Consider the following 120,233-nt stretch of genomic DNA (forward strand, 5'->3'; position numbering starts at 1 on the left):
TGGACATGTGAGTATGTGTGAGAGAGAGAGGATAACCTCCTAATCCTCGACAATATCAGGGTGACTGGAAATAAAGAGCTCCCATGTATGGACAGCAGGGGCTTTTTAAAATCCTTATTAGTTTTAATTATTGTGTGTTATTTGATATATGTACTGTTTTGAAATATTTTATTGGTGTTTGGGAAATTGTAAAAAATGTATATGATTTTAATTAATAGAAATTCTATTTATCAGTAGTTTTAAAATATTTTATTAGTATGGTTTTACTATTATAACTGATGCTTTGTTTCTTGATTTTATTTGTTTTATGAGGAATGGTTGTTCTGTTTTTCCATTGCTAATACACAGAGTCTGGCTTCTTGGGGTTTCCATTTCAGTTTTTTCTAATTTGTGCTCCTTTATTTTGTATTCTGTATTTGGTGAGGGTCTGTCTCTGCTCTGTGTGTGTGACCATGATGAGAGATTCTGCTATCATATAGTGTCTGTATAGAGATCTATAGCAATTGGTTTGTTTTGTTTCCTCAGTAGGTGGTGTATTGGTATTCTAGGACCCAGTGTAATATTTACCCTTGCTTATTCACAGGTAGGGTTATTGTTGTTTGAGTCCTTGGTGTTATTACTGTTATGTTATGATGGGATTGCAGTATAGATTTTGGGTGTCTTTTTTGCGGTGCTTTGTGTTAGTTCACAATGTGTCTGGCAGTGGAAGGTGTTTGTGCTGCTGTTGCTGTGAGGTGACACCAGAATTTGAAAATATCTTTTAGTATGATGAACTGTAAGGGAAACATCCAAGCTCCATTGTTTGGGGGAATTTCAGTGGATGCACAGAGATACAGAACTGGAGGTGCAGGATTTGTATTGACATTCTGTCCCTTCCTATATATTCCAGACTTCACTCTCATAATCCATATAGAATTAGTTGAATGAGGCTATCAAATAATTTTATAGTAGTTTTACTAGAAGTGTGAAACTGGCCAGCTTTTTAAAATAATGCAGAGGACCCTTTGGACTTTTTTTAACAACACTTTTTTTTATAACCAATTTTAAAGCAGGATCCATGCTATAGAGGTGGGTGTGATGAAGAAATGTCATTTTGGCTCCCCCCCCACCCAAAACAAATTCTTCTGTCTAGAGATGCCACTGATTTTCTGTGGCACACAAATGCATTGGCCCCTGGGCGCCGGAGACCCTTGGTGCGCCACTGGGTGCGAGCCATATGGGGCCGCAAGTGGTGGCAAAGAGGAGTGGAGATTTGGCGGGCCGCAAGCAGTACCCAATCTGCTCGCGACCCAGAAAACCCCAGTCAGCGGGCGTGATTGAGAATGAGGTAGGAGTCGGGGCCGAGACCGGGGGGGGGGGGGCGCAAGGAAGAAGGCTCGCCTAGGGTGCCAAATCCCCTTGCACCGGCCCTGGTTGGAGGGTGCTGTTTTCGAAAATGGACCGAAAACAAAAATGTAATGTAGCCCGTTGTGACGGGCTTAATGGCTTGTAAACTATAAATGGAAAAGTGCAGACAAAAACTGACCCTGAAACTGCAATATCAGACTCTGTATGCAGTGCAACATGAGAAAACAGAAACATCACTATTTCTTATAAAACAAACAAAAAACTATAAAGCATCAATCATAATAGTAACATTATACTAATAAAAAGAATAACTATTTCAAAACATCTCATGAACAGAATAACCTACAATAATTAAAAAAACATACTTTTTTTTATTTCCCAAACACCAATAAAATATTTGAAAATAGCATACACATCATATAACACCAGATTACTTAAAACTAATAAGGATAAAAAAAATTGCAGGCACATATGCTTACACAGATATGCACACCTGCTCCCTCTCAGGCACATGCCTACACACACACATGTGCTTTTTCAGGCACACATGCTTACACACACATATGTGCACTCCCTCTCTAGCAGGTAGGGACATGATACACTGGCGACCATGGGGCATCATCTGGTTGGGTCGCCAAGCAAGTTGGATCCTCCAGCGGCCACAGGATCTCTTCTTGGCCGGGCAGGATAAGATTCCCATTCGCTCAGTAGACGTAGGGCCTCCTCTTTAGTTGGGCCACCAGGTGGGATGGGATGCCCCAGCGGCTGCAGGTTCTCTCTTTGAGTTGGCCTCCAGTGTGATGGGCTAGGCCATGGTCCCCAGGATGCAGCCCCCTCAGAGCATGGCTTGCACAGTAGATTGCGCTGGGCCTTAGCTTTACAAAGGGGAAGGTTTACATCCATCCAAGGGCTGTACTAGTCCATAGCTGTTTCAAGTTCAACTTACAGAGCAAGGGGAAGATATAAACTACTCTCCCTCCCAAGCCAAAACAGGAGATGTAAACAAGGAAAGCCCTCAATAGATAAAAGGCCAAAGTAATTCAGTCAACATAGAGGAAACTGCAAGCAAAAGTCCTGGTCATATTCTCTTCAGAAAAGACATATTAGGAACATAATATTAACCACTGAAATAAAAGGCTGTCACTGGGATTTTTACTCTCCCCTGTTAATATGTCTATTAGTGAGGGCTTTCCCTTATTTTTCTCCTTTACCACTATGGCTGGTTTTCTAGTCTCAAGGTTTTTATCTGTTAGTATGGTATCACAGTTTCTGCATTCTTTGCATTTCTGTCAGAATCATGACTCCGGTATTTCTCTGGTATTATGATACTTCCAGTGGATGAGTAGTGCCACCTTATTTAGCCTTGCTGTATTCAGGCCTTCCAACAGCACACTGCAGCCAGCCACCAGATGAGAGACTGTCTCTTGTTCTCTGCCACAGAATCTGCACTTATCTGTTCATCAAGATTCATTGGATGCTTGCTGTAGTAAACTATCTTGTGCACAAGCCATTTGGTATGGTTTGTGGGTATGTGAGCCCTTGGCCCAAGGTGCAAGTTGTTACCACCTATGGGAAGGACCCCCACAGGTCTGCACCATCGGGAGGCGAGGTCAGAGACGGCTGAGAGTTCTGGGTGAGACAATGAAGAGGTCCCGCGGTAGCAGCAGAGGACCCCCGTGGAGGTAGGCCAGAGGCACTACCTGGGCAGAGACCACCGAGGAGAGGAGTGCCAGACAGACCGCAGACCGGGGCGTGAGGCTTGGCCAATCAGGAGGTACTCCGGAGGACAACCCCAAGGGGAGGAGCTGCACAGTGTAGGATGGTGATGTGATGCCATAGACCAACCCACAGGACAGGGAAGCCTGAGGAGCGGGGAGATATTGGCAGTCTCGATATAGTACGTAGGCGCGACCCCAAGGAGCGGGGAAGCGAGCAAAGTCCCAGGGAAGTCAGAAGGTGCTCCCCCGAGGAGCGGGGAAATCCTGGCAGTCACTGTAACGTAAGCGCGGTCCTGAGGTGCAGGAGACGCGGACAGACTTGTACAGGTTGTGGGTGCAACCCCGAGGAGCAAGGAAGCTCCCCTGTAGCACTCACCGATAGCTGAGGTGTCCCAGAAGTAGTCCCGAGGTACGGGAGGTCTTTCAGATAGAACCCAAGAGACGCAGAGTCAGCCTGAGGAGCAGGGTAGGCAAGGAGAGAGAGTCCCCAATGCGTGCACTGGCCCCCGAGGAGCAGGTACCAGACTGGGTCCGAGTCCAAGGCACAAAGTGAGTCTCAGGAACACGTAGGCAATAGTCGAAGACATACGGAACTTATTGCCAAGTCGGCTAGCTGAGGGCTAAATACGCCCGTCTGATGATGTCATCAACCAAAGATGCCCCCGAGGTTCCCGCCGATGAGGCTTCAAAGGAGGGCCCGGTAGCGAGCCCGCACGCCTAGGAAGGCCCGAAGTCGAGGAGGATGGCGGCAGCGTCCAGGCCACCATGAGGAGTCCTGGGGAACGTGGCAGTGAAAGCTGGCCCGAGCCGCAAGCAGCCCCGGGGAGGGCAGGAGAGCAGTGCAGGAAGTAAGTACACACAGTTGCATCCGTCTGCGACCGACGGGCATAACACCATTGTCCTGTGTGACATTGTCACTCTCTCATCTTTGGGCTTTCAGCTCAGTTGGAACCTGGGCTGGGATCTGGTGCCCTGAGCCTTCATTCTCAACTACCCCAGGGATTTTTTGCCCCTATTTTAAAACCCCTCCCAACTCACTTAGCCCAGTCATTGCAACAACATCCTCAGCCTGGGGCTATCATGGGCTCTAAATCTGGCTACTAGGTTTTGTTGTTGCACAATGACTGGGATAAACTCCCCTCCCCTTCCAGGAGCTGTAAGTGCTTTCTCTGTACCATTGCCAGCTGTCCCAAGGAAGGGAAGATCTAACCCAGGAATTAAAACCAAGTCCCTCTGCCCCGGAAGTGCATAGCACTGTCAATGAGTCACCATGCCGGCCCTCATCTTTAGGTTTTAAGTTCAACTCTTTTTAGCCATTTGTATGTCAGAGTGTGATCTACATATGCTTGCCAAAGTTTAACAGTTTTGTTTTTTTTCCACTTGTGCTCTTGCCACTTGTTTTTCCTTGCTTGGTGGTCCAACTCTTTTTTAAAGAATTTTTTTTTTCTGTCTTGAAAATTTGATTGCTTCTTTCTCTGGAACTATTGATGATATTACATATGCTTGGAGGCTTCCTATAAAAGTTATATGTGGGGAGTCTATTTCTAGAAGAGCCATGCCTCTTTCAGCTCTTGGGATGTACAGTCTTGGCATACACTGATTCTTAATAGATTAGCTGGGGAGCATGACGGCATTCTTACATGCAGCTGGTTGAGTTTTTTCCAGATTTCATTTAGGATTCCAAAACTGAGAGTTTGGGGATTGCAAGTTGATCGATGGTTTGCATCTTCTTCTGTGCTGTTGACGACTCATGGGTATTAACTTCAGTATTGTGTAGTATTCTGTGCTGATCTTGCCCTTCAATATTTTATGTTGGATTGTTGCACCTTCATCTACTCCCAAATTTATTTGTGTATCCCTTCAAGTTCTTTGATAAAAAGCTAGTTTTAGTTCATTTTCTGCTAGTAAAAGTTACTTTGGCACATTTGACAGGCCAAATGTCATACTGTCATCATTAAGGCGGTTTATAATCCAAGAGCATGGGATACTATCTTTATTTAAAATATTTATATTCCACCTATAGCAGACCAGCTGTGCTAGGCATATTATATAAAAAACATATCATTGACAAACTAAATAGTAGCAAATCACCTGGACTGGATGGTATGCACCCCAGGGTTCTGAAGGAACTCAAAACTGAAATTTCAGATCAATTAGTTAAAATTTGTAATCTATCATTAAAATCATCTATTGTACCTGAAGACTGGAGGATGGCCAGTGTAACCCCAATATTTAAACAGGGCTCCAGGGGAGATCCAGGAAACTATAGACGAGTGAGCCTGACTTGTTGCACTGGAGGTGGACCCTTGGGCCGAGGTGGGGTTGATGTAAACCATAGGAGGGATCCTACGGGTCCCCACCGTCGGCAGCGGAGTGGGCTGAAGGACGGAGGCCAGCTGGCGCTTCACCAATACCAGTCCTCGTTCCCCGCAGGTTGAGCCTTTGGGTACCGGGGCCGGCTGGACTTAGGTGGGCCTCCGTATGTCATCGTCGGTGGAAGAACAGAGAGGTCAGCCCAGAGGCAGCAACAGTGGAGTGGAGAAGTCTGTACTGGACAAGGTGGAGTCCCGGAGACCAGAGTGTCAATAGAACCAAAGTCAGACAGGGGGTGCCCGAGTAAGAACAGGCCGAAGTCTGAATAGGCCAAGTCCAGGGCGTAGACTGAAGAGGTGTCATACAGCAACCTGGAGTCAGGGCTGGCGGTAATCAAGAAGTGATGGCAAGACAAGGCTGAGGTCCGGGCTTGGAGAGAGTCAATAGCGTAGTCAGGCAATGCAGAGGTCCGGGCTTGATGAGAGTCAACAGCATAGTCAGGCAATGCAGAGGTCCGAGCTTGGAGAGAGTCAATAGCGTAGTCAGGCAATGCAAAGGTCCGGGTTTGGACAGAGTCAATGGCGTAGTCAGGCAATGCAGAGGTCCGGGCTTGGAGAGATTCAATGGTGTGGTCAGGCAATGCAGAGGTCTGGGATTGGAGAGAGTCGATGGCATGGTCAGGAAATGCAGAGGTCGTGTCCGAGAAAGCAATCCGAGGAGAGGTCAGGAATCAGGAATGCAGGAACGAAGAGGAACAGGAACTTGCAAGGATCAGGAACCAGGAATGCAGAAGGATCACCAGGAGGCAACGAGTACACGACCAGTGTGGAGAACTGTTGCAAAGGCAATCATTGGAGGCTGAGCCCGGCCTTGAGTACCAGAGCCCCGGTGACGTCATCATCCGGGGCCGAGGCCAAGTTCCCGCCGTGGGCCCTTCATAAGAGTCAGAGATGCGCGCGTGCGCCTAGGGAGGGGCGCGGTGCTGGAGGGCGGCATCTCTCTGTGGGCCACGCGGAGAGGTCCGACGCGGAGCGCAGGAATCTGGAGCTGAAGCTAAGGCGCTGGGGGCGGCCCGAGGACGGAGCCGGAGGCCCACCGCTGCCAGGGATGAGGAACCAGGCACTGGATTAAGCAGAGAGAGGTGAGGGGGCCGGGCCGCGGGTCTGCCACGGCTGGCACTCGTAACAGTATCCCCCCCCTTACGCCCCCCCCCCCTTGTAGGTCTGGATTTGCCCGGATGGGCACAATGAAATTGAAGGAGGAGGTTTTTATCTAGGATGTTATGAGCTGGTTCCCACAAATTCTCTTCGGGGCCATAACCCTCCCAGGAAAGGAGGTATTCCCACCGGCGACTCCTACGGTGAACATCAAGGACTTCATGAACCTTGTAGGTAGTGTCAGTTTCCACAACCAGCGGAGATAGTTCAGGAGTTTTCTATGAAGGACATGATAGGACCACTGGTTTCAGAAGTGATATGTGGAACGTATTATGGATTCCTGATGTTAGTGGTAATCAAAGATGGTATGTAACTGGTCAAAGTCCAATGTACCTCGGTGCAAACCTTTGGGAAGGTATCTTAAGCCTAATATACTGAGTGCTTGACCAGACTTTCTGGCCAGGAAGAAACTCAGGAGCCGAGCGTTGATGGATTTCTGCAGACTTCTTGGCCTAGGATGCGACTTGGCGTAAGCGAAGGTTCGTCTGATTCCAAAGTGCCTTGAGGGCATCAGCAGTGGCTTGCACAGCAGGAGAGGGTACCAATAACTGTATGGGTAATGGTGGTCGTGGTTGCTTCCCATAAATGATTGAAAAGAGCGCGTACCTGTGGCAGCAGTAATATGGAAGTTGTGGGAGAACTCTGCCCTGTTGTGGTTTTGAGGTGTTTGGTGGATTCTTAGATGCTGCAGTGATGGCCATTCCCACGGGGAGGAGCCCCATGGGGAACAGCAGTACCGGGCTAGACTCAGATGCACAAACACAGAGATAGTTTTTATTGTACAGCTTGTAGAGTTCACCAGAGGTGGCAGTAGTGAGTAGATTCCTGCAGCAACAGTCTTGGGTCCTCGGCTGAGGAGACCCGTCCCACAATGGTGGTATAGGGAGCTCCGATGCAGATTTCCAATGAGGAGCTGTAGGTGAGACGGACTGGTAGATGTTAGATTAGTCACACTCTTGTAGCTGTAATGGTGGAGCTCCCAGCAGGTAGAAGTAGTCGTAGCAAGCATCACAATAGACAACTCAGGCCCTTGAAGAGCGAGTACCTGGATACTGGATAGGCACCTGGAAAGAAGCATAGGGCCCCCGAGGAGCGGGTACCCAAGTTAGTAGAACCCCGGAGGGTAGAGAAAGCTTCCATCAGCAGTAAGAAGCGGCAGAGCAGCTTAGACCGGACGAATCCAATCCTTGCTAACTTAAAGACAGTTAGCAAATGGGCAGGCTAAATACCCAGATGTTGAGACGTCACTCGAGGGGGACGCCCCCGAGGTTCACACCAATGTCAGAATAAAGACGTGGGTAGCGGGCACGCACGCATCCTAGGAGGCCCTCAGGTGATTCATGGCGGAATGCCTTGCCATAGCCATTCCGGGGACGCTGGGGAGTGTGGGAAGCAGACGCGGCTGTCGTCATTTTCCCGAGGCTGGTGGAGAAAGCGAATATTGAGGTGAGGCATGTGGAATGAAGCCGTCTGAGTCCGACGGACGCAACAGTATCCCCCTTCAAAGGACCTTCTCCAGACCCCCTACCTGGTCTTGGTTTCTGAGGATGCGATCGATGGTACTGATTCAGCATCTCTTTATCCATGATATTAACCATAGGTTCCCACGAGTTATTTTCTGGTCCATAGCCCTCCCATGACAGGAGGTATTCCCAAACTCTGCCTCTCTTCCTTACATTAAGTATTGCATCAACTTTGTACTCGATGTCCTCTTCTGCATCAACAGGAGGGGGATCTGGTGTCTTGGTGCTGAATTTGTTGAGAATGAGCGGTTTCAATAAAAAAACGTGAAACGCGTTATGGATCTTCATTGCTGGGGGAAGTCTGAGACATAGGAGAGGTTGCCCAGACGTCGGAGGATGGGAAATGGTCCGACACATAGCGTGGAGCGAAGCAAGCTGATGGTAGCTTAAGTCTAAGGTGTTTTGTAGACAGCCACACTTTATCATTTAATCCTCGACAATTTCAAAGTGACTGGAAATCAAGATTTCCCAAGTATGGACATCAGGGGCTTTTTAAAATCCTTATTAGTTTTAATTACTGGGTGTTATTTGTTATGTATGCTCTTTTGAAATATATTATTGGTGCTTGGGAAATTTTTAAAAAATGTATTTGATTTTAATTAATAGAAATTATTCTATTTATCAGTAGTTTTAAAATATTCTTTTATTAGAATGGTTTTACTATTATAATTGATACTTTATATTTCTTGATTTTATTTGTTTTATGAGGAATGGTGGTTCTGTTTTTCCATTGTTACACTGACAATCTGGCTTCTTGGGGTTTCCATTTCAGTTTGTCTAATTTGTGATCCTTTATTCTGTATTTGGTGAGGGTCTGTCTCTGCTCTGTGCGTGTAACCATGATGAGAGATTCTGCTAGAGTTTCTGTGTAGGGATCTATAGCAATCGGGGTTGTTTGTTTCCTCGGTATGTGGTGTATTGGTATTCTGGGACCCAGTGTATATTTACAGTGCTGCTTTTTCACAGGTAGGGTTATTGTTGTTTGAGTCCTTGGTGATATTACTGTTATGTTACGGCTTGCTGTATAGATTTTGAGTGTCTTTTTTGTGGGATTTTCTGTTAGTTCACAATGTGCCTGGCAGTGGAAGATGCTTGTGTTGCTATTACTATGAGGTGATACCAGAATTTGAAAATATCTTTTTGTCTGATGAGCTGTAAGGGAAACACCCAAGCTCCATTGTTGGGTGAATTTCCATGGATGCACAGTATGTTACAGAAATGGAGGTGCAGGGTTTATATTGACATTCTTTTCCTTCCTGTATACTTTTCAGACTTCACTCTCATAGCCATATAGAATTAGTTGAATAAAGCTATCAAATAATTTTATAGTAGTTTTACTAGAGGTGTGAAACTAGCCAGCTTTTTAAAATTATGCAGAAGACCCTTTGGTCTTTCTTATTAAGATTATTTTTTTTTATAACCAATTTTAAAGCAGGGGGCCATGCTATGGAGGTGGGTGTGAAGAGGAAGTCATTTTGGCTCCCCCCCCCCAAATTCTTCTGTCTAGAGTCGCCACTGATTTTCTGAGGCCTTAAGCAATAGTACAATAAGGATTGGGGGGGTGCTGGACAGGTGTACAAATGCATTAGCCCCCGGACACCAGAGACCCTTGGTACGCCACTGGGCGCGAGCCATATGGGGCCGCAAGCGGTGGCAAAGAGGAGTGACGATTTGGCAGGTTACGAGCATGCTCATGGCCCAGAAAACCAAACACTCAGCGGGCGTGATCGAGAATGAGGTAGGAATCGGGGCCAAGACCATGGGATGGCGTGACTGGGAGGGGGGGGTGTGGAGGCGCAAGGCAGAAGGTTCTTCGCCTAGGGTGCCTAATCCCCTTGCACCGGCCCTGATCAGCGGGCACTCCTGGCTCAGATGCCCGTATATAAAAAGCAGTGCACAGAGAAAGACACTTAGGATTTTTAGGCACAGGCGCCATGATCGCCGATAACGCACTGAGTGGCAGCTGCAGGCATGCGTCTGGTTTTTTGTTTTTTTTTGTGATAGGCATTCAACTAGGTGCCTAGAAATTATGTGTCCAATACTTAGGCACACACACCTAGGCGCTTGCCTAGGAGGCCAAATATGAAGCACATAAAAAACTTAAATGCACAGTACCATTTGTGCACCTAGGTAAAAGCACGGCCACTATGCGTCGCTTAATGTGGGCGCACAGACTACAAGGCCTCACTGTGTGCCCAAAAACCTAGACGCACAGCGAGACGCACACGCCGGACTGACAATCCTGTAGAGGGCAGCCTTAGAAAGCACGCAAAAAGCCATTGCAGCCTACCAAACAGCGTGCAGTGAAAAGTCTCTGAGCGGGGCCTGCTCAACCCGCCAGGCTGCCCACGTCCCTCGACCTCCCACGTAGTGGAATGAACATTGGACCGGCGCACTGAGCACAGAGACCGGGGAGGAGGAAACCCTGTACAACAAAATACCTCCTGCTGAGTCTCTGTATCTATTTCTTTCTTTCTTTTTTTTTTTTAATGAAGCAGTCCACAGTGTGGAAATGCACGTCCGCCATCTGCTGGAGATGGAGATTTCTGGCAGGCTGATATAGGGGGTATATATACTGTGATGTCAGTTTATTCCATCTCCATCTGCTGTTAGGAATGCATAACCCACTTGTTCTGGATTCATCTGACTGGATGCTAAGAAAGCTGTAGTTTTACCAAGGGCCTGGCATTTCTTCTCTACCAGGTGTCTTGAAAACCTAGTCATCTGACCTCAGCTCCTGCAGCGTGCTGCTTCTCACACATATCAAAACCCATCTCTCTGGAACTGAACATGCTCATAACATCCAGCCATGGGACAATGCCACCAAGCTCCTAAAACACAGGGGTTCCCCCTTTCTCTGGGACATGCCATGTTGCCCAAAGGCCACATCTTTCTTAAGGATCTTTCGATTTGTAATGTTTGTAGAATTTTGGATTCACCTCTGGCTAGAATGAATGTGCAGTATTTAGAGTTATGACAATTATCTTGAGTTCTCTGATTTTCTTCAATAAAACATGTTGTTGCTTCTCTTGTATGTGAACCAAATAAACTTTAATATCACCCCCAAGAACAATTTTGAATGTTTCCCATCTTTGTATTTGGGGCCCAATCGTTTTCTCCTGTTTCTTTGAGGTTCCAGCTCAGTTAGAACTGGCTCTATAAGCCTTCATTTGCGGTTACCCTGGGATTTTTCCTCTATTTCATATCCCCACCCAACTGACTTAAGCCAGTTCTTGGTGACAGCCATGCACTGGGGCTCTTTCTAAAGCCCTGCAATCATTGCACGATGACTGGGACTCCCTCCCCTCCCTGAGCTGTAACATCCTCAACCCTGCCCAACTTGGGGAACAGAAGATTTGACCTGGGAATCAAACCCGGATTCCTCTGCATGGCTGTGTGAAGCAGTACCACTAAGCTACTGGCCTGTCCCTGTCTCCCATCTTAATGCAGGATATTGATCCCTAAGAGGAAGTATGTTACAGTCTCTGATGGCAGGGCCAGCCTGGCTGCTCAATGGCAGTGCTGTATCTGCCATGTGGAGGCTTCCCAGTTCAGTTCCCAGCCTGGACCTTCTGCATCCTGGTCAGCCAGAATAAGCACGTTGCAGAGGCAGTGCTCACAACCCCTGGAAGGAAAGCGAGAAGGAATTCATGGTCATTCTTAAGGCAATACCAGGTGGCAGCATTTGGTGCCTATGACACATGGTTTCAGAAGGAGCCCAGGTGTATGGCCCACCTTTTTGAAACCGCTTATAAATCTTATGCCTGATTGTTTGCTTTTAGTTTTGATAACTTTCTTTTCTTTTTAATCAGTCTTGCCTTATGAAATACCCCAAGTCTCTTGTCCTATATGTTTGTCTTATTAGATTGTAAGCTCTATTGAGCAGGGACTGTCTTTTTGTATGTTTGTACAGTGCTGTGAATGTTGTGTAGCGCTATAGAAATGTAACCGTCTCTAAAAGTCAGTAAGGAGGCCCAGACAACTGATCCGTAAAGATAGACTTTTATTGCCAGCAAGATGCAGCTAAGACAAGGGCTTAGTACAACTGCATGCCACGCCCCCTTAGGAGCAAACTTTTATGCACTTTACAATTCTTATCTATTGCACATGCGTTTTACTTTCTGCTGAACAAACATTTTACAAACTGCTGAACAAGCATTTGCTAGCGTGGTCCTCTAGTAGGTGTAGCTTATGATCAGACTATTGTTTCATCATTTAATTGACGTGTTAGACATTTTACAGCGGCGTTCGTATTAATACAATACAAATTATTATTCCAAAATGGAGTCACGTTCCACTAAATGTTAGTGCGTAACTACGTCACTACGTATTACGTGCCGTTTGCGTTGCAAATGTTAATACATTAAAGATGGCTGTGCGTTTCACTGCTGGCATGATTAGTCGGAAGGCTTTCAGTTGTCTCCTGTTTCAGACGTTCATAAAATCGAACTCCTTCATTCCCCCCTTTGATACTTCAACTTCGGTAGAAGGCAGAAGTATCACTTTCATCTGTGAGGTAGCTGAAAAGACAGGACAATAATTAATAATAATCACACTTAATGTGAGCCCTAATATGTTGCCAGGTCGTTGGTTTCTTCACGGGTTTGAGACGGGTGGGCCCTATTGGCGACACCCCCCTTTGTAGCCGACTTTCCCCAGCAACAAATTGGCTCAAGTAAATTAATAGTATTAATGACTTCATAAGTTAGTATCAAGGTATTCATCTTCTGAGTCAGATGAGTCTGATGAGGGAGATGTGGAAACAGAAACATATTTGTTCATCATCATGATTTGAGCGGCTGCTCTCCGATCAGCAATCTTTTCAATCATGGAACGTAAATTTCTGAAAATAAGAGGGAGACATAGAGGAAATAAAATACAGGTAAGTATGAGAAACAACAAAGGAATGAAGAGCTCTTTTAGCCCTGGAATCGAGGTAAGCCAATTGGGTAATGAGGCTGTCCAGTCAAGAACTCCAGTCCACGTCTGTACAGGAACATGGGCTAGTCGCACCATTCGATCAGTGATCTCTTCGATGACCTTACTCTTGTCATCAATCTGTAAACAACAATTAGAGAGATTAAATTTTCCACACACACCTCCTTCCTGAGCTAGGAGGTAGTCCAAGGCTAATCGATTCTGGTAAACAGCCGTGATAATTTTGGTATTCTGTTTGGCAAGGATGTTGAGAGCCAGAGCAGAATCATTGGTCAGGAGTTCCAGTACTGCTTGTAGTCGGATAATACGATTTAGCATATAAATAGGGGTTCTATATCCATAAGAACCATCTTCAGCCCAGGTGGCAGGTCCATAATATTGTACAATCCGTTCGGGAGGCCACTCCTGATCCGTCCAATCTCCAATAGAAACTTTATTACTTTTACGACGTCTGTTTGGTTTCATGGGACTGTACACAGGGACTCCTAATGTCTCTCCAGCAGTGACTGGTAACAGAAAGAAACTTGGTCGGATTGTTGCCAAGAAGCAGGTGCCATACCAGTTTGTGGGTAGCTGTTCATAAGCTCTTCGTCCGCAAACAAAATAGTACCCATCAGGAGCGATGAAGGAGGTAGTGGGCATTCCTGCAGCAGTCCATGTTTTGTTTAAAGTTAATTCAGTCCACAAGGGAGTAGGCATGGTAGAATTTTCAGTCTGCCACCACGTATGGTTGGTTAGATTAACAGTGAGGACCCCTGTGCAGGGGGAATTTCCAGTAGGTGTAGTATATATTTTTGAATGTTGTCGAGATATACATTGTCTGCCAATTACATCAGTCTGGAGAGCCCACTCGTATGGATTGGTTTTTCGTTTATAAGTTACAGTTGTATTCAGGGTATCAAGGTCAGATTGGAATGTCTCCTTGGCTTCCCAAGGCCATTGCTCTCCTGTTTTCGTACCTCCACATACAAAACAGTTTTTGACTTCCAGAGAGAGAGCTATGTTTTCAGCCAAATTCACGAACATATTCTTTGCTTGATGTGAAATTGCGTGCTTCTTCAATTCTTCAGTCCCGTGGGATATTTCATCAAAGAATGATTGATAACCAACTACAGTGGTTTGGTGGATAATTGGACGAGGTTTGTCTCTCCGCTGCGTGAATGTAATGTAAGTCATTGGGTCTTTTCCAGTTCCGTCAATGCCGAATCCCCAAGTATCCTGCCATGGGGATCCTTCGCCCCTTATTGGCCATTGTAAAGACACAATGTTTCCAGTTACTTCAGTTAGCCTGCCTACTCCGTGACAACCGTGGTAACCTCCTCCAGTGTAGTCGCAGACCAGGGCCCATCCGGACAGAGTGAGGTCCCCTACAAACGGCGTCCAGCTAGATGGATTGGCTGCTCGATTGTAGGGACAAAGGTATTTATGGTTGTAAGCATAGGAATCTTTCCAGGACTGAGATCCACAATGGAGTGCGTTGGGATGTCTGTCAATTGCTTCACATGCATCGAAGGTGAGTGTAACACTAGATCCTCCTCCCATGAGGATCTTAGTTGAGTTGATGTAGTACAAGATTCCTTTGCCTTCTGGTATAATGCTGGATGTATAGCTCTTTGGCAACCCAGCGGTGAGGGTAATGTTATAGTACTTAGGAGTGGTTGGTGTATGACAAATGACTTTGTTGCCCTCTAGACATCGATGAAACGATTGATATCCCTGAGTAGTATTTAATGCGCAGGCAGGTTGTGTTGCACAAGAAGGAGGAGGTTGAGATTGGTGTATGATTGTAGAGACAATCTGAAATCCATCTTGAGTTGTAGTACGTATTAATTTGATACATTCAGTGCAATTCTTGCTCAGAGGCAGATGAAGAGATGTGGTTGTTGCGCATGAGATCAGTAGTAAAACCTGTAGAAGTCTTGCCAGTTGAATGTAAAAGTTAGAGGTAATGTAGATCTGGAAGTTCAGGCTGGGGCGACAACCCATTCTCAAAATCTTTGAAGTAGGTGTCAGGTACTTTGCTTTGTAATTAGGACAGTTGAATTCATAAGTTATTGAGTCTGAAAGGAAGGAAAGAAATAAACACGTTAATATTCTTTAGCAAGTTACTGAAGTCTTTTACCCAGGACTAACTCTTTGCCTGCATTTGGTGAATCTTAATTTGTGATCCCCAATCCTGGAGACTTGCCAATTGGAGGCAGCTGGTTTAAGTCGAGTCCAATGAATCCATGAGGGACATCCAGAGACTTTCACAGCTGTAGGTGTGGTTAGTAACACAGTATATGGCCCCTTCCATCGTGGTTTGAGGAAGTCTGATTCATCCCAGGCCTTCATCCATACAGAATTTCCGACTTGAAATGGATGAATTGGTGTAAGCAAGACTAGTTGTTCAATGTCGCAAGTATAGTTCTGGATGGCGATGACTGTGTTATATAGTCCTTTAAGTTGGTTACTAAGAGACATTTCTCCTTGGATTTGCAGCGATTCAGGAAAAGATGGAAGGGGCGGAGGTCTTGCATACATCATTTCGTAAGGTGTTAGACCAGACTTTCTTGGACTACATCGGACATGTAGTAAAGCTAATGGTAGGATGTCTGGCCATTTAGTCTTTGTTTCTTGGCACAGTTTAGCCATTTGATTTTTCAAAGTTCGGTTAGCTCGTTCGACAGCTCCGCTGCTTTGGGGTCTCCACGCACAGTGCAGATGCCATCTGACACCCAGAATTTGGCTTAGTTGTTGTGTGACTTCACTGGTGAAAGCTGGTCCATTGTCAGAATTTATTTGTCTTGGCAATCCATACCGTGGTAAGATTTGATGAAGAAGCAAGGACACTACCTCTTTGGCAGTTTCAGTTCGTGTAGGTATGGCTTCGATCCATCCAGTATAAGTGCAGACAGCTACCAGCATTGCTTTGTATCCTTTTGAAGGAGTCATGTGAGTGAAGTCAATTTGACAAACTTGAAATGGTGTAGTTCCTCGTAGGATATGTCCGGGGGCAGGACCAGGTCCATTTCTGGGATTGTTCCTTGCACAGGTGACACATTGATTAATTGCATGTTTAGTTAGCTGAGTGATTTTGTTGATGTAATACGTTTTCCCTAATAGTTTTGCTAATGCATCTCGACCAAGATGGGTTTTATTGTGGGCTTCCTTGACAATAGTCCAAGCAAGGGTTTCAGGTATCCATACTCGATCATCTTGTATAACCCACCAACCATTTTGCTGGTGAAATTGCTCAGTCTGTGCCCAGTCATTTTCCTCTGTAGAATAGATAGGGATCTCATTTGGGAATTGTAAAAGTGGGCAAGTTTTAGCTGGGGTGTGTGATAGATGGTGTGCACGTGCTGCTTCTTTCGCTGTTTTGTCTGCCCATCGGTTTCCTTTTGCGATGGGATCTGATTTTCCTGTGTGGGCCTTGCAATGCATAACAGCTACCTTTTTTGGTGCCCAGACGGCATTTAGCAAATGGTGTATCTCAGATGCATTAGTTAGCTGCTTCCCTTCAGCAGTTAGAAATCCTCGTTCCTTGTATAAGGCTCCATGTACTTGGATGGTAAGGAAAGCATACTTAGAGTCAGTATAGATGTTTACGATTTTTCCTTCTGCTAGCTGTAGAGCTCGGGTGAGGGCGATTAGTTCAGCCTTTTGTGCAGATGTCCCCGGGGGTAGAGGCTCAGCTTCGATGATGTCATCCTCAGAAACCACAGCATAACCAGCGACCCGAATTCCATTTATAACCTGGCTACTCCCATCAGTGAATAAAGTCCATGCTCCCTGCCAGGGTTGGTCGCGTAGATCAGGTCGACTGGAATGTACTGTAGCCATAACTTCCTCACATTTGTGGGTAACTGGATTGGGAGTTGGAAGTAAGGTTGCAGGATTCAAATTTTTACTGTCTTGTATTTGAATTTCGGGAGTTTCACATAACAAAGCTTGATACTTTACAAGACGAGAGTTAGTCATCCATTTTGGTCCATGAGTTTCTAGCAGTCCTTGGATGGTGTGAGGAGTTGTTACGTTCAGAGTTTGACCAAAAGTTAATTTGACTGCTTCTGGAATTAGTAAGCATGCAGCCGCAATGCTTCGAAGGCAACCTGGCCATCCTTTTGCAACATTGTCCATTCCTTTTGACAGATATGCAACAGGTTGTTCCCATGATCCTAAAGTTTGAGTCAATACCCCTATGGCCATTCCTTTCTTTTCGTCGATGAACAGATGAAATGGCTTCATTACATCTGGCAACCCTAGAGCAGGGGGTTCAATCAAGGCTTCCTTTAATTGATGTAAGCTTGCTAGTTCGTGTCCTTCCCATTGAAAAGGTTGAGACTCTGATTCTTTGCCCCGCAACTTGTCGTACAGGGGTTGGGCAATAATGGCATAGTTAGCAATCCACAGTCTACAGTATCCTGCAGCCCCAAGGAACGCTCGGAGCTCTTTCTTGCAAGTGGGGACAGGTTGACCTCTTATAGAACTAATACGAGAAATTCCAAGACAACGAATGCCTTCACAGATTTGGAAGCCCAAATACTCTACTTCCAATTCGCAGATTTGCGCTTTCTTTTTACTTGCACGATATCCTTTAAAGTACAAAGTCTTTAGCAGCTGAAGAGTGGATACTGCACATTCGAGATACGTCTCTCGAAACAACAGAAAGTCATCCACATATTGTATTACTGGCCCATACTTAACTTGATACATCTTCAAGTCTTTTGCCAGTTGCTCACCAAACAGAGTAGGTGAATGCTTGAACCCTTGAGGCAAACGAGTCCATGTGTACTGCTGCTTTATTCCAGTATGTGCATTTTCCCATGTGAAAGCAAAAATCTTCTGACATTCCTCCGCCACCGGGACGGAGAAGAAGGCATCTTTGAGATCAATAACACTGTACCACTTTGATGCAGGGGAGACTTGAGCCAGGATTGAATATGGATTTGGTACGAGGGCTACTAGATCTGCTACTTGACTATTTACTTTTCTTAAGTCTTGTACTGGTCGATAGTCATTAGATCCGGGCTTCTTTACGGGCAACAAAGGTGTGTTCCAAGCAGATCGAATTCGTTTGAGAATGCCTAAATCATACAATCTCTGCAGATGTATCTGAATCCCTTGCCTGGCCATATATGGAATGGGGTATTGAGGCTGATTGATCACCTGTGCATTCTGTTTCATCTCTATCCAGATGGGAGTAGCGTCGATAGATACCCCTCCCGGGTTCTGTTCAGACCAAACTTGGGGAACACTATCCATCAGTTGCCTTCGTTTCTCATTAAGAAGGGTGTTATCTTCATATCGATGTTCAACGGTTCGTTCGATAACGGGAAGGTGTAGTCTCCATTCTTCTTGGAGAGGACAAATGAGAGAAACTGGATTATCAGCGAAAGATGCTTTAATTTCACCATTTGATTCAAATTGCAAATTGGCTCTCAATTTGCAAAGAAGATCTCTCCCTATAAGTGGCACTGGGCATCCTGGAACGTAAAGGAATTGATGAGACACTAATTGCCCTCCCACTCGAACCTGTCGTTTCTGAAGAATGGGAGCTACTAGTGGTTTTCCAGAGGCTCCAACTATGGAGATGTTCTTTGCAGTGGGGGTGGTTATGGCAGTTGTCATAACTGATCACTGCGCTCCAGTGTCCAGCAGTCCTTTAAAGGTCTTAGTCCCTACTTTAATTTCCACTAAAGGATCAAGGGGAAGATTCTCCTTGTCTAGTCATGTTTCGCTTTCTTCGCCGGATGTTTCACCCACGGTCATCTGCCATTCGGCTTCCTTTGATTTGGACGGAGTGCGTCCTTCCTGCTCCGTTTGCAGGAACTCCGGACACTCAGACTTCCAATGTCCTTCTTTTCTACAAAATGCACATTGATTAATTCCCAACGTTATTCTTCCGCCTCCAAATGGTCCTCCTCTACTCGGCTTTCCTCTAGATGGCCCTCTGAAGGGCGATCTACCTCTCCCTCCGCGCCCAGGGTATCCTTGATAGTGCCTGGGCCGATTTCCAAAATTAGTCTCTTCCAGAGCTGTGGCTAGCAAACTAACACTTTCTCTTAACTTTCGACTACTTTCCTTTTTGTCCTTTCTTTCTCCGTCCGGTTCTCGGTTTACAAAGACCTTATCTGCCATTGCCTTTAATTGGCTGATACTCATTCCCTCAAATCCTTCTGCTTTCTGCAATTTCCGGCGAATGTCCGGACAGGACTGTCCGACAAAGCTCATCACTAAGATGGACTGATTTTTGGAATCTTCTGGGTCAAATGGACTGTATCGTCGGTAAGCGTCCATCAACCGCTCTAGAAAATCACCGGGGGACTCATCTCTCCTTTGTACCACATCCTGGATCTTTCCCATATTTACGACCTTCTTTTTTCCCTTCTTTAAAGCTTCAAGAAATGCCTTTTGGTAAGCAGCGATACGTTCACGCCCTACTGAGGTCTGGTAATCCCAAGCTGGGTCTACTCGTGGGGCGAATTCTCTTACTGCCTCCTCGGGATCTCTATCTGCCCCAGCTCCCTGTCGAGCTGCCTCTTCCAGATTTAATTGTATTTGTCGCCGCTCTTCAGTGGTAAAAAGGATGGATGCTAAATGCCAAATATCAGCCCAGTTCGGATTATGGGATATAAAAATTCCAGACAAAAAATCTATCATCTGGTCCGGCTTGTCAGCAGAAGAGGGGCCAAGCTGTTTCCAGTTAAAAAGATCACTGGATGTAAAAGGTATATATGTGAATAATCTTATAGTCTGTGTAGTGCGATATTCATTTCCTTCAGTCGGGACCACGGGCACTATTGTTGAAGTTTCTCTAATCGGCAATTGCAAGCTCGCAGCTTGGGTCTTGCTACGAGTGCTGTCCGCAACGGACGACTCGCCGCCGTCCTCACTTTTCGCCGCTACACTTTTAAATAATTCTTCATGGGGTGATTCTGATTCAGGAGCAGCTTGTGCATAAGCAGGGGATGGTGGTGGATGATACGATTGAGGACAGATGGGAGCATATGGCGGTGGCAAGAGATTTTCAATCTCAGACGGTGCTGCGGGCGGCAGGGGTTTAACTTTTTTTTCTTGATTCTCTGACTTTCCTTGCACTACAAATATGGCCGCCGCAGATGACGTATCATCTTTGATACTCAAGATGGCCGTCTTTCCCTTTCTCTTCCGGTTCGGGGACTTCCGGTTCCCCATTTTGTGCGCTTGAGCCACCATTACAAGGGCGGCTCCCTCCACTAACTTCTTTGCCCATGACGGAGGATCTAAAATGACTGCAATCCACGCAGTTATGTACGGTATATCTTCAGGACAACCCGGATTCCCTTCCTTTATAACTATATTCTGGACCCTTGTGGCCGTTTGGAAATCGAAAGTTCCTACCGGAGGCCAATTTACACACAAACTGGGCCACCTATGGGTACATCGTTGAATCATTCCGGGTTTCGTACATTTATGTCTATCGAACACTTCGCTATAGTGCTCCGTAATGACTTTTAATGGAGTTGAACCGCTCCCTCCCATCAGGATAGAATTCACAGACAAAGGAGGGAAGGGAAGACGGATAGGTAAGGGGTCCGTATCCGTCAGACACAAAAGGATCACAATCGCCCCGACTAGGACGCGGTCAGCCCGGCCTAGAACTGTGAGGCCATTCACTCTCTTTCACACAACAAGAAACCTTTTCCCGCTATTCTACACTTCGCTACTTTTATTTCTTTACTCGTGGTAAACGGAGCAGGATTCCTATTCACCACTGAAAAGGGGCGTGATCAAGACCCCCTCGGTCTGCTTGGTGACAGACCGGGTTACGCTTTTTACTCTTCCCCTATTCTTCGCTTAGTTCTCTTTTTTTTTTTTTTTTCCCCACAATACTCGCCTGCAGGGTTCTTCCGATCTTCACGAAAGCCTTCTTCTCGGATCACCAGCCCAGAGGTCTCAGAAGAATTTCTGTGGAACGGTCCCCTCAGAAACCTGATCGCTGAACTCAGCAGTGGCCACTCACCTGGTAAGTCTGGGGGATCGCTCCGCCACCAAACTACCGGACCAACTGGGGGGCTAAAATAGCGTCCCCGGTACCTCCTGGCTGGCTCGCCAAATGTAACCGTCTCTAAAAGTCAGTAAGGAGGCCCAGACAACTGATCCGTAAAGATAGACTTTTATTGCCAGCAAGATGCAGCTAAGACAAGGGCTTAGTACAACTGCATGCCACGCCCCCTTAGGAGCAAACTTTTATGCACTTTACAATTCTTATCTATTGCACATGCGTTTTACTTTCTGCTGAACAAACATTTTACAAACTGCTGAACAAGCATTTGCTAGCGTGGTCCTCTAGTAGGTGTAGCTTATGATCAGACTATTGTTTCGTCATTTAATTGACGTGTTAGACATTTTACAGCGGCGTTCGTATTAATACAATACAAATTATTATTCCAAAATGGAGTCACGTTCCACTAAATGTTAGTGCGTAACTACGTCACTACGTATTACGTGCCGTTTGCGTTGGAAATGTTAATACATTAAAGATGGCTGTGCGTTTCACTGCTGGCATGATTAGTCGGAAGGCTTTCAGTTGTCTCCTGTTTCAGACGTTCATAAAATCGAACTCCTTCAGAAACGTTAAGTAATAGTAGTAATGTAAGGCTCTTGGTCTCAGAACCATTGCTGACCAGATTAGAAACATTGGGTGGTGGCGGTGAGGGTCTATTAAAATAAGGGGAAAATCCCCAGGTAGTTGAGAATGAAGGTTCATAGTGCCAGAATCTCAATACTGGCTCCAAATGAGCTGGAAAAAAGGAGAAACTACCAGGCCAATAAAAATAAATAAATAAATAAAAATCTCGGTTGGTATTGTCAATAAGTGTACACGATTCTTCATTCCAAATTCCCGCATGATACTAGATTTACTGTGAAGTTGAAATGTATGCTTTCCTACAATAACTGAAAATTCTTCTAATAAACTACCTTTTCATTTGGAGCACAATCTTTGAGTGGACCTTGAATCTTTGGAAGTGCCTGTCCCTAGTTTGGTCTTGCAAAATATTTGCCCCCAGCCCACGACCCAGCTGAAATTATTTTCACTTTGGGCGAGTTACCCCAAGCTCCCCGAAGCAGAGAAGGTGACCCCCCAATGGACAGGGAGTTACACATGATATACAAGAGTCTGTCTTTTTGGGATATTTGAGAATGTTTGGGAGCAAGTGATCTGGCTTTGAGGTGTTATATAAGGAATGAAGAGCACCGGGAAAGTGTACAGAAAAGCAGAAAAAACTGCTTTCTGGACATCCTCCGACTTAATATCACAGCGATTAGGGATGTGAATCATTTTTTGACGATTTAAAATATCGTCCGATATATTTTAAATCGTCAAAAATCGTTAGAGCTGTGATACAATAACAATTCCCCCGATTTATCGTCAAAAAATCGTAAATCGGGGGAAGGGGGAGGGGAAGGGGGAGGGCGGGAAAACCGGCACACTAAAACAACCCTAAAACCTACCCCGACCCTTTAAAATAAATCCCCCACCCTCCCGAACCCCCCCAAAATGCATTAAATTACCTGTCATATGACAGGTCAAAGGTAGCGCCGGCGCCATTTCGTTTTTTTGTCCCCCGACGTCAGGAGCGTTGGAGATCGCTCCCGGACCCTCGCTGGACCCCCAGGGACTTTTGGCCAGCTTGGGGAGGCCTTCTGACCCCCACAAGACTTGCCAAAAGTCCAGCGGGGGTCCGGAAATGACTTCCTGCACGCGAATCATTTTTCCGTACGGAAAATGGCGCCGGCCATACGACCGGCGCCATTTTCCGTACGAAAAAAACGATTCGCGGTAGGAGATCGCTCCCGGACCCCCGCTGGACCCCCAGGAACTTTTGGCCAGCTTGGGAGGGCCTCCTGACCCCCACAAGACTTGCCAAAAGTACAGCGGGGGTCCGGAACGACCTCCTGCAGTCGAATTGTGTTGCCGTACGGCTGGCGCCATTTTGCGCAAAATGGCGCCGGCCGTACGGCAACACGATTCGACTGCAGGAGGTTGTTCCGGACCCCCGCTGGACTTTTGGCAAGTCTTGTGGGGGTCAGAAGGCCCCCCCAAGCTGGCCAAAAGTCCCTGGGGGTCCAGCGGGGGTCCGGGAGCGATCTCCTACGCTCCTGACGTCGGGGGACAAAAACAAAATGGCGCCGGCGCTACCTTTGCCCTATCATATGACAGGGCAAAGGTAGCGCCGGCGCCATTTCTACAACACACGGAGGTCCGAGAGTAAAAGATCACACCGGGACCCTTCCTCTGGACCCCAGGTAATTTAAGGCATTTTGGGGGGGTTCGGGAGGGTGGGGGATTTATTTTAAAGGGTCGGGTGGGTTTTAGGGTTGTTTTAGTGTGCCGGTTTTCCCGCCCTCCTCCCCCCCCACTGGACCCCAGGTAATTTAAGGCATTTTGGGGGGGTTCGGGAGGGTGGGGGATTTATTTTAAAGGGTCGGGGTGGGTTTTAGGGATGTTTTAGTGTGCCGGTTTTCGATTTACACGATTTGCACGATATTTAAAAAACCCAAACTGCGACGATCCGATTCCCTCCCCTTCCCAGCCGAAATCGATTGTTAAGACGATCGATCACACGATTCACATCTCTAACAGCGATATTAAGTCGGAGGCCCCAAAATTAAAAAAAATTAAAAAAAAAAAAATTTAAATCGACCGGCGGCCCCCAGGTTGAAAGACGGATGCTCAATTATGCTGGCATATGTTTTCCGAATCCATGGTTGTCAGCGGGCTCGAGAACCGACGCCGGAAAAATTGAGCGTCGGCTGTCAAACCCGCTGACAGTCGCCGCTCCTTTTACCGTGGGCCCTCATTTGCATACTGGGCGCGTGTTGGGAGAGCGGGCGCTCGCCTTGGAGCGCCAGCTCTCCCGCGAATTTTACTGTATCAGCCTGAATGGCAGGTGACTGAAATACCTATTTGAACCCTAAGGGGCTGATGCAATAAATTAGCGTAGAAAGCGGGCACTGAACACTCAGCGCCCGCTTTCTTAACGCACCCCCAAGTGGGGTGCCATGCAATATTTAAATTAGGTGGTCGCGTTAGCAAGGAGGTGCTAGGGTTGTGTGACCCTAGCGCCTCCTTGCTAATGAGAACTGGATCGGTTTTCGTGACTCGGCCGACTGCCGGTAAGGAAAACCGAAGCCAATGAACTTGACCGAGCGCCCTGTATTGCATCGGCCCCTAAGTTAGGCAGGTCATTTAATAGCAGCCTGGCTGGGCTCATGGCAGGCCCACATGAGATGAGTTTGTTGGACTGGGTCTGGTATAACCATAGCTGTGTTATATTTATTGTTGTTGCAGGGGTGTATGTACTAGGGCTGACGTCAGACTGAAATCTGATCCGTCTTCAACTGCTATCAGGAGTATACTATACCCATTGGTCCTGAGTCCATCTGTCTACACTAAGGAAAACGAAATTATCAGGTAAGTAATTTCTCCATTGGTTTTACAGAACTTTACTACTTCTCTACTTATAATCAGGTCGATACAGTACAGTGCACTCCGGTGGAGCGCACTGTTAGCCCACGTTTGGCCGTGCGTTTTCGACGCGTTAGCTTTACCCCTTATACAGTAAGGGGTAATAGCACGTCGAAAACGCGCGGCCAACCCCCCCCCCCCCCCCCGAAACTAATAGCACCCACAACATGCAAATGTTGTTGATGGCCCTATTAGTTATTCCCGCATGATACCAAATTCTTATGCTCATCTGGCGATGGTAGCGAGATGCTTTGGTTGAGATGGAAGTGAGACACCACTTTGGGGAGGAATGACGGAACTGTTCGTAACTGGATGGTTCCCGGGGTGAGTCTGAGGAATGGCTCTCGGCAGGACAGTGCTTGTAGAGGGTACATGGCTGCCAGAGCCTGGCCCCCTTTGAATGTAGTTTCTGGGGCATCCCATTCCAGTCAATTAGTTGCTGGACGGCTTGTAATAGTGGGAAATGGCGGGAGGTATGACGGAGTCCCTCTAATAGTGGGTTCGTCATAGGTTCCCCAGAGGCACTTGTGCCCGGGATAGCAAGCTCTTTCAAGTTGTGTGTGACCAGGTCTGGAAGCTCGTCCTTGGTGATGAAGCGTGTCATGGTTCGGTGAGACTCTATCCCCGGAGGGAGTTCCCCTTCCTCCAGGGGTTCTGAATCCTCATCTGAGTTGTCCGTGTCCCCGAAGGTGGGGCTTCTGGGTGGTGGGATCACTTCCCTGGGCATAGAGGGTCCCAACATGTTGAGGTCCTCTGGTGGAGCCTGTGGCCGTATTATAGGAGGCCCTGGTTGCATGTGGACAAAGGTATGCAGACCTTTGAAGAATTCCACCCAGGAGATAGATGCTGAGTCTAGACTAAGGGGCGCCGTGTCCGTGGGGAGCCCAGTTTGAGGGGGGGGGGGGATCCCGCTGTGCAATGCTAGGTCCGGCGTACTGCTTGAGAGGCTGGAGCCCGGTACCGGCTGGGGAGGGCCATGAGTTGGATCCCCATGGGCCTCTTTGCACTGTATACACAGGGCCATGGTCTCCTCATTCTGTGCAGCTCTAATGTGGCATGCTGGGCAAAGGCCCTGAGATTTGAGTTGATTTTCCGGTGGTGCCATGGCTTGTGCACGTAATACGCTCCGGTGTGCATAGAAGTTGTGCGCGTAGGTTTGGTGTGCGCTCAGGGAGATGTGCACGCTCTTGTGCGCACAGGTCGAAGTTATGTGCCCTGCACAGTAAGCCCGGCACAGGAGCAGCACTCAAGGATGCTCAAGACAGACGTCTGGAATCTATCCTCAAAACAGTCCTTTGACGTCTCCGCTATGCCTTTACAGATCGCAACCTACTGTGCCGTGGTGACACGCGCCTGCTTAGCACAGACCAGGAACAACTCTCCTGGGGAGGCCCTGGAACCAGCTGTATCATTCCTCGCGGATGCCACTTCTGATCTGGCACGCACAGCAGCTAGAGGAGTGTCATCCGCTGTGGCTATGCACGTCGCTTGTGCGCCCGGTACTTGGGTGCGTGACATTGTGCGCACAAGAGGCCGGATTTTATAAAATTGCGCGAGCGCGTACTTTTGTTCGCGCACCAGGCGCGCTGGATTTTATAAGATACACACGTAGCTGCGCGTATCTTATAAAATCCGGGGTCGGCGCGCGCAAGGGGGTGCACATTTGTGCAACCTGCGTGCGCCGAGCCCAGCGTGCGCTGCCTGTTCCCTCCGAGGAGTACACTATATCCATTGGTCCTGAGTCCATCTGCTACACGCTAGGAAAAAATAAATGATCCAAAAAAATATTGTAATCAGAATTTAGGTCCATAAACAACTACTATAGAGACTGCAAGAAACATTTCGGTATAATAAAAAGTCCTGCAAGGTCTGAAAATAAAGTGATGGAAGATATAATACCCGTAATACCTCAATTAAATAAAATATAAACACCAGAAGAACTACAAAACACACATCTTATTAAGCAGTCAGAGATCGCAAACAGGGTTGAGAAAATCTGCAGTTTTATATTTTTAATTAACTTGTTTTAAAGGTTTATCTTTGGAGTTTTGTTTTTTTTTTTAACTTCTTTAAATGCAAGAGCCTGGAAGGACATGCTTTATTTGTTCAAGATCTCGCAAAGGTCCTATAAGAGCCGTCATGTTTACCATGGTGACAAAACTACAACGACCCGGCCCAGGAGAAGGTGCGCGGAAGGGTGAATTGTTTCCAGGCCCATCTTTCATTCTTTAACCAAATCGCGTCACGTAGGAGCCCTCTACGTCACGCTAACCGGTAGCGGCGTTGTCGGATGAGGAACCAACGGCCTATCCGCTCTCATGGGACGAGGGTCTCGCGATGGGTGGGAAAGAGCGCTCCAAAGCAAACGATTGGCTAGAAGTCCCCAGAAAGGCTCAAAATGAAAGGGCGAGGGTTAAAAACAAAAAAAAAGACATAGCATCAATGATTTTAGCCAATCGGAAACGAGAAAGTACAGAACGGGGCGCAGTTTTTGCCTTTGTATGCTTTTGATGTGCGAGATGAAGACCTGGGATTGGTCGGTGGGTGTTTCCCTGAAGGAACGGCTGCGGATTGGTCAATGGGCGTGTCGGGGCGGAGCCTGGTGTAGCTGTCGGCCGCCAGGGTTCTTTTCATATTATTTTACAGCAGAGGGGCAGGAAGGAGGTGGTATCATAGGACCTAACTATTCTAATGCTATTTTATTAATCTTCCTAGTTACTAAAGGTTTTTTTTTTTATCCGCAAACTGCTCAGTGTCAGGTAAGGGCATTTATGGCTTGAATGTGAAATTATATGCATAGCACATCGTCTGTTCTTGTGTTAGGTGTCCGTACTCTGATGTCAAGGCAGCGGTTTGCTAGAGATCCTTACCACGCTTATATGGTGTACTGGAAAAAGAAAAGCGTAAATGATCCATTTGAAATGGCTTTCCCAGAGGTGTAGGGATCAGTGTTCATTCACTTGGAGTAGGAGCACATATAAGTGCAACAAATAGGAATTGGTGGACCTAAAAAAATGTTCAGGAAGACTGTGTTTGCCACCAGTTAGCACAATTAAAAGTAGATAAAGCAATAGAATAGACTGGATGCATCCGAGGGTATTAAGAGAACTCGGAGATATTCTAGCAGCTCTCCTGGCTGACCTTTTCAAAGCTTCTTTAGTCAGGAGTGATTAACGGAGTTGAGAAAGGTAGCTATTTCCTCTTCACAAAAGTGGAAGTAAGGAAAAGTCTGAAAACTACAAGCCAGTTAGACTGAGCACGGTGGTGAATAGGTTAATGAAATCACTGCTAAAACAAAGGATAGTGCATTTTATGGAATCCAGCAGATTACAGGATCTGAGGCAGCAGTATGGTGGGTCGTGTCAGATGAATCTAATCAATTTTTTGGACTGGGTGATCAGAAAGTTAGATCAAGGGTGATATTTATATGTAGTGTAATTGGATTTCAGTAAGGCCTTCATATTTTCACATAGGCACTGTATAAATAAACTAAGTGCCCTTGGTATGGGTCCTAAAATGACTGACAGGTGGCATGTGCAGGGATGGGTCCTTGGTCCAGTTGTATTCAACATTTTAATTAGCGATATTGCAGCAGGGCTATCAAGTAAGGTTTGCCTTTTTGCAGATCATGCCAAAATTTGTAATGGGGTAAAAACACTGGGCAATGTGGAAAACTGTAGGAGGGATCTAGTGAAGCTTGAGGAATGGGGCAGCTAATATTTAATGTTTAAAATTGCAAGGTCATGCATTTGGGTGCGAGTTAGGGAGTGAAGTTCTGTGCGTAAAACAAGAGTGGTATCTGGGGATGATCATATTTGATGATCCTAAGGTTGACAGGTAGATGAGGTGACAGCAAAAGCCAGAAGCTTGCTTGGGTGCGTAGGGAGAGGAATGGTTAGCAGTGAAAAGGTGATATTGTGTCTAAGACTTCATTTGCAGTTCTGGAGACCACACCTTCAAAAGGACTTAAACAGGTTGGTGTCTGTCCAGAGAGCAGCTATTAAAATGGTCAACAATTTTCATCATAAAGCATATGGTGACAGACTTAATGATCTAAATACTGTGTGTATACCCTTGAGGAAAGGCAGGAAAGGGGAGATGTAATACAGTTAATTACCTCCAAGGATTAAAAACACAGGAAGCATTCCATTTCAGTAGAAAGGAGGCTGTAGACTGAGGGGGGTCACGGGATAAGGAGGTAGACTCGGGTGTAATCTAAAAAATATATTGTTATAGAAAGGGTGGTAGATGCATGGCACAGGAATGTGATACATAAATAAAAGAATAGTAATAAAGCTGGGCAGGAGACATGGATGGCTCATGTGGTCTTTATCTTCCCTTATGTTCTGTGTTTAAGAGACAGGATGAAATGTTTTGTTAATACAGGGGGCAGTTTTCAAGTAGGCCATGAACTTCATACTTTGCACTAGCTGTTTTATATGGGTGGCTGAGAGAGGTAAATAGAGCACATGGACTTGTGAAAATGTGCTATCTCTTTTCCTCCCCTGACCTAATCGTGCCTTGGGGAATGCCTTCTTGCAGACTGGCTGTGGAAGACGTTGTAAGACCGTAAATAATGGCAGATAAAGACCAGAATGGCCCAACCAGTTTTCCCCCTTTGGGTAGATGCGCATACAAATCCCCACATGGAACCAGGCTTCCACTCCCCCCTTCCTCTATATGTCTTTTAGGGTTGTAACTGCCACTCTGTACGGGTTACCCTAGTGCTTCATTACAAATCTCTTGCCACTAGGGATCCTCAGTATTTATCCAATGCTTTTTTTGAAGTAAATTATTGTTTTTGTCTCCACTACATCCTCTGCGAGGATATTGATGTTGTTCCTGAGTCTACCCTCTTGGAGCTTCATGTTATGACCCCTAGTTTTACAGCTTTCTTTCCACTGAAAAAAGTTTACTACCTGTACAGCAATACCTTCCAGATATTTAAATGCCTGTATCATATCTCTCCCTTATCACATAACTTAAAAAAATTAATTTAAAATAACTTTTTATTTGACTTTCCTGGTACTCTCTATCATATATCGGTGCCAAAATTCCAAACAAATTATTCTTAGGCCTTTAAAATGTTGATCAGAATAATATCAGCTGTCCTCCTTTAAAAAAAAAAAAAAAAAAAAAGATTCATTTCTTTCTGAACTCGTATATCCTGTTGAATGCTGATGCACAGGGATGTGTTGCTGTCCCTCGGAGCTGCCTCTCTTGAATGCCTAACACCCCTGGGGACTTCGATGACGTTCTCACAAACTAAATTTTATTTTTTATTTATTTATTTAAAATTTTTATATACCGACATTCATCAATGATATCACATCGGTTCACAGTGTAACGCAAACAGACGCCTGGGATAGCGCTTTACATCGAACAAGTATAACATTTTAACAAGTGAGTAATTGAGGGGGAGGGAGATATAAAGGGGAGTATAGCATTAAATGTTATAAACAATACTGGACTTCATCATCATACAGGAAATGCCGTTCTAGCTGGGAGGTATAAAACAGGTTGCAGATATATCCGTTCCATACAGTGCAGCATTGCAGTGTTCACAGAGCAGTGTGATGGGACTATGTGGGTGTGAAATTACAGATGGGGCCATTTAAGTACAATGATATACATTAACAGTTTGTTGCGACCGTTGCTGCCCGACGTCTCCACTCCGCCCACCTTACCTCTTTAGCGACTCCCTCTTTGGTTGATGGAAGTTTGGCTGCCGCGGCGTCATCTTGCCGTTCTCCGGCGTCCCCGGACCGGCTAGACGCTGCCTTCCGCCATGTTTTCCTGAGCCTAAGGGCTTGTGCACGGCCCCAACTCAAGTACCAGCTGTGGCGCGAACCTCAGGGGCGTCCCCCTGAGATGATGTCATCATCACCAGATATTTAAGGTCTCTTGTTTTGCTAGCTAATCAAGTTAGCAAAGGGTTTCCGACCTAGCTGCCTCCAGGTATCGCTGCGGATGGGATTCGCTCTCCGCTTACCTTGCTACTCTGCCTCCTCTGACTTTACCAGGGGTACCTGCTCCTCGGGGGCCTCGCGCTCTCTCTTGCTTTTCAGGTCGCAGTCTGGAACCAGTACTCTCTCCTCGAGGGCCCATGTTCCCGGTCCTGCTACTGAATATAACTTCTGCCAGGAAGTCACCGCTGCCTACAACAGTGGGTTACCATCTATCTCTCAGAGCTTTCCCTGGAACCAGGTACTCGCTCCTCGAGGGCCTACTTCATTCCAGCTCCTGGGCTGTTCCAAGAGACTATTGTGTGAGTGTTACCATCAAGGTTCTGTTCCTGAACTCTGCATACTCTGCCTACTCACTATCTCAGTTTCTCTACAGCTCAGCCATCCTGGGATCGCTGTTCCAGTGCCTGAGGGACTACAGCCCAGCTGGGCTCTTCCAGCTCACTACTGACACCTCTGGTGGTTCTTTAAAACAGTTTAATAAAAGAACTAGTGTCTGTCTATCTCCCAACTCTGAGCCTGACTGGTGATCCCTCTCGGGATCTTCCCCCGTGGGCGTGGTCATCTGCCACCGGCCCAAGGATCCACCCACAATTATCACAAATAATAACACAGCTCCAGCTAGTTAGAGCAGATTATCTGTACAGGGCTAATTTAAGTTTCCTAGCATGTGGATAGATGGATTCAGGACCAGTGGGTTATGCCCTTCTACCAGCAGATGGAGGCGGAGGAAACTGTCACATGGTATATACCGCTGCAGTGACCTCAGCCTGCCAGTATTCTCCGTCTCCAGTTGATGATGGTCGTGCATCTCCCTACTAGGGATTGCTTCAGATTTTAGAAGGAGAATTTTAAAAAGAAAAAGCCTCGCTCTCCTGTGGTGATACCAAATGGTCCCTCCCCCCCTTGAGAATTCCTGAGGAGAATTCCTGAGGTGATTTTTGTGGTCCCTTAGATGAGTGCATTGGTCTGGCAGCTGGTTTTTCAGCCAGCATGGACTTAGCTGTTTGAACAGCTGAAAAGCAGCGGGTGCAGGAAGCTGAAAGCGGCAGTGACAGCATATGCCCTCTCCCCCGCAGCTGGAGACTATCCCTGTACTCAGCTGGGAAGGGCTGAGCTCAGGTAAGTTAAAAAAAAAAAAAAAAAAAAAGTCAGAGACAGAGAAGAGGGTCTGTGTAGGACTTCCTCCGGTCTCCGTGCTTGGTGCGCCGTTCCGCTGTTCGTTCCCACTCCTGTGGGGGTTAAAGGAACTGGGCAGCCTGGTGGGTTGAGCAGCCCAGGTGGCCTAGGCCCCGTTAGGCTTTTTCCTGTGCGCTGAGTGGGATGCCACAGCGGCGTTTTCACGTGCTTTTCTGCGCATTCGACTGCCCTCTACAGGACCGTATGTGTGCACAAGTTCGACTGGTTGTGTGTCTGAATTGTGCGCCCGGTTTCTTTTGGGCACGCTGCCTGCATGCACATGCTAACACATATCGGTTGTGCGCCCAGGTTTGGTGTGATGACAGTACGCTTAGTTTTGCGGCTCGCACATCTTCAGTCGTCTGTTAAGTGTACTGACGAACTAATGGTGCCAGTGACCAAGAAACCTAAGTGCCTTTCTCTCTGTGTTGTGCTGCCTGTCATATTCAAGCATCTCAGCCTGGAGTGCCCTCTAACATGGATCAGCACTGCTTATAGTCTCAGGTACAATTATCGTCCTCTGATTTTACTAAGCCTGGTTCTTCCCAGCCTGGTGATGGCCTGGTTAAGGACTTGTCCGGAGGAACGTCTGACCTTGGAACTCCCTTGGCTGGTTCCTCAGCAGGTATGGCAGCTCAGTGGGCCCCGCACAAGTGCCTTCTGGTTTTGGCATGGATCCTTCTGCCTATTCTTGAGTAGAATTTTTTCAAGGATTGCAGACCTTTCTTCAGGTGCAGTCCTCAGCCCCGTCCAATCCTGTCAGGTCAGATCCTCAGACAATGGCCTTTCCCTCTCTCAGTACGATGTTTAAGCGCTGAAGCACACCTCGGTTAGCTGTGGGTGTTTCCGACAGGAATCCGGATGGCACTGATGATGAGGCAGATCCTGATTCTCTGGAGGATGGGGAAATTCCTCCAGGACTGGAATTGTATAGGACTATGTTGCAGTTCTTTCATTGAGATGAACTGCTGGCCCTGATTTCCCAGACTTTGAAGATGCTGGGCATGCCTGGTGCAGATTCCATGTCTGAGCCAAAGAAAAATCCCATTTTGGTTTCTTTGCATAAAGCCTCTTGTTTTTTCCCTGTTACGGAAGCCATTCAAGAGTTGATTGATTTTAATGGGTCGCCCCAGAGGCAAATTTCAAAGGGGTTTGGATCTTGGAAGGCCTGTACCCCCTGGATCCAGTGGTGAGAGAGAGTCTGCATTATCCGAAAGTGGATGGGCTTGTCTGAGCCATCGCTAGGCAGACAACTATCCCCACGGAGGGAGGAGCAGCCTTGAAGGATATGCATGATCGAAGGATTGAGACCATCCTTAAGCAAGCATTTGAAGCAGTGGCAATGATATTACAGATTAGCTTCCTGGTGTTCCCTGGTGGCTCGCTCTTGTCTGCTTCTTTTTCAGGAGGCTGATGATTCTGGAGTGATTTCCAGAGCAGTTATGGAACCCACTGCCACCTTTTTAGCAGATGTGGGCTGCAATTTTGTCCATACCTCGGCTAGAGAAGTGGCTTCAGTAATAGGGCCAGGCATCAGTTATGGCTGTGAAATTGGTCAGCCGATGTGACCTCCAAAGCTAATCTTATAAAATTGCTTTTTAAAGGCTCGCTCTTGTTTGGGAGCGAGTTGGAGAAACTGGCCAGTAGGTGGGGCAAATCCCCGATTTCTTGGTTGCTGGAGATTAGGAAGCAGTTGCAGCACCCCTCTGGTAAGAGAGGTCATCTCAGGGGTTCCAAGTGGTTTTGTCCCTGTAGAGGGATGACCTTTCAGAGGACTCGTCCTTTTGGCAGGTCTCGGTCCTTTCATCGCAGACAGACCAAGCGAGGCGTGGCCTCGGGTAGCAGATCCTCTCAAGCATCACAATGAAGGTTTGCCGACCCACCCTCACAAACAAGAGATAGGAGGACGCCTCTCTCTCTTTTAGCAGAGGTGTGTCATGATCACATTGGATCAGTACATCCTGGAGGTGGTACGAGAAGCATATGTGCTGGAGTTTTGCAGTGTTCCTCGGGACATGTTCATGGTGTCTCCTTGCCACCCCCTGTAGAAGAAGCAGGCAGTGGAATCTATGCCGACAAGGCTCCTCAGACTGAGGAGCCTGTGGTTCCAGTACCTACATCTCAAGAAAGTATGGGGCGATATTCCATTTGTTTCGTTGTGCCCAAGAAGGAGTCAGCCATCATTTGCGGGCAACTCATTTTTGCATGGAAACCTTGTGCTCAGTGATAATGGCCGTGCAGTCGGGGGAATTTCTGACTTTCTTGGATCTGTCCAAGGCCTACCTTCATATTCCCATCTGATTGGATCACCAATGTTTTCTGCGTTTCACGGTGTTGGGGTTTCATTATCAGTTTTGGACACTGGCTTTTGGTCTGTCCAACACTCCCAGAACATTTTCCAAGGTTATGATGGTGGTGGTGGCAGCAGCAGAGTTGAGAGAGGATGGAATCCTAGTACACCTGTATTTGGATGACTGGCTGATTCGAGCCAAGTCTCTGGAAGAGAGCCGCCTGGTGGCCCGCAAGGTGATCTCCCTGTTGCGGGAGCTCAGTTGGATAGTGAACCTAACCAAGAGTAGTCTTTAGTCATCTCAGTCGTTGGAGTGTCTGGGTATTCGGTTCGATATGAGGCAGGGCAAAATTTTCCTGTCAGTAATTTGTATTCAGAAGTTGATGTCGCTAGTGTGTCTCATGGTGAACATTATAAGCCCGCCAGTGTGGTCCTATCTACAGGTACTCGGTTTGATGGTGGCAACCCTGGAAGTAGTGCCGTGGGCAAGAATGCATATGTGTCCTCTTCAGCACGCCCTGCTGTCTCGTTGGAACCCGCAGTCTCAGAACTATTCGATTCGGCTCCTCTTGCTGATGGAAATCTGCTTTCACCTCCAGTAGTGGTTGCAAGCGGCTCATCTGAGAAAGGGAGTTTCCATGACATCACCGGACTAGTTGGTATTCATGACAGATGTGAGTATGTCAGGAGCTAACGGCACAAGGATGCTGGAATATAGAAGAATCTCTCTGGAGCATCAACCGCCTGGAAGCCCGGGCGATCCGGTTGGCTTGCTTGTAGTTCAGTGGCAGATTGCAGGGTTGAGCGGTCCGTGTAATGTCAGACAACACAATGACTGTGGCTTACATCAATCAGCAGGGAGGAACCAAGAGCCAGCAAGTGTCACAGGAAATAAACTAACTTATGGAATGGGCGAAAGGGCATCTCCAGGAGATCTTGGTCTCTGATATTGCAGGAAAAGACAAAGTAAGAGCAAACTTTCTCAGCAGGGAGAGTCTGAACCCAGGAGAATGGGTATTGTTGGACGAGGCATTTCAGCTGATAGTGGATTGCTGGGGCCTTCTGTTCCTAGATCTGCTGGTGACTTCTCTCAATGTGAAGGTTCCTCAATTCTTCAGTCACAGGAAAGATCCGAGGTCCTTCGGTATTGATGTCCTTGTGCAGGTCTGGCCAGAGGACAAGTTTCTGTATGCCTTTCCTCTGAGGCTCATGTTTGTTTATTTATTTATTTGGGTATAATAGTTTGGAGGATCGAAGACAATGGAGGATGGTGCTTTTGATCGCACTGGATTGGCCCAGGAGATGGTATGCAGGTTTGTGAAGGCCCCCCTTCATCTTCCACTGCACAAGAATCTGTTGCACCAGGGGCCTATCCTTCATGAAGATCCAATTCTGTTTTGTCTTAGGGTATGGCCCTTGAGAGGGCTCGCTTGTTGAAGCATGGATATTCTTTTGCGGTGATTGCCAACTTGCCTCGAGCTTGAAAGTTCTCCACTTCCTTAGCCTATGTGCGGGTTTGGCGAGTGTTTGAGGCTTGGGTGTGAGGCTTGAGGTGTTCTTCCTCATTCAGTTAAGATCCAGCTCATTTTGTAATTTTTGCAGGATGGGTTAAATAAAGGGTTGGCCCTTTAATTCCTTGAAGGTACATGTTGCGGCTCTTGCCTGTTTCATGGGCCAGGTGAATGGTGAATCATTATTGTCTCATCCTGCTGTATCTCCGTCTCGAATGGAGTATAACATCTTCGTCCCTCCTTGCGATTACCAGTTCCTTTGTGGAATATTAAACTGGTGTTTGAATTCTTGGTGGACCCTACATTTTGAACGCTGCTGGTGGTGATATGTTCTGCGCGTCAAATTTACGAGCTGCAGGCCTTGTCTTGCTGGGAGCTGTTTCTTCGGATGACTCCAGAAACTATACAGCTGCATACTGTTCCTTCATTCTTGCTTAAAGTGGTCTCAGATTTTTACTTGAATCAGACCATTTCCTTTGCCATCCCTGGATAAGGAAAGAGATGCAGAAGAAGATCACCCGTTGCATCCCTTGGATGTCAAGAGACATGTCATGAGGTATCTGGAGGTTTTTAAACCTTTCCGAAAACCGGATCAACTGTTTCTTTTACGGTAGAGGAAGACATGGCAAACCAGCTTTGGGGGCTACAATAGCTCACTGGATTAAGGAGTTGATCATGACTGTCTTTGTGGATGCTGGAAAGCCATTGCCCACTCATTTTAGGGCTCATTCCACTAGGGCTCAGACACTGTCATGGGTGGAGGTTAGATTGTTGTCTCCTATCGACATTTCCCAGCTGCAATGTGGTCTTCCTTACACACCTTTTCCAGGTATTATTGTCTGGATATGCAGGCCTAGGTGGACATTTTTATTTATTTATTTATAGATTTTTATATACCGCAGTACGTAAAGATATACATCACCGCGGTTTACATATAACAATAACTTAGCAACCGGCTTTACAATTGACATTATTAATAATATTAATTAGAAATAATTACAAAAAACAGTATAGACGGAAAGACAGGCTGTACAGACCGTGAACTATCCATTATAGTTTAACCTACAAAATTGAAATTGAGTTAACTAAAAATATTTATGAACCAACGCTAAATTATAGAGCATATAATACAATAATAGAGCTGAGAGGGTATACAATTTCTAAATTGAACAGGGAAAATTCTATTATATACAATCAGTTAAAATGTCATAATAGTGAGTTGAGCGGGCAATTGGGAGGGGAAGAAAATATGGGGGGATAGTGGAAAGGAGGGACCAGGAGAAGGGGGTTGAAGAATGAATGTCTACATTCATTCTTCAACCCTTTGTATGAGCTGTATTGACTGGACCAGCCCTATTCGGGAGTAGCTTGGGTACATCCCACTTGTCCTGACTCCATCTATCCACATGCTAGGAAATGAGAAATTACTACTTACCTGATCATTTCCTTTGCCTTAAGGTGGATAGATGGATTCAGTTTCCCACCCTTGGCTGCCGAATGTGTGATGGTCCTGATGTGTAGTTATGTGTTCCTGGGGATTACTGATTAGTGTTAATGTGCTTAAAGTCTGAGCTCAGTGTTTCATGTTGGCTGCATATTGAAACAGTTATATGTTTTTAAATCAAGTTTTTTGCTAGTCTGTCCACAGTTGACTTTTGAAGAGAATACTGGCAGGCTGTTGTCACTGCAGGGGTATTTATACTGTGACATCAGCTTGCTCCGTCTCCATCTGCTGGTAGAGGTCCATAACCCACTGGTCCTGAATCCATCTATCCACCTTAAGGAAAAGGAAATTATCAGGAAAGTAGTAATTTCTCATTCCATGACTGTCCCCAGTTCTCTTGCTAAGCAGATTTGCTATAGAACAAAGGGAAAATGCTATCTGTACCGCGGACACAAGAATTCTTCCACAGTTACCCACGTAAAAATAGGCCTCAGGCCTGTGCAGGCTTTATTGTGTAATTGCCCATCTATAAATAAATAAAAAAAAGCTCTCTCTTTGGCCTGTACTTTTCACACAGTATAGTTACTTACTCAACATTAAACAGTTTGTTACATCACCTGTAGTTGGGACAGTTCTTAATGCTGTTATTAGTTTTTTGGTTTTTTTTAATTATCAGGCTAACTGTAGTTCCTTGATTGAATCCCGTGGAGGAAGGCTCAGGAATACATTTTTTAAACTGGAAGAGAGTTGCATACTTAGAATGTGAGCATATATTATTATTATTATTTTTTTTTTCCATATATACGCTTTCTAAATTTAACAAACCATTGGTCACTGACCTTTAAGATTTTAGCCTCCACTGATTTATACAAGTCTCCTCCCGATGAAGCCTATGCATGGCGAACAAGGCACCTTTGTCGAGGAGAGTTTTGCGCGCATGTGTGGGCGGCGCGCGTGGGGGGGGGGGGAGGGGTAAATTTTTTGCAAATGACACACGGCGACGCAATTGGCCCTTCTCCAGTTCCTTCCCAGCCCGCTCCAATTAAGGAGCGGACTGGGAAGGGAATTCCCTACCTCCCTACCTCCCCACCCCCTAAACCCGTCCCAGCGACTTACTTTTTTTTTTGTTTTACTACTTAGCTGCTCCCCTGGAGCAGAAGTAGTTTGTGCTTGCTGGCCGACTGCCGGCGCACGCTTCCCCGGGACAGCGGCTAATGGCTACTATCCCGGCCGGCTTCTGTCCCGCCCCGCCCCTTTCTCAGGGCCCAGCACTTGTGCACGTATCGCCACTTACGCTTGTGGCTGGGTGGTTTTGAAAATGTGCACAGGGCCCGGCCACACGCATAAGGGGCGACTTTTACGTGCCTGGCCGATTTTAAAATTCAGTTGTATGCGTGAGGAGTGATTTTATACAAGATCTCTGATATATCATCTAACCGTCTGCATTTAAAGTAGCAAGGAGATTGGGGTGTGTCCAGATGGAAATAATTTTAAAGAGCCAAGAGTGGAGGTGCACGGACCTTTTATTCATGTGCTAGCAGTGGATTGGACTGTTGATTCAAGATACTTATTTGATTTTCACACAGATCAGGTTTGGTGAATATCTCGCGGATAGTTTGCAGATGTCAGCTAGTAATTCATATCTTCCCTCTTAAACTTTGCTTTTCCATTCAGCTCAATCACATGAACTGGCTCAAGTTGCTCAGTCTGCCTGAAGGTGGCGCTGCATGACAGGTGGCTGTCTCTGTCTCTCTCTCACATCTGCTGTACCTGTCAAATAGGTTTTGCCCTTTATTTTTCAGATCACCGAGGAACAACTCCCATCTGATTGGTGGGTGTGCTTTATCAGAAATGCTACAATTTTTTTTTTCTTTTACCTTGAAGTGTAACTTGATGGACAAGTAAATGAGTAGTCATTTTTGTTCTGGCCGGCCCCATCCGTGTATTGCTAAACTTATTTATTTATTTATTTAACACTTTTTTTTATACCGACCTTCATAGTAATAACCATATCGGATCGGTTTACATAAAACAAGGGTATAACTGAAGCAATAAATAAAAGTAATTAACAAGAGAAGTGAATAAGGCAAAGTTACATTTAACAAGGACTAAAAAACTTGGGAAGCTTAAAAGCTGGAAGAAAGGTAAAGGCAGAAGGTAATTAAAAAAACATAATACAAAAAGGAATTTGGGTTAGAGCATAAGATGCTTTAACCAGTGAGTGCCAGAGTCCTTCGTTTGAATGGTTGGAGGACCTCAATCTTCTATGTCCAAGTGAGGGAAAAGAAGACTAAGGATTGTTTGGAGGATCATCGAAGGCTTGGTGGAATAGCCACGTCTTAAGTTTTTTCCTGAACGTAATGAGACAGGGTTCTAATCGGAGGCTTGAAGGGATGTTGTTCCAAATAGACGGACCTGCTATTGAAAAAGCTTGGTCTTTGGTCGAGGAAAGGCGTGAGGCTTTAGTTGGGGGGTAATTCAGAGTACCTTTATGATTATCTCTAATTGGTCTGTTGGAGGAGTGAAGTTTGAAGGGTATTTCAAGGTTGAGTTGGAGTTGATGGATGGATTTATGTATTAGGGTGATTGATTTGTAAAGGATTCTAAAATTTACTGGTAGCCAATGTAGGTTTCTGAGGATGGGTGAGATGTGATTTTCGCGGCTGGTGTTGGTCAGTAATCTCGCTGCAGCATTTTGTATCATCTGAAGCGGTTTAGTGGTCGATTTGGGTAGGCCAAGGAGAAGGGCACTGCAATAGTCAATCTTGGCAAATAGCAACGCTTGGAGGACTGTCCTGAAATCTTGGAAAAATAGAAGTGGCTTGAGTCGTTTCAGAACCTGGAGTTCTTAGAATTTGTTGTCCCTTCATTCAAATTTAGTTGTATGTTTCACACATACAAAACAGTCAGTATTGACATTTATTACATGACCCAGTTTTGCTGGGTCCAAATCTTTCCCTTCCAAAGAATTTTCTTAATTTTGTCAGATATTCTTCAAATCCAATAAATTATTTCAAAACTTAAGCCTTAATACTTTTCATGGAGAGCAGTTTGATTTACGACTAGTTATTTTCAAATTTTCAGAAACCAGCTGAATACCGTGTACAAAAAATAACCAGCCTTACTTGCTAAAGAAAGCCCCACGGGAAATAGTAAAAGGCTGGCAAGTTAGATACATCCTTCACTAAAAGGATATCCTGAAACATAGCCTCCGGTTTCCTGCAGCAGCTCAAGGTTAGATTCTGTGGCAAAAGTTTAGGCAGCATATTAAATAATGCAAATGTATATTTTACTTTATACAGATAATATTTTCCCATTGATAGCAGGGCTGAATTAGCCATGCTGTCTGGGACGATCTCCAGTGGTCCTTGAGGCGGAGCTTCTCCTAGAAATCACAGAGCAGTGCTATGTGCGGCTGCACGTGTCTTACCACACGATTGAGCGACATCTTCTCAGTCTTTTTCTTCCGTGCTGCCTTCCGCATGCGGAGCATTTTTCTCCTCTTCTCCCCTGAGTTTCGTGTGAAAAGAAGAACACCATCAGCACTTTTCAGTGCAACCATGGCTCCCAAACCACCTGGCTTTAAGTACTGCCAGTGCGGAAAAGTTATGTCCATCACCAATGGACATAACTACTGTTATGTCTGCCTGGGGCCCGAGCACGACCAGTCTACTTGCTGAGACTGCAGTCGTATGTTGCCCCAGGCTCAGAGGCAGCTTGCCCAAAAAATTGTGTGCTTTAGAGAAGGAGGCAATGGCTCCTATGCCCCGAAGTCGGAGTGCCACTCTTCTCAAGCCTTCCCGGGCCCGAAGCTGGACCACCCAGAAAAGTGACGGAAGGCTTCTTCCCTGGGGCGCCAGAGTAAGAAAACAGCAAAGAGCCAGATGGTGCACACCCACCCCAGTGCGCCCCCTCCTCCAGGACCTGCAAGGGAACGGGATGTCAGGAGATGCGTTGGTGGTCCGGGCCTAGGAGCAACGCCCGGCCGATGCCAACAGTCAAGAGACACGAAACCGGTGCAGCCGTCAAAGTGCGCCGACCATGATGCTCCTCATCAGAAGGAACATCGACACAGGTGTTGAAGCGCAGCCAGCCGATGCTTGCGTCGTGGAATGATGACAGACATATGATGCATTGAACTGCCTCCCAGAAGCCACACGCACCGATGCAGAGCTGGGTTGTCAACCTTCGATGGATTTGACGCAAGCAGCGCACGCATTGGCTCCAAAGCAGTGGAGTGCAGAAGCAGCAGGATAGGCCTCTTGGAGAAGCACACAACCGCACAGAGCACAACTCTGCCTCAAGGGCCACCAGAGAACGTCCCAGACAGCAAGGCTAATTCATCCTGCTATCTATGGAAAACACTGTTTACAGTAAGCAAACTTGCTTTTTTTCTGACGTTTCTTGTGTGTCCAGTTAATTTATATGGGTTTTCTTTTATTTTGGTGAGAAAAGGAATCGGTGATTGGTGCTGGGGAAGATAGAATAGAGAGATACTGGAGGGGATCTCAAAGGAGGGAGATGGGGGAGGGTAAATGAGATGGAGGGGAACAGAAGAGGAATCGGGGTGCAGAGGCAAGAAGATTACAAGGGTAGGGAAAGAGGATCAGAAAGGAGAAAGATACATTCTTCCTTCCAACGCTGATTCCTTCTCACTCATTCAACCCACACCTAATCATCTGCCCCCTCATCTTGATTCCCCTTGTCTTCTCCTGCCCCCGATCCCGGCTTGGTTGTAGGAAAAGGGCAGTGATGGGGGTGGCACCTCAGCTCACTTCCTCCTCCTCCTCCTCCTCTTCTGCTGCCAGGCACCAGAGTTGCCCACTACAGCAGCCAGGCCTGGATGTAGGGTACAGGCAACTGCCCAGGCCATCAAATTTTGAAGATGCCAAAGAGAAGCCTGTGCTTTAGGGCTCTGCACTGGTGCCAGTTCAAAAAAGGCATCACCGTAGCACTTTAACCCGCCACTGCTTTCCAATCTGCAGGAATGAACCCCCTGTTATCTGAGTTCCCAGGAAAGACCCCCTGTCCTCATCCTCCGCTCTTGCCTATGAATGCCAAAATCTTCAATCCATTCCTGACTACAGAGTCCCATTTGGTTCAAAGTTTGATACCAGCCCTGAACAGCAGAGATGGAGAACGTGGCCCCCAGGCACCTCGCTGCCACGGTCCTCCTCCAGCCGAGCTGAGATCAGTGAGATGAGACAGATGCATGGGCTGCTGCTGCTGCTTATGTTTCCACTTGGACCCCAGTTCAGCAGGAAATGGAGAACTCCAAGGCAAGGGCTAGATTTTGCGGCTCTTACCATGAATACAGAATCACAGGATAGCAAGAGCCCTGATCATCATACTTGGGAACTTTTTGATTTCCAGTTATCTTGAGACTGGCGTGGATTAGTGGTGGAGGGGGGACAGTGTGCACAAACTTTCTTCCCCTTCTCTCTCTCGCTCACATGCACACACTCTTTCTTTTTTTTTTTTTGCATAAACGAGTACTGGGCGGTGCTGCTGCTCACATCAGGAATGCATTTAATAAAATGTGTGCGCATGCGTAACATAATTAGAGCTTTTGCATTTCAGCCTTTACATTTGGTGTTTATTTTTAGACTTTCTGTTTTGTGAACTGTTAAATTGGTGTTTGTAGCAGTTTCATTACCGTATTTATTTTTAGTTAAAACTTAAAATTAAAGCCCAAAATAATGCAGGATTTAATTTAATTTAATTCTCCCCTGCACATTCTGAGGACCTACCGACCTCTGCCATGACATCTCCCTTCTCCTACTGCTGCTGGCCAGTGCCAGCTCCTCTGTCTGTTGCATCTTTTAGGTAGCCCGGTAGTTTAAGCCACTTGGCGGCTGGCTATAGCACCACATTGGAGCCAATGCAGAAAGATGCATTCAGCTGAACGCATCTTCCTACCTGCACTTCAGCATTGATACAGCAAGGGGTTTTGCACACAGAAAATGTGTTCCTAAATGGGAGTGTTGCTTAGCGCCCTCGCATGAAATCCCATGCAAATGAGGGCATTATTTTATTTATTTAAAAATGTTTATATACCGCTTTTACAATTCAAAGAATTAATCAAAACGGTTCACAATAAACATACATAAAATGATATTTAATGAACTAAAAACAATTAATTAAAATTAATTAAGACACACCATAACAACTAAAAGAAGACCTGACAATAAACAAAATACTATCATAAACTAATAAATTAAGCTGTAGTCCCCGATGCAGAGGTGTGCTGGCCAAACATGGTGTTTCTTAGTGCTGGAAACTTAACCCCAGGTCAGAGATGGAGTTAAGTTTCTAGCGCTACTGCACTGGCACTTAAAAAAAAATGAAATCGGACTTCCTGCCACCACTAAGCTGGATAAGTATGGACTTATCTGGATAAGTGATGGCAGCAGCTAATGGGATTATGGGACTGCATCGGCCTGTCAGGGATTCCCCTCTTCCTGAGTTAAAATGTGCGTTTGGCCTGTCCCTGAACGCACATTTTACACTTGAAGTGCTTATTTTAAACTCCTGATGCATTTCCATAACATTAGCTTATTGCATTGGGAAGTCTTAAAAAACATTTTAAACTCAAGCTGAAATGCAGGGCAGTGATTCTTAATGGAGTGGAGGAGTAGCCTAGTGGTTAGAGCAGCAGGCTGCACCCCAGGGAAACCAGGGTTCAGAACCCACTGTCGCTTCTTGTGACTTTGGGCATTGCCTCAGGTACAAAACTAGATTGTAAGCCCTGTGGGGATAGGGAAATATCTATAGTATCTGAATGTAATCTGCTTTGATGTTCACTTTGAAGTGCCAAAAAGGGGAGTAGAGGAGCTACACAGCAGTGTCAGCGAAGCTCCGAAAGGGAGACGAGGAGGGTATTTAACTGTTTGCACTGGGAAAAGTACAAAGCTTGTTTGAATCCCTAAAACAGAAGCCCTAAACATAAGTGTGCTGTGCCCATGCTGGTCTTAGTATTTTATTTATTTTTTTGAGAAACCCAAGTAAAAATGTCATTTTGCTGTCCCTCTGTTGAAAAATCTTCAGCCAAATGTGTAGCAATTGCTCTTTTATTTTTCCCTAGCTTCCATACTGAAATTTTAGTTGTCAAAGTCCAAAAGTGTTCTCTTTGTTAATGTTTAGCTTGTGCTTATAATAATTGCATTCCTCACTCATCTTTATGTTTTTAATCTCTTTCTGGCCTGGGCTAGGTAATGTGTATTTACACAGACATTACCATTGTTGTTTTATGTATACTTTAGCATTTATTATTTTTCTAATTATATTCTAGTTACTTTGTGGCTCCAGTATGTTCTTTTCCCTTTCCCCTCGGTGTCTGTGGAGTGCAAGGGTATGCAGATATTACTCCTGGGGGAATTCTGCGCAAAAAAACTGAAAATTCTGCAACAAAAAATTGGAAATTCTGTGTGCACATTTTCTAAATTCTGCAAAATTCTGCCCATTTAATTGTCAAAATAATACAATATTTTTTGCAAATTATTCCTCATTTCAGTGCAATCCAGTATTTTCATGAGAGGAGGTAAACAGGAACAGAAGCAGAGGTCAAAGGAGGATTCACATCTCCACCTGCTTTGGGCCAAGGGCAGCAACTCACGGCACTGGACAGCTGAGCAGACAATGACAGCCGCCGCTACCTTGGATCAGCAAGCTAGCTCCAAGCCTCACATGCAGCAGCAGGAGTCACATTTAACCAAACATCTCCCGCTGCTGTGGGAGTGGTCTTGCAGGAGCTGATGTTTGTTAAACGCAACCTCTGCGGCGGAAGTCAGAGTCCGCTCAGCTGTCCGCACTGGTCAAAGGCTGCAAACCTCTGGCTCAGAACAAATGGAAATATGAATCCCCTTTGGCCTCTGCTCCTATCCCCATTCTGCTTTCCCCTCATACCTTGAGCCCCTACTAGAAACACTCTCCCCCTCCCCTCTCTTTCTCTCTCTCTCCCCCTCCCCTCCGATGTCATGGATTCTTTGCAGCCTGCAATAAGTTTGATAAGAAGTATCCAAAGGTGCAGTGTACCCACCACACGTATTTTCTTCAAATACATAGTCTATCTAACCATCCATCCAAGAGGGCTGCAGTTAGGAAAGGTAAACTTTTAACAGGACAGGGACCAAAACGCCACTGGGAGCAGGAGTTTGCCAGGCAGAATGAGCATGAAGGTCACTAATGATGTCTGTGGCTTTGCTCTGTATAAGAGATCTGAGCTTCTGTCTGTTTGCAGGAAGAAGAGTCGGAGCTGAGACTGACCTTGAGCGTCTGTGGAAGCCCCCCCTCTCCGGTCCTCCTGTGGCCATGGGCCTGACAGTGGAGTCCCCACCGCATGTGGCCGTGCCCCACCCTTACTGGCCGCAGGATTTGAGGTTGGACAAGTACCTGCCCAACGACAGACCCATGTGGCAGATTCTGGCCTTCCTCTTTTCCATCTCCGGTGCCCTGCTGGTGGGTACCTGGCTGCTGACGGGGCGCAGGGGCCAGTGTGCGCTCAGTACCGGGCGGCGCCTGGCGCTCTGCTGGTTCACCGTGTGTGGCTTTATCCACGGAGTCCTTGAAGGCTACTTCTCGCTGTACTACCCAGACATTCTCACAGACCAGTCCTTCCTCTCACAGCTCTGTAAGGCTGATGCTTTTTTTTGCATTCTGTATTTCCATGTGTGTTGCCGCTCATCCTCAGTTCTGCCACTAACTTTGTGTGTAGCTGACTTTGGACGAGCCAGTTTATCCATGAATTTGCTATAATTTAGCTTTTTTTGGGGGGGGAGGGAAGAGGTCCTTTGAAAATCACAAACAGATTTTTCTCCTCCTGTTTTGTTGCAGGGAAGGAATATGCCAAAGGAGACAGCAGATATGTGATGTAAGTCCTAGCGCCCTGTTGTCCTTGAAAGAAGTTAGAGAGTATAGGAAATGTGGTTAAAAGAGGGAGAGAGCAGTGATCCTAATTCTAGTAGCAATTGGTATTTGCAGTGGCAACAGAACATTGAATTTTGCCCACAGCATCTCTAGGGGTAAATTCCCTTATTAAAGATCAAGATGGAGGGCCGGCCTAAAGGCTCAGGAACAGCGCTGTGCACTGCCATACAGAAGGATCCCGATTCCATTCCCAGGTTGGGTTTTTTGGCACCCTGGCAACACTTACAGCCCCCAGGAGAAAGGGAATCCTGGTCATTGCTCAAGGATGACACCTAGTGGCTGGTTTCAGAGTGCATGGTCCCCAGGGCCCAGGATCGTCCCTCCAGTGACCACACTATGTACGTTGGGAGGGGATAGAAAACAGGGTAAAAAATCCTGGGGTGGTTGTGAATGAAGGCTCAAATCCAGGCCTGTTTCCAGTTGAGCTGGAAGTACAAAGGAGCAGGAGCTGCCAGGTCAAAAACAGAATATCAGGATGGAAAGTGTCTCTCCATACAATTAGTACAGCTTACACCCCAGATAACATGCTGGATCATAAAGGTGGGAGTGTCTCCTTTAACTAGTGTGTTTTTTTTTTCTATAAACTTTTTTTTCCCCTAAAATAAAATTGTTTATGCATTCAGTTTGTCAGTCTGTCTGAGTACACATTATCTTCTGGAACATTATTTGTACAGCAATCAAATTTCCAGGATAAGTAAATCCTATATAAAAGCTAAAAACCAAAATAATGTTTTTCCATAAAACTTATGGATTTAGCCCAAAATTAGAAAAACAAAATTTTGTAGGAAAAAAGCACTTGTACAAATTGCTACTTTTCCTTTTTCTCTCTGATTGTATGCAGTGCTGATAATTTCACTGTTTGCATGGAAACGGTTACAGCCTGGGCCTGGGGTCCCCTCAGCATCTGGACCGTAGTCGCTTTTCTCCGGCAGCAGCCTCACCGTTTTGTCTTGCAGCTAATTGTCTCGCTGGGTAAGTAGCCCATACCCACTCTCTTCCTTTCTGCTTGCTGATTTAACAGAACAAATATTATTTAATATCAAAGAACAAGAGCCCTGGAGCTGGTACAGCATTGGTTTCAGCTCCTGTTTTGCAGTTTCTTCCCTCAGTGACAAAAAATCTCTTTGTAACCCTCTTTGGGATGCAGCTAGTTGCATCTCTATTTTGTAATACCTTAATTTACTGATTACATATCACTTTGTCAGCACTGCAGAGTGGCACTGGATGAGGAAGCTCAGAAGGTGTTTTGTGCTATTATTAGTCTTTGTCCAATGATAAAAGTCCATGTGTTGCAGAGATCCTTTTGAGTGATGCTTGTGTGTGTGTCTCTGCTTTATGACTTCCAACTCGTCAATCCCTCGGTTCACTAATTAAAATACCATTTTTTATACTTTTATTGCAGAGTGGCCATGGAATTCTAAACTCATGGTAAAATGTCTTGCTATCTGATATCCGTAAAAATATGAGATTGCCATTGCTTAATGACATTGGCAATTCTCTGAAGGCATTAACTTGAGAGAGAATGCACTTTGATCTTTATATTCTATTGGTGCTCTACAGTTAACCGAGTATATAAAATCAACAGGTTTTTTTCCAAATCCTTTATTGTTCATGATTAATTACACAAGCATAAAATATGTGCATACAAATGAAATTGGAAGACTAGATGGGTCATTACTATTGTATGTTTCATCACATCATATTTCTTAATGGCATTTTTAGCCAATAGACAGGTGTGAGCCTGGAATCACAGAGCAGGAACACACACACAGACATAACTCAGAGGGATCTTTTGAAACGCAGAGACTTTTATCACAGGATGGTGAAAAGTCTTGGGGGGCTGATAATCTCCCATCCCCTGTCCACAGGCCAGCTGTACGGTGACGTTCTGTACTTCTACACTGAGTACCGTGACGGCTTCAGCCACAGCCAGCCTGGACATCCCATCTACTTCTGGTTCTATTTCATCTTCATGAATATGCTCTGGATCGTCATCCCATCTGCCCTGATCCTGGATGCTTCATACAACCTCGGCCAGGCTCAGACTGTGGCCGACCTGGGAGCCAAGAATCCTCCACGCAAGGCCAAGAGAAGCTGAGCTTTGAGGCACACGGTGGCCAGCAGTAAAACCCACCCTAACTTCTCCACTTCTGGGTTTTAGAGGACAGCAGAATAAGACCAAATCATCCAGTTGGCTGATAGGAGCCAGAGGTGCCAGATGCTTGGGTGCTGGAGCACCCCAAAATATCAGACAGCTGTCTGAGCCGTGCCTCGTATCTCCTCTTCAGTCTCTCCTCTCAGCTGCTGCAGGTCCAGAAGACTGAAGAGTGACATGGGAGAAAGATTAGACAGCCTGTTTGTTGGGGGAGCTCAAGCATGCACAGCACCTATGGAGCTGGTGCCTGTGATGGAAGCAAGCCTGCATGGTTAAGTATTATGATCCAGAAATTGTCCAAATGTCAGCTCTATCATGTTCATTCATCGGTTAATTCTGAAGGGAAGCCAAGAGTTTCAGTTCTTTACAGGACGCAGAGTAAGAAGTTCATAAACAGAAAGTTTCAAGTATATATATACGTTTTCAAAGACTTTGGTATATACATTCCAAGAACTCTCAGCCCTTCTCTACAGTCCCTGCTATTTCAGAGAAAGTTATGTTAACTAAATAAAACTGGATTTCTTTATATATTTTCTAAGCATGCAGTACTGTGTTTCTGGCTTGTGTGAATCCACTCTCAAATCCATTGTGCTGATTACTCTGTGTTGGCACTTACAGGCCCTATCTCTTCTTATGAGAGTAGACCTGCCTTCAGTGTAAGGCATGCTTTGTTAGCTGAGCAATAATAGGGGTACAGAAATCTGTAAGGAAGACACTGTAAATCTCTCAAGAGCAGCCTACATTGACTGCCATAGAATCTTGCATTCTTGGAGGTTGTCAGAGTAAAAGAGGTGTGGACGACCTTGATGTGACGAATTGCTGAGTCAGGAAGCTGGAGTTCTGCCATAGTGTCACTGGGTGCTCCCACAAAGGGGAAACTGGGGGGTAGGCAGGAAGGGCTGGCATGCAGCATCAGGCCTAGACCTGCAACTTCCAGCCAGGAGCAACCAAAGCAGTCCTTGGGGCCTACAAAGGGAACTGCTAGGAGCCATACATTGTTCCTTGCAGTTTGAAGGCTAGAGAGCCAATTGCAAGAACCCAAAGGAGACACATGAAGTCTCCACCCAGAAACCCTGTCTTGCTCTAAACCTTGATACTAAGTGTCTTGTAACCCATGAATCTTTGAACCTAAAAATGAGTGTGGGAATTAAACCTCTTTGAACTACCCCTGTCTTGTCTCTGAAGGAAGGGAACTTGGGTCATGTTGTTTAGATCCTGCAACAATATGGCCAAACAGGTGGATTAAGCAACAGCAAAAGCCAGAAAAAGGCTTGGCTGCATAAAGAGAGGAATGGTCAGCAGAAAAAGGGAGGGGATATTGCCCCGGTGAGACCTTACTTGGAATACTGTGTACAGTGCTGGAGGCTGCACCTTCAAAAGGAAATAAACCAGTTGAAGTCAGTCCACAGTGTGGTTACTAAAATGGTCAGTGGTCTCCATTCTAAAGTATATGGGGACAGACCTGAACATGTAGAGAAGCGATTCTCAACCAGTGTGTTGCAATGCACCAGTATGCCTCCAAGCACCGGCAGGTGTGTCACGGCTTCCCGGTGTCCCACCGCCCTGGTTCTGCTTCCCTCCCTGTCCTCCTTCGCAGCGAGATGCAGATACTCTGCCACTATCACAGCTGCCGTTCCGTCCAGGCAGGAACGGCAGCAGCTTTAGTGGAAGCTGGCAACATCAGCGGCATGGCCCTTTCCTTCTTCCCACCCCTGTGGCCCAGAACAGCAAGTGAAGTAGAGTGGGGCGCACAGGAAGAAGAGAAGACCATGCTGCATAAAGTACCGGCAGCAGCGCGGGCCCAGACCAAAATGACGTGCATCCTGCGATCAGCGATGGGAGAAAGAAAAGAGCCCCCACAGCTGATGGGATTCTTCGTTCTCGGGCCGCAAGGGCTGGAGGAGAAGGCCACTGCAGCTGCCATTTGTGCTGGGGGGGGGGGGGGGGTCGTGAGTGAGAGCAAGCCAGAGGGAGAGAGAGAGCATGTGTGTGTGGTTGAGAGCTTGTATGTAAGAGAGCGTGTTTGTACAAGTGTGACTGACAGTATGTGACTAAGAGAGCATGTGTATGATTGAGAGCATGTGTGTGATTTGAGAGATACACTGGTTAGGGAGATGACTGATTTGTGTCTGAGGGAGCCAGTGACTGGTCAGGGAGCCGACAGGTGAGTGTGTGAGGGAGCCAGTGACTGGTCAGGGAGCCGACAGGTGAGTGTGTGAGGGAGGTAGACTGTCAGGGAGGTGACTGGTGGATGTGAGGAAGAGAGAAAGATTGGTCAGGAAGGTGACTAGTGTGTGTGAGAGAAAGAGACTGGAAAGGGATGTGACTAATAGACTGGTCGGGGAGGTCACTGGTGTGTAAGAGACAGAGACTGGTTGTGGGGTCTCGGTGTGTGTGTGCATGTGTGACTGGTTGTGGGCCCTAAGGAAGAGGACCGTGAGGACAGAGCTTCAGCAGCTGCTGTTGCTTCTGATGTGTGCTGGCTTGCAAGGGAAAGGAGTAGGAGAGTTGTTGGAGAGATTAAGTAAAGGTAACTATTTAAGTTTATTTTTCTTAATTTACTTCCATTTTAATTATTGGGTATTATTTTATTGGTATTTGGACAGCTTTTATTTTTTTAAATTGCATTTTTATTTTCTCAAACAACCAATATAAATTATTATCCAGGGTACAATACTCTATTATAATATGCATGTAACATACAAAAATGAGCGAATTGGACAATTCCACCCCCCCTCCCCAAATAACACATTGATTTCCTATGGCAGGAAACTATGATCCTTAAAAGCCCTTCAACCATTACTAATTCCCTAACTGGGTTCCTAGCTGTTTAAATGACAGTGGCTTACAGAACAAACTTATAAACTAAATGCAGACTTTGCTTTCCATTTAAAAAATGGCTCCCATATCTTATAAAATTTAGGTAAAGTGTGATTCCTAATAGCTGTTAATTTATATAAAAAACATGTTCTCACAGGACAAGCATATGGGTGACATCATCAGGATGGAGCCCAATCACGGAACACTTTTGTCAAAGTTTCTAGAACTTTGACTGGCACCACTGAGCATGCTCAGCAGGGGTCTCCCTTCAGTCTCTTTTTCTTTTTTTTTGTTTCCACGCAGCTTTAGTAACGCGGACTTAGGTGCTCTCTCACACATTCCTGACAGGAATTTTTTCTTCAGGAATTTCATTAAAAATTTGCAAAAGTTTTCACCCCATCCGGGGTCTCCCTTCTTCGCCATCGATAACTGTGTCCGTACAGTAAGTTTTACCCATTTTTCGGTCGGTTCCCGTCTGTTACCGGTATAGGCCTGTCCAGCACCGACCGCGCACAGCTTAAATTTTCGACAGCAACGATGGCGACGGGTTTTCGTCGGTGCCCTGATTGTCCTAGGACAATGTCTATCACAGACCCTCACCAGGTTTGTATACTTTGGGCCCGACCCATGACGTGGATTCATGTACCAACTGCGCCCAAATAACCCCGAAGGGTCGCCAGGCTTGGTTAGAGAAAATGGCTTTGTTATTCCACACAAAGCAGCGCCCACAGTCTCAGGCTTCCACATTATCTGCGCCGTCACCATCCAAGTCGCATCATCGATTGGACACTGATGACTCTCGGTCGACGCAGAAGACTTCTACGTCTACGTCATCGGTGCCGGTCACGGATAAAGCCGAGCACCGAGAGAAGCACCGGCATAGGCATCGAACATCCTTGCCGTCTGAGCCAGGTGCACCGGTCGCTTTGTCTTCCAAATCCATCAAGCCACCGAAGAAGAAGGCCCGTTCTGAGGAGCCCCAACCTCCTCTGAGCCGGGTACACCAAGGTATTCCCCGCCTTCTGTGGGCGCAGCAGCCGAGACTCCACTGGGATCGGTGGACCCTCCGGCGACGCCAGCCCTGCCTCCTACTCCGGACCTGGCATTGTCCATGCCAGCGTTCCATGAGGAATTGAACCGGATGGTTCAAGAGGCAGTGGTGCAGGCCCTCCATGGCCTTCCGAAGCCATCGACGCTGATGGCAGTTACCGCACCATCTCTGGAACCGATGCCACCGATGCTTGCTCCGATCCTCGACAAACTGGACATCCTCATCAGAACCCTGCCATCAGCACTGGGAAAAACACCGATACCACTCGGTCTATCGACGCTCATCCATCTCTCCTCGGACGAGGAAGATCTTTCGATGCCAGACCCGACTCCAGAGCCTTCTGGAGCATTTCCACCGAGGCGTCCACCGATGTCACAGATGCCTTCGGTGCCCCTTCATCCTTTGCCGATGCCAGCCCCGATGCCACCAGTGCTGACACCAATGCCTTCAGTGCCTAGACCTCCTTTGGCCAGAGAAAGTCCCTTACTACCATCAGGGTTGCCGTTGGATGCTGGGGATCAGCCTTACCAACCGTGGTCCGATGATTCTTCTGATTCCCAAGATACTGCTGATATCCCGTCTGAGCCTTCTCCACCTGAAGAAAGACGCAGGTCTCCACCAGAGGACCTGTCCTTCATAAATTTTATTAAGGAAATGTGGGAGACGATACCATTTGCCCTTCAAACTGAAGAGGACTCCAGGCACAAGATGCTGGGGGTCCTTCAGTTCGTCAACGCACCGAAAGAAATAATATCTATCCCGGTTCATGATGTCCTGCTTGATCTCCTGTAGCATGACTGGGAACATCCAGGTACAGTCCCTCCGGTCAACTGTAAGACTGATGCCACCTATTTGGTCCAGTCGGCACCTGTGTTCCAAAAAACTCAGTTGTCCCATCATTCAGTGATGGTAGAATCTGCCCAGAAGAAGGCCAGGAGACCACGGCCTTATTCTTTGGCACCTCCTGGGAAAGAACAAAAATTCCTCGATGCTTTCGGACTTAGAGTTTTTCATGGCTCTATGTTAATCTCTTGTATTGCGGCCTATCAACTTTATAAGATCCAATACAACAGGAATTTATTCAAGCAATTGCAGGAATTTTCTGATTCTCTCCCGGATCAGTTCCAAGACCAACTGAGCTCTGTTCTAAAAAAGGTCTTCGATGCAGGTAAGCATGACGTGAGATCAGCTTACAACATCTTTGACACGGCTTCGAGATTATCAGCAGCCGGAATAAGTGCAAGGAGGTGGGCCTGGCTGAAATCCTCGGATTTGCGCCCAGAGGTACAGGACCGCTTAGCAGACCTCCCCTGCACGGGGGACAATCTGTTTGGTGAGAAGATCCAAAAAACTGTCACACAACTCAAGGATCACAATGAGACGCTGCGGCAGCTTTCGGCGGTGCATACTGACTTCTCTACCTCTTCTAAATGGCCGTTCAGAAGAGATCCACTTACAAAGCACAGAGATATTACCCTCCACCAGCTCGATCTCGGCCCTATCAGAAGCCTCCACCTTGACAACTCAGGCCTCAGAAGTCATAGCCATGTGCACAACCTGGGCCTGCCTCGGCGTTTTGACTCCCAGCTAGAGAGCGATTGTCGTCTTCCCCCTCTGTCATTCCTACCGGTCGGCGGCCAGCTTTGCCACTTCACCACCATGTGGCTCAAGGTCACCACAGACCAGTGGGTCCAGTCGGTTGTAGCTCAAGGTTACCATCTAAACTTCCTCTCTATGCCGTCGGACTCTCCACCTTGGCTGAGTTGGACTTCCACCGAACACTCTCAACTTCTACAAGAGGAGATAACTTCCCTCCTTCGGGCCAACACCATAGAACAAGTTCCTCCTTTACAAAGGGGACGAGGATTTTACTTCCACTACTTTTTAATACCAAAGAAAATGGGAGGCGTTCGCCCCATATTAGACCTTTGTGCCCTAACCTCTTTAGTCTTTCCTCATAAGGGAGGTGTTCCATTCCCCTTATCATTTTGGTCACCCTTCTCTGTACCTTCTCCATCACAATTATAACTTTTTTGAGATGCGGCGACCAGAATTGTACACAGTATTCAAGGTGCGGTCTCACCATGGAGCGATACAGAGGCATTATGACATTTTCTGTTTTATTCATCATTCATTTTCTAATAATTCCCAAAGTGTAATTCTAATTCCAAAGTGTATTTTCTTCCAGAAACTAAGATGGAAAGAGAAAATTAACAAGTTACTGGGCGAGGATCTTTGAATTTAACAGAGTTTTTGGATCCTCCTTAGAGGCACAGATAAAGAAAAGGGGTACATTGTTGGTAAATTTTGTATTGTCCTCTGATCGGGACAATATTTTTGAAAATATGTCTTCATAATAGGAATACCCTCTATCTCGGCCAAAAGGTTTGGATGTACCCAGATTTGTCTAAGGCAACTCAGCAACATCGGAAGAAATTTCTAGTTCTATGTATATGTGCATGACAGATGAGGGCTCAGATAGTTATTCGCTTCCCATGTAAATGCATCATGAAGATAAATGGTGCCAGATATATTTTTATGACCCTTTCCAGTTAGAGTTGTTTCTGGACTTTCATCAACGGAACCAAGAAGCAGCTCATGTCTCTGTTGTCTGTGAATGAATAGAGATCTGCATTCTTTCCTCTTTCCTTTTTACATTTGTATGTTGTATTGCTCTATTGATGGTTACTCCCCCTACCTACTTTATTGTTACACCTATTTTCCCATAACCTGAAGTATCTGATATTATGTAAATGGTAAATGGTTTCCTTCCATGATGTACCTGATATTTTCTGGGGAATGCTTTTTGCTGTCTGTAAATGTGAAAAATTCAATTTAAAAAAAAAAAAGTATTTCCAAAAGACAAAGAGCTGGAGACCAAGAGCATGTAGGGACCTGAATTAGTTCAAAAAAATCTTTAGCAGAATCCCAAAAAATATGGGGTAGATTTTTTTAAAAAAGCGTGTTCGCGTACTTTTGTTTGCGCACCAGGCGCAAACAAAAGTACGCTGAATTTTATAAGATATGTGCGTAGCCGCGCGTATCTTCTAAAATCCTGGATCGGCGCGCGCAAGGCTGCCGATTTTGGGCAGCTGGCGCGCGCGGAGCTGCGCAGCCTGTCACCGTTCCCTCCCTTCCTCTACCTAACCCACCCCCCCGGCCCTATCTAAACCCCCCCCTTACTTTTGTCCGTAGATTTACGCCTGCGAGAAGCAGACTTAAATCTACGCGCGCCAGTGGACTGCTGGCGCGCCGTGCTCAGACCCGGGGGCTGGTCCGAAGGCCTGGACCACGTCCCCGGGCTGGCGCCATGCCCCCGGTCTCGCCCCCGAAACGCCACGCCCCGTCCCCAAAACGCCGCGTCGTTCAGCCCCGCCCCGACACGCCCCTTTCCAAAAACCCCGGGACCTACGTGCGTCCCGGGGTTCTGCGCGCGCCGGCGGCCTATGGAAAATAGGCGCGCCGGCGCGCAAGGCTTTTAAAATCAGCCCGTATGTTTTGAAATACACTCCCAAATAGTGTAACAATGAAGCTTTCTCAGAACCTAATTTCAAACAACTTGTACGAGATATGTGTTACGTAAAAGACTTACTAGGCCAAAAAATCATTCTATGAAGTATTTTGAAGTGGGTTTCCCAGAGGACAACACTTTTCATAGCCTGTCCAATTAATATAATCACTGTCCTCCAGCTCCTCTGCTGATAGGGAAGTTTCAAAATCCACTTACCGAGGGGCACTGTTCTGCCATGCTGGAAAATGGCTGCATGATCTTTGAGCTCCGATCTTCCCCCCATGCTTTAAAATTATTAAGCTGTGCTTGAAAGCTATATTTTTGTACCAAACCTAGAATTCAAAAAATTGGTAACTCCCGATGGCTACCAGGAAGAGAACTGCGGATCTCAAACAATTTGCTTTCAGCAAATTACCGCCAGACATCAAGCAGGAAAATACAGGGCCTGAGGCCTCAATTGAGCACGCTGTAGAAGCATTGATTCTTACTTTGCCTACGACTTCGGATGCTTTGCCGGAGCTAGCTGATCTGCCTTCCCAAATGGAATTGAGGGAATGGTTTAGCGAATTATGCTCGGACATGAGGAGATTTTGTATCATCTGCAAATTTGATTAGCTCACTCGTCATATTTCTTTCCAGATCATTTATAAATATATTGAAAAGTAAGGGTCCCAATACAGATCCCTGAGGCACTCCACTGCCCACACCCTTCCACTGAGAAAATTGTCCATTTAATCCTACTCTCTGTTTCCTGTCTTTTAGCCAGTTTGCAATCCAGAAAAGGACATCACCACCTATTCCATGACATTTTACTTTTCCTAGAAGCCTCTCATGAGGAACTTTGTCAAACGCCTTCTGAAAATCCAAGTACACTACATCTACTGTTCTGTCCCCAGCAAGGGTACATATTGGCATCTGTATATACATTGCAGTTTAACTGTGTCTAGTGCAGTCCTTACTTTGTAACCCATGATAAAAGCCTGTGAGCCTTGCCTTTAAGGGGAACTTTGCCCTTAAGAGAAGTTCCCTCCCCCTTTGCCTTATCTCTCTGGGAAGAGTTTGTATGCCCTCTCAATCTAACTTGAGTCTTCTTAAGTGCCTTATTGGCTCAAGGGACTGCCCTTCATGCCCCCCCCCCCCCCCCCATGTCACATGGATCCTAGGTTTGCTACCATTGGATCTTTCCCTCCAGCCCCAGCTTGTGGGGACGTTTCCTGTAATCACTCTCCAAGACTGTTAGTCAGTCTTAGCCATGCTGCTTCAAAACTAGAAGTGCCTGCAACCTCTGTAATACAATTAGCTTTTTTACATTTCTTCTTACGGCTTTAATTCTAAAGATTAATCAGCTTCAGAACCCTTTGTCTTCTCACCCTGAATCCCAAGAAAGTCCATCTCCCTTCTCCTGCCTATCTCCAGTTACAAAGATCTCTGCCTAGGGCATATACTTTGGAATGCAACAATTGTAAGTAATGGAAAATTATCTTTACAATAAATCATTTCAAACTTAAAAGATCTTTGCCTGAACAGTTCCCCCTATGAGGAAAGGCTGAAGAGGTTAGGGCTGTTCAGCTTGGAGAAGAGACGGCTGAGGGGGGATATGCTAGAGGTCTTTAAGATCATGAGAGGTCTTGAACGAGTAGATGTGACTCGGTTATTTACACTTTCGAATAATAGAAGGACTAGGGAGCATTCCTTGAAGTTAGCAAGTGGCACATTTAAGACAAATCGGATAACATTCTTTTTCACTCAATGCACAATTAAGCTCTGGAATTTGTTGCCAGAGGATGTTGTTAGTGTAGCTGAGTTCAAAAAAGGTTTGGATAAGTTCTTGGAGGAGAAGTCCATTAACTGCTATTAATCAAGTTTACTTAGGGAATAGCCACTGCTATTAACTGCATCAGTAGCATGGGATCTTCTTAGTGTTTGGGTAATTGCCAGGTTCGGCCTCTGTTGAAAACAGAATGCTGGGCTTGATGGACCCTTGGTCTGACCCAGCATGGCAATTTCTTATGACTGATTGGGAAGAAATGTTAGCTGTCTGGAAGAGGGAAATCCTGGTATTTCTTACTGAGCCAGCACAGTAAAAAAGCTAATTAGATGATAGCAAGTAAAAAAGCTAGTTAGGTAATAGCAAATAATAGAGATGCGAATCGGAACCGGAATCGGTTCGGATTCCGGTTCTGATTCACATATGGGTTTTTTTGCATCGGGCCCGATCGCAGTTTTGTTTATCGGCTGCGCCCGAGCCGATAAACAAAAAACCCACCCCCTTAGCTTCCCCCATCCCCCCCCCAAAACTTTTTACAGGTACCTGGTGGTCCAGTGGGAGTCCCGGGAGCGATCTCCCGCTCCGGGCCGTCCTCCCGCTCCCGGGCCGTCGGCTGCCTCTAATCAAAATGGCGCCGATGGCCCTTTGCCCTTACCATGTGACAGGGTATCCGTGCCATTGGCCGGAACCTGTCACATGGTAGGAGCACTGGATGGCCGGCGCCATCTTGTGCTCCTACCATGTGACAGGGGCTGACCAATGGCGTGCCAAAAAAGGGCAGAAGCCCTCTCCTCCCCCTGCCAGGCTTCAGCAGGCAGGAAGCAGATAGCAATCAGTTGTCATAGTAACCAGGTCTGCTGCCTCTCAAAGCGGAAAGCAGAGAGTAATCACCAAAGGACAAACTTCTGAAGTGTTAATTACCAGGAGCTCCGCCTGAGCAGACTTAATCACAGAAAGAATTATGGCTGAAATGTCTGGACAGCAGGGCACCTCAGAACAGCCAGCTAAAATACAAACAGTCTAACTTGTTTATTCACTGCCTACCTACTGCTACCTTATTGACTGACTATTTAAAAATGCAAACAGTCTAACTTGTTTATTCACTGCCTTTCTGACTATTAAAGGCACAAACACACAAACACACTAAATAATATTCCCAAATAGTTAACTTTGCCCCAATACTTTTAAAAAAGACAATGTCCCAAGCAAAAACTTACTGATTCCTTTCAGCCACCAGCAAGGTGATCCTCTCCTCTCAGTGTTCCCACTTTATCACACTTTATCACCCAAGACTGTAACAAGGACCTTGGAAGACTGGGCATCCAAATGCCAGATGAAATTGAATGTGGACAAGTGCAAGGTGTTACATATAGGGAACAATAACCCTTGCTGTAGTTACACGTGTTGCGACCGACGGAGGTCTTTTCTGCCCTTCTCTTCCTCCTTCGGGAAGTTGGCTGCATCCGCTGCTGTTTGCCGAGCTCCTCGGCGTCTCTGAACCCGCATGGGTGTCGCCATCTGCCATGCTTCTTCCTGAGGCCTTCTAGGGCACATGCGCACCACCCACATGTTTGAACACGTCATGGCGGGAACCTCGGGGGCGGCCCCACCGCATGATGTCAGTACCTCCGGGTATTTAAACATTCGCTCCGCTCCACTACAACGAGTTAGCAAGGACTTCGTTTTGCTACTCTGACTGTTTCTAAACTGTCCGCTTGGATCCTCTCTACCCTCCGGGGAACTTGCTCCTACTGAAGCTCTGGGTACCTGCACCGTGGGGGCCCTTCGCTTCTACCTTCACTCCGGAAGCCGCTCAGCTTTAACTCAAGACACCCGCCCCTCGGGGGTCTTGTCTGCTTCCTTTTCAGGTATCCTCTGGCATTCTAGGTACTCGCTTCTTGAGGGCCTTTCCTGCTTTGTGTATCCTGTACCTCGGGGCCCTCTCTACTCTCGACTACCTTGGAATTTATCATCGCTGCCACACTGTGAGTACTACTACAGTTCCAGCTCTTGTGCTTCACCCCTTCAGGTTCACAGACTATCCGCAATGCAGAACATTACCGAACCTTCACTACTACTGGGGGAGCGCGTCAACTATCATTAAAGCGGTAGCTGGCTGGAGTCTTACTGTGATATCATCGGACTACAGCACTGTCTGTTCCTCAGACAGTACCATCCTCATCATAGCAGTATAATAAAACTTCCTTTCTTCTGTGCCCACTTACTATTGAGCCTATCGTTGTGGTTCCCCACGGGGCCCCTCCCCGTGGAAGGAGTCATTGCTACTTCGACTAAGAGTCCACATAATGCCACAAACCCAACAACACAATGTTAGGTTCCATATTAGGAGCTACCACCCAGGAAAAAGATCTATGCATCATAGTGGATAATACATTAAAAGTTTGTCGGCTCAGTGTGCTGCAGCGGTCAAAAAAGCAAACAGAATATAGGCAGTGGTGAATAAAACAGAAAATGTCATAATGCCTCTGTATCACTCCATGGTGAGACCGCACCTTGAATACTGTGTACAATTCTGGTCGCCGCATCTCAAAAAAGATATAGTTGCAATGGAGAAAGTACAGAGAAGGGTGACCAAAATGATATAGGGGATGGAACAACTCCCTTATGAGGAAAGACTGTTCCGCTTGGCGATGAGACGGCTGAGGGGGGATATGATAGAGGTCTTTAAAATCATGAGAGTTCTTGAATGAGTAGATGTGAATCAGTTATTTACACTTTCAGATAATAGGACTAGGGGGCACTCCATGAAGTTAGCAAGCAGCACATTTAAGACTAATCGGAGAAAATTCTTTTTCGCTCAACCACAATTAATTTCTGGTGTTGCGCCCATCGGTCGCAGACAACTGCGCTCACTCCTGCTTACCTTTCTTTCATCTATGTGTCACTGGGGAAGAATGGCGGCCATGGCGTCTTCATTCCGATGCTCTCGGCGTTCCCAGGCCGTGTGGGCGATGGCGTCCACCATCTTGCTGGGTATCTCCTAGGCGCGCGCGCATGACTCTGCCCTTTTAACAACGTCATGGCAGGAACCTTGGGGGTGTCCTCCTCGTATGACGTCAGGAGGTTCCAGGATTTAATCTCATCAATTCAACAGCAATAAGAATTAGCAAGGTTTCCTGCTTCTCTGCCTCACGGCCAGAATTCGCTTTGGTTTCGCTATCTACTTGGCACTCGCTCCTCGAGGGCTATACCTTCTACCGGCCTAGATAAGGACGCTTTGGGATTATTGGGGTACCCACTCCTCGGGTGCCTTGCTCTGTTCCTTCCTTCCTTTGTGGTCAACTCTTCTACAGAAGCTTCCAGGTATTTGCTTTCTCTGCTTGCCTTACCAGAACCAGAATACCGCTTCTGCTGTGATGTCTCCTCGGGGCTCGCCCCGTTCCTGCCTGCTCAACGGGGACTCACATCACCCTTTGGACCTTCAGGGTACCCGCTCCTCGGGCCCCCCCGTTCAGTCCTATTTCACTGACTAGTGAAGGCTCGCTCAACGCTGCATTTCACCTCAGTGAGTACTGCTGTTCCTACTATCTCTGCTTGCCTCTATAGCACTCCTCTCTCAACTCAGAGGACTGCCCCGCTCCTTTGGGTTGTCGGGGGTGATGAGGCCACTCACTGTCATCAGAGAACTCTACAGCGCCAAAGACTCCCTCTGGCAGAAACCTACAACTATAGCCTGAGCTTCCATCTTTTGCAGTACAATAAAGTTAACTACTGTGTCCTTAGCTCTGAGTTGGCCTATCGCTGCAAGTTCCCCACAGGGCTCCTCGCTGTGGGCGCTACCACCTCTTGCACGACCAAGAATCCACACTATCACCCACTGCATTAACCACATCCTCTGTTGCCAGAGGATGTGGTTAATGCAGTTAGTGTAGCTGGGTTCAAAAGTTTGGATAAGTTCTGGGATAAGTCCATTAACTGCTATTAATCAAGTTGACTTAGGGAATAGCCTCTGCTATTAATTGCATCAGTAGCATAGGATCTGCTTAGTGTTTGGATACTGGCCAGGTTCTTGTGGCCTGGTTTGGCCTTTGTTGGAAACAGGATGCTGGGCTTGATGGACCCTTGGTCTGACCCAGCATGGCAATTTCTTATGTTCATATAACTGAAAATGTCTCTTTTAAAATTATTTCCCTTTTGCATCTCTCAGATTCCCAGGAGTAGGGGAAATGGCTTTTATCTGTTCTTATCCAGCCTTGTTGTAAATAAGCTATTTTTTTCTGAACGAAAAAGGGGTGGGAAGTTGTGTGCCATATGCCGAAAATATCTCTCTTAAAATTCGCTCACCCTTGATAGTTCTGAAGGTGTATGATGTTATTTACATAAATAAAGATGGGATGGATGAGCCTCCAATACAAGACCAATTTGCGAATTTCTGCCTTTGCCTATATCAGTAATTTGAGTTTTCCTTTTTCATAGCCTACCCATGATGAATATTTTTGAACCATATTTACATATATTTGTCCCAAGAACACTTTGATGTGCATATTTTGGTTACCGGGCAAATCAGCCCTGGTCTAAGAAGGATGATCTACATATTACCTCCATAACACGGCGGGAATTGTGGGTACAGGGGAACTACACCTCCCAGCATGCAAGGGGTGAGGGTAAACGTCAAAGACGCGCTCAGCTTGTCTCTGACGGCCTGGAGTCGCTTTAACAGAGAGCCACTTAAATTTTACAGCCGATTTTTATTCATCCCCCTAGTTCTCTCTGCCCCTTCCTCCTGATTGGCTGAACTCGAAGGACCCTTTAAGAAGCTGATGTGGGTGGGTGCGGTGGAGAGAGAAAGAAAGAGAAAAAAGGATGAAGTCATGCAATGACGTCATTCCCGGATGTGAGGGATTCAAGCGAGTAGGTAGACCGGCCGCGCGCCGGGAGGATGTGGACGGCGCATCGGAGTGATTGAAAGGGGGGAAATAATAATAATAGAAAATTCTCAACAGTAGCAAGTCAGGAGCAGGCAACCCCTGGGGCGCGAGGTCGGGAACGTTCTGCTAGCCAATTGCAAAGCCCGAACGCGAGAAAGGGAGCGAGCCAGAGTGCGGGGCGGCGCGCGGCCAGCGGTGCTGAGGCAGGAGCCGCTGCTGGAGGATGTCGGCGGCGGGGACCCCGGCTGAGGAGGAGGAGAGGGAGGTGGTGCGTGTGCGCGTGAAGGTGAGTAGTCCCCCCACCCCTGTAGCAAACTGGACCAAGGATTACGGGAGCGCCCGCATAATTTCGTAAAGTGGCAGTCCAGTCCCTCCTGGCCTCTTACTAATTTATAAGGGGACCTCGCAGCTGTACTCCCGGGCAGGGCCGGTGCAAGGCACCCTAGACGAACCTTCAGTCTTGCTGCCTTCGTCTCAAACCTCCTCCCTCCCAGCACACCCCACATAATTAACAATTATGCATTTATAATAGCATACAGTTTTATGAGTAAAAATATCACTATATGTATATGACATTTATATGCACTGCTGTAAGCCACCTAGAAAACACCGCTGAAAGGCAAAACAGATGCTTGGAACCCATATGGTAGGGCTTGCCAAGCTTTTAGCCAATGTGATCCCATTTTAGTACTTGAACATTCAAATTAGCAGGGATGTGGTTTCCTCTCCAACAATCACTCCACCCTCTCTGGGTGATCCTTTCTCTCAGCCTCCCCAGAGGACCTCCTCTCTCAACCCTTTAGCTGATCCCCCCCACTCTTACTTCCCCCAGCTCCTCTCAACTTCTCAGCTCATTCCTTCTCTCATCCCATCCAGCCCTTTTTCATTGCATCTCAACTGATCCTTTCTCCCCTCCAAGCCATTTTTATAACCCTCAACTGATTCTCAATCATCCCTTCCCTTTCACCTCTATGGTACCCAGTTGATCCTCTATCATCCTTCTTGGCCCATTGCCCATCCCCCTCTCTCTTACTTTTCTCTCACATCCCTCCCAATTCATCCCCAGCTCCTTTTTTACATACCCAGGTTGATTTTCTGTTATTTCCCCCTCACCCTCCACAAACAATTCCTCTCCAGTTGATCAAAATCCTCCTACATTTGATCCCTCCCTTCAAACAGCCTCACTTCTACCCCCCCCCCCCCCCCAGTCAGGGTCAGCGGTAACATTTTCCTTTGGACCCTGGGCCAGAAGTAAATGACAACTGGTGGGAAGAGAGATCAAGTTGCTGACAGAAGCAACATTTTTCTGTTGGATGGTTTCAGTGGTGGGTGGAGAGTAAGCAGCACCGTGACTAAGGTAAGGAGGGAGGGAGAAGGGGATTTTATCAGGAGGGTTCACTTCATCCCAATCCAGTCCCCCTGCAAGGAGGAAGGGGGAGGATACCACCCCTTCCCCCCACTGCCTATGGGTGCATGGTGCATTAATCTGGTCTTGCACCAGGGTCTATAATATACATATCACCCCTGTAAACCGGGGTGATATGTATATTATACAGGAACTTCCGGTATATAAATCCTTAAATAAATAAATAAATAATACCAATACACCTCCTGTTGGGAAAACAGAACAAGCCAGGCTGCTGTAGATCCCCACACAGAAACTACAGTCTAGTAAATTACCTTATCTCACTCATACTCGCAGAACACAGACAGATCTTCAGCAAATAGAGAATAAAGATCCCCTAAAGTTAAAAAATAAAAATAAAAAGAATCTGCAGACAAAAACTGAACTGGAAACCATAATAAGCTAGACCTTGTATGTAGTGCAAATATGGAAAAATGCCATTCATCATAAAATATCAAACAAAATCAAGAAATATAAATCAATAATAGTAAAACCAATATTTTGAAAAATATTTCAAAATAATTGACAATAGAATAACATCTAATAATTAAAAACTCATTAAAAAAAATTCTAAACAGACACAACAAATAACACCCAGTGATCAAAACTAACAAGGCTACAACTCCTTGATTTCCAGATGCCCTGAGATTGTCATGAATTAATGGGTGGGATGGGGAGGGAGGGTTGCGCACAAACTTTATTCTCTTTCTCTGTGACTCTTTCTCTGTGACACTCACTATTTCTCCATACACGCAGGCTCTCACACACATACATACTACATGAGAAATAAGTGCAGAGAAGTTTATTGGTCCACACACAAAGTTTCATAAATAAGGATTTAATATTTCAGAAACGGCAACTCCACTGTATAAATATGTTTTTACAAGGGTCCCTCGACATGGACCCTGTGTTTCGCCGCAAGGCATTTCTTTACAGATTGTTGCTAAAATTCGCTGTCCCTCCCAACGCAGCCTTGCGGCGAAACATGGGGTCCGTGTCGGGGGACCCTTCTAAAAACTTATTTATACAGTGGAGTTGCTGTTTCTGAAATATGAAATCCTTATTTATGAAACTTTGTGTGGACCAATAAACTTCTCTGCACTTATTTCTCGTGTATTATTGATGCTGTGTGCAGTAACAGTTCTCCCTTGCTTGTTATGGATCTCTCACACACACGTTCCTTTTCTCACTCACACACCCTCACTCCCTCATACAGGCTCCCACTTTCTCATACTCACAAACACGCTCAGGTTCTTCCTCTCACTGGAACACACACCCTCACTCCCATATACAGCATCCCTCTCTCTCTTACAAAGGTTCCTTTTCACCACTGAATCACATATTCAGGCTTCTTTTCTCTTTGGTGCACACACACACCTTCACTCACCGAAACACAGAGGCTCACTCCCACTCACAACACCTTCACTACCTTGCACAGGGTCCCCCCTTTCTCTCTCTCTCTCTCTCTCTCTCTTACACCGCCCCACACTAATTCTCTCTCTCACTCATATACAAATGCACAGCCTTTCACTCCAGGTTTCTCTTCTCTGCTTCTTTGGCTGCACATAGCCCTCCTGGGCTTCTTTCTTCTGCTGCTTCCGCTGTGGGCAGGATGGGCTTTGTCCACGGCCCTACTACTTGGGCCTTTTTCTCCTGCTTCGTTAGCGGCAGCCCCAGTGGATCTTTATTTTAAAACACTTATATGCCATGCTAGTGTTCTAGGCACTTATATGAGAAACAATCATAAACATTTTTTGTTAAGAAGAATTTATAATCAAACAAGACAATTTTATATATTAAGGTCTTGTCCTGGTTTTAAAGGTCAAGAATTGCCATACGTTCTTGATCTTGTTAATACAGTATCTTCGGCCACCAGGCCAGGAGTATGTGCTGGTGATTTTAGCACCCCCCCTCCCCCCCCCCCCTAAGGATTGGTGCTCTAGGCAATAGCCTAGTTCGCTTAATGGACTCGCCAGTTCCCAGGGACATCCTCCCTTGCTGTCCCAGCCTTGCTGCCTCTCCCAGCCTTACCTATCTAATGATAGAGTCTGTGTTAGTCTGTTGGCAGGGCTGGATTTGCCAATAAGCAGAGAAGGCAAGTGCCTATGGGCAGCCTTCTGCTGTGAGAGTCACAGGTCTTACATCATTGGCCTGGGGGGGAGGTGGAAATTTGCTGCTGCCCATTGGGGGCCCTAAGTATAAGGTTTACCAAGAGTTTTTTGGGCGAATGTGGGACGTTTCTGGTGGTACAGGTAGTGGGTGAACAGAATGTTTGGGGAGAAGTTATCCTGGTAATTGCGCCCCCCACCATAACCTTCTCCCCCAAAGAAAAATAAGACTTTTCTTGAAAACTACCCAACATTTCCTGACTCCTTTTAAGAAAGTCCCAGCGAAAGTCATGGAGCCTACTTGCCAGGACACGTGTGTATATTTCAAAACAATTTTGCTTCTCCCCTCCACCCCACCCAAAAAAATTATTCCTGCCCCATTCCTCTTGGATACCTTGACAATTTGATGTGAACACACACATATATGAAAAGTAGGATTAAAAAGAATATGATTATCATTATTTTTTGTTACCACAAAATATTTAGGGGTACATTTAAAAAAAACAGCGCGCGTGTACTTTTGTTCGCGCACCAGGAGCGAACAAAAGTACATCTGATTTTATAAGATATGTGCATAGCCACGTGTATCTTATAAAAGCCGGGGTCGGCGCGTGCAAGGGGGTGCACATTTATGCAACTTGCGCGCGCCGAGCCCTGCGCGCGCTGCCCATTCCCTCCGAGGCCGCTCCGATTTCGGAGCGGCCTCGGAGGGAACTTTCCTTCCACCATCCCCCCGGCCCTATCTAAACCCGCCCCTACCTTTATCGCACAAGTTACCCCTGTGCCGAAGGCCCGCTGCTGCGCTATCACCCGACCCGGGGGCTGGTCCGGAGGCCTCTGTCACGCCTCCCCAGAACGCCCCCAGGCCGGCACCACGCCCCCCGGAACGCCCCCCCCTAGCAAAGCCCCGGGACTTGCACGCTCCACCGAGCCTATGCAAAATAGGCTCGGCGCGCGCAGGGGATTTTTTTTAAGGGTTACGCGCTTAACTTAAGTGCGTAACCCTTTTAAAATCCGGCCCTTAGCATCTATGACAGAAGTCTTGAGGCTGGCAGGTATCTCCTACATAAAAGAGCGTTTGTTATGCACTAGAGAGAGCCAAATCAGCCAACACACTCCAGCTGCTCCCAGCATATAAAGTCTGTGTGGGAGATATGTCCAGAGCAGAAACTTTGAACTGGTCCCAGGATATTTTACATTGATTAGTTAATTTTCTCCATGGGCAATAAATCGTTTCCAGGCTTGATCTTTTTGGCTCACTTTTTTTTTTTTCCTCCTCTCATTCTCTGCTCTGTTTCTGTGTGTTCTCTCTCCGGGGGTCCTCCTTCCTTTGTTTTTCTTCAGCAACAAGTATTTAAAATATTTTCTTTTCCTTTTGTCTTTGTCCCCTTTTGCTTCTTACACTTTTCTCCTTTTCCTATTTTTTCTATCTGTTCTCCTAGCCACACTTTTTTTTTTTTCTTCTTTATCCTGCACGTCCCGCTCTCCTCTATTCCTCCTACATTATGCCCACTCTGATCCCTTTCTCCCCAGACTTTATCCTCCTACACTCTACTCTTTTATCCCCTAAATCTCCTCCACGCTCTTCTCCTTCAGCAACCAGACCATCTCTTCCTCCTCCCCCAGATCTCTGCATCAGCTCTTCCTTCTTCACTCCCCAGACCACCACCACCACCTAGTCTTCCCCCAGCTCACCAAACCTCTACTTTATCCCACACCCCAAATTACTCAGCTTAATCGCCTTCCTAGTAAAGAGTGCAAGGCGTGCACCATTGTGTGCTCATTGGCCCTGCATTGACCCAGTGACTTTGCACAGGTTTCATTTATCTTAGTGGAGAAATAGCCTAGTGGTTAGAGCAGAAGACTACAAACTAGGGAAGCCAGAGTTCAAATCCCATTGCCGCTCCTTGTGACCTTGGGCAAGTCACTTTACCCTCCGTTGCCTCAGGTACAAACTTACAGGGTCGTATCACGTGCGGTAAATAGCGCAACACGTGTTGGTATGCAAACTTAATATTTGGTATGCAAGTGAGAGGAGTTTGGCGGAGTTAATGGTAATGAGCAGTTCCTAATGTCAAATGCGATAGAGCAAAGTATTTATCGTGGAGAGAGAGAGAGAGAGAGCGCCCCTGTAGGGACCAGTATGTCACTCTACCATTTATACCACTGTAGGAGGGGGCAATATTACCTCGGGGTGAGGTTTGGGGGGTGGGGTAGGTTTTGGAGGGCAGTTTTACATACACAGTCGGAGGTACGAACAGCAAAGGTGCCATCAGAGAAGATATTTTGTCATTTGGAGTGATGAAAAGGTAAAAGAAGAGTTGATTTGTACAATGCACACTCAACCTAGCTATCAAGCATTGTACAAATCACTGTAGCTAGGTAGAGAGTGCCGTGCACAAATCAACTCTTCTTTTACCTTTTCATCGCTCCAAATGAAAGCAAATCTTCACTGACGGCACCATTTCTATTCATACCTCGGACTGTGTATGTAAAACTGACCCGCAAAACCTACTTCACCGCCCAAACTTCACCCTGAGGTAATAGTGCCCCCTCCTTACAGTGGTATAAATAGTGACATATTGGTCCCTACAGAGTGTCTCTCTCTCTCTCATACCTATGTGATGCAGGAGCAGGGAAATTAGCCTAACCATGCCCCCTTTATCACAGGCACTATTTCTGCTATATTTATAGCATTTTTGAATCTAGGGCTTAGATTGTAAGCCCTTCGGGGTTAGGGAAATACAGTACCTGAATGTAATCTGCTGTGAAGCACCTGAAAAGCAAAATATAAATCAAATAAATAAATAGGAAACCCACGCAGGAGGAGGTAACAGAGCTGCTGCAAGGCTTTTGAACATGCACTGGTGCGCATATTCTGTGCTCACGGACTGGGAAGGAGCAGGAACTGCCAAGTGACACAGTTCAAGGCGTGAATCTTATGATGAGTTCTAGTTTTTGTATTTACATCTGTGCATTATGGTATTTGTTGTCCCTGCTTTTGTAGCATTTGAAATCAGTTACCAGAATGCATCTTGATGGGGCTGTCAAAAATCCAGGACTCTTCCTCCTTGAACTGGGCCACTTGGTATCTCTGAAGTATGGGAGAGGTCTTGAGCTGTTCAAAGCCGTAAGCAGTCGCTTGGTCTGCTAATGCCCGCCTGGCACCAGCTCTGAGATTGGACAACTTGTGACATTGCTGCCTCATTCGCTGTTCCTGGCGCCTAACCAGTCCCTCTCCCCTCCTGTCCCTCTCCATATCTTCTGCCTTTCTTCTCAGACCTAGCTGTCTGTCTCCCCCTTTGTTGCTTCTCCGCATGTAGTTTTAGTTTAGAGCAAGAGTTAACTATTTTTGTGGCAAAGTGACAAAAAAGTCAATAACATCTCCTAAGGAGATATTGATGTACAGACTGGTGAAGTCCTGCAGCCTCTGGTTGGGTGGGAGAACAGAGAAGGCTGGGTCTCTCAGGGCGTCTGTGGCACCTGGCACGCCACCTGCTCAGTAATGCCTTCCACAAGCCCAGGTTGAATTAACCCCTCCCTAATCAGCAACTGCTAAAGTTAATTTAAAAGTAACTTTTCTAGTAGTGATTGGGGTTCCATAGGGTTAAGCTGCCATTTATCTTTCAAAGCAGGATCTGGCAACCCCTAGCACACAGGTGCCAAGCTGGCACTGTATCTTTTCAAAACTCACAGGATAACTTTGAATATCTCATGATATTCAATATCAGAGCCAGCCTGTGAGTTTTGAAAAGATACAGTGCCAGCTTGGCACCTGTGTGCTAGGGGTTGCCAGATCCTGCTTTGAAAGATAAATGGCAGCTTAACCCTATGGAACCCCAATCACTACTAGAAAAGTAGTTTTTAAATTAACTTTAGCAGTTGCTGATTAGGATGGGGTTAATTCAACCTGGCCTTGTGGAAGGTCTCAGTGGGGTCCATATTTGTTGTTGGGATCAAAGTTGAGAGCACCACTAGAAAGTTAGATAAGCATCATTTGAAGGTGCTCCTTATCTGTGCATAGGAGCCTTGTTTGTTTACTGTCCTGAGGTTTGAGGCTGAGGAGCTGTTGTACTTTGTCAGTTCTTCTCTGCAAGCACTCCTTGTTTTTAAAATTGATGGCTCTGCAATATGTTTCAAACTAACTTAGAACCAAATGTGCTGCTGTGAGTGCTTTCATGCCACAATACTTGCCACCCAGGGAGGCTAGGATTTTCCATGGACTATAACTGGACACCCCACTAAACTTCATGCTTTTTTGGGGGGGGGAGGCTACAGACTGTTGTCAGTTGTCTATGTACTCATTACTTGGCTTTCAAGCACCCTCTCATTATACTGTAGCCTTTTTCATGCAGTCTTGCTCTCTATCACAAGTAAAGGATTTCTAATACACATCCACCTCCATACTTTCCCCTAAACACACAGCCTCCTCCCTCATACGCACAACCTCCCCTCTCATACACAGATGCACACTCTCAAATACACAGCCTCTTTTTCTCAGATAGACACATACATACTCTATACTCCCAAACACACAGCCTCCTGTCTCAGACACAGGTGGTTCGCTCTCCCTTTCCTTAAAAACTTCCCAGCCTTTCATCTGTCTCCCTTGTGCCACCTGATCTCAATATGCCCTCCCCCCTCTGTGCATTCCTCTTGTGTTGCCCTCCTGTCTCTAGTCCCCTCTCTCCCTCCCCATGCTCTTGTCTTTCTCTCCCTCCTGTCTCCCTCTCCTCTCCAGTGCCTTCCTCTTTCTCTATCGCCTTTCCTCCTGTATCCCCTATCTCCTTTATGCCTCTTCCTGATCTTCTCCCTCTGTCTCCTTCCTTCCCTCATGCTTCCCGTTGTACCTCTCCCCTTCTCTGTGACCTTCCTTCCATACCTGCTGTCGCTTTCCTCCCTTGTTCTCCATGTGTCCATCTTCCTTTCCCTTCCCTTTTCTTTGTGTCCCCCTCTGTCTCTCCGCTTTCCTCTCCCTGTGACTCTCTTCTCCTCCTCCTCTGATCCCGTATCCCTTGGCTGGCTTGCTACAGCCCCCCTCTCTTGGGTCTTGGCCCAGCACTCAATAAGGGAGGGGAAGGGATGCAGAGGGCATTGCTGCAGAGATCTGTGGAGCCACTGGGAAATGAGGGCTGTGCTGTGCCCCGCCTCCTCTCCCCATCCCATCCAATCACAACACAGGAAAGGAGGCAGACTGGCAGGAACACAGCTCAGTTCTCGGCTCTGTCATTCTCTGCCTGTAACCAGGAAGCTGAGGGAAAGAGGAGGGGCCTCTTGCAAAAACTGGATTTTCAGTGTCTGGTCAGGAATAGGATACCGGACTGGATGGACCTTTTCCTTATCCTGTCATATCAGTCCAGGCGAATGGGTTATCCTCGTTTGCCATCAGGTGGAGGCAGATAATTTTACCTTTTGTCTGGCCTAGTCCAGAGCCCACCCAGATGAATGGTAGGAATGCTTAGAGGAAACAAGGAGGATGCAGAAGGGATACTTTTGTTTTTTTCCTATGTTCCCTCCCCCTCCCCCACAGTTGATGGCCCTGTTTCACTAACCAAGCAACTCAAAAAGGGGGGAAAACTTAGGTTATCAAGAAAGGAAGAACAGGGCAGCTTGTCTAAAGTCTAGTAGAGACTTTATTTTTCTATTCTGTTTATCTTTTCCTCTAGGTAAAAAAAAAATGGAGGGGAAAAGAGTGAATAATAGGAGCTAAGGCTACTGAAGGCCTATCCTGTTATTCTATCATATATAGTTGGGGTGATATAAAAAAAAAAATGGGGAAGGAATTCTCTGCCTCCACCTGCTGGCATGCGAGGCAATCCCACTTGTCTGTACTAGTCTGTCAGGACTCAAGGAAAGGAAATGAACTCTAAATTTCACCTTAGATTCCACGCCACGGTGACATTTGGAGAGTGGAGCAATGATCTTTAATAAGATGATCTAATATATGTATAACACATTATAAAACCTACGTGACAGCTAACAGCTTCTGTGGGCTTTCTTACACCAATTCTTAACAAAGCAGAAGACTGTGAAAAGCATCTTATCTGTTTAGCATATGCTGCTTCTTCAAGAACTTTGGTAATAGTTATAGGTGCTAGAAGACTGGTGTGGCTTAGGTCATCAGGAATTTGAGAAGATGTACATGAAAATTTAGCAGATGCTAATCTGTTTGGAGACTGTCAATAAAACAGTAGATACATAGCTGGTACGCTGCTATTCTTGATGCCAACATAGCTGACTGGAAGATCTTTTTTGCTGTGTTATCTAATAGTTTTGGATCTTTACCAAGTAGAGTGCTGGAATGAGTCTTAGATCTTTGTACTCTTTACAGCTGACTCCATTTCCGTACTCACGAGGCAGTTTCATGTATAGTATGGACAGGACTGGTCTTTATATTTTTATATACAACTTTCTTGCCACTGATAAGGTGCTAAGCGCTGTTTGGTGTTCTTGTAGCAGTCTGTCCACTGAAACTGCCAGAGCTTGCTTAGTGATTTGAATATATTTTAGTAGTCCCAAAACATCATTCCCAGGTTCTGCTGCTGCTTGCAATGGAATGGGTTTAGCCATTTTATGGTTTCATGCTGCTTTCTGATGAAGAGGAGGAAATCGGAAGATCCAATTGAAGCCCGCTTCACTACATTTGGAAGATCGCAATACCCAAGATAAGTCCCTTACTCCTTGATGCAGGGAAACCAAAACATCGGCTGATCTCGGGGTTTGCTCTGTATTACAGAGCGTCTTCTGTCACATCTGTATGGGACATGATAGTGAACACTGTCGTTTCTCTTAATTAATTATTTTTAAATGCAAAGTTAAAAAATATTTAAAAAAACCCATTTTCTACTGTATTCTCAAAAACTTCCTTTTGGGTGGATGATAAAGTAGACTGGGTTATCACCCTAGAGGTGGTCTTATACTGGCTTCCTGGCATGATGACACCCTTACTAGCCACATTAATCTTGCATTTTTCATAAATATGTTGGTCTTGTATCCTGTTTGTGTTTTGATATGTTTAGTATGCCATGTCTTCAGATGGGGAGGTGCTTCTAGCTGATTCAGGAGAAAGATCTGAAGGTAGACTAATTGGCTCCTCATCTTACTGGTATGGAAGGGAAATGTACGAAGATTGAAGTCTTTCCTGGGGATCTGAGAGATTTATCAGAGATTGTTCTGATGCTGGTTTATCTTTAGAAGAACTGGACCTTTTGAGATTCGATAGGAAGGTCCATTAGAGGGACATTATCTTTTGTCTGAAATGATGGAATGGAAATTGAGATTCCATGTTGACAGTAAAAGAAATTGCAATATTGGAGATCCCAACTGAGCAGGAGGAAGAGGAATAATTGAGAGAGATTTGTGAACAAAGTCTAGCCATATCTTAACAAAGGGGTGATAGTCTGCTGTTGAAGAGCTCTCTGATTCCAGTACCAAGATTGGCATAGTCGTCTTGGAATCAGCTATACTAATGCTTTCAGATTCTCTGTGCTGAGACATCTGCGCCAACAGTTATAGCAGAAGCTTGCTTGTTAGTTGATGGTGCTGATGAAGCTTCAGCATAGAGAAGAAAAGACACTAGCAACTTCTGTGTTGTGCACCCTTGCTAGTGGAAGGCACTGGGGCGGCTTTAGTGCCGAGGACCCTGTGTGCTGATACATTCTGTGCCTAAAGTGTGTTGGCCCCAGCATGCGTTGGGAAGGCGCTACAATGTTTTGATGTCTAAGTCTCTTCTCCTTTTGAGTGAAGTCTGCACTGAGACAGAATGCTAGGCTTGATGGACCTTTGTCTTTACCCAGCATGGCTTTTGTTCTTATGCGAGGAATCGTGGTGGTAAGCTCGAGCGGACTCTGACCTTTTCACTTTAGGCACTGATCCCTCTTGCTGGATGTTTTTCCTTTCTGTTGGAGTTTGTGGTGAACTTAAAAACTCCTTAAGTTTTTTAAGTTCCCAGTATTTTATGGCTCATGAGGACATACAGCCACAAGCAGTACAATTAGGCATGTCATGCAAGGCCCCAGACACTGTAGGCAGTGGTCTTGTAAATCTAGGATAGATATTTTAGAACTACATTTTGGGCATCTCTTAAAGCCCGGTTTTCCTGTCCGACATGGTAAAAAAGAGTGAAAGCCAAGTCAAACTAGATTTTAAATTTAAAGAAAATTTTAACTATGAAACTTAATTTTTTTGGAGTGGGGGGAGCTTGCAGAAACTGATAACAATAGCAAATGAAGAATGGAGACTAAACAAACTTAACTATAGTACCGTGACCCCCCCCCCCCCCCCCAAAAAAAAAACCCAAATACTGGCAAGTGGTTGAGGAGAGCAATTTTCATGTCTTTTTGCTTTGGCAGAAGAAAAAAGACCGAGATTCACATGGCAGCGGCATGTGCAGAAACCTCTGCGCATGCTGAGATAGACCTTATTGGTCTTTGCGCATGCATTTTCCATCTTGTGTGGCTGATTATATCTTGCTTGTCCACCAAGAGAAAGTGAATTCCTGGCTTTTTCCATGTGTTCCAGTCTTAAGAAACTCCTTGCCTAGAGAGTTAAGATTACAGATCCCTTCAAAAGTTTGGCAGATCTTGAAGACCAATCTTTTAGTTGGCATTTGACTACATTTCTATTTATTTTCTGTTAGCATGTTTTTGGGGAGCTTGGCTTTATATAGATGGCCTTGTTTAGAGGAGTACCATAGCTTTGATTTTAAAAATCCTTTGTGTGCTTTTATTTTCGTATTGTATTTTCTTTTTGTATGTGTTTTGATGCTTTGGAGATTGCCTAGAGCAAGGGACAGATGATTAAAAAAATCTCCTTAAAAAATTATTGCTACCCTGTATCATTTATTCTTTGGATTGCACACTTGTAAATGGGTTTTGTTTTGTTTGTTTGCTTTTTTTTCTCTTAAATCATTTGCTTAGAAATGTGAGGGGTTCCTGCAGCCTGAGTTCCGGACATTTGCGGTGGACCCGCAGATCACCTCACTGGATGTGCTGCAACACATCCTCATCCGTGCCTTCGACCTGAATGGGTATGTGAAAATGCTAAATTAAACTTTCTATAAAAAGAGATTGACAGGATGAATTCTGGTGGCTGCTTTATTTTGTTGGGAGAGTATAGTTTATTTTTTATGTATTTTGTTTGCTTTTTATTTTTTGCTTTTCTGAATTTTAGGCATCCAAATGTTCTAGCACTCAGGAATTGTTCAGCCTCTAATCCATATTTAGTCTTGTAGCTACGTCCTCCAGTGTGAACAGAACAGAGTGAAACCAGATTTACTAATACAGAGATGTATACTGGATTAACTAATCAGGAAGTAGTAGTCTGGATGTGAACCTGTATTTAACAGGCAAAAGTTCTGTTCTATGCTCTTCTTGAAACAATACATTTTTCTGTATGATTATTTATATATATATATATATATATATATATATATAATAATATGTGTGTGTGTGTGTTTATTTTTTGCTACTGTTATGTATTTATTTAATTGATCTATATTCCGCTTTTAAACATTTCACAGTGGATTACATGTAGCACTAAAACTGAAAGAGGTCCATATTTAGTGAACAAGGCCAGTTATGCATTCTGCTGAACATACCAAGATAAAATCCCAAGTTATTTGGATGACTTTATTGCTCTCCAGCCTGATCAAACTTGGCTGAATAACTTAGGCTGGATAAGTTAGCCGTACCCCATAATGCTCCCGGAATTCCTCTGATTTATCCGGGTAAGCTTTTTTTTTTTTTTAATTTGGCTAAAAACGTATCTGGATAAAACCCCATGGTTTGTCTGGTTAACTCTGAGCTTAGCTAGACAAACAGGTTTGAATATGGATCTCAAGCATGTTTTAAAGTTACAGCATCGGCATGGTTTAATAAATGTCTGCCACCCTGGTCCTGCACTTCCCCCCCCCTTCCAGGAAGAAGAATTTTGGGATCAGTTACTTGAGTCGGGACAAGCAGGGTCAGGAGAACTACTTGTCGCTTATGTCGGAGTGGGACCTGGGTACGGCTTTCACCGGCGCCTCCAAGCCGTACCTGCAGCTGAAGGTCGACATTAAGCCCTCGGAAGACAGTGCGTAGATAAAGCGAGCATGTGGTGCAGCTGGGGATGTGTGCTGGGGCTGGGAGGAGGAGAAAAATGTGAGAAGGCTCTTAAATTCTCCCACCTGATTACCAGATGGGTCACGTAAAGGTGGGCTTGGCTGATTTTAGTGTGAAGGAGGGAAGAGAGAATAAACTATCATTCACTACAGCCCTTGCTGGTGTCAGAGCTAGAGGGAATTCTTCTTTGAGAATAACCCTCAAGTTGCACTCTGAGTCTCTCTTGCAGCCAAGGCCACAGGGTCAGTGATTTTCTTTAACTACATTTTTCAAACAATATGAGAGATGAGTCAATGTAAAATTTAAATATCGCAGTCTCTCTCCACAACAGACTGAATTCCTCCCCCCTCCCCCCAAGAAACGTATTCCTATTTGTTCAGAAAATGTGACATTTCATCTCTAATAAACCTGTTCTTCTTAAACAAGCCAGGGCAGAATTAGCTATGACGTGGGTGACTTCATCCGACAGCACTAAACAGATCTTTTTCTCTTAGCTCATAGAACCTTTGCTCTACTGAGCATGTGTGGGAGTTGCACAGATGTGTATTTTGTCTCTGTTTTTATCCTGATTGATATCTTTTGGTATATTCATTCTTTTCAGATTTTTCAATTAATTTGTTGCCTTGCTGTCTTGGTAGTCCCCAAACAGCACTTTTCATTGCTTAGATTAAATTAAAAAAAAAAAAAAAAAAGGTTTTCTAGCACCAAAAAGCTCACCTCTAAATTTGAACTAATAACAGTGCCACGAAAAATAATGGAAACTATTCTAAATATCAAAATCGTAGAGCATATAGAAAGACATGGTTTACTGGAACACAGTAAACATGGATTTACCCAAGGGAAGTCTTGCCTAACAAATCTGCTTCATTTTTTTGAAGGAGTTAATAAACATGTGGATAAAGGTGAACTGGTAGATGCAGTGTATTTGGATTTTCAGAAGGCGTCTGACAAAGTCCCTCATGAGAGGCTTCTAAGAGAACTAAAAAGTCATGGGATAGGAGGCAGATTACAAACTACAGTGGTCCCTTGACTTACGAACTCAATTGGTTCCAGAGGGCTGGTTGTAACTCAAGTTGGTTGTAAGTCAAGACTATTTTTTCCATAGGAAATAATGGAAATACCCATAATGCGTTCCAAACCTCCCATAAGCACCCCTTACCTAATCATTTCTATAATAAAAAATGGTTGTATAATGTCTGTAATTTTATTTATTTATTTAAAATCTTTTCTATACCGTCGTTAAGCGGGTGCCATCACAACAGTTCACAATAAGGCACAAAAACTGTAACATAAAGTGTCTAGAATTCTAACTCTTAAACAGGTGCCATCAAAAATACTGTAACATTATATCATAATAAGTACTATTTGGTGAGTGTTATAAGTTATGTCTAGTTTTTCTAACTCTGCTAAAAGTTTGGTGTAACCAGAAACACCAATAATTTCCTAGTGTACTCACCAAACAGTTATAAAATGTGCCTAGCCTACCAGAAACAACAATTTCACCTCCTCCACCAGTTCCTTTACGATATCTACATATGGATTATCTACCTGGGTAACATCAAGAGAACATTGCACAAATCTCATCTGTGGGTGAGTTTCCTGACTCTGAAGATAATCAAATCTTCACAAGAGTGCACTGCTCTGTTTGTACGCCACACTCTGCATGTCAAAGTGGCATTATGGCTTTCTCTCTCTCTCCCAGGAAATATTTTGGTTGTAACTCAAAATCTGTTCGTAAGTTAAAACCAGAATTTTGTTCGAAACTCGAAATTTGGTCGTAACTCAAGACCAGGAAAGTTGGTTGTAACTCGAGCCGGTCGTAACTCAAGGGCCCACTGTAGTTAAAAGATAGGAAACAGAGAGTAGGATTAAATGGTCAATTTTCTCAGTAGAAAAGGGTAAACAGTGGAGTACCTCAGGGATCTGTACTTGGACCTGTGCTTTTCAATATACTGTATATATAAATGATCTGGAAAGGAATACGACGAGTGTGGTTATCAAATATGCAGATGATAGAAAATTATTCAGAATAGTTAAATCACAAGCGGATTGTGATACATTACAGGAGGACCTTGCAAGACTGGAAGATTGGGCATCCAAATGGCAGATGAAATTTAATGTGGACAAGTGCAAGCTGTTGCATATAGGGAAAAATAATCCTTGCTATAGTTCCATATTAGGAGCTACCACCCAGGAAAAAGATCTAGGCATCATAGTGGATAATACTTTGAAATTGTCGGCTCAGTGTACTACAGCAGTCAAAAAAGCAAACAGAATGTTAGGAATTATTAGGAAGGGAATGGTTAATAAAATGGAAAATGTCATAATGCCTCTCTGTATTGCTCCATGTTGAGACCACATCTTGAATACTGTGTACAATTCTGGTCGCTGTATCTTAAAAAAGATATAGTTGTGATGGAGAAGGTACAGAGAAGGGCAACCAAAATGATAAAGGGAATGGAACAACTCCCCTATGAGGAAAGTCTGAAGAGGTTAGGGCTGTTCAGCTTGGAGAAGAGATGGCTGAGGGGGGATATGATAGAGGTCTTTAAGATCATGAGAGGTCTTGAACGAGTAGATGTGAATCTGTTATTTACACTTTTAAATAATAGAAGGACTAGGGGGTCACTCCATGAAGTTAGCAAGTAGCACATTTAAAACTAATCGGAGAAAATTCCTTTTCACTCAACGCACAATTAAGCTCTGGAATTTGTTGTCAGAGGATGTGGTTAGTGCAGTTAGTGTAGCTGGGTTCAAAAATGTTTTGGATAAGTTCTTGGAGGAGATGTCCATTAACTGCTATTAATCAAGTTTACTTAGGGAATAGCCTCTACTATTACTGGCATCAGAAGCATGGTATCTTCTTGGTGTTTGGGTACTTGCCAGGTTCTTATGGCCTGGATTGGCCACTGTTGGAAACAGGATGCTGGGCTTGATGGACCCTTGGTCTGAGCCAGCATGGCAGTTTTATGTTCTTGTTGTTCCTGAATCTGTTCTGCATCCAGTCCAACTATGATAGATGTAACCCCATCCCCAGGAGTGGGCTGCTACCTAATGGGGGCCATAAAATATTTTAAGTCTTAGGGGCTGGAACTTCACCAGGCTAGTTATTATACAGTCTCTTACCCCTCTGACCTGGATCCTTTGGTTGGTTGGGGGGGGAGTGCGGGGAAGATATGCTCTGTCAGGGCCTGGAGTGCTTGGGAGAGAGATCCTTCACTTTCACTGTGGGTGCGCTATGTGTCAAAGAACAACACTGGAGACCTTTAGATTAGTGTACAAAAGATGTCTCTACTGATGATGATGTAAATGGCTCAACAAATTCGTCCTTCACACCACAGTTGCTTGTATTTACAGTCTCTTTCCTCAGTCTGTGCGTGGGTTTCCTAATATCAGGGCAAGGGAAGCATCCATTCCCTGTACGTACACGGATCAGTCCAGACTGTGGGTTATATTCCCATTCCAGCAGATGGAGACAGACAAATTTGTGAGGTGCTCGGAATTACCCATGAGCACCCTCTGCGTCCCTTCAGTATTCTTCTGTCTCCAGCAGATGAAGGCTGTTGATCCTGCGGTTCCCACCTAAATTCAATATTTGTCAAGCAAAGTTAAGATATTAATTTCTTTCCCTCTTTTTCTCTACATTTATTTTTCTGTTGAATGGATCAAGTTAAAAAAAAAATTAACTTTTTTCTCAGAATACCATTAGGCTAACTTGGCCTGTCAGTTTATTTTGCCTGTTTTAAAGCTTGCATCTGTACCTGGTCTTAAGAATAGTTTTCTTATTCTCAGGTAGGTGTTGTTTTATTTTACTTCGCTCCTTTCTTGGCTCTGAGGGGTGCAATCTGGTGGTCCAGCCGCTCCCCCTACTTTTAGACCAGCTCACCCGAGAGGCGCCATTCCTCGGGGCTGGGGAGGCTGAGAAGCGACATTCCTCAGCTATTTATTACAAAAAAAAAATAAATCGATAAGACTAAGCTGAGCCGTTGTATTCTTTACAGGAAAGCTTTTTCCTTTACCTGAGTTTTCTGTATGTGGTGCTTGTCTAGAACTGCTTTCGGGGGATTTTTTTGTCAGCTGTTTTCTTCCCCCTTGCTGCATGGGACGCAATGCTCCCTCCCACGATGGAATTTGAACTAGATGCCTCCCCGGTGGGGAGGGCTCTTCTAGAGAGGAAAGTTGGTCAAGTATGCCGGTTCCATCCCTTCTCTCCTCAGGTGGTCCAGCTCAGTTCCTGCCGAGCACGGGAACGGCGGCCATCTTGAATTCTAATGCGTCTGTTCCAGCGCATCAGCAGGGCAACTCCAGTGCCGATTTCTCACAGCTCCTGCCTGTTTTAACTCATGTGGGCCCCCCGGAAGATCCCTCAGATGCAGGGGCGGATTCAGGGCACAGCTCCTTTGCCCCCTCATCGGGGGCCCATTCCCCCTCCTGCTTTTTCAGTGGATTTTATTCTTTTAATGGCTTACCTGGCACGTATGCTTCAGCAGGACAGCGTTCCTCCTGGGCCACCCCTCCCTAAGGTAAGCAGAGTTGAGGGGGTCCCACGACCTCTCAGGGATACTGGCAGGTTCTGCTCGAGTCAGAGCAGTTCCTAATCCAATTTTGCCAGACCAAGCTTCAGTCGAGCAGGATCTGGACCAGGATGGTGCTGTGGATCCGGATGGATCGCTGTCCAGCATCCAAGTGGAAGGAGACGATCGCAGGGTCTTGCGTCTTTTTTTTTTTTTTTTTTTTTAAGGGATGAGCTGGAATCGCTTATTCCCCATGTGCTATCTGAATTGGATATAGATGCACCTCGGGACCCCCCAGGTACCAATTCGGGGGCATCAAGAGGAGATCCTGTCCTAGCAGGACTGCGCCCTCCTGCAAAAACTTTCCCTTTTCATCCCATGTTACTTCAACTGCTTTCCAGGGAATGGGATTCCTGAGTCTAGCCTACGAGTGGGGCGAGCTACGGATAAGTTATATCCTCTTCCTGAGGAATTTTTAGAACTTCTCAAAGTTCCGAAAGTTGACCCATCTGTCTCGGTGGTCACTAAGAGAACCACCATCCCTGTGACAGGAGGTACTGCGTTGCGCGACCTGCAGGACCGGAAGCTGGAAGTTTACCTTAAGAGGATCTTTGAGGTCTCTGCCTTGGGGATCAGAGCAGTGGTCTGCAGTTCTCTTATGCAAAGAGCTGGTCTGAGATGGGTGCACAGTTGCTTGGTGCTCAGGAGCTGCCATCAGGAGAAGCGCAAGAAGCAGAACGTCTGGAGGCCATGATTGCTTATTCGGCGGATGTGCTCTATGATCTTTTGAGGGTCCTGGCCAGGTCGATGGTGTCGGCAGTCTCGGCTAGGCTTTGGCTCCGAATCTGGTCTGTAGACTCTTCCTCCAAGTCGCAGTTGGGTTCTCTCCCTTTCAAGGGTAAGTTTTTGTTTGGAGAAGATTTGGAGCAAATTATTAAATCACTGGGGGAAAATAAAGTACACAAGCTGCCAAAAGACCGTCCGAGGAATTTTCGGACTTATAATTCTTCTAGAGCCCAGTTTAGAGGACAGCGGTGTTTTTCGCAATCAAGACCTTTTTCGCAGCGCCCCCCATGGGCCAGGTCTCAATCATGGTTGCATTCCTTTCGTGGCCGCAGACCCCCTCGCAGGGGTTCTTCCCACGGAGCCGCTTCCAAGTCCTCCCAATGAAGGGTTGCCAGCCCACTCCTCAACGCCCAAAGTGGGAGGTCGTCTCTTACTGTTTTACGAGGAGTGGGTCAATCACATCAGATCAGTGGGTCCTAGATATTATAAAACATGGTTACACTTTAGAGTTTGCTCACCTCTTAAGAGACATGTTCCTGTTCTCTCCCTGCGGACCGTTGCGGAAGCAGCTAATTGTGCGACAGACACTCCACAGACTCCTCGACCTTGGAGCAACCCTCCCAGTACCACCGAAGGAGCAAGGCACAGGCCACTATTCCGTTTACTTTGTGGTTCCAAAAAAGGACACTTCTTTTCGGCCCATCTTGGATCTCAAAACAGTCAACCGGGCCCTAAAGGTCCCACATTTTCGGATGGAAACGCTACGCTCAGTGATAGCGGTGGTGCGCAGCGGAGAGTTCCTGGCGTCCTTGGACCTCACAGAAGCTTACCTCCACATTCCCATCCTCAAGGATAATCAGAGGTTCCTCCGTTTCAAGATTCTGGGCCAGCATTATCAATTTCAAGCCCTGCCTTTCGGTCTAACAATAGCTCCCTGCACCTTCACCAAGGCAATGGTAGTGGTGGCAGCGGCTTTACAGAAGGAGGGTGTCTTAGTTCATCCCTACCTAGACGACTGGCTCATTCGGGCGAAGTCCAAGGAGCAGTACAAGTTTTTGAGTTTTCTGAGCTCTCTCGGTTGGGTGGTCAACTTTGCCAAGAGCAGTCTTACGCCGTCACAAGCACTGGATTTCTTGGGAGCTCATTCGATACCAGTGTGGGCAAGGTTTTCTTGCACCAGGACCGGGCGCTCAATATCTTTTCCCAGATACGTTTTCAGTGCCTGACACTTCCCATGGCGTGGGATTATCTTCAAATACTGGGTTCTATGGTCTCCACCATAGACTTGGTTCCCTGGGCTTTTGCACATATGCGATCTTTGCACAGGGTGTTCCTTTCCCGCTGGAAGCCGGTATCTCGGGAATTGCAAGCTCCCTTGCTCCCGGATCTGGCCAAGGACAGTCTGAACTGGTGGCTCTCTCTGGATCATTTGTTCAGTGGAGTGGACCTGGAGATGCCACAGTGGGTGGTTACCACGGATGCCAGTCTCTCAGGCTGGGGTGCAGTGTGTCAGTCTCAGGCGGCGCAAGGTCACTGGTCATCGGTGCAAGCGGCATGGCCGATCAGTTGGCTGGAGACTAGGGCGGTCTGCCTGGCCCTGAAACTATTTCTCTCTCTGGTACGTGGCAAATCGGTGCAGATTCTATCAGACAATGCAACCACAGTAGCATACATCAATCGGCAAGAGGGAACGAAGAGTCGACATGTCTCTCGGGAGATGGTCGAGCTCATGGTGTGGGCGGAGCATCACCTCATGTGACTGGCAGCGGGAGTAGACAATGTGCAAGCAGACTTCTTAAGCCGGCAAAGGTTGGATCCCGGAGAGTGGGAGTTATCCGAGGAGGCAATGTCACTTCTAGTCTGGAGGTGGGGATTCCCCCATCTCAACCTAATGGCCACTCTAAGGAATGCAAAGGCGCCCTGCTTCTTCAGTCGCAGAAGAGAGCACGGGCGGAAGGAGTAGATGCTCTGGTACTACCCTGGCCTCACGACGTTCTTCTTTGTGTTTCCTCCATGGCCTCTAGTGGGAAAGGTCCTACGGAGAATAGAACTTCATCCCGGGGCAGTGATTCTGGGGGCACCAGAGTGGCCACGAAGGCCATGGTTTGCGGACCTAGTCAATCTAGTGGTGGATGGCCCACTTTGCCTGGGTCACCTTCCCCGGCTTCTTCGTCAAGGTCCCATATTTTTTGATCAGGCCGATCGCTTCTGTCTTGCGGCTTGGCTTTTGAGAGGAGACGGCTAAGGAAGAGAGGAAATCCAGAAGAAGTTATCTTGTACCCTCTTGCAAGCCAGAAAAACTTCCACTTCTGTTTCTTATGTTCGAATATGGAACGTTTTTTTGAGTGCTGGTGTGAGTCCGGAGGTATTGCTCCTCGCTGGGTGTCTGTGGCTCAGATTCTTTCTTCTTCAAAACGAGCTAAGCAAAGGTTTGGCTTACAATTCCCTTCATTTTCAGGTAGCAGCTCTTGGTTTGCTTGTCGGGCGTTTGGATGGGACTCCTCTCATAGAAACATAGAAACATAGAAACATATAGAAACATAGAAATGACGGCAGAAGAAGACCGAATGGCCCATCCAGTCTGCCCAGCAAGCCTCACACATTTTTTCTCTCATTCTTATCTGTTACTCTTAGCTCCTTGTTCTATTCCCCTTCCACCCCCACCATTAATGTAGAGAGCAGTGATGGAGCTGCATGCAAGTGAAATATCTAGCTTGATTAGTTAGGGGTAGTAGGGGCAGTAACCGCTGCGATAAGCAAGCTACACCCATGCTTATTTGTTTTACCTAGACTATGTTGTACAGCTCTTGTTGGTTTTTTTTTTCTTCTCCCCTGCTGTAGAAGCAGAGAGCCATGCTGGATATGCATTGAAAGTGAAGTATCAGGCACATTTGGTTTGGGGTAGTAACCGCCGTAACAAGCCAGCTACTCCTCGCTTTATGATTGCGAATCCTTTTTTTCTTCACCCCTGTCGTTGAAGCTATGCAGGATATGCGTGAAGCATCAGTTTTTTGTTTTTGTTTTTTTTTTTTTCCCCCTGCCGTTGTTTGTTGTTTGTTTGTTAATTTTTTTTTTCCCCTGCCGTTGAAGCAGAGAGCTATGCTGGAAATGCGTGATGTATCAGTCTTTCTCCCATGCCGATGCAGCAGAGAACCATGCTGGATATGCATGGAAAGTGAAGTATCAGGCACATTTGGTTTGGGGTAGTAACCGCCGTAACAAGCCAGCTACTCCCCGCGTTTGAGTGCGAACCCTTTTTCTTCTCCCTTGCCGTTGTAGCAGAGAGCTCTGCTGGATGTGTGAAGTATCAGTTATTCTTCTCCCCTGTCATTGAAGCAGAGAGCTATGCTGTATATGCATTGAAAGTGAAGTATCAGGCATATTTGGTTTGGGGTAGTAACCGCCGTAACAAGCCAGCTACTCCCCCTCTTTGTGAGTGCAAATCCTTTTTTCCATTACCTCTTGCTGTTGAAGCTTAGAGCGATGTAGGAGTCACAGTAAGCATGTGCATGTTTATTTAATAAGGGTATTGTGTCAATAGCCATCATTCTGGCGAGTCACCCACTCTTCATTGGCGGCCTCTTGACTTTATGGATCCGCAGTGTTTATCCCACGCCCCTTTGAAGTCTTTCACAGTTCTGGTCTTCACCACTTCCTCCGGAAGGGCATTCCAGGCATCTACCACCCTCTCCGTGAAGAAATACTTCCTGACATTGGTTCTGAATCTTCCTCCCTGGAGCCTCAAATCATGACCCCTGGTTCTGCTGATTATTTTCCTACGGAAGAGGTTTGTCGTTGTTTTTGGATCATTAAAACCTTTCAAGTATCTGAAAGTCTGTATCATATCACCTCTGCTCCTCCTCTCCTCCAGGGTGTACATATTTAGATTCTTCAATCTCTCCTCGTACGTCATCCTATGAAGATCCTCCACCTTCCTGGTCAACCTTCTCTGTACCGCTTCCATCTTGTCTTTGTCTTTTTGTAGATACGGTCTCCAGAACTGAACACAGTACTCCAGGTGAGGCCTCACCAAGGACCTGTACAAGGGAATAATCACTTCCCTTTTCTTACTTGATATTCCTCTCTCTATGCAGCCCAGCATTCTTCTGGCTTTTGCTATTGCCTTGTCGCATTGTTTTGCTGTCTTCACATCATTAGACACTATCACCCCAAGGTCCCTCTCCTGCTCCGTGCACATCAGCCTTTCCCCCCCCATCGAGTACAGTTCATTCGGATTTCCACTCCCCATATGCATGACTTTGCACTTCTTGGCATTGAATCTCAGCTGCCATATCTTCGACCACTCTTCCAGTTTCCTTAGATCCCGTCTCATTCTCTCCACTCCTTCCGGCGTGTCCACTCTGTTGCAGATCTTAGTGTCATCCGCAAAAAGGCAAACCTTACCTTCTATCCCGTCCGCAATGTCGCTCACAAAGATATTGAACAGGACCGGTCCCAACACCGATCCTTGCGGCACACCACTTAAAACCGCTCTCTCTTCAGAGAAGGCTCCATTTACCATCACACATTGTTTTCTGTCCGTCAACCAATTTGCAATCCAGGTCACCACCTCGGCACTCACTCCCAAGCTTCTTGTTTTATTCACCAGTCTCCTGTGCGGAACCGTATCAAAGCTTTGCTGAAATCCAAGTAGATGACATCTAGTGCTCTTCCTTGATCCAATTCCTTGGTTACCCAGTCAAAAAAGTCAATCAAATTTGTCTGACAGGATCTTCCCCTGGTGAATCCATGCTGCCTCTGGTCCATCAATTCTCCAGACTGTAGATAGTTCACTATTCTCTCTTTCAGCAGTGACTCCATTACTTTTCCCACCACCGAAGTGAGGCTAACCGGTCTGTAGTTGCCTGCCTCTTCCCTGTTCCCACTCTTGTGAAGCGGGACCACCACCGCTCTTCTCCAATCACTCGGCACCACTCCCGTTTCTAGGGATCTATTGAACAGGTCACACAGCGGACCCGCCAGAACATCTCTGAGCTCCCTCAATATCCTTGGATGAATCCCATCAGGCCCCATGGCTTTGTCCACTTTCAGGTTCTTTAGTTCTTCCCACACATTTTCTACTGTAAAAGGATTTTCATCTATTCCCCTTCCCTCCAGTTTCTTGTTGTTTAGAGATGGTCCTTCTCCAGGGTCTTCTTTAGTGAACACAGAGCTGAAGTATTCGTTTAATATTTCTGCCATTTCTTCGTCTCTCTCTACACATTGATCATTACCACCTTTCAATTTCACTATACCACTTTGGACCTTTCTCTTTTCGCTGATGTATCTGAAAAATGTTTTGTCACCATTTTTTATCTCCTTGGCAATCCTCTCTTCCGCTTGACTCTTTGCCAACTTGATTAATTTCTTTGTCTCCCTCAGTTGATACAAATATTCTTCTTTGTGCTCCTCCCTTTGGGATCCTTTATATTTCTTGAATGCTGTTCTTTTAGCTTTAATTTTGTCAGCCACCTCCATTGAGAACCAGATAGGTTTCAGTTTTCTTTTGCTTTTCTTTACATTTCTAACATATAGAGCAGTTGCCTTGGTGATTGCTCCTTTTAGATTGGTCCACTGCTGATCCACATCTCTCTTGTTCTCCCATCCTTTAAGTTCTTCCTCCAGGTAGTTCCCCATTTCCTCAAAGTCTGTGTTTTTGAACTGTAAAACTCGGGTCTTTGTGGTTCTTTTCCCTATTATTTTAGTGATATTAAACCATACCGTTTGATGATCACTGCTGCTGAGGTGGGCGCCCACCTGGACATCTGAGACATTATCTGCATTAGTGAGCACTAAGTCGAGTATAGCTCCTTCTCTCGTGGGTTCCAACACCATTTGTTTGAACAAAGATACTTGCATGGCATCCACTATCGCTCTACTATTTTTAGTTTCTGCAGATGGGATTTTCCAGTCTACATCTGGCATATTAAAGTCACCCATGATCACCACTTCTCCCTTCTTACCTATCTTATGGATGTCTTTAACCAGATCTCTGTCCAGCTCTTCCTTTTGGTTTGGAGGCCTGTAAACCACTCCAATATAAATGGATGCTCCGTCATCGTTTTTTAGGTCGACCCATAGAGCTTCTTCAATACCCCAACTTCCTTGTAGCTCAGTTGCTTGGATGTTGTTTCTGACATAAAGAGCCACACCTCCCCCTTTTCTATCCTCTCTGTCCTTCCTTAACAAGTTGTAGCCTGGTATTGTTGTATCCCATTCATGAGATTCTGTGAACCATGTTTCTGTGATAGCAACAATGTCCAATTCTGCCTCAGCCATTAGGGCCTGCAGATCTGGGATTTTATTTCCCAAACTATGAGCATTTGTGGTCATAGCCTTCCAGGTACTCTCTTTACGGTTATTGCATTTCCTGGACTCCTTGTGAGATATTTGTTGAGATTTGTTATTCACTTCACTATTTCTTTTTGCGGTAGTGCCACTGTTGACAGAGTTTTCCATCTCAATTAGATTTTTTTTTTGCTTATGGATCTTTAAATACTGCATGCATTGTGTTTTCTCTCTCTTTTCTGGTAATACTGCAATGCTTTTCTCAAGAACTTCTTCAGTTTTTATTTTAGAGAAGGCTTGTTGTTCTTTTTGCATTTGGTACATTGTGTGTCTCCTCATCACAGGTCTAATTCTACCAGAGCCAACTGTATTCCTGGTTTTTAAAGAATTTCCTAATGACCTGTTTGAGTGGGGCGGTATACCTGTTGGCTGCTCTTTTGTCAAGAATGGGTGACTGTGGGTCCTACCTGAGCCTAATGGATCTCCTTTTCTTGACTCCTGGTTTGTTTGTGGTATTGGGGAATTATTTTCTGAGTAATGCAATGTGGGTGTAATTCTTTTAATTGAAGCTAATTGATCTTTAATCACAGTCAGCTCCATTTTCAAGGAAGAGAGTTGTGCACAAATTGGGCAAGCTCTAAGTTTCCAGATGCTTTCCCTCAGAATAAAGGCTCCACAGCAGTTACATTGGATAGTCCTCATCTTGGTAATTTGTGACTTTATTTCCTTGTCTGTAACCAATGTACTAATTTATCTTGCTGCCAATGGTAATCTAGGCAGTCTTTATTAGAAACAAGCCCCAGGGGTGGGAGGGAGTCAAACAGTTTAGCCTGGGACAAGCTGGGTAAAGCAGGGCACTACTGGACTGTTGTCTTTGCCTTTTGGACAATTCTTTTAAAAAAAAACAAAACAGTCTTTATGCCCCAGTTTTTTAGTTGTGCCAGCTAACCCCAAACTAGAGAGATTTTCCCAGTTTAAAAGCTTATAGCTTTGCAGACAGGAAATAATCAACAGAAGCTTTCTACACAAGCTTCTACACAAAATGAAACAGACTAGAAAGAAGTTAAAACACAGGCAGTAAATAATCACAGAAGCTTTCTACACAAGCTTCTACACAACTTCAGATCAATAAGCAAAAAGAAGTAAAAATAAGCAGAAAATACTTAGCCAGAATGAAGATTTTGCAATGCAGTTAAACAGTTCCACCAGAGAAATCCCTTAGCATGTGCTCAGGACAACAATGGCTAACAATGGCTCCCTTCCTTGCTCTGATTACCTTGCACAGGTCTGAGCCACACCCAATTTAGTTAGATTACGTCACTTCTGGACTGTTGTCTTTGCCTTTTGGTCAATTCTTTTTTAAAAAAAACAGTCTTTATGCCCCAGCTAACCCCAAACTAGAGAGATTTTCCCAGTTTAAAAGCTTATAGCTTTGCAGACAGGAAATAATCAACAGAAGCTTTCTACACAAGCTTCTACACAAAATGAAACAGACTAGAAAGAAGTTAAAACACAGGCAGTAAATAATCACAGAAGCTTTCTACACAAGCTTCTACACAACTTCAGATCAATAAGCAAAAAGAAGTAAAAAATAAGCAGAAAATACTTAGCCAGAATGAAGATTTTGCAATGCAGTTAAACAGTTCCACCAGAGAAATCCCTTAGCATGTGCTCAGGACAACAATGGCTAACATCGCTAACATGGCTAACATCGCTTCTCATCCGGACATTACCAGTTTTCTGAAAGGGGTAAAGCATTTGAAACCTCTGGTCTGTGCTCTTTGTCCTTCGTGGAATCTTAATCTGGTGTTACACGCTTTGTGTGCTCCTCCGTTTGAGCCCCTGAAGCATGCTCCGCTTAAGGATTTAACTCTGAAGACTGTATTCCTCGTGTCCATTTCTTCTGCTCGCAGAATATCGGAGCTTCAAGCTTTGTCTTGTAGGGAACCCTATCTCCGCTTCACGTATTCAGGTGTCTCCCTGACCACAGTTCCATTTTTCCTCCCGAAGGTGGTATCCTCGTTTCACCTCAATCACTCGGTGGAGCTTCCAGCTTTTCAAGAAGAGGACTCCAGGGTGCTGCGGTGGCTGAATGTTAAGCGAGTGTTCCTTCGTTACCTGGAGGTCACTAACTATTTCCGTCTCTCGGACCATTAGTTTGTTCTTTGGAGTGGCCCCTCAAAGGGTCATCAGGCCTCAAAGACCACCATTGCTTGCTGGTTGAAGGAAGCCATTGTTGCTGGGTATATCGGATCAGGTAAGAACACTCCAGATGGTATTAAAGCACATTCTCTCCATTTTCAAACTACTTCCTGGGCAGAAAGTCAGGCAGTTTCCCCTCAAGAAATTTGCAGGGTGGCGACACGGAAGTCTCTACATACCTTTGCGCATCATCATTTAAATCTGAAACTACCGGGGGTGGGTTCATTTGGCGATCAGGTCATTCGAGCAGGGCTTTCTGGGGCCCACCCTATTTAGGAAAGCTTTGGTACATCCCACAGTCTGGACCAATCCGGGTACTTTCAGGGAAATGAAAATTATTCCTTACCTGCTAATTTTCGTTCCTGTAGTACCACGGATCAGTCCAGATGCCCACCCGCTCTTTTCGGTGGCAGTTTTCTGGTACAATATTTCACTTTTCAGTACAGCTAGCCTGCTCTTTGGCGGTATGTCGAGATGGCAAGATTTCTCGAAGGTTTCGGGATTTGCAAGTTTTTGTGTTAGACACTTTCTGCCCTATCGGCACCTTGTACATAGTTCCCTGTTTCGTTGGGAGTGTTTTGCTTGATCCATTCATCGGTTGGTTCTCAGTTTTTTATTCTGCTTTGATGTTCTTAATACTGAAGGGACGCAGAGGGTGCTCTTGGGTAATTCCGAGCGCCTCACAAGTTTGTCTTCTGTCTCCATCTGCTGGAATGGGAATATAACCCACAGTCTGGACTGATCCGTGGTACTACAGGAACGAAAATTAGCAGGTAAGGAATAATTTTCATCTCTCCAGTGCTTGGTTAAGTGGAGTTCCTGGTTGGTTAGGGTATCTTTTTAGAAGGGCAAGAAAACGCTGGTCTCCAACTGATTAAAAAAAAAAAGTAAATCACAATCTCTGCTTGAGTCCAATCCTTTCTTTTCCCAGAGGCAAGGACTCCATTTGGGTGTCCTTGAAGTTTTCAAATAGTCTTTTACTCAGTTAGTTGACCTGTATTTACTTTTTTCTATTTCTCTCTCTTTCTGAAATCTTTTTCCCTTGTGGATCCCAGATGGCTGAGATCCTCCTGGAAACAGCAGCTCCAGCTGTTCCTTGCTCTGGGCAGGAAGGAGGGCAAATTCTTCCTCCTGGGCTTCCAGAAAAAAAAAATCAAACTCCCTTTATTCCCCCAAAATATTAACACCGGAGTTTCTCCTTACATTGGGTCACCACCTCTAAGGGGCAGGTCTTCCCTTTCCCTAAGCAGCCCAAACACAGGGTTCCCCATGCCCCGAGTCCAGTTGAGGCCCAAGTGTCTCCCAAGGCTCCTACCACAAAGTTTCAAAGTCCTAAAACTTATCCCAAGGCCACCACTCTGCACCTATGGAGTGGGTTACAGAAATGGAGTCCCCGACCAAGCCGAAAGGGTCCTGGGCAAGATGGAGCCCAGGCTTCCAGGCAGGCCAAAAATCCAACTAGGAGAAAATCTCCAACCTTCCTCCAAAATGGCAAACTATACTGTGCCTCCCCCCCCCCCCCCCCACCCCCAGAGCTTTCTGTAGACAGCTGCTTCTAAACCTCATAGAAGGGGGCAGCCACTCCAGTACCCTCAAAGGGGAGGGGCTACATTGAATGGATTCTCCCCTATTTATCCCTCACTAACTGCACTAGCTGAAATAAGATTTCACCCATGACTTACTGGTAACGTGACCATAGGATTCGCTACACAGAATTCTGCCATACGCCTTATATCTGATAAGTCTATAGTGGAACATATTCAGCGGCTCTCTATAACTTACACTGGTTGCCAATTCAATATCACATTAAATATAAAGTAGCGATTTTCATTCATTTATTGCTGAGAACTGATTCTTTTCCTTGGGCAAATGCCCTTTCTCGGGTCTATAACCCTATGCGGGCCCTTTGCTTATCTCAGCGAGGCCCGGTAAACATTGCTTCCTTGAAATATGTGCATCTTATTGCAACACGTGCACGCTCTTTTTCAATTATTGCTCCAGAATTTTGGAATTCCTTTATGGAAAGGATGTGGTTAATGAAATGCCTTAAGATGTTTACGACCTTGCTAAAAACGTTCCTGTTTAGGAAGGCTTTGAATGAGGGAACTTTTTTTTATTTCAGTGTGTAGGCTTTTTTGAACATTTAGGCTGTTTTACCGTTATAGCCGTTCAGGAGTGGGTTAATTTGATTTTGTTTTTAGTCATATTTCTTGTTTTTTAGGTGGATATGATATGTATTGTTTGTGTAGTCTATAATTTTAAGTATTTTGCTTATATTGATTTTATGGTATGGTAGCTTATATTTTATTTTGTATTTATGTTTTGAAATTTTGTTTTATTGTACATTGCTTAGTGCTTTTTGTAATAGGTGATTAATAAAGATAAAAGGTAAAGATGTGATGTAGCATCCCCAAATTTTTCTCTATAGGTTGCTTATTCAGAAAATGCTCCTTCCTCCCTCTTGCTTGGGACTCCCCATGTGTTATGGCTAATTAAGCCCTGCCTGTTGACATGAAGACTCGCGAATTCCTTTCCAGAACTGCAAGTCCCAGCAGCCTCTCCTGCAGAACATGGGAGAAGTTTCACGAAAGTTCCAGGGTGTCTAGGGAGGGGGTCAGAGTAAAAGATAAGAACTGTAAAGTGCATAAGAGTCTGCTCCTGAAGGGGGAGGGGCATGCAGTTGTACTAAGCCTTTGTCTTAGCTGCATCTTGCTGGCAATAAAAGTCTATCTTTACGGATCAGTTGTCTGGACCTCCTTACTGACTCTTAGAGACGGTTACAGACAGAGAAAGCAAGTTTGCTTACTGTAAACAATGTTTTATGTAAACACCAGGATCAATTAACCATGCTAAATACTCACCCACTTCCCTGGAGAGTTGACCAGGGAGCTAGAATTAGCTCTATAATTAACTGAAGGGTCATGAGGCAACACCCGTGTGGGAACTCCTGCACATGCTTTAGTAGAGTGAAGGGTCCCTTAGCCATGTCATATCTGACAGCATCTAATTCATCCTGCTGTCTATGGAGAACACCATTTACAGTAAGCAAACTTGCTATAACACTGTATTAGGAAGAGGGGGTGTTATTGTTTAGTTACCAAACAAGGCAGTTTAATAGAAAAGTAAGAAGATATTTTTTGCCTTTCTGTTTGTGCTCTAAGGGTTGTTTTCTCGCCTTTCTGCTAGCACTTGGTGTGTCTGGAGCAGTTTTCTGTTTAGGGTGAAGGGTATGCCTGTGTCTGTCTCTGGCAGTATTTGGTGTCACTGTCTTTCTGTCTCTGCCAGGCCCTCTGCTGGAGGACTGGGACATTATCAGCCCTAAGGATGTGATCACCTCAGACCTGCTGCTGGTGGAGAGGCGTTCGCTGGCAGCTGCAGCCCTTCCTTTCACTCAGTCCATCATATCACAGGTGAGCTTTAGGGGACGCAAGAGGTTACTGGCATAGGGATCTGTTCCCTGTACGTAGCCGGATCAGTCCAGACCCTGGGTTGTGACTCCTGCTCAGCAGATGGAGACAGTCTAAAACTGAAAAGGCGTCGCATAATAGGATAGAACCTCCCCTGCTCTCTTCAGTATTTGTCTGTCTTCAGCAGATGCAGGCAGCTGAACCCCTGGTTCCCCTTCTCATCTCCTTATCTTTTCCCCGTGGGGTTTTTTTTCTTTGTGGATCAAGCAGGTATTAACCAGTGTCTAATGTTTAACATTATTTGAAAGTTTTCTGGCTTTTGACTAGGAGATAGTTTTGTCTCCTCGCTCTGCTGGGAGTCCAGGGGGGCTTTGCCCCTTGAAATTACTTCAGCCTGGACTTCCATTCCTGGTGACCTTTGGGGGTGAAACTGGTGGTCCAGTCCCTCCCCAGCACTAGCTGTACCACTTGGGCTCGGCATTTCTGCATTTATTTTCTGACAAAAAAAAATAATTCTAAGTTAAAAGCAGAAAGAAGAGAGGTATTACTTGATTCATTTCAAGGCCTGACCTTTTTATTTAAGCACCGTGGTCAGCTCCAGCAAGTGAGCAAGTTCAGTCTCTGCCTCCGCTTGTTTTTCAGCACAGCTTCTAACAGCTCAGCTGCTGTTTTGTGTCTTCAGTGAAACTTTCTCCTCAGCTGATGCCAATCATTGTACTGCCTGTAGAGAGCCCGCCTCGAGGCTCTCCAGAACAGGCCTGTGCTCCGGCTGTGTACTCAGCAGAGAGGGTCCCTCCTCAGCGCCTTTGACTACAGCGTCCCGGGGTTGAGCTCCCCTCCGCGCAGCCAGGCCGTTCCCGACCCGAAAAACGGCAGGAACAGCGGCCATCTTGGATCAATCTTCACTTCATGAAATGGAGCTGCACGGAGGAGGTGAGCCAGATTCTTTACATCTCCCTCCGGATTTGAGCCCTTCTCATTCTACTCATGTGGTACCTGACCTCCTTCCTCCCTCCCTCCTTCCTCCCTCCCCCCCCCCGGCAAGCCAAGGCCTGGTTTTTCTACAGAATTTGTGCTTCTTATGCACAAATCCTATCTGACCAGTCTGCAGGAAGAGGAAGATCCTCCACCTAAGGCCCCCGCAGTTTTATCCTCCGCAGCCTAGGGAGCCGGAGGGACAGGAGTCCGTTCGGGTTAGAGTGGTCCCCGGGGTCCCACCACCCCCAGATCCGCCGCAGCCTCCTTTGGTCCCTGATTCTGTTCCGGATCCTGATTCTCTGCTCCTCCTTTAGAGGGGGACGACCCACGAGTGCTCCGCATTTTTCAAAGGGAAGAGCTAGAACCTCTTATTCCTTTTGTTCTGCGGGAATTGGGAATAGAGGTTCCTCCGGAGGACACTGTTATGGCTGCTATGCCTCCTAACGCGGACCCTCTCCTGGCGGGATTCAGGGCTTCTGCGCGTACGTTTCCATTCCATCCCATGCATAAGCTTATGCTTCTTCGGGAATGGGAGTCCCCGGAGGCTGGACTCAGAGTGGGCAGGGCTATGGATAAGCTCTATCCCCTACCTGAGGACTGCTTGGATATGCTTAAGATGCCCAAGGTGGATTCTTCTGTTTCTTCTGTTACCAGGCATACCACTGCCCCGGTGGTGGGTGCTACAGCCTTTAAAAGATGTTCAGGACCGTAAGTTGGAATTTTATTTAAAGCGTATCTTTGAAGTTTTGTCCCTCGGTGTGTGTACGACAATCTGCAGCAGTCTCATGCAGCGGGCAAGCCTTAGGTGGGTACAGCAATTACTCAGCACCCAGAACCTCCCATCTGCAGAGGCCGAGCAGGCGGATAGGCTGGAAGGAGCGATTGCATATGGGGCTGATGCCCTTTAGGATCTTCTTTGGGTGCAGGCCAGGGCTATGGTCTTGACAGTCTCGGTCCAGCGTCTCCTCTGGCTGAGAAATTGGTCAGCAGATGCTGCTTCTAAGGCGCAGCTGGGCACGCTCCCCTTCAAGAGTCAGTTGCTTTTGGAGAGGACCTTGAGCAGCTTATTAAGTCTTTGGGGGAACTAAGGTTCATAAGCTCCCAGAGGACCGCCCGAAACGATCAAAGGCCTTCTTTCCCTCAAGCACTCATTTTCGAGGACAGCGTCGATTATAATACCAGGGCTCGTGGTTCCTTTACTAGGGGCAATGTGTCCAGAGCCCATTCTTGGTCTCATTCCTTTCGAGGCTGCCGACCCTTCCAAACCAGTAGCCAGCTTCACTCGGCCCCAAAGTCCTCTCCACAATGAAATAAGGCAGGCCCATTCCTCCATTCTAAACTTAGGTGGTTGACTGTCCCTGTTTCTCGAGGAATGGGCCAAGATTACAACGGATCAGTGGGTCCTCGACGTAATCGAAAAAGGCTACGTGTTAGATTTTGCTCGGGACCTTCCCGATCTTCACCTGGTCTCCCCCTGCGGCCCTCAAAAGAGGCCGGCTATGGTCCAGACCCTGCAAAGACTGTTGGAACTAGGCACCATAGTCCAGTCCCGATGGAGGAACAAGGGTCGGGCCAGTATTCCATCTACTTCGTGGTCCCCAAAAAGGAGGGCTCCTTTCGTCCAATCTTGGATCTTAAATGGGTCAAGAGGGCTCTCAAGGTTCCCCCATTTTCGTATGGAAACACTGAGGGCGGTGATAGTGGTTGTACGCTCAGGGGAATTTCTGACCTCTCTCGTCCTGATGGAGGCCTACTTCCACATTCCAATTCGACACGAGCATCGGCTGTACCTTTGATTCGAGATCCTGGGTCAACATTTCCAGTTCAGAGCGCTCCCCTTCAGCCTTGCCACAGCTCCGTGAATTTTCACCAAGGTCATGGTGGTGGTGGCGGCCTCCCTCCGATGGGACGGTGTACTGATCCATCCTTACCTAGACGATTGGCTCATCCGGGCAAAGTCGGAGTCTCTTTGCAAGCTGGCAGTCAGCAAGGTCATGGCTTGCCTCGCCTCTCTGGGCTGGATAATCAACTTCCCCCAAGAGCAAACTCCAGCCCTCTCAGACCCTGGAATTCCTGGGAGCACGCTTTGACACTCGAGTCGGGAAGGTGTTCCTTCCAGACGCACGAGCGCTCAAACTCTGGGACCAACTGCTAACCTTTCTCTCTCTTCCTCTGCCTACGGCTTGGGACTACCTCCAGGTCCTGAGTTCCATGGCCTCCACTATCTATCTGGTCCCCTGGGCTTTTGCGCATATGCGTTCGTTACAGAAAGCTTTGCTATCCCGCTGGAAACTGGTTTCGGAGCAGTTTTAGACCCTTCTCCCATTCCCTATCATCGCAGAGCTGCAATGGTGGCTCTCGCCTGCTCACCTTCTGAAGGGGGTGTCCCTCCAAACCCCGAAGTGGATCGTTGTCACAACGGACGCCAGCCTCTCCGGTTGGGGAGCAGTCTGCCAGACAGTCTACACAGGGGAACTGGTCCCCAGTTCAATCTCGCTGGCACATCAATCGACTGGAGACCCGAGCGGTTCGCCTGGCTCTCAAGGTCTTCCTTCCCTTGCTTCATCGCAAGGCAGTACGTGTCCTCTCAGACAACTCCACCATTGTAGCATATATCAATTGACGGGGAGGCACCAAGAGTCGTCTGGTGGCTCTGGAAGCCAGCAAGCTCTTCGTCTGGGCAGAACGTCATCTAGAGCACTTGGCAGTGTCCCACATTGCGGGGAAGGAGAATGCCCAAGCCGATTTTCTCAGTCGCCAGCGGTTAGACCCCGGCAAGTGGGAATTATCGGACAGGGCAATGGATCTCATCATCCGCAGGTGGGCTCTCCCTCACCTGGATCTGATGGCCACCATGCACAATGTGAAAACTTCCAGGTTTTTCAGCCGCAGACGGGAGCATTCTGCGGAAGGAGTGGATGCATTGGTCCTTCCATGGCCTCACGACATTCTTCTTTATCAGGCCGATTCAGTAAAAGTCGCGAGAGAGCGGGCGAGCGCAGTATTCAGTATTTAAATGAGGGTCTGCGGTAAAAAGAGGCGCTAGGGACACTAGCGCATCCCTAGCGCCTCTTTTTTGACAGGAGCGGCAACTGTCAGTGAGTTTGACAGCCGACGCTCAATTTTGCCGGCATCTGTTCTCAAACCCGCTGACAGCCACGGGTTCAGAAACCGGATGCCGGCAAAATGGAGCGTCTGGTTTTTTTTTTTAATTATTTTTTACTTTGGGACCTCCGACTTAATATCGCCATGATATTAAATCGGAGACTGCACAGAAAAGCAGTTTTCATTACTTTTCTGTACACTTTCCCGGTGCTGGCAGAAATTAACGCCTACCTTTGGGTAGGTGCTAATTTCTGAAAATAAAATGTGCAGCTTGGCTGCACATTTTACTTAGGGAATCGCGCGGGAATAACTAATAGGCCCATCAACATGCATTTGCATGTTGCGGGCGCTATTAGTTTCGGGGGGGGGGGGGGGGGGTTGGATGCGAGTTTTTGATGCGCTATTACCCCTTACTGAATAAGGGGTAAAGCTAGGGCATCAAACGCGCATCCAAATGCGGGTTAATAGTGCGTTCCGCCGGAGCACACTGTACTGTATCGGTCTGTGTGTGTTCCCACTGTGGCCATTAGTGGGCAAAGTGCTCAGACAAGTCGAGCTCCATCGGGGTCCCATCATCCTCGTGGCTCCGGAATGGCCCCGCAGACCGTGGTTGGCGGATCTGGTGAATCTCGCCACCGACTGTCCTCTCTGCCTCAGACATCTCCCTCAACTCCTTCGGCAGGGTCCCGTATTTTTCGACTAGGCGGATCGCTTCTGTCTAGCGGCCTGGCCTTTGAACGGGAGAGATTGAGGAAGAAGGATATAAAGAAGAGGTTATATCCACTCTGAGAGCTCGGAAGCCGGCTACCTCTCTCGCTTATGTTCGGGTATGGAAGGTTTTCGAAAACGCGTGTGCCGCGTCTGGAGTGTCGGCTCGTAGGACTCCGGTTTCCCAAGTCTTTTCTTTTCTCGAGAACGGTCTCTCCAAGGGATTGTCTTAGTTCCTTACGGGTTCAGGTCTCCGCGCTGGGCTCCCTTCTGGGAAGTATTGATGGTTATCCGGTGGCGGCTCATCCGGATGTCGTCCGTTTCCTCAAGGGTGCCAAACATTTGAATCCGCCGGTTCGAGCTATGTGTCCCTCGTGGAGTCTTAACTTGGTTCTTCGGGTTCTCTGCGAAGCCCCCTTCGAAACCCTACGGTGAGCTACGCTTAAGGATTTGACTCTTAAAACAGTCTTCCTGGTTTCCATCTGTTCAGCCAGAAGGGTCTCTGAGCTTCAGGCTTTGTTGTGCAGCGATCCTTTTCTACGTCTTTCGGATTCCGGCATATCTCTCAGGACAGTACCCTCCTTTTTATCGAAGGTCATGTCTTCTTTTCATGTCAATCAGTCGGTTGAACTCCCGGCTTTTTCTTCTGAAGACATTGCGAACACTCCGGGAGGTGATCTTCGCCGTTTAGATGTGAAGCGGGTCTTACTGTGTTACCTTGAAGTTACCAATGATTTCCGTGTCTCAGATCACCTTTTTGTTCTCTGGAGTGGCCCAAACAGGGATAATAAAGCCTCGAAGGCCACTATTGCCAGTTGGCTCAAGGAAGCTATTGTGTCGGCGTATATCTGTAAGGGCCGGCCGGTTCTGGATGGTTTACTGGCTAACTCCTTACACTCTCAGGCCACTTCTTGGGCCGAGAGTCAAGCAGTCTCTTCTCCAGAAATTTGGTGGCTGCTACTTGGAAATCCCTGCATACTTTGCTCAGCACTACCGTCTGGATGTCCGGGCTCCAGTGTTTGGCTCTTTCGGACGGCAGTTCTTCGAGCGGGACTGTCTCGGTCCCACCATGTTCAGGGAAGCTTTGGTACATCCTAGGGTCTGGACTGATCTGGGTACATACAGGGAAAAGAAAATTTGGTTCTTACCTGCTAATTTTCGTTCCTGTAGTACCACGGATCAGTCCAGATGCCCTCCCACACTTGTTTTTCCTTTGTCCGCTTGAAGTTCTTGTTCCTTATTTCTCCTTTATAGTCTTCTGGATTCCTGAATACCTAAATGCTCTCTTTATCATTTAAGGCACCGGAAGCATCTATCAGATGAATATGATGAGATAATTTTATATATATATATATCTATATATGTTATGCAGAGCATTGTTCGTACAGAATCCTTTCTAATTGTTCAACTGTTTTGTTCTTGTTACTTGCTTGATCTCTGGGGATTTTTTTATCTGCTTTGAAAGTACTTTATACTGAAGGGAGCAGGGGAGGTTCTATCCTATTATAGGATGCTTTTTCAGTTTGTCTGTCTTCATCTGCTGAGCAAGAGGCACAACCCAGGGTCTGGACTGATCCGTGGTACTACAAGAACGAAAATTAGCAGGTAAGAACCAATTTTCCTTTATCTGGCGTGTTACCAGGTCTGACATTTCAGAAAAAAGAATAATGCATACTGGAGAACACAATTTGTAAGGCACTTCTGCCAATCAGGAAGCAGGATGTGGTGGAGAGTTAATGTAGGCCAGTGCTTCCCAACCTTTTTTTGTTTCACGGCACACCTAGCATAGGATTCACTTTCTTGTGGCATACCAACAACTTCCTGTTCTCTTCCCTTGCCCTCCCCCATTCCATTGGCACCATAACCTTCTCCCTTCCCTCTTTCCCCACCATCATAATCACCCCTCCCGAATTCATCTTCTTGCCTTCCCTCTCCCCCCCCCCCCCCCCCCCCCCCCCCGGCATAATCATCGCCTTCCCTCTCCCACCATCAGTTCCGCTCCCCTCACATTATCACCATTCCTCTCCTTCTACGCCCCATCACCTTCCCTCTCCCTCCACCCTCCCCCACCCCGTGGAATTATTATCATCTTCTCTCTCCACCTTCTCACATCTGGCATCATCACCATTTCCCCTTTCCTTCTATCTCTCTCCCACACACTCCAACATCATCATCACATTCCCTCACTCCCTCCCATCTCTTCTCCTTGCCCCTGGCATCATTTCTACCTCCCCTGGTATCATGCTTTTCCCTCTACCCCTCCCCCACTCCCTGCCATCATACCCCCTGGCATCATCACTTTCTCTCTTCACCTCCTCACCCCTGGAATCCTGACCACATTCACTTTCCTTCTACCTCTTCCCACCCACCTGCATCATCTTCCCTCTCCCTCCATCCTTCTCCCTCACCCCTTGGCATCATCATCACCAACCCTCTCCTTCCAACCCTGGTATCATCATTAAATTCCCTCTCTCTATCTCCCCATACCAATCACCTTCTCTTCACTTTCCCTTTATCCTCTGGAATCACCTGCCCTCTTCCTCACTTCCTGGCATCATCATTTTCCCTCTCCCTCCACCACTCCTCCTCACCTCTTTGAAGCATCATCAACTTCCCTTCTCTCTTCCCAAAACCCAGTGGCACATTAATCTGATCTTTTCCTCACGCCACCCTAATCCTTGAACAGCAGAGGGCTGGGAGCAGACTTACCCAGTGCTGCTTCTTCCACCTTTGCCAGCTTCCCTCTGTAATCTGAACTGCAGGGGGCCAGCAAGTCCCGCAAGCCTACAGAGCCCTGTGCAGTTTCTGCTGCAGAGAGCCAGCAGAGGGCAAGCAGGAGCAGCTGCAGATAAGCACTGCTCTCTGTTGCCCCCTGCTGGTTGGAGGACATCCTGCAAGCCCAGAAGGAAAGGCAAGATAGACTGCAGCTGCGGCACACCCTGCAGTTCAGCCACAGCACACCGGTTGGGGAAATGCTGATGTAGGCTATGGTGCGTTTGTTTGAAAGTTAACATCTAGGAGTGCTAAAAATGCTAGGGAGCTCTTCAGCCCTCCTGATTTAGTAAAGCCGTGGAAAGTTTACCTTCCTCACCCATCCCAACTTGGTTAAAATGTTAAATATTTTAAGCTCCCTTATCTTGAGGCAGAAGGAGTGACTGCTTTTACAGTGTTTGGGTATATGCTTTTAACTGGCCTTCGGTTCCAAAATGTGGTTACTTATTACCCTTCTTTAAGGGTTGAGAGTGCCATCGGATGGAGGTAGGGCACCTGGTTCTCCTACAGAAGCAGCGTGGTAGAGGCCATCTTGAAGTTTGGTGCCCCTTCCGCCATGCGTGTGGTGGTACCCTCTTGGTGGAAGGTGCATCCCTTGCCTTGTCATGGCACAGCTTAAGCATATCTCTCTCTCTCTCTCTCTCTCCTTCACCAGGTGGGCCGCACTTTCTCCAAAGTGCAGCAGGTGCTGAGCTGGTCATACGGTGAAGATGTGAAGCCCTTTAAGCCCCCACTCAGTGATGCAGAGTTCCACACCTACCTGGACCATGAGGGCCAGCTGACCCGACCAGAAGAGCTGCGCTTGCGCATCTACCATGGGGGCGTGGAGCCCTCCCTGCGCAAGGTAACAGGATGTGCCTAGATGACATGTACAGACCCAGTAATTTCTTCATGGAGTGGGAGTCAAAGTAAAAGATGGCCGCAGGAGACTGTTTCAGGACCACAACAATTATCTCTTCTGCTCCATGTGTTAGGCTTTCTGTGTATCATAAGACTGGAAAGTGTGCTAGAGCCCTACAGATGTATTTATTTAAAAATTCTTGTATGCCGCCTATACAATTGTAGTGGATCTTAGCGGTTTACAGAGAGTTCATACATAAAAAAAATATAAACATAAATAACAATACAGCATAAAATGGACAAAAATACAATTCAAAGTTGGAATAAATTAAGATAAAAAGGTTGAGGTTAGGGGAAGGAAGAGTTATAGTTAAGAACCTTCAAGATTGCCATATGCCACAGAGCAGAGGTGCGACTTAAGTGCCTTTTTAAAATCTTTGTAATTTAGGGTAAGGCGAATATGATCTGGGAGAGAGTTCCATAATATCGGACCAGCAATTGAAAAGGCGCATCTGCAGTTTAGGTCCAGCCTGGCTGTTTTTATTGTTGGGACCTCTAACGTAAATGAGCTGTACATGAGCATTTGTTGTTTTTCAACTGTAGGAGGCAGTGAGTTTTTTTAGCGCTGGCTCTTATGTTTTGCTTCAACACTATTGTTCTTCATTTTGTGCATTTCTAATGTGGTAGTGGGAGATGCACTTCCGATGTAGTTCTAGCTGTGACTGCAAGGGTCAGGGCTCCTCTGTTACAGCACTCTTAGAGCTGATTACAGGTAATATGATCAAAAAGTGTGGAAATTTAAAAAAAAAAAAAAATGTTAGCGCCATTTCCAAAATCACAGGTTTTTATGGTGAGTGATTACAGGGTTTGATTTCGGTGACATACTTTTGATTTTGGCCCAGCAGTTTTCTTCCAGCTGTATTGGAACTAGGGCTGGAATCCGGCACTCTTGAGCCTTCATTTCCAGCTCCCCCTCCCATCTAGCCCTGCGACTGCAATGACAGCCCTTTTTGCCTGAGAGGCAGGGACTGCTGCCGTCTGTGGAACCCTTGTACCTCTTGTATCAGCGATATGTGCTGCTGCTGAGCGGTGGCTGGGACTCCTTCCCTCCTGGGCACTCCCAGCAGGCTCCCCCTGCAGCACCGCTAGCCCCTATCAGCCAAAGGAGCAGGGTCCAGGATTGGACAAACCCTTGCCTCTGGCATAACAGGATGCACCCCTGCTGCTTGCACCATCAGGATTAACTTTTAGTAATCATCTTAACAAAAAAAAAAAAAAAGGTGTGGCCGCTCCTTCTTAAAGGGAAAATTTAGTATATGTGACTCTGAACAAAAGAGATGGAGCATCACTGTCTGAACATTTTTTAAGTGATCTGTTTTCCAGTGGCCTTAACAGATTGTTGTTCAGGTACTCCTGCACTGTTTTCATGTAGCAGCCCCAGCTGCCTCCTGTCTCCTTAGTGATTGTTTGATTCTCACCCCTCACATGACTTGACTTTCTGTTTTCTACCCTTCTTCCTCCCTCCCCCCCCCCCCTGCTTTTGCGCAGGTGGTGTGGCGCTACCTGCTGAATGTGTATCCTGATGGGCTGAGGGGCCAGGAGCGAATGGACTACATGAAGCACAAGACCAGGGAGTATGAGCAGCTGAAAGCAGAACGGCAGCGGCGGGCCACGCCAGAGGACCTGGACTTCATCCACGGCAACGTACTCAAGGATGTCCTGCGCACGGACCGGGCCCATCCCTACTACGCTGGCTCGGAGGACAGCCCTCACCTGGTGGCCCTGCACGACCTGCTGACCACCTACGCCGTGGCTCACCCGCGCATCTCCTACTGCCAGGGCATGAGCGACATCGCCTCCCCCATCCTGGCCGTCATGGACAACGAGGCGCACGCCTATATCTGCTTCTGCGGCATCATGAAGAGGCTGGAGAGCAACTTCCGGGCCGACGGCGAGGCCATGTCGGTCAAGTTCTCCCACTTGAAGCTGCTGCTCCGATACTCGGACCCAGACTTCTATGCCTACCTGCTCTCCAAAGGCGCCGACGACCTCTTCTTCTGCTACCGCTGGCTTCTGCTGGAGCTGAAGCGGGAGTTCGCCTTCGAGGACGCCTTGAGGATGCTGGAGGTAACCTGGAGCTCCCTGCCCCCTGACCCACCCGAGAAGGAGGTGGAGCTGCTGGGGCCACCAGCTGAGGCCAGGGAGGGTGGTCGGCCCATCCGTCAGCGCCACATGCTGCGGCCTGCCCGCGAGGGGTCCCCGTCCGAGGAGGCGGAGGCTGCACTGAGCATGGAGCGGCCAGGCAGGACTTGTCCTTTGGTGAAGCAGGCCAGCTTCGGGGAGTTCAAGTACTACAGTGCCAAGAATGAGGACAGCTCGGAAGAGGAGCCGGGGTTTGGTGGCAGTGCCACCCCGGTCCTGGCTCGTTCCCGGCAGCCCACGCAGGATGACGACGGCTGCGGCGAGCACGACCCTTTGATTAGAGGACCGTACCCCGCCCCCGCTGTGACCAAATCTTCCTCTGCCCCTTCCCTGAATTTCTCGTCCAGCCCGGAATTGTCTTCTCCGTCCCCTAAGGAGAAGGAAGAGTCTGTGGGGAGCCTGCCCCATGCCCCTTCCCCGCCCTCTGCCCTGCCTTCCGCCGTCGCTGCCCCTCTGGCCATGGTCAGCCTCCCCCCACCCCAAGAGTTTGGCCGAGGGAATCCGTTCATGCTCTTCCTGTGCCTGGCCATCCTGCTGGAGCACCGCGAGCACATCATGAAACACGGCATGGACTACAACGAACTGGCCATGCACTTTGACCGCCTGGTGCGGAAGCACAACCTGAACCGGGTACTACACCGGGCCAAGGCACTATTTGCAGACTATCTGCAGTCTGAAGTCTGGGACTCGGAGGAAGGCGACGAAGCTGCTGCTGCTACCACCACCACCACTGCTACTGTAGACTCTCCTGCCGCCCTATGACCTTTCCCAAACCTTGTCCCAGTCCTCCCTTCTGCCCATCTTCCCCGACTCCCCCCCCCCCCCCCCCCCCCCCCCCCCCCCCCCCCCCCCCCCCCCCCCCACCCCCCCCCCCCCCAACTTGGAGAAAACTTATAGCTTGTACACTTCAGAAAGAAATGGAGGTCCTGAAGGAGCTGATTCTTGTCCCGACGAGGCAGTTTGGTTTTAACCCATTTATTTAATGAGATTCAAGAGCCTTTGTTCCCCCCCCTCCCCTCCTTATGCAGAAGCGAGAAGCCCGCTCCTCACGATTACAGAAGGACCTGTCCTTTCACAGCCAGAGCCTGTGGAATGGGTGCCTTTTATTGTCCTTGCCTTGTTTGAGTGTAACGTTTGTTTTATTATTATTATTATTATTATTATTATTATGTTTTTTAAACTGGGGTTTCCTGCTGCGGGTCACAGGACCGCAGAAAATGTATTATTCCCTATCGGGATGTGTGTAATCAATGCGCTGTGCCCGTCGCTGCACTGCAGCTCTTGTTTTTGGTCAGGTTCCTGTTCTGCACTTGTCTCATGCTGGCTTGTGAATACAGCCTTGGAAGGCACACTACAGCTATAAAGCAGAGCGCCTCTGTTCTCTCGGCATCTTTTGGCCTAGATGCTGCAGAGTGGGCCAGACATGCAGTATTCTCAGGACCACCGGTCTTGTCCTTTTTTTAAAGTGGTGCTCTTAATGCTGGACCCTGCTCCTTCCAGGTCCTGCCTCTTGCTTACCCAGTCTGACCAGCTCCCCTGGTCTACCTGGTCATGTCATACACCGTACTCCATCTCCTACCCTCGCCACTCCTCCCATGCATGCTTGAATTTTGTCACAGTCCCGGCTACCACGCCACTCTTGTAAGTAAAAAGTATTTGCTCAAATTTTCCTCTGAGCTTTCTTCCCCCCTCCCCCCTTCACCTCCTCCCACTTGTCTTCATAAAAGTGGCCCATTGATTGCATTCAAAACGGACTAGTTTACCATTGGTAGAAAGTGAGCCAGAGACGTTTCCCCTGCAGCTCCAACCAGCTCACATGTTCAACAGTCTGGCTTTTCCAGGGTTTCTGCTGACCCGGTTAATAAATATTGCTTTTGGCTGGAAGTGTACTGTGACAAGAGATTCCCCTTGAGCAAGATTCTAGAATTAATTGGAAACCTGCCAGGTCATTTTTGCCTACTTAAAGGGTCATTTACTAAGGCCTTTTAGGCCATTTACCATATGGTAAATGGCATAACACAAGGCATTTGAAATGCCTCGTGTTACTCTGCTGCTGGCACCACATCTATTATAATGAGCTCATTAGCATGCACATGAATGCTAATCAGCTCATTGCTACCCTTAACCCAGCAAAGCAAATAACTTGGCTTGTTTCAAAAATCGCAAGCCATGTTCTTTGAGTTGAAGTTAGCTACGCCTCAAGAGTTGTGGCTAACTTTCCCAGGGAACACAACATACTAACACACATCCTAATGCTCCCAGGGCCATGTGTTCAAAGGGGCTGACTGCCCCAAATAACATCCCCCTCATGGCTGCCGTAGTTAAAAACAAACAAAAAAATTTCACAGGCCTAGTCAGGCCCCTCCTTCAAATTAAACTTTAGCTATCCAAGGCTGGACCCCCACCCTCTGGCCCTCCAGCACTTACATTTGAAGCCCAGCAGGTGTAATGGGGGCTTGGAGTACCCACTAGGCTGTGGGCCCAGTGGGGGCCCTATCGCATAGTAGGGGCAAAGGCTTGGTCCATTTGGCTGCCCAGAGCCATTTTGAAAAATGGTTGTGGCTGGGCCTGTAGCTTGGGGGTGCTTTGAGCCCACACTACAGACCCAGGGCTTCAAATGTAAGTGGTGGTGGGGAGATCTGATGGGTGGGGGGGGGGGGGGGGGGCGGGCCTAGCCTTTGGGGTCAGAAGTTTAACTTGGAGTGGGGTTACGGGGTTGGTGGTGGTGGTGGTGCCTTCTTGACCTGCGCAAATTGTATTTTATTTATTTATTTTACTCTGGCTGCCTGCAGAGGGTGGGACAGGGAGATTCCTGTTTGTTTGTTTGTTTTTTTTTTTATTCACTTTGGGGAAGGTTATTTGGGGCTGTTGACCCCCTTTAACATAGGGTTGCCCTGCAGTCCTTGGAATGCTACCATGTGGGTTTTTTGGGCCCTCTTACAGCTGTGGTGTGTTCATTCTTTTGTATACTTAGCTGCTCCCTAACTGCAGTTCACATGCCCCAAGTTTCTCTTGTTTAAATCTTTAAAAAAAAAACTTTTTTTTTTTTTTTTTTTTATTAGTATTGCTCCAGCAGTGATCTTTTGCTCCTTTGTACTTCCAGTTCAGTCAGAAGTAGGACTGGGTGTTGCCACCCTGAGCCTTCCTCAACAACTATCTGCTGATTTCCCCCCCCCCTATTTTATATTCCATTCCAAACCACCTAATCTAGTCATTGCACCAACAGTTTTGTTTTGTTTTTTCCTAGGGGCTATGCACCAGGACTTCATTCTGAACCCTGCAATCATGAGTCATAACTCTGGCCATTAGATGGTACAGTTGCACAATGATTAAGACTCTCAGACCCACCCCGGCATCGACTGTGAGCACTGCCTTTGGCGCATCCTTAACCCTGCCTGACCTCAGGAGTAGAAGAGCTGAGTGGGGGAATCCTACCTCGGTCACATTGCATGGCAGCTGCTCAGTGAGGGTGAAGATCTGTCAAAAGATGGTTTTGCTTTGCTGAGCCATAACCGTGGGGGGAAACCATTTCATTGCAAGTACCTCCTGTCCCCTCTATCTGTTTTCTTCTTTCACGTGGCTGTTACAGCTTCTGACTCTTCACCCTGACTAGCATAGGGCAGGAACCACACACACACACACACGCCGCTGCTTGAGACTTAATTCTTCTCCTTCCTCCCTCTCTTCTGCCCTTTCCTGATTGTCAGACATCTCCCCCCCCCCCCCCCCCAGCCAGTGCCACTCTAGGTCTTCCCCGAGTGCGGGAGCTTGTCTAGGACCGATTGGAACTGTTCCTGGTTTTTGTTTTGGCTGTGGTTTCTCTAGAGCTGCCCTCCCACGGTACAGCAGGGGGTAGGGGGTATGGAGTTTAAAAATTCAGACTGACTTGGTGTGTGGCCGATGACCTGGAGCCATTTGCTGTCCCCTGATGAAGGGGGCAGACTCCTGCAGGCAATGATTATAGCGGGTGCTGGTGAATGTTGGCATTTTTAAAGGTGATGTGCTGAGAGGGTAATTGAGCGTTGCACAGTTGGGGGGAGGGGGGGGGGGCAGTCTGGTTCGTGTGTAACTTACTTCACCACACCTGCATGTTTCACTTCTCTGCATCGTGCTCACTTTTTATTTGTTTCATGTGTGTTAAATCTGAGGCACCTCAAGGTCACAGGGACGGTCAGTGGAGGAATATCTTATTGCCTGTTTCCCCCCTCTGTTGTCCCCTCCCTCCTGCCAAAAAAAAACTGAGTAAAACAAAACTTTTTTTTATACAAAGACTAGCTCCATTATTTCCGTATTTTATTCTACAGCATAGTAAGAACAGAACAGAACCAGCATCACTGGCCCATGGCTATCATTGACAGTGGGTAAAATCTGAGCTGTACCATCCTCACCTGTGTCCTAGGTCATGCTATGCTGGCAGCAGGATGCTGCTTAATACTCCGCTGCGTGGCAGTAAAGTGCCCTGCAGCAGGAAAAGAGCAGACTGAAGATTATTATAAAGCTGCTAGCGTGACCCAGTCTTGCCATGCATTCTGGTATCTGTAGTGCTGGTTTCAAATGGGGGGGGGGGGGGGGTGTGAAGAGAGAGACTACAAGTCTGCCACTGCAGTAGGATTGAGACTGAAAAGAACAAAACAGGAGTAGTCCAGATTTGCCCTTGGGAGCCAGGGTTGCCTGACAGGGCTTAGTTGTGAGTGGGGGCATCATCAGTATGTGCCCAGTAGATGGATGATGGGACCAGAGCTTGCCCTCTTTTTACGGGTTGGATTCCTTCAAGCCATTTGTCTTGTGTGGGTGGGGGCGGGAGATCTAACAGAAGTAGATTGCGCCATTAGTTTTGGCTTCTGCTACAGACTGAATTTCTTCCCTGCCAATTTGCTGTGGCTGAAAAGAAACCATCCTCTGGCTAGTGCTTCTGTAGGTAACTTGAGCAGAGTGAAAAATGCTGTCTTTCCATTAGGTTCTATTTTCTGGAGAGGTACAAATAGCAGAGCTGTTCAAACCGCATTGCAAACCACTAAAGCAGATTTCTCTCTATCCCCCCCCCCCCCTCCCAAAACGTACTGAATTGATTCAGACCCAAAGCAGCTACAGCTATAGCATCTTACCTTGCCTTTCTCTCTTCAGGAAATACAGTACCTGTGGCTCCACTCCTTTCATCTTTCAAACGGAGGTTAAGTATATATAGAAACAACTGCATTAAAAAAAAAAAAAAAAGGTTTTCAGACCAAATTTTGTGCATAAACACCATTGCTGATGTGTGGCCTAACTGCTGGTCTTGGGGACCCAGCAGGTCTCAGCATTGCATGTGTTCCAGCCCTTGCCTTGGCTTTTTGCTGTTCAGCATCCCTATACTGTAAGACTGCATAAAGGAAGGTTTTCATATCTTTTATATATATTAGTTTTCCTCTGCTGTGTCACTGTACCAGTGATCGCTTTGGGTGCTGTCTCTGTCTCCCAGCTCACATCTGCCTCAGTTTACTGGTTACACGTCACTTTAGGTTGCTGCAGAGTGGCAATGGATGAGAAAAACTCAGAATATGTTCTGTGCTCATACTAGTCTCCCTCCAGTAATAAAAGTCCCTGAGTAATAAATTATCCCTTCAGCGGTCTCTAGTCTGTGACTCCCAGTTCATATCTGCTGCTTAGCTTGCTGGTTGCAAACTATGTTAATGACTGTTTACTGCACGTGGTGGAAGAGAAATCTTGGAACTTATTTGCCTAGCTACTCCCACATAGCAGAAACCATTAAATAATGACCACGTAGCAGAAACCATTAAATAATGACTTTTCATGTCCAATGTCTGTGTGGGAGCTACTGGCCCTTAAGCTTCCTGTTCTATTGTTGCCATGTACTAAAGATTTTCAGAGAGAGAGAGAGCTTTTATCTAATAATCTAGGTCACCTAAGTAGAAATCAGCTCCTGAAGGGAAAGAGGCAACAGGATTTTCAAAATGAGAAAAAAAAGGCTTTATAAAATCTCAAACTGGAAAACAAAGAAAAACAATTGCCAAAAGCAGAAATAGAGTGGGAAATAGTATTATTCCACCCATCCCACAGGGATCAAAACATGACACAGGAATGGCTAAGTGGAAGTGAACTTACCCTTAAAGATGAGTGATAATTACAGCACGCAGAAGAATGCATAGAGACCGGTAAAGCAGATAAATGTAAAACTGTGAAGTTCTCCATCTCGCACTGGGTGTGATGTGCTGTGACCAGAATGCCTGTATACAGAAAGGCCATAATAAGGTGGCACAGCTCATCCTACTGTAAACACTAATACTGTAGCAGAAAAGCAGTGGGATCACGACAGAATTCTAGGGAATGAAGAAGTTATGATCAGCTCGATGCAAGAAAACCAGCCATTGTGATAAAGGAGAAAAACAACAATGCCATTGCTGATACACTTATCAATCCCAAGTGACTTCTGTAGAACGGCTGCTATGAGACAAGATCGAGTTCCAAAAGATGCAATCAATGACCTAGAAAATGGCAGTAAGGTACAGAAATTGTTGTAGTAGGCACCACAGACCTGATTAAAAAGAACCTCCATAGGTTGCCTATATGTATTACATCCTATGAAGACCAGCAGGAGACTGGAGGGTTGGGGCCCTCAAACATTTCAAGGGAAGGACTACATAAGTAATTCCAAATCACCAAGAGGGCTGAGGAAGGTCCCTTGTGAGTTTGCTGTGATTGTGCATGGGTGGGGGCTGTTAAGGGAAGGCAAAGACCCCTCTTCCCTCAGAATTTATTAGGATTTGGGGAAATGCATGTCTGGCCTTTTTGAGGCTCTGAATCAGTGGCATAGCTAAAACAGATTTTTTTTTTTTGGGGGGCCCACAAGGTTTAAAGAGTGGGCAGTAGGCATATGGGACTGAGCCCTAGTAGTACCTTTTTTTTTTTTTTTTTTTATAAATGTCTTGGGAGTGCACCTGACAATTGATTTCTAAGCACTCTGCAACAGCTGTCATGCATCTTGACACTAAAATATTTTACTCAATTATTTCAAGCATTTACCAACATTAAAATTTCCTTATTCTGTATTTAATATAAATTATTACAGTTTATAAATATGCAAATATGTAAAACCAAAGTGCAGATAAATATATCCAATCAGCTAAAACATCAATGTGTGTTTTTATGAATTTTTTTTCCAGAAAACAGAGAACATTATTGCTATTTTATTGAAGGTACTATTCATAATCATTAGAACTTAAGATTTGCAACAGATGCAGAGCAGAGCTAGGACCATTCACATTACAACATGCAAAAAAAGCAAGTTTGCTTTCCGTAAATGGTGTTTTCCGTGGATAGCAGGGTGAATTAGCCATGTAATCTGGGGATCGTCCTCTAGGGGGCGGAGCTCCTCCAAGCACACAGAGCTGAGCTCCGTGAGCCTGCTTTCCTGTATAACCACATGGTTCGCAGTCTGCTTCAGTCTGTTAGCCTAGCCTGCATCTGCACAGTTCAGAGACTCACCCTACTATCCACGGAAAGCACCGTTTACAGTAAGCAAACTTGCTCTTTTCCCGCAGATAAGCAGGATGAAATTAGCCATGTAATCTGGGGAGTCCCCAGCTAACAGGTTGGGTGGCCCCTGGTCTCTAGAAATGATGGTAATCCATCCCGGTTCTTAGAGTGTGTGCTCAAGCCTTGCGGACTGTCTCCATTGGCATTCCTGTCCAAGAATGATTTGGTCCATTGTCTCATCCATATCTGCTAGTTGAGGCAGTAGTGAGAGATAAAGGTATATGGTGATGACCACATGGTGGCTTCACATATGTCCAGAGTAGGTGAGTGATGGATGGTGTCATTGCTTTGGTTTAGTGAATCTCTTGTGAAATAGGTCAGGTCTCTGCCCTTTTGTTATAGCAAAAACATGATGCATTAGTAATCCAAGATGATATGTTTCTCTCTGAGATTGGTAATCTGGGAGCATATGGGTTAGGACACACAAGCTGAAGCTTCATCTCTTGTAGTAAGGTAAGGCACACCCACACTCCAATGTGGGAAGCTGTTTCCCTTTCACAGATTTATGCAGCTTCAGAAGAAGGTTGATTATCTGGTTCATGTGAAACTGATACCACCGCAGGAGGAAGGCAGGGTGAGTTATTAATGTTACTGAATGAAGGTGGACCATGAACTCGTGCTTGTGATTCACTTACTCTCCTTGGTAGTGCTAAGGCGATTAAGCAGCACCTCTCAGGAGAGGTGTCCACTATGCCAACTGACCATGGACATAAGGATTGTAGTATCCGTTGTTCCAGAAGTAAGTTGGGACCACACGGCATTAGTGGTGTTTGAACCGATGGATGTAGTTTGAGCACGTCCTTCATGAATCTGGGGATTAACGGGTGGAACAGTACCCGGGAAACCCTGCAGGGAAAATGATAAGCCGCAATGTGCTGACATGAACAATGATGGATGTCTATGCTCATCCCATCTGATAGCACGAGTGAACTATTCCCATGGATGTCCGGGGGGGGGCAGAAGAGAGATCAGCTTCGTGTTTTCTGCCCCACCTTGGATACCTGTCCTGCTTGGACTGACAGTTCTTCCTATCAGACCTTGTCCTGGGGTACCCGGATGTCTTGGAGCAGTAACAGTAATTTTAGGCATGTTAGTGTCGCCTACTCAGCTTTTATGCTATGTGCCGAGGAGGAGAGCACGTTGGACTGGGAGGCAACCTGTCCTGTGACAGTCTAATTTCTTTCGACAGACCAGTAGGGCAGGTGTACCTTGGTTCTTGAAATCATCCCAGCCCTCTGAGGATGATGCTGGTACTCTGTACCCTTATGGTACTTACGATGGGAAGTGAACATGTTGAAATATCGCAGGCTTCCCTTCCGTGTACCTCCCTGATACACTCTTCTTCCTGACAGCTCGTCTGTGAGCCAGACCTCCTTTCCTTGTTGGCACAGAGCGTTCATCTGGATAAATGCTGCTGAGGGGGTATTTCCGCTGATGTCAGAGGGTACAGTTTTCATTGTGATCTTCTCTCCGTGTTCTTGTGGCATTGTCTTATATGGTGGGTGGTACAGATAATGTGTCCTCCATCTATCCTATCCATTATCATGGACTCCGTGGACGTGAACACCTCACATGGGCTGAATGCCCTGTCGATGGGGATCTATGCCTGTCCCTGGGCATAGTCCATAGGCTGTGTTGCCCTAAGACCGGGCTCTGAGCAACTCATATCTTGCTACTGGGAGGAGGGTTTCCCGTATTACATACACTATATATATATATATATATATATATATATATATATATATATATTAGCCGTTAAGCCCGTAACAACGGGCTAAATTAAAAAAATTTTTCAGTCCATTTCCTTACCCCTCATTCTTCCCTCCCCCCCTCATTCTCCCTCACCCTCTAGACTCCCTCCCCCCCTTCCCTCAGTCACTCTCTCCTCCCTCCCCTCAGTCACTCCCCCTCTCTCAGCTCATTCACAACCCCTTCGGATGGCGCAGACGGAAGATCTCCGGGGGAGGTCCCTTCCTCCCTCGCGCTCCGCCGCCACTACTGCTCCTGCTCCTCGCCATCGCCGCCGCTACTGCTACTGCTCGCTGCGCTATTTTTGTTACAAGCAAGCTGTGACCGACGTGCTGCCCGTGCATGCGCAGTAGAGTTGCTCTCTACTGCGCATTTGCAGCATGTCGGTCAGGCTTCATTTATCTAGTAGATATATATATATATATATATAATATCTTCTATTTTATATGGGGTTTGTTTTTTTTTTTTCGCTTGAGAATGGCTGGACATGATGCTCCTTGTTCCAATCATAGAGGCCCTGCGAACCGTTGCTGAATGTGTGCATAAATCCCCATTGATCACCGGTTCCCACTGGGTGTTGGGTTATACATGAAATATAATGCATGTAGAGCAAGTCATCCCTCTCTTTCCCATGCGCGATGAAAACGACTCGGGAACCCTTAAGCTCCTGCTGGGTCTTGGGTGTTGCATCTGCGGCTCCCATGTCAGCGACCTGGATATGCTGCCCGCTGCAACTGCAGGCGAGATTGCAGGAGTATGGATCTTTGAGGGCCCGGTCGTATCCTCGCCCCTGCGTTATCAATAGTCAGGGTGGGGGGGGGGGGGTCTGTTCTTGTGCTGACAGTCTCCTGTTCTTCAGAAGCAAGGAGTGTGGGAAAAGAATGTCCTGGCTCCACCCATGCAACACTATTGGGGCATCTGGAGGTTTTGAGGCCCTTATGTGGTATCTGAGGGTCCCTATTGGGGTGAACCCCACATTGTCGGCCGCAGCCCTGTGCTGCCGCCTGCTGGAGCTTATCTTCCAGAAATTATCCGGTGAATAGATGCAGGGCCCATGCCGAACTTCTGGCTGTAATGGCTCTTGATGAGTATGGCCCGCAAGTCTAGTACCCCATAGACAGCATGGGCACCCCCCCCCCCCCCCCCCCATGGCCTGCTGTTGCTCTAGGGGGCTGGTATCCGGGCGGCTGTACTGATCTGGCTTCGAGGCTAGAGGCCCTCATGCAGTACTGCACTCGCACTCGGCATTCCCACCTGGAAAGTACGTTGCGGAAGTTCTCAGACGCTTAGCGCCCTCTCTCATGGGGTGCATGGCTAACAAGGTTTCCATTTCCTGGCATTACCAGAGGGACACCTCTCTGTCTCCGGTTTTTCGAGGTCATGGGCAAGAGGCTTGAACCATCTGGACGTTGCAAGGGCAGCAATTCCTATTCCTCCACATGCCCTAAGGCTGTAGTCGGCGGTACCCCTGTGCCTGGAGGCTCCAACTAAATCACCGGGTTTGACGTTTCCCTGAAGTCAGAAGTCCGCCCTCTCATCTTTCTTCCAGTTTCTGCTGTGACTGGTGCTGTCTTTGGTCCGGGTTATCCCATACTGGGCATCCTCTGGGCCAGGGCTAGGGATAGCTCCCCAGGGGAGTCTGGTATGCTGGCACTAGGATGCCCGACACCTCAGTTTTGGCAAGAGAATCAGCTCTAGTGAAGGCATTGGCGCTCCACAGGCACCACCTTGTGACTTCAGGTGAATCTGAATAACACTGGCCAGTACCATTGTCTTAATGAGTCAGCGTCTATGTTGGCGTCCATCTCAGTGTGCCAGTTTCCACTGCACTGGTGATAGACAGGTACTATCCCTGGTCTTCCCCCAGGGTTTGCCTGGTTTGGCGTTGGTACACCCATCTCAGCCCTCTAGCGGCAGCTCAGTGCTCTGGCGTCACACCCATTTCGGTGCTCTGGCATCCAGTGCCAGGCCTTGGTGTTGTGGGGCTGACCCCCCCCCTTCCCTCCATCTAACCCTTTGTCAACTTGAAGGACGGAGTCTTTATCCCCCTGTGGAGCTAAGGAACAATGGAAACGGCCTTGGGGGGTAGTAGGTTCGAGCAACCACCGTAGGAGGTGGGGATAGTCGGCAAAATGGCTGCCTTATCCCTTTCGGCTGCACCTCAAAACTTCCGTCAAGGTGCCCCGCTTCGGCATCAATGCCGACTCCAACGTGCCGACCCCTGAGTTGTTGCATGGATGTACCGGCCTCAGCGTCGTGTAATGCTCCCTAGACGCCTCGGTAGCATCCATGTCGATGCCACGACGCACTGGCCACTGGATCGAGGCTATTCCCATTGCTGGGAAGCTCCTCCAGAGAGGGCCTCCCAGTCCTCACCGCTGGGTAGCCCACTCATGGGCCCCTGCGGAAGGTGGGTCTGCTGTGGATTGAGGGGCACAGGCCCTAACCTGAACCCAGCGTGCTTCTTAGCCGGCTTCCCCATGCACCACAGCACTTGGCCTGCCTCCCTGGGGAATTGTGGGCCGACTCAAGATTCCTGCGGCATTCCCCCCTCTGCCCCTGCAGAGTGCGGGGTGTAGTGAGGGGATGGTAGGTTCTTTGGATCCACGTACCTGAAAAGAGAAAGAAAAAAGATTAGTAAGAGAGAGGAGACTCTGTGTCCACTATGCAGCGCAGAGAAAACAAGACCGAAGCAGACTGGGAACCATCTGCTTATATAGGCAAGCAGTAAACAATACACAGGGATATTTCAAAATAATTCTCTATCCATCTGATAGTTACATACACATAAAGAGAATAATTTATGCATATAATATGTCAATACAATAACTTTATTGATATCACAAAATATAAAATCACATCTCTTACTAGACAATGTTAAAACTCACTAACCATCACATACACACCTACCATTCATACTATTAAAAAACTAATACCTGAAAACATAGTGACATTATATACATTTATCAATACTTTTTTAATATATATTTTTATCCATGCGTGCAATGTATACTCCACTATTTATTACTTATTCTTGATTATCTATTACCCAGTAGATCCGCAAGCCTTAAACTGATGCTCTCATCAAACGTGTTTGAAATATATATTTTATATAGCAAAACATTCAAGTTCTTCCTCAATATTTCCTTTGCACACCACAGTATCTCCCGATCCAATTGGGCTCTTCTCAAAGTTGCTTTTACAAAGAACAATATTCCTTCCAGTCCGTCCGTTCCATCCAATCGGTTCTGTGTGCTTGGAGGAGCTCCGCCACCTAGAGGAGCGGAGGACGATCCCCAGATTACATGGCTAATTTCAGCCTGCTTACCTGCAGAAAAAAATATATATTCAAATTCTAGTAATGGCAAAACAAACTTCTTTACTGTCAAACACTTTCTGAAGTAACACGAACACCTAGAACCTTGTCATACCACACCATAACAGCACTAGCTTTCAGGACTCGAACAGCAGGACCCTTATCAACGAAAAAACAGCAATACAAATATTACAGCAGGCCCTCGAACACTAATATATTACCTACTGGGAAAACAAAACAAGTCAGACTACAGCAAATCCATATGGAGAAGCTACACGCTAACAGAAATATTATGCTTCAGTCATATATTCAGAACAGAGACCGATCCTTACTTAATACAGAATAGGATTACAAATTAGAAACAGAACCATGCAGAAACTGAAATGGAAAGTCCGAGAAACCAGATTTTGTGAACAGTGGAATACTGAAGAAAGAGAGCAAAATACAAAAATATAAGAAATGCATGTTCCCAAAGATGACATATTCCAAATGCTAAAAACACAAAATAAATATACCGGAAATATATATATTTTTTTACCTATGTTGTCTGATCTTGTTATTTTTCTAATTGGGTGGTCTAGGTCTCTTTTTTTTTTTTCTATGTTCCCTTTATCAATCTTTCCTAGTTCCTTTTTTAGTTTCTCCAGTATTTCTGCTCTCTCTCCTGTTTTCTTCCCTTCCTCACACATGCAGGCTCTCGCTCTCACATGCTTACTCGCGCACATAGGCCATTACAGACACGAGTGCTTACACGTCTGCAGGCTGATCCAATAGTGTGCGCTCAGCCGAGCACACTTAAACACGCGGTTGGATGCGAGTTTTTGACGCACGTCCACAACCCCTTATTTCACAAGGGAATTAACGCGCCTAAAACGTCATGATGTACCCACAAATGTCATACAACCGGCATGATCTATCCACGAATGTCGATTATATAAAAGCTAATAAATAAATAAATAAAACATGCATCCAACCCCCCCCCCCCCCCGTGAAACTAATAGTGCTCATCGCATGCAATTGTGTGTTGATGAGGCTATTAGCTATTTTCCCCAGATCAAAAAAAAAAAAAAGTGCACCTGACCTGCATATTTTTATGCTCAGAAATTAACAAAGGCCCAGAGCAGGCATTAATTTCCGAGCAACCCAAAAAAGTGGCGATATTAAGTCGGAGGAACCAAAAGGTTTAAAAAAAAAAGTGTGCCAGCAGTCAGGTTTGGAAAAGGGACTGCAACACTGAGCACACGTTTTCGCACGGCTTTCTTAGATCAGCCTGATGGGCTCTTACACACAAACACACACACACACACAGGCTCTTTCTCACTCCCATCCACAAACACACAGATTCTTTCTCACTCCCATCCACAAACACACAGACTCTCATTCTCACACAAAGCCAGCAGCTTTCTTCAACGGGTCTTGCCGCTTCTTCTCGCACTGGCAGGGCCCTGCGCAAGCCTGTCAGCTTTTCTGACTCCACCCTGCATTTAAAAAAGGAACTTTCTCCACCGCACCAAAAAAAACAAACAAACAAAAAAATAACAAACTATGGTGGGCTGATAAAGCTTAGCGGGCTGGATCTGGGCCATGATTTTAGGGACCCCCCTGCTGTAGTGGTACAATGTAAGTATTAAGGGCATTAGCAGTAAATTTGAGAGATTGAGATCATACCTACCATAGCTTGGCTTACAAATGAGAGGTACATTTTTGTCATGGTATGTGCAAAAACTGACCCATTTGGAGACATTACTCCTGTAAGAAATCAGAAATTCCCATATAGGCATGGTCATTTGTAACCACATAACAATACTGTTTCCAAGCACATGAATAATTAGCACTGGAGCTTGAGAACGTAACTCTTCCATGAATTTTACATGTTATTTCTGACAGAGTAGCAATCCTGTTTTCAGATGATTAAATACAGCAGCTAAGGAATTGGAAGGCACCCTCTTAGAAAAATGAGTCCTTTCTGTTTGAACATTACACAGCCTGAAAGTTTTCCACAATGGAAGTTCAAAGAAGAGAATTCCCTGCTGAGTTTCATTTGTTTATTGATTTTGCAAAAGTTGTCTTTTTATTTTTTAAGCATCATAAAATTCTGTTGTGTCCAAATTTCAAAGCAGTTTATTTCACTTCTCAAATAATGTGAAAATTCCAGTTTGTTTGTTTTTTTAAATAGTAGAAAAGATGGAGGAGTGGGAGTGAATGTTGATTCTTTAAAGATCTGAACATTTTTGTTTCTCTGGAAGTAATACATTTACAACATGAAGGTTATCTGTTGATTCGTTTACAACATGAAGGCTGTCTATGGATTAAAAGATAGGGTTGGTTTATGGTGGAGTTATATCATGCAAGTCTCTGTGTTTTTTGTTTTTTTTTTCTTACTAATTCTTGTGACTTTTTAAATTCCAATCCCAATGGTCCTAATCACTGTTGCTTTTTCCTTTGCAAAAATCCATGAATGGATTGGGACAGGAGTATGTTTTTTCTTTCCTTTTTTTCAAACTTGCCATCTTGTTTATGACAAAGGCTGAACCATCTTTTTAAACAGAAGAAAAGCAAAAACATGGGTAAAATAATTCAGTAGGAAGATAAGAACAAAAAAACTCACTGTTTATTTTGTGTCTTTCTGATGAATTTGTTTTAAGTTGACTGATGTCATGTGAAACATATTTGAAAGCGCTTGAAAGTTTTCTGCTTAGTCAGTTCATTCAGGTGCTGCTGCACTGTTCGTCAGCAGATGTAATTAGCATGTGAACAGCTGAAGTATGACTTTTGGATACGTAAGTATGCTGTTATTAGCTCCTCTCCTGAGTGTGAGGTGGATAGGTTTTTAATGGTCCAGGCTCTAAGAAGGTGCAAAACTAAAACTGCCTAGGACAGAAAGTCTGGTAAGTGGGTGGAATAGAAATGTCTTTAAATAAAAATGGAATAAGGAAAACTGCATCCCAAGTTCTGTTTGTTTCACTCATTCTGGTTCTGTTTAATAAAAAAGTTTTGCATTAAAAAAAAAAATTGGAAATGAGATGCCTTTCGCCCCATCCAAAAAACCCAAAATAAAATCAATATGATCAAAGGAAAAAGAGAGCTAAGAAACCAGTCAAACTGCTGTCTTGAAAAATGGAATGGGTGATGCACTAATCCTCCCCTTCAAATGTGGTAGAAAAATATGTGGAAAGTTATTTTTAAAACAGTATCATAATGTTGTCTAATGTGGTCTCAAAATCTCTTGTACATATCAGCTTTGGATAATTCTTATTGCTATCCAGCACCATATATAAAGTCTTCAAGCATTCACTTGTAGGGCTAGGGTTAGAAATGGAGAATGCATTATGGGTGGGCTTCTTACCCTTGCATTTGTGGAAACCTATGTCTTTTTCTTTATGAGATGGCTTTGGGGTGGAGTACAAACAGGAAAACTCACCAAGTATGGTTTACACGAATAGAGGGTACAGTCTACAGGCACCAAAGATGATTTGAGATTGCTTCAGATCTCCAGCCCAGCTTCATTTATAATTCCCTTGCCTGAGAGACGACTGTTAATGCAAATTTAAAAGCAGCAATAACATGAATTGAATTCTCTTTATTTCTTGTCATGAGTCTTGGTGAGTCCGCTGTTGAAAATGGGCTTCTGATCTTTGCTCTCTCTCCAGCAATGCCCTTGTATTTAGATATTCTGCATTACTGCTATTATCCTGCAGAGGGAAGCAACAGCTGTGGCTGAGCTATTTTGTTTTTTTCCAGGTTTCTGGAAATCAACCAGAGGGCTATGCAGCCAGTTGTGAACCTGCTGCAGGTGGAAGCTACACATGATATGGTTCTGAAGAAAAAAAAAAAAAGCAGCTTATAATTTCCTTCCCAGTCTCTAGTGAAGAATGCTCCATTTCATTGCATAGCTTGGTGGGGGAGGATTAATATTCAAAAGATTTATTTCCCTAAAACTGGGTTTTAGCTGGTTAAAAATCTGGCTCCTCTAACAAGCTAAATTTGTGCAGGTAAAACTGCACAATTTTATTGAGGTAAAAGAGGGACAGGTTAGAGAGAGGGCCGGTTTTTCAAACTTAGGGGGTCATTTATCAAAATGCGGTAAGGGCTTATCGCATCATATCGTATGGTGTGATGCAAATTCCAAAAATAGGAGGAGTGGGTTAGCCTGCG

The 120,233-nt window shown here is 46.3% G+C and overlaps 2 protein-coding genes across 2 annotated transcripts; both read left to right on the top strand.

The window, feature by feature from the left end:
• The first annotated feature begins 27,196 nt into the window (after positions 1-27,196).
• Positions 27,197-48,556, top strand: EBP (EBP cholestenol delta-isomerase). The gene is made up of 5 exons (XM_029610846.1): positions 27,197-27,312; positions 45,183-45,572; positions 45,776-45,812; positions 46,710-46,840; positions 47,737-48,556. The coding sequence occupies exons 2-5, from the start codon at positions 45,254-45,256 to the stop codon at positions 47,964-47,966; spliced, it is 717 nt and encodes a 238-aa protein (XP_029466706.1). The 5' UTR covers positions 27,197-27,312; positions 45,183-45,253; the 3' UTR covers positions 47,967-48,556.
• Positions 48,557-61,988: 13,432 nt separating this feature from the next.
• On the top strand, positions 61,989-108,532 carry TBC1D25 (TBC1 domain family member 25). The gene is made up of 6 exons (XM_029610874.1): positions 61,989-62,348; positions 74,494-74,603; positions 75,495-75,649; positions 92,754-92,878; positions 101,094-101,282; positions 102,827-108,532. Exons 1-6 carry the CDS (start codon positions 62,286-62,288, stop codon positions 104,240-104,242), a joined length of 2,058 nt encoding a protein of 685 aa, XP_029466734.1. The 5' UTR covers positions 61,989-62,285; the 3' UTR covers positions 104,243-108,532.
• Positions 108,533-120,233: the final 11,701 nt, after the last annotated feature.

This window comes from Rhinatrema bivittatum, chromosome 1 (assembly GCF_901001135.1).
Source record: "Rhinatrema bivittatum chromosome 1, aRhiBiv1.1, whole genome shotgun sequence".
NCBI lineage: Eukaryota > Metazoa > Chordata > Amphibia > Gymnophiona > Rhinatrematidae > Rhinatrema > Rhinatrema bivittatum.

Bases quoted from the DNA above. Each gene is read 5' to 3' on its own strand.
- EBP (XM_029610846.1), top strand. From the start codon at position 45,254: ATGGGCCTGACAGTGGAGTCCCCACCGCATGTGGCCGTGCCCCACCCT. The intron at 45,573-45,775 runs GTAAGGCTGATG...GTTTTGTTGCAG, and splicing joins GTCCTTCCTCTCACAGCTCT to GGAAGGAATATGCCAAAGGA. The intron at 45,813-46,709 runs GTAAGTCCTAGC...GATTGTATGCAG, and splicing joins GGAGACAGCAGATATGTGAT to TGCTGATAATTTCACTGTTT.
- TBC1D25 (XM_029610874.1), top strand. From the start codon at position 62,286: ATGTCGGCGGCGGGGACCCCGGCTGAGGAGGAGGAGAGGGAGGTGGTG. The intron at 62,349-74,493 runs GTGAGTAGTCCC...TCATTTGCTTAG, and splicing joins TGGTGCGTGTGCGCGTGAAG to AAATGTGAGGGGTTCCTGCA. The intron at 92,879-101,093 runs GTGAGCTTTAGG...CTCCTTCACCAG, and splicing joins CTCAGTCCATCATATCACAG to GTGGGCCGCACTTTCTCCAA.